This window comes from Sphaerodactylus townsendi, linkage group LG05, assembly GCF_021028975.2.
Source record: "Sphaerodactylus townsendi isolate TG3544 linkage group LG05, MPM_Stown_v2.3, whole genome shotgun sequence".
Lineage (NCBI taxonomy): Eukaryota > Metazoa > Chordata > Lepidosauria > Squamata > Sphaerodactylidae > Sphaerodactylus > Sphaerodactylus townsendi.
The window spans coordinates 13,348,009-13,492,187 of NC_059429.1; the positions used below are offsets into that span (position 1 = coordinate 13,348,009).

The 144,179-nt window shown below is 48.3% G+C and overlaps 2 protein-coding genes across 2 annotated transcripts; both read right to left on the bottom strand.

Moving 5' to 3' along the window:
* Positions 1 to 2,343: 2,343 nt before the first annotated feature.
* TJP3 (tight junction protein 3) lies at positions 2,344 to 41,380 on the bottom strand. Its single transcript, XM_048497784.1, has 16 exons — positions 41,199 to 41,380; positions 26,384 to 26,440; positions 25,596 to 25,720; positions 25,279 to 25,381; positions 23,250 to 23,739; positions 20,111 to 20,214; positions 19,024 to 19,186; positions 14,976 to 15,066; positions 12,392 to 12,459; positions 10,366 to 10,444; positions 9,983 to 10,139; positions 8,220 to 8,328; positions 6,883 to 7,102; positions 3,756 to 3,955; positions 2,631 to 2,726; positions 2,344 to 2,483 (listed from the first exon to the last, which is right to left on the bottom strand). Exons 1-16 carry the CDS (start codon positions 41,214 to 41,216, stop codon positions 2,344 to 2,346), a joined length of 2,220 nt encoding a protein of 739 aa, XP_048353741.1. The 5' UTR covers positions 41,217 to 41,380.
* Positions 41,381 to 56,500: 15,120 nt separating this feature from the next.
* On the bottom strand, positions 56,501 to 110,391 carry APC2 (APC regulator of WNT signaling pathway 2). The gene is given in 16 exon segments (XM_048495792.1): positions 56,501 to 62,113; positions 62,115 to 64,433; positions 66,397 to 66,611; positions 68,332 to 68,448; positions 69,656 to 69,733; positions 72,110 to 72,249; positions 75,211 to 75,306; positions 76,183 to 76,579; positions 83,648 to 83,740; positions 91,905 to 91,982; positions 92,691 to 92,804; positions 93,889 to 93,997; positions 98,075 to 98,264; positions 101,643 to 101,733; positions 104,760 to 104,918; positions 110,139 to 110,391. Coding segments are annotated over 16 exon segments (7,680 nt in total). The 5' UTR covers positions 110,316 to 110,391; the 3' UTR covers positions 56,501 to 58,806.
* Between the last annotated feature and the right edge of the window lie 33,788 nt (positions 110,392 to 144,179).

The window sequence follows — 144,179 nt, forward strand, 5'->3', positions numbered from 1 at the left end:
CCCCCCCCACCCCCCCCCCCCCCCACCCCCCCCCCCCCCCACCCCCCCCCCCCCCCACCCCCCCCCCCCCCCACCCCCCCCCCCCCCCACCCCCCCCCCCCCCCACCCCCCCCCCCCCCCACCCCCCCCCCCCCCCACCCCCCCCCCCCCCCACCCCCCCCCCCCCCCACCCCCCCCCCCCCCCACCCCCCCCCCCCCCCACCCCCCCCCCCCCCCACCCCCCCCCCCCCCCACCCCCCCCCCCCCCCACCCCCCCCCCCCCCCACCCCCCCCCCCCCCCACCCCCCCCCCCCCCCACCCCCCCCCCCCCCCACCCCCCCCCCCCCCCACCCCCCCCCCCCCCCACCCCCCCCCCCCCCCACCCCCCCCCCCCCCCACCCCCCCCCCCCCCCACCCCCCCCCCCCCCCACCCCCCCCCCCCCCCACCCCCCCCCCCCCCCACCCCCCCCCCCCCCCACCCCCCCCCCCCCCCACCCCCCCCCCCCCCCACCCCCCCCCCCCCCCCCCCCCCCCCCCCCCCACCCCCCCCCCCCCCCACCCCCCCCCCCCCCCTCCCCCCCCCCCCCCCACCCGCCCCCCCCCCACCCCCCCCCCCCCCAACCGCCCCCCCCCCACCCCCCCCCCCCCCACCCCCCCCCCCCCCACCCCCCCCCCCCCCCCACCCCCGCCCGTTCCCCCACCCCCCCCCCCGCCCCGCCCCCCCCCCCCCCCACCCCCTCCCCCCCCCCCCGCCCCCCCCTCCACCCCCCCCCCCCCCCCCCCCCCCCCCCCCCCCTCCCCCCCCCCCCCCCCCCCCCCCCCCCCCCCACACCGTTTTCTGTAAACCTCGCTGGGGAAGTGAGGTCGGAAAACGGCGGCTTCGCGCCGCAGCTGCGCCCCCTGTGCGAACAGCTCCCTGGGGACGGCATTTTTGCCGTCCCCAGGGCGCTGTTAATGGCCCGTGTGGAAAGGGCCCAAGTCTCCCAGCTCCTAGTTTGACATTCTAACCACTACACCATGTTGCCTCTCCAGATCCTTCAGAGGTAGCCATCTTGTGGCTCCTTAAAGGCTAACAGATTTCTTGTAGCATAAGCTCAATGTAGCAGCTGAAGGACTCCCGCTGTTACAACTGATCCCTAGGCTACAGAGATTGGTTCCTCTGGAGAAAATGGCCGCTTGGGAAGGTGGACTCTATGGCATTCTACCCCATTTAAGCCCCTCCCCTCCCTAAATCCCGCCCACCTCAGCTCCGCCCTCAAAACCTCGATGTATTTCCTAATCTGGACCTGGTAACCCTACATAACTTTGAGCCTCAATGAGAAAAATAACATAAACAAAATAAATAGAGCTCATTTTACCAGCTGCATAAATTGACTCAGTCAGCCCATATAGTGATGCACAAAGAAAACGCTACGAAATACAAATGGTACCATTCGGGGCACTGATAAGCCAATTCCACACCGCAAGATAAGAACAGAGGCCATTCACAACGGTATGGATCAGTGTAAGCTCCAGCTCATACGATTAAACCTACTATTAATTTCTCATTCCCCAATTATGTATTCAGCATTGATTTATGCTGCAATAAATCACTTATTCTCTCAGGCACCAGAAAACTCTGCTTTGTATAAAGGAGAGAAATCGTAACACTCATTAAATACATTCCGACACTGAGTTGTGATTTTGTAATGTTAAAAATATTGGTGGGGCGGGGGAAGGGGGAAGAATTGTACCCCACGAAAATAAATTCAGTTTGCTGTTGGGGGTTTTCCGGGTTGCGTGACCGTAGTCTGGTGGTTTTTGATCCCAACCTTTTGCCCGCATCTATGGCTGACATCTTCAGAGGTAGGTCACGACATGACCTGCCTCTGAAGATGCCAGCCCTAGATGCGGCCAAAACATTAGGAGCAAAAACTACCAGACCACGGCCACATAGTCCAGAAAATCCACAACAGCTGGTTGTTCATGGACTACAATTCCCATCAGTCCCTGCCACCATGGCCAACTGGCATTAGTTGTAAACTGATGTAAATAGCATTAGTTTACAGTTCATCTTGGAAAACATACAAAAGGCCATACAAAACATACAAAAGAGCCAAAAAGTTGAAGGAAAACTCTGGCCCATTATGCATGGGACACTTTCTTCTAGCACTCTATATGATATCCTAGTGGGATTTATGAATTTCTGTCCCAGGGAACCTGTTACTAAAATTTTTGGATCCCACCACTGCCTGCAGGTCTTTCAGCGCAAGAGATACTCAAAGGTAGTTTGCCTGCATCTGTGTCATGGCCCTGAATTTCCCAGGTGGTCTTCATCCAAGGGCAGAATCTTGGTTAGCTTCCGAGAGCTGGCCAAAGATCGGATTAGCCCGAGCCCCCCAGGACAGACCCCTTTCTTCCACCTCCTGCATGTAAGGAAGCAAAGTCACCTACCCGCTCTGCGATGTGCCGCACCGAATCCAGCTTGATGACTTTCGCGGACCCTCCTTCTTTGGTGACGCTCTCTAACAAGACAGAGAGAAAAAGGAGCCATTCAGCGTGCCCCACCTTGCCATTTGGGAACTCTGCACGATGCCCTTGGATTCCTTGGGGGAAGGGGAGGGGGAAGGGAGGAGGCACGGACGCTTCGCTTGGACCAAGTAAACACCCACCAGCAATCTCAAACTGATCTGGCATCTCAGCGCTCAACTTCTGCATGGCGATATCAGCAATGGGTCCCAAAACCACCACTGGCCGTTTAAACGTTGCTGCAGGGAAGGAGAAAGAGGTCAAGGGGGAGGTGCAGTGAGTCTTCTGGCTCTTTCCAAAACTAGATTGAGCTTCTATACTCTGTTCCGCATAAAGATGATAGCAGATTGTATATTCCTCTACCACAGAACAAAGCATGCTGGACCTTTTTTGTTGTAGAATGTGCCACCTGGGCCTTAGCGCCTACCGAGCCCTGCTCCCCGCATCCATTTGAAAGTAAAAACTAGATTGAGCTTCTATACTCTGTTCCGCATAAAGATGATAGCAGATTGTATATTCCTCTACCACAGAACAAAGCATGCTGGACCCTTTTTTTGTTGTAGAATGTGCCACCTGGGCCTTAGTGCCTACCGAGCCCTGCTCCCCGCATCCATTTGAAAGTAAAAATACATTTTGGCATAAATGCTCTTGCTTCAAAGTACCATATCCAATAACGAACAAACTTACGGTCTTGACAAAGGCAGTGCGTAAAAATGAATGATAATTGTCATGTTCATTCGGGACTATATCCTAAGGTAGAAGCATACGACTTTTTAACCCCTGCACCTCAACTGACCAAGCTATCATCTTTATGTGAAACAATGTTTAGTTCATATGGAGGGAAGGGGCAAAGGGGAAAAGCCTGCCAGCTCCCAGCAGGCACCTTGCCTCTTTTCCCCAATTAAAAGGGGAGTGGCTATAACCTCCTGTTCTCTTGTCTGGAGGTCTGTTTTCTTCTGTGCCAACTTTGACAATGAAATGTTAAGAAACATTCTGCAACAGGTCTGTGTGTTAGTAAAGTGTTGATAAGTTGCAGCTGGCAATCCAGAAGGGTTTTCAAGGCAAGAGGCATTCAGAGGTGGTTTGCCATCATCTGCCTCTGCAGAGCAACCCTGGACTTCTTTGGTGGTCTCCCATCCAAGCACTAACCAGGGCAGACCCTGCTTAGCTTCCGAGATGAGATTGGGCTAGTTTGGGCCATTCCCGTGGGATATTCAACACAACAGCTGGACTTCTCTGTCCTGCCATGACCCCTCTGGAATCCCCACCTTCCTTGAGCACGACCCTCTCATATGGCGGATAGTGGCCTTGCTTGGTGAGAGTCGAGAGGTCCTCCCGGCTCTTGCGTAGGTTCTTCTTGGCCCCTCGCAAGCCCCGCAGCTTCCAGAACTCAGCCCGGGCCCCCGACGAACTGAAGGATCCTGATGAGGCTTTCAGGACATTCTCCAGACTGGCAATCTGTTCTGCTCTGGAATGTAAACCGACAGGAGTGAATTGGGGTTGGAGGAGCTCCCGTTGAGGGCTGCCAGGCATATCAGGCAGAGGACGAAACAGAGTCAGAAGGACCAGACAGAATCCCAAGTCAGAAGAGGGCTGGGAAAGTACAAAGCATTTGAAGCGGCACTAGAACAGGGATCTGCAACCTGCGGCTCTCCAGATGTTCATGGACTCAGGGGCGTAACGAGGCAAACTGGAGCCCTGGGCAAAACCTGAGTTGGATTGCCCTCCATGGGCGGCCAACCCCACCAGGACCCCAAATTTTTTTTTGCACCAGTTCATTGGTGCCTGAAGGGGGCGAATTTTTAAACATATCGGCACCAAAATTTCAGCCTATCATCAGGAGACTGTCCTGATGTTACCCCCCAAGTTTGGTGCAGTTTGGTTCAGGGGGGCCAAAGTTATGGACCCTCAAAAGGATAGCCACCATCTCCTTAGCTCCCATTGGAAAGAATGGGGGATGGGGCACCCCCTTTGAGGGTCCATAACTTTGGCCCCCCTGACCCAAACTGCACCAAACCTGGAGGATATCATCAGGGGAGTCTCCTGATGATACCCTGATGTTTTGGTGCCAATACGTCCAAAAATGCACCCCCTGCATGCCAAAATGTGAAAAAACAACAAAAAATAAAAACGGATTGCTCACATGCCCCTACGTGACTCAAAATTCCGATGTCCTGGGCAATGGCCCAAACTGCCCAATGGTTGTTACGCCCCCTGCATGGTCTACAATTCCCATCAGCCAATTGGCCATGGTGGCAGGGGCTGATGGGAATTTTGGTCCATGAACATCTGGAGAGCCGCAGGTTGCAGACCCCTGCCCTAGAATAACATTCAAGTTCAATCTTTATTACAGTTGTCGACCACCAATACATACTTATGAACAAGAGAAAAATTACTGTTTAACGTCGGAACCGTAGGGCTGATTGAAACGGATTTGCTACTTAAACAGTAATAATTAATTGGGCAAAATAATACGGCTTAAAGTAATTTAAATAATTTCACCTAGTCCCTATCTTCATCATGCCTGTCTCAAGTCGTACCTTTGAGTTTGACACACACCTGGGTGCTTGTAGGAAGGCACTGAGAAACTTTCTCTCAGAGAAACACAAAGATGACTGCCCTAAAGACAGCCAGCGAGGCGTAGTGGTTAAGAGCAGGTGGACTCTAATCTGGAGAACCAAGTTTGATTCCCCACTCCTCCACATGAGCGGCAGACTCTTATCTGGTGTACCGGATTTGTTTCCCCGCTCCTCCACACGAAGCCTGCTGGGTGACCTTGGGCTAGTCACAGTTCTCCCTGAACTTTCTCAGCCCCACCTACCTCAGAAGGTGTCTATTGTGGGGAGAGAAAGGGAAAAGGAGTTTATAAGATGCCTTGAGTCTCCTTACAGGAGAGAAAGGCGGGGAATAATTCCAAACTCTTCTTCTTCTTCTAAACATGTATCATTCAATAATTGCCAAGTGTCTTGACCTGAAACAATTTAAGGGGTGCTGGAACATAATAACCTCCTTTGGTTCAAAATAATTTGATTATATTGTTGGCTGATCTTTCGCCAAGCTCACAGTGCTTGGGGCTAAAATATCAAGGCGTTCTTGATGCCCAAGCACAGGAAGAGACAGAAACAGAGCGCTCGAGGGAATACAGTTTCCATTAAAAGAAAATTTAGCAAACAAGGAAGCACCCCTCGCGATCCTATCTGCCAAGTCAACCCCACAATATCTCTGTTTTCATGTAAGAGCTGTTTTGTGTTCTCCAAAATCTGGACATAGCACAGTAGAAAACATGCAACTCATCCAAGGTCAAAAATGTTATATATAATTTTGTAACCAGAACAAAAACAAAGCTGGCAAGCTTGAAATCCAGGGAAGGTTGCCAACTTCCTGGTTGTAATTTTGTAACCAGAACAAAAACAAAGCTAGCAGGCTTGAAATCCAGGTGAGGTTGCCAACTTCCTGGTTATAATTTTGCAACTGGAACAAAAACAAAAGTTGTAAACAGAACAAAAACAAAGCCGGCAGGCTTGAAATCCAGGCAAGGTTGCCAACTTTCTGGTTGTTTTGGAGATCTCCTGCGATTACAACTGATCCCTGGACTACAGGGATGGGTTCTCCTGAAGAAAATGGCAGTTTTGTAAGATGAACTCCATAGCACAGTGGTGGCGAACCTATGGCACGGGTGCCAGAGGTGGCACTCAGAGCCCTCTCTGTAGACACGAGCAGAGTAACACCCCCCCCCCCCCAATACATCTAGGCTGACCTGGGCCGCTGGGCTCGATTATTAGCATTAAACCTAAGACCTAGTTTTGGGGAAGCAGTGTAGGTAACCCTGTTAAGCGCTGTTAAACCCCACTGATTTTCATGCGAAGAACTAAAGCACGATCCTTTACCTAGGAGTAAGCTCAGTTGCTGGCAATGGGGCTTGCTTCTGAGTAAACCCTCCTAGGGTCGTGATTCACCCGTTGGAAGAGTTGCACGGTTGCTTCAAAGCAAAGCCACCGACTACCACCAAGCTTACTCCCGAGTAACGCACGCCTCGGAGCCAACCGTTTTTTCTAAACTAAAACCTCAGCATTCAGGTTAAATTGCCGGGTTGGCACTTTGCGATAAATAAGGGGGTTTTGGGTTGCAATTTGGGCACTCGGTCTCGAAAAGGTTCGCCATCACTGCCATAGCATTACACCCTCCCCACCCACCACAATGAGATCCCTCCCCAAACCCTGCACTCCCCAGGTTCATAAGCCCAAATCTCCAGAGCAGGCAACCCTAAATCCCCTTGCAGAACACAAGCATCCTGGGGCAGGCGAGTCCCTGTGGAAAGTTTCAAGATGACCAGCGCTGGGCTTCCTTCTCTTGACCTAGAGTTACGGCAAGGATGCTGAGAGCCTTTCCCCGTACCTGTTCTTGTTCGGGATTATGCCCTTATCAAGCTCCTGGAGCTCCCTTCCCATCCGCACAGCCAGCCAGCTCCCCATTTTGCCCCTGTACAGGGTGTCCAGCACGTGGAAGACCTCGCCACGAGTGAAGCTCAGTCCGGAAGGGGTGTCCTTCTCAAAGTCGAAGTGGGTGCGGATGTAAAAAGAATCCCCCGTGTTGGACTTGACCGTCTTTCTGTAGACTAGGGAAGGAGACAGCATTCTAAGGCCCGAAGTACACAAAACACTGCAAATACCCCTTTATATTTTCCCTCTTGCACAGGGAGGTGAAACTGTGCCAAGGAGGCAACTTTTTCTTCCCAGCAGGGCCTTTTCAGCACTGGCCACAGACTACCCCCTTACACACACTAACAAACTCACCCCGCCAACCAGAGGTGGGATCCAGCAGGTTCTCACCATTTCCCGAGAGTGGGTTACTAATTATTTGTGTGTGCCGAGAGGGGGTTACTAATTGGGTCCGCTTTTCTGTTAGAAATTCCACTAGGTCCAAAAACCATAAAGTCCTGTTGTTGTTTCCTAATGTCGGCTGGATTGCTTGGCGAAGGTAGAAAGCGGAGATAATTCTCCCTGTTGGGCTGTTTTAAAAACATGTTTTAGAAATATGGTAAAGTTCCTTGTTTAAGGAAAGTATCCTTCTTTGATTTCTAGAAACAAAATGGAAGTATTTGAGAAAGTATTAAGTAGTATTTGACAGAGCCTTGAGTCCATTAGAGTGAGAAGTCGTTGATTTCTGTTGGCAGCTTCATGACGATAGGACTTACTTGTTACTCAATGAGTTTAAATTATGGACAGAAAGATACCAGCTGGAAATTAGGAACTTTTTTTAAAAAGTAAGAGTTTTTTACAGTAACAGAGAAATTATTAATGCCCCGCCTCCAGAATGCCCGGCCATGCCCCCGTCGTGCCCTGCCCAGCCCCACTGGCGCTACGCCACTGTTTGAATCCCACCACCCTGGGAACCTGTTACTAAAATTTTTGGATCCCACCACTGCCGCCAAACCATTCCTCTAGAGTAGGGGTGGCCAACCTATGGTGCTCCAGGTGTTCATGGACTACAATTCCCATCAGTCCCTGCCACCATGGCCAACTGGCATTAGTTGTAAACTGATGTAAACAGCATTAGTTTACAGTTCATCTTGGAAAACATACAAAAGGCCACACAAAACATACAAAAGAGCCAAAAAGTTGAAGGAAAACTCTGGCCCATTATGCACGGGACGCTTTCTTCTAGCACTCTATATGATATCCTAGCGGGATTTATGAATTTCTGTCCCAGGATCTAACATCTGAGTCACTCACTGTCTTGCTTATTCTGAACATGTAGAACCACTTCTTCGCCTGGCATCAACTCCAAGAGGTACTGCACTGCCTCTTCCCGCGTCAGGTTGTGGAAAACTTTGTCATTCACCTGTCAAGAAAGAAAAGGAGAACAACCAAGAGGAAGCGGAGAATCTTCCAAAGAAGTCTCACCAATCCAAGTTCCCATAATCACTAACGACTGTAATAAATGTTTCAATCGTTGTTCTTACGTCTTTGTGTGTGTTTGTTTTGTTCTGTTTTTTAGTGTTGTACTGAGGTGTTTTTGTTTTTTGGTTGGTTTAGTGCTCACATCTCCCATTACCCAGGTTACCACAGGGACGGCTTCCTGCACTTCTGGGGGATCACAAACTAGCCAGCCACCTCCCTCCTCTTAGCACCCATTTTTAATAGAATGGTGGAGGTCTAAATCTGGTACAGAAAAGAACTACCACCTTTTAAAGTGGTAAATAAATTATTAAAAATCCAACATCTACATACAAACTCTGAACAGCAACCAGTTGAGCAAGACAAAACAAAACAAAGGCATAAATGCACAGTTCCCCCATCCCTCTCAATGTACATGCCCTAGCTGTTCTTATTCTAAGGGAGACCCTCTAATGTAGAAATTACACTGTTCTAAAAGTTTACCTTGGCGTCTTTGTCTTGGTGAACAGCCCTTTGTCTACGCCACATGGCAATGGTGACCATCAAGCAAAGCACAGATAATAGGGCGCCTTTCTCCAAATGGAAGCAGCCAAAACAGACCCCTCTCCCACCATGCCCAGGGATTTTATTTCCTCTCTCAGACCCAGCATGGTGTAGTGGTTGAGAGCAGTGGACTCTAATTTGCAGAACCTAGGTTGATTCCCCATTCCTCCACAAGAATGGTGAATTCTTATCTGGTAAACTAGATTTGTTTCCCTGCTCCTACCCTGCTGGGTGACCTTGGGCTGCTCACAGTTCTCTCAGAACTCTGTCAGCACAATCTACCTCACAAGGTGTCTGTTGTGGAGAGAAGAAGGGAAGCAGTTTGTAAGCCACTTTGAGACTCCTTACAGGAGAGAAAGTGGGTATATAAATCCAAACTCTTCTTCTTCCTGATGGAACAAAACTTCTCTTGATGGGGTTGCCAGGAGGATATTATCTAGCCCCCTGCCTTCCTAGTTTCTGTCATCTTCCAGGTGTCAGATTCCAACAAAAGCATTTTTGAGCCAGGAGGGCAAAGTATACATCATCACAGCCTGCAGCCTTGAGCCCCAGAAACTAATTGATAGTTTTGTTTTAAAAGACATGCACCCATTCATTTCCAGTGGAAATTATAAGTTTGTTAAATTGCCAAAGGTTGGTACTGAAAACAAAACCAGGCATGAAATGAGTCTTGATTTCTCTTTGATTCGTACTAAAAGTCTAAAGATGATGACAGTGTTGGCTGACAGAAAAATTACGGCTGAGGGGGTTTACCGCCTCAAGGTATGAATTATGAACATTAGCTGGAACATCCTCTGCCCAATCATGAATAGAGCTTCCGTGTCCAAAGGTAATATACCTCAAATACCAGACAAAAAGCATGATAGGCTGTTCCTTTTTTGTGGGCTTCCCTGAAGTGAGTGACTGGCCCCTGTTGGAAGCAGGAAGCCGGGCTAGACGGTGTTTTGGCTCAACCCAGCTGAGGGAGTTCTTTCTTTCTAAGAGTGCTGCCAGCCACATTTCCTAACAGGGGTATCTTTTCATGCCACAAACTTGGTTGTCAGGCACAGACATACCTGGAGAATCTGGTCCCCTTCTAAGATGCCTTGGGACTCGGCTGGACTTCCCTCCTGTACGCCTGTCACAAAGATGCCCTTGTCGTTGCCCCCAGCAAGACGCAGCCCAATGCTCTTGGCCTTCACGAAACGCACCACCTTGGAATCTGGGCTGTACCTGCGAGTACAACAGAGGGTACCTCAGAACCAAGCAGGGCAGGCCCCAGGGGCGGAGCGAGGGAGAACTGTGCCAGGGGCACGTGTGCGACCTGCGCCCCGTCACGCCACGCTACAGGCAAGACACCTCCCCTCTCCCCCTGGGCGCTACGCCACTGGCAGGCCCTGTCTTCGGAGGCCACCGACTAACGTGCAGAACAGCAGCTAGAGACCAAGGAGGTTCTTACCCTTCAATTCTGCCTTGAGAAGGGCCGGTATTGGTACTGGAGAAGGCATTGTTGCTGTTCCCAGGGCTTCCCTGGGCATCTGAAGATGGAGAGACAAAATGAAACACCTACCTCTAAGTGACTTGCTCCCAGCAATATGTTGGAATGATAGAGGCACATACAGAGGTGGGATCCAGCAGGTTCTCACAGGTTCCCGAGAGTAGGTTACTAATTATTTGTGTGTGCTGAGAGGGGGTCACTAATGGGTGATTTTGCCACGTGATTTTTGCCTTAGTTACACCCCTCCTCCACTCCTCAGCAGTAGCGCGCAGAACTTGAAGCAGTCTAGCAGGAGGTGCACCGGCGTGCGTGGCAGCCTGCGCCTGCATGCGTTTGTTTCCTGCCCAAGGACTGACACAGCGGCTGCGTCCTTGCCACAGCCCCGCCCAGCAATGCCCCGCCCCGGAATGCACGGCCACGCCCCCGTCATGCCTCGCCCAGCCCCATTGGCGCTACGCCACTGTTTGAATCCCACCACCATGGGAACCTGTTACTAACATTTTTGGATCCCACCACTGGGCACATATCATTGCCTCAATGTAGACCAGGCTGCAAAAGATCCCACAGACCAGCCCATAGCCATCTCTTGGGGCACTGCTCGCCACGGAGCAGGCCCTGCAGCCTTGTCGGCGTGCCTGGGGTGCCGCACGTTCGTGTCCACTGTTTTTAAGTGCACTCCAATTCCGAGCAGGCAAGTCTGCCATTTTTTTCCAGGTTAAAAATATCTCTAGTTAGTGCAAATGGTGACACTTTGCACGTGCTCAGGGCTACCCCACCATTTCCCGTTACTAGGCCTGCAAAGAAAAACCAAAGCCCCCTCCACTACCTTCCCAGACTCAGCCACAAGTCTATTTATTCCACCGCAGGACATTTACACTAGCAAAGTGTTCTGTTCTGCCCTGTGTTATGTTGGAGGGAAAATTCAACAATACCTCAACGGTGGAGAGATCATGTCCATGCAAGTCAGTGGAAATAGAAACGTTAAAATTGCAAAAAGATTGCTTTTCGGTTGCAAAAACGTGCAATTCTGTGCAATAAGACCCTGGGATTTTCTGGAAGTGATTAAATTAATAAATTCCTCTCTGATAAATACAATGGCACATAAAGTTGTCATACCTTAAGTAGTGCTGTTAATTAATCAGACTGAAGGGAAATTGTATTGTCGAAGGTTTGAAGGGAAATTGTTTCAGGCAAACACGATATTTTAAATGTTCCCTGCTCATTTTATTTTATAGTATTGTATTATTAACTGTATTGTTATTTTGTTTGTTCGTTGCTTCTTGTAAACTATTCCCCCTTTAAAGGGGTTTTATGAATGTGTATTATTTTACCCTGTATGCTTATTTATATTGACTCAAAGCCGCCATACAATGAATCGAATTGAATTTATTCCCCACTCTTTTCTCTTGAGGGACCCAATTCTGCGTACAAGAATAGGAAAAAAGAACCCAAGTAGCTAGCAATTTTTTAATCTAGTAGGTCGCTCATCCAAGGCCAAAGGTCACAAAAGCTCCAGAAGGCAAGAATTTGCCAAAGGCCTCCAGCTGGAGGGAAGGGGAATTTTCATTCATTGGGCAGCCCCTGAGCTTTGTGGGCCTTCCGCATGAGCCCCCACCCCACCTCCAGCGTGGTGTAGTGGTTAAGAGCAGATGCGCTCTAATCTGGGGAACCAGGTTTGATTCCCCGCTCTGCCACTTGAGCTGTGGAGGCTTATCTGGTGAATCAGATTAGCTTGTGCACTCCAGCACATGCCAGCTGGGTGACCTTGGGCTAGTCACAGCTCTTCAGAGCTCTCTCAGTCCCACCCACCTCACTGTTGTGAGGGGGGAAGGGAAAGGAGACTGTAAGCCCCTTTGAGTCTCCTACAGGAGAGAAAGGGGGGATATAAATCCAAGCTCTTCTTTTTCTCCAGAGATCAGACTAGTGGGCCATGGAATTTCTTTGAACTTGGCAATGGGGCAAAGCAACTTTAGAATGCCAGACTCACCAGCAACTGGGGAGATGGGCAACTCCTTCTCTGGCACCACTTCTTCCCAGCTTGGATGTTTTCTTGGCCTGGAAGGGTGGAAAAAACCAAATACAGTGGAACCTCGGTTTTCATTGCCTTCGGTGTGCTGTCCTAAATATTTGGTGACACATCAGCAAAGGTCCGGCAGATGGGGAGCTGGTGTCCCCGTAGTCCACAAAGATTCCAGCCCCCTAGCACAGGCTGACCAGATGTCCCGCTTTTGGCGGGACAGTCCCGCCTTCAAACAATTTGTTCCGCGTCCCGCGGGTTATTTAAATTGTCCAGATTTTTGGAAGGCTGTCTCACTGCCTTCTGGGGCGCAAGGCAGTGCGGCAGCCTCCCGTGCGCGCGGCCGCAGGAGCACGGCCTTCTGGGGCTTGCCGTTTCCCGCCCTCTCACAGGTTCACAAAGGTGACCATCTGGTCACCTTACCCTAGCATGGTGTCCCATCCAGGACACTGCTGGTGTTGAGAGACAGAATTGGGCTCTGTTGATGTGCTGCCCTCCCTACTGCTTAACACTCAATCTGCCTGAGCTGACCTGGGTTCAGTTTGGGGTGTGGGGAAGAGCAAGCGGAGGTAAGAGTCAGCTTCTGTCGGACCAGCGGGGGGAAGGTAGGTGGGGGAATGGTGCCACAATGACGACCCCCCACCAATGGTGCACAGGAGAGAATCCTGCGCGCCCATTGGTTGACGGCTCGTCATCAAGACACTTAGCATATTACCGAATTATATTGGGTAAGAGATATAGATATAGCTCTTGTTTGAATTGTCATAATAATTTCAAAAACGTGATTTTATTGTTCATGTTTTAATTGGTTAGCTGCCTCGGTTGCTCTTATGAGGACTGTAAAAAGAGACATACGTTTTGCAATGTAAATGAATATTTTAAAGGTGGCATCAGATACCTTGAAACAAGAACTAGAATGCTGCCATGTCTAGCTCAGATGGAACGGTATCTCTTTAGTCTAGCACTTGACAGCGGTCAGAGATGTCTGTGAGAAGCCCATGGACATTAGGACGACAGCCCTTTGTCTATCTGGAACATTCTTATCTTTCCCTTCTTCCAAAGCTAGGGAACACACATGGGTCTCCTTTCCTTATTTTCTCCTCACAACAACACTGCAAGGTAGGCAAACCTGACAGAGAGAGTATCAGGCCCAAGATCCCCTATCAAGCTTTTATAGCAAAGTGTGGATTTGAATTCAGATCTCCCAATCTCTTGCAACACTCAAATTGGCTCTCCCACAATTTATTCTGTGTGCTAGCTAACCATAAGAACATAAGAACTAGCCTGCTGGATCAGACCAGAGTCCATCTAGTCCAGCACTCTGCTACTTGCAGTGGCCCACCAGGTACCTTTGGGAGCTCACATGCAGGATGTGAAAGCAATGGCCTTCTGCTGCTGCTGCTCCTGAGCACCTGGTCTGCTAAGGCATTTGCAATCTGAGATCAAGGAGGATCAAGATTGGGAGCCATAGATCGACTTCTCCTCCATAAATCTGTCCAAGTCCTTTTTAAAGCTATCCAGGTTAGTGGCCATCACCACCTCCTGTGGCAGCATATTCCAAACACCAACCAAAGAAAGGTACCATTCCTCTTCCACCTTTCTAATTTTAGAAGCACACCAAGGCTGTTTTTTGCACTGTCAAAATATCCCGGGGTGAGCACGGAAAATATCCCTGTGCAGCCGGGAATTCTGCACGGCTCCCGAAGCTGCACAGAGTCTGCCCCGGTGTCGCCCCGCAATATTGACCTTAGCCTGGGATTTTCAAAAATCGTCAGTTTGGAGGTTCTTTTTAAAAAATCCTGGTGTGACCCTGCTTGTTGCCTGTGCCATGCAAAAACCAATCAGGACCAGGACCGGTTTATTTTCCTGCCCAGCCACCTGATTGTCCATTCAAGCTGCCACTCAAAAACAGCAGCCAATCTGAGCGTAGGATACCAGGCAAGCTCCTAGGTGCTTTCAACTGCCACTCAAAAGCAACAGCCAATCAGAACTATCACTTGGTCTATTTCCCTCAGTACAAGCTTTATTTTAAAATCAATTAGCAGACCTTTTCACTGGTTTCCTCCCTCTGACAGCAAGATCTTATTTTAAACCATTAAAAACACAGATCAATTTCTTCCAATCTCACAGCACATACACAAAAACACCAACTGGGAGCAGACCAAGTTTATTTTCCCCGCCCAGCAGCCTGATCTCCCCGCCTGACGTCCATTCAAGCTGCCACTCAAAAACAACAGCAAATCAGAACGCGGGACACTGGGCCTGCCCAGACGTGATTCCAAAGTGAATATAGAAGTCCGGTTTGTGCGAAACAAACTGGAGCGTTTCTAACTCTGCTCATGGGCAGAAGCAGAGAGCCGTGCGAAGGCAGACCTGGGATAAAATAGCCCAGGTATACATGATCCTGGCTCAACCTCAGTGTAATTGTGCCATGCAAATATGCCCCAAGTGTGTTTTTGCTGAAGCCCAGAAAGATAAGTGGCCTTATCTACAGTAGCTGCCTTCAGTCTTTCAAGATGTAGAAGCAGCAGGAGAAGTAGAAACAGTCACTTACAGGAGAGAATTCCTCTGCAGAGAACCAGGAGGCTGTTCCGGACTCCACTCTGGGGGAGGCATGGAGGTATCCGAGCCCAAATCGGAGATGTCTGAAATGACCGACAGTAGGGGCTGGTGAGTCATTCCTCGCCTCCAGTACTCACTGCCTGCAGTTATAGTTGCTCGGGGAGCCCCCCCTTCTACTTCACCAGAAATTCAGTCTCAGCTTTTCAAAGAATTCCACCTCTGTTGTGAGATTCTGGGCTCGCAACGCCAGCAACGACTTTCAACATGCGAGAAATACTGCTAGGTATATTTTCAAGTCCAGCCAAATCAGAGGAACCCATTAAAAACCGATTTGAAAATAGCACACGCCCATGAATTTAGAACCAGCTACCCAAAGCCAGAAGTCAGAACCCTGGCATTGCAAATGCGTAGAACCTGGCAGGAGGCCGAAAACCCTGTACAAAATATGCTCCCCCCTTGAAAGCAAGTTTCTAGACTTCACTGTCCACATGTTAAGAAGAGTACGTAGGCAGATAAAATAACACTACAGAAGAACATAGATGCAAATATATGTATGCCGATCAACAATTCATACGTTGAATCACAGAATCATAGAGTTGGAAGAGACCCGAAGGGCCATCAAGTCCAGCCCCCTGCAATGCAGGAACACACAATCAAATACACATTTCTCAACTCAGAATTTCCACTGTATTTTAAAATAGATGTATGTATCAAGGATACTTGTTGGCCTTTGAATGCTTCTCTGTATGCCCAGCTGGCTAATTTGGAGCACAGACAGTGAAAAGGAAGGCAGAATCTCACTCACATCTTCTGGTCTCCCCTAGATTCTGGAGATGTAAACATGCCATGGCAATCCCAAAGTACAAACTATAAAGCCTCACAGGAGATCTCCTCCCGGGTTTCTGCATGTGTTGCTGATCTGAACTTGTCTTCTAATTTCAAGCTGGCAGGCCCAACGCAGCAACTCATTCAGAGATGCAACAGGAAGTCTCATCATTCTATGACACCCAGTGCAGATGGCAGAGCAGAATCAGCTGCTCCCCGTGTTGCCTGGTTTTGTGCAGCAGCATTTGAAGTACATTGCAGGATGACTTGTGATGAAATGGATAATAAGGCTGTCTTACTAGAGCAGTAAGGCCAATCTATGGCACGGGTGCCAGAGGTGGCACTCAGAGCCCTCTCTGTGGGCACACACAAACAGAGTTCATCATGTGGGGGGGGGGAAATCACACCCCCCACACACACACCTAGGCTAGCCTGGGCCGCTGGGCTCGATTATTAGCATTAAACCTAAGACCCAGTTTTGGGGAAGCCGTGTAGGTAACCCTGTTAAGTGCTGTTATATCCCACTGATTTTCATGCAAAGAACTAAAGCGCGATCCTTTACCTGGGAGTAAGCTCAGTTGCTGGCAATGTGGCTTGCTTCTGAGTAAACCCTCCTAGGGTCGTGATTCACCCGTTGGAAGAGTTGCATGGTTGCTTCAAAGCAAAGCCAACAACTACCACCAAGCTTACTTTCGAGTAACGAACGCCTCAGAGCCAACCATTTTTTCTAAACTAAAACCTCAGTATTCAGGTTAAATTGCCGCGGTTGGCACTCCTCTATGCTTATGCAAATAAGTAGGTTTTGGGTTGCAGTTTGAGCACTCGGTCTCAAAAAGGTTCGCCATCACTGTACCAGAGTGTACTATGACCTAACAGCTATAGTCTTTTATTTGCCAACTATATTATCCTCTTATGCTTTGCTTCCTTTTAATGTTACCCTTATGCTCCCATTCCTTTTTGTGTTCCAAATTGTCTTCTGCCAGCAGATTCCTTTAGATATATATTTACAGTTTTAACATATTTTATCCCTTTCAATTGTACGCATCTTATTTACCTTATGGTGGTCTATGATTGTAAGAATTGATTGATTGAAGGAAGAAAAGTCAGAGCAGGAAATCAGGCAGACATGCAGTGAGTCACCTCTCAAGAGCTCACAATTTGGGGGGAAGAAGAAGAAGAAGAAGAAGAAGAAGAAGAAGAAGAAGAAGAAGAAGAAGAAGAAGAAGAAGAAGAAGAAGAAGAAGAAGAGTTTGGATTTATATCCCCCCTTTCTCTCCTGCAGGAGACTCAAAGGGGCTTACAATCTCCTTGCCCTTCCTCTCCCTGCTACAACAAACACACCCTGTGAGGGAGGTGGAGCTGAGAGAACTCCAAAGAACTGTGACTAGCCCAAGGTCACCCAGCTGGCGTTTGTGGGAGTGCACAGGCTAATCTGAATTCCCCAGAGAAGCTTCCACAGCTCAGGCAGCAGAGCTGGGAATCAAACCTGGTTCCTCCAGATTAGATACACGAGCTCTTAACCTCCTACGCTACTGGCACATTCTGACTTCAGCTCCATTCAGTCACAGCATGTGTTGTTACGGTTTGGGTTCCAGGACAAATGGATATTGGTTTAACTTTCCGAAATGGGGGAAATCATGAAAAACAGGAACTTGGTTCCGCTGGAAACCCACCCTTTGGTATACCTGCCAAACACGGGCCGATCAATGAGCACTGTGAAACCCAAAGCTATGTGCCACGTGAGAAAGCCCGCTGGCAGAGAGCAGTGCCCACAAAAGGCAGGATTCCTAACTCTAGATTGGGGAGGGAACTTTCACCTTAGCAGCAGGCGTAGTGGTTAAGAGCAGGTGCACTCGAATATGGAGAACCAGGTTTGATTCCCAGCTCTGCCACCTGAGCTGTGGAGGCTTATCTGGGGAACTAGATAAGCCTGTGCACTCCAACACACACCAGCTGGGTGACCTTGGGCTAGTCACAGTTCTTTGGAGCTCTCTCAGCCCCACCCACCTCACAGGGTGTTTATTGTGGAGGGGGAAGGGGAAGAAGATTGTAAGCCCCTTTGAGTCTTGTGATGGAAAATAGTTAGCTGAACTATGTATTAGCTAGAAACATGTGATATTACGCAACCAGTATTATTAGGAAGCTGAAGTATGTGAACATGGAGTTTACAGACTTCATCTCCAAAAGGGGGCGTGTCATGGAATGATGCTATCGCTACAGTAAAGGGAAGTCACATATGACTGTGAAAAGCATCTTTGCCTTTTGATCTCCTGGAGGGAGGACAGGAAACTATGCAGAGGTGCTAGGATGAAACTTCAAAGGCCTAAGTTACCTCATGACCTGAACAGAGTTTTCCTGAGAGGGGGAAAACAAAGGTTTTTTAATTCCATCTTGAGACGCGGACAGAGAAGCATCTCTGGGCCATGGGTTCCCGGAATGGGGACAAAGGCAATCTCTTACTGCATTTATGTTTTATTTCTTGGTTTTCTGTTTTTCAATAAAAATCGTTGAGACCTCAGCTGGTTGGAGTTATTGGAGAAAAGAACCCAGGTTTTACTGAAACAAGCATTGACTCTCCCAGGCTTGCTTTCATGATAAGACTCCTTACGGGAGAGAAGGGGGGTATAAATCCAAACTCCTCCTCCTCCTTCTTCGTACGTAGAAATATTAAAAGGTGAACCCTTCCTTTGTTCTAGGTTCAGACACATGGAAACCCATCCCCAAGATTCAGGAATTTGGGGGGGGGGGATTTGCTCAATCTTAAGGTAAACTAGCATAAATAGATATATTTTCCTTTTATTTTCCTTAGATGTGTCTCTCTTATGATGATGACTATTTTCCAGAACTGTGCTCTCATTTAATTTTTAGTAACAAAGCTACATTCCTGTTTAAGAAAGCAGGCCGTGCCTGAAATCTCACCCACATGCTAAAACTGCTCATACACTCCAAAGGACCACGCACCCAAGGGGGGAAATAAAATAACTGGAAGTTCTGTCCTTTGTACTTGCTCAGAAACAGCCTTTGCCAGGGTCCCCCAAAGTACTGGTTCACTGAGTGGCTGGGTTTTATATCTTGGGATGGTGGCATGAAGAGAACACGGGCTTTTTACATGCACACGTAAGAAAACACAGATCCAGGGGCAGGAACGTGACATGTATAACCTCAGAGACCCCACTAGCACAATTCTCCTTCCAATGTTCTCTTCTCCGTCTCACCATCAAGCTGGGAGCTCTCGCTGCCACTGTCTCCAAGTTGGGGGATGTTGACCAGAAACTGACGGTTATCCCGCAAGACATGCAAGGTCAGCTTCCCTTCTGACTTCTCGATCAGCTGCCGCGTCTCTTCCAGAGACATGTTCTCGCTCGGCACGCCATTGATCTGGAAGCGAGAAACATCACGCCCTAAATAAAACCTATCTTGTAGCTATCTCTTAAAGATCAAGAGTGAAGGGATCAGATGCACCTTCCTGGTGGGAGATTGTTCCATAATTCTGGGGCTACCACCGAAAAGGCCTCTCTCGTTTTCCCTTCTGAAGAGTTTCTTTGGAAGACAGAACAATCAAAAGGGCCACTCTCTGGGATCTTAACACCTGGGCAAGACCATACAGAAGAAGATCAGAGGTGGGATCCAGCAGGTTCTCACAGGTTCCCAAGAGTAGGTTACCAATTATTTGTGTGTGCTGAGAGGGGGTTACTAATGGGTGATTTTGCCACATGATTTTTGCCTTAGTTATGCCCCTCCTCTCAGCAGTAGCGCACAGAACTTGAAGCAGTCTAGCAGGAGGTGCACCGGCGTGCGTGCATTCGTTTCCCGCCCAAGGAGCAGCACAGCGGCTGCGTTCTTGCCACAGCCCCACCCTGGAATGCCCCGCCCCTGTCGTGCCCCGCCCAGCCCCATTGGTGCTACGCCACCGTTTGAATCCCACCACCATGGGAACCTGTTACTAAAATTTTTGGATCCCACCACTGAAGATGATCCTTCAGATGCCTAGTCCAAAGGCATGTGGAGCTTACTTGCATGTACATCCCCACAGTGGGGAAAATATTGCCCATTGGGATTCTTTAACGTCAGGAAAATGGCATTGTGGGGGAGGGCAGAAGCTCCTCTGCCCTCTGGGTCAAGGTCCCGATCTTTATTGACTCTTCAGTTATTCTAAATGGAGTGGCCCACAGAGAACTTGCAGCTGGCGTCCTCCTGCAAGTCCCCACCCCTGTGGTAACCACGTGGCATGTGTAATATGTAGCTCGGCCCTTCACAAGATCTGCACACCCACTGTTGACAGCCACCCTCTCCCCTACGCACCTTAAGGATGAGGTCCCCTTCTTGCAGTGAGCCATTCTTTGCCGCCAACCCTGTATCCGTGATGTGTCTGATGAAAATCTGGCTCCCTAGCTTCAAACCATATTCTGCATTTCGGGGCAGAAGAAAGGAGACAAACGTTCAGGGAAATGAATTTGGTATCTGCATCGGTCAGGTTCGTAAAGCATTTACGCTGCAAAGCATGCCAGCTTCCAAGTTCTGCAGAACCCATAGATGGAAGGATGAATTCTGTGTCGCCTGAAAGCCTACAACACAACTCTTTCCACCACCCTGCTCCCGAACACACACAAATATATACCGTGATATACTTGTATAAGCTCCATCTCAGCATATTATGTCGAGGCACCTAATTTTACCACAAAAAACTGGGAAAACTTATTGACTCGCGTATAAGTCGAGGGTGGGAAATGCAGCATCAATTGAGGCATCAGTAGGTTAAATGTTTTTGAATATTTATTTCAAAGAAAAACACTAAACTGGCTCTGTAAGTGGAAAAGAGGGTCAACAAGATGGTATCAACAATAACTTTAAAAGTACAAAAACCGTAGCTCAATCAGCAACCAAGCTAAAACACAAGAGTTAAAATCCTTCAAAACTGGATTCCTCATCATCATCTGTATGTCCAAATGTAACCCAACTTAGATTTTAAGAGGGATATTATCAGAAATCAAAAATCTACTATTAGCTTCCATTGTAAACAATGCGGGATGGGGCATCCCCTTTGGGGGTCAATAACTTTGGATCCCCTGACCCAAACTTCTACCTTCAAACCTTGGTTGGAGACATAAAGAGACTCTCTCCTGATGAGATTAGCCAGGTTTGGTGTGAAGCTTATTCAGAGGGTCCAAAGTTATGGACCCCCAAAAGGGGTGCCCCCATCTACTAATAGCTCCCATTGGAAAACAATGGGGAATGGGGCATTCCCTCCCTTTGGGGGTCCATAATTTTGGACCCCCTGAACCAAACTTTACCAAACTTGGCTGGAATCATTGGGAGAGTCTTCTGAGGGTACCCTGACATTTTGGTGCCTCTAGCATAAAAACTGCACCCCCTGCTGGCCGGCAAAGTAAAAACAAGCAAAAAAAATTTAATGACCCGCATATAAGTCGAGGGGAGCTTTTTCAGCATTAAAAATGTGCTGAAAAATTCGACTTATACATGAGTATATACGGTAAATCAGTTTTACTACTGTGTGGCTTGGTAAAGATATACTGTAAAACCATGGCGTATTTTGGGCTTGCAGAAAATCAATCCTAGTTTGCCATGGTCAACACTGGCTTCATCACCCAGGAACCAAGTCAGAGTCAGATCAGGTTGCCTATATAAATATATCAGGCAGAACTGTGGCTCTCCAACCAACTCTAGCAAATACCTGATCTTAGGGACCCTAACTAAGGCTCCTTCCGCACATGCAGAATAATGCACTTTCAAACTGCTTTCAGTGCTCTTTGAAGCTGTGCGGAATGGCAAAATCCACTTGCAAACAGGTGTGAAAGTGGTTTGAAAACGCATTATTTTGCGTGTGCGGAAGGGGCCTCATCCAAGGTTTTAGTGGGGCAATTTGTGTTCAGACCATCACGCAAACCACAGTGTGTGTCTCTCTGTCAAAAAAGGAGATAAGATTTGTCTCAAAAACAAGTCACGCCAGACTAATGTTATCTCCTCTTTTGATAGAGTGACAGTCTTGGTAGATGAAGGAATCATCATCATCATCATCATCATCATCATCATCATCATCATCATCATCATCATCATCATCATCATCATCATCATCATCATCATGTCATCAGTTTAGATTTTAGCCCTGACCTGGACAGCCTAAGCTAGCTCAGTTTCATCAGATCTCAGAAGCTAAGCTAACCCTGGGATGGGAAACCACTAAAGAAGTCGAGGGTTGCTATGCAGAGGCAGGCAATAGCAATCCTCTAGCCCCATGGTGGCGAACCTTTGGCACTCCAGATGCTATGGACTACAATTCCCATCAGCCCCTGCAGCATGGTCAATTGGCCATGCTGGCGGGGGCTGATGGGAATTGTAGTGCATAACATCTGGAGTGCCAGAGGTTCGCCACCACTGCTCTAGCCCTATGGCGGTGGTGGCGAACCTATGGCACGGGTGCCAGAGGTGGCACTCAAAGCCCTCTCTGTGGGCACGCGCAAACAGAGTCGCCCCCACCCTCCACACACACATCTAGGCTGGCCTGGGCCGCTGGGCTCAATTATTAGCATTAAACCTAAGACCAAGTTTTGGGGAAGCAGTGTAGGTAACCCTGTTAAGCACTGTTAAACCCCACTGATTTTCATGCAAAGAACTAAAGTGCGATCTTTTACCTGGGAGTAAGCTCGCTTGCTGGCAATGGAGCTTGCTTTTGAGTAAACCCTCCTAGGGTCGTGATTCACCCATTGGAAGAGTTGCATGGTTGCTTCAAAGCAAAGCCACCGACTACCACCAAGCTTACTCCCGAGTAATGCGCGCCTCGGAGCCAACTGTTTTTCCTAAACTAAAACCTCAGTTTTCAGGTTAAATTGTCGTGTTGGCACTTTGCGATAAATAATAAAGGGTTTTGGGTTGCAATTTGGGCACTCGGTCTCGAAAAGGTTCGCTATCACAGCCCAATGGGGTTACCCTAAGTCAGCTGTGACTCGACAGCAGATTTATATACATCGACTCTGGTTAGATTCTAGTCCGGTGTCACCTTAGAAACGAACAAGATTTTTGGGGTATGAGCTTTTGAAAGTCACAGCTGATGAAGAGATCTTTGACTCTGAAAATCTCAACCCCCAAAAGCTTTATTGGTCTTTGAGGTAGTAATGGCCTTGAATCTAGTTGTTTTACTGTAGATCAACATTAATCTGGCTTCCTTAGAATTGCGGTGGCGGTTTATGGTACTCCAGATAGCCTCTGGACTACAATTCCCATCAGCCCCTGCCAGCATGGTCAATCGGTCATGCTGGCAAGGGCTGATGGGAATTGTAGTCCAGAAATATCTGGAGTGCCATAGGTTCGCCACCACTGCTCTAGAACTATAGATTCTGGTCTATCTGCTGGGTTAAAAGTCTAATGTTCAAGGAACGGAGCCTCCATGTGAAGTCAGAACCTGGGGAGAAGGTCTGCTTTGTACCTTCGCTCTCTTTGCTCTTCACTAGGGTCGAACGGACGGGTTTCATGGGGAAATCTTGCTTTGGCAATCTCTTGAATCCAGACACCAAAGCTAGTCCACTAGCACTCCCTCTGTGGCTATAGCCATTGGTGAAAGGCTGCCTATCAGAATCGCTGTCTTGACTCCGCCTCCTCTGGCTACTATCTTGACTCCGCCTCCTGCTCCGGATTGGCTGCCTGCGGGGAGCATCATCTTCGTCACGGTAGTGGCCAGAGCTCCGTTCACTGGAGGAGTCCCCTTCATAACCTCGGTTGTGATCCGCCTCGGCCTGGCGCTGGTTGTAGTTGGGATGTCTACTGACATCGGGCAAGGACTTGTCAGCCTGATTCGTGTATTCCTCATCTGAGTCATAATGGCCAGCATTGGCCGATCGTGAAGCAGAGCCAGAAGGTGGTAGGTTCTTGGGTGGGCTGACAACTGGGAGATGGATTTTCCTGGGTCTTTTCACTGTCTGCCAGTAGGAAAAAGAGGGAAAATTCTTACTTGAGACTGTTGCTACCCAGTGAAGGAGTGCCCCCCCTCCCCGAAATGAAAGCAAGTTGGATTCCAATGAGGGATAGAATCATGCAACACTACATACACACATGTGGTAACTTCCTTAAGCTATAAAATTTGCATTTCTTTCATTGATCAAAAAAAATGGCCAGAATTGCAGTTCACCCTTCAGAAGTTAGAATGTTCACAGACATTCCTCAACATCACATCTCAGCCAATGGTAACTAGACAATAATGATATGTCCCACAACGTACCTTTTCGCTCTGAATTTCCACCGACCCTCAGATCTGGCAAACAATCAATGTCCCCATTCCCCAAAGAATGCACACCTCTTTAATACAGTAAATGCCTTAAAAATCACCACACATAAGCACAGAATTTAGAAACAAAAGAAAGACAAGCTGGCTGCCAACAAGGAATCACAGGACGGATGCTTTGGAAATCCTCTCCAGCCTCCAAAAAACTGCCCTTCATGAATTTTTTCTGCGATGGTCTAGCCTCCGTCTCAAAGTTATTTGATTTATTCTCCTTTCCTGCACCTGCCTCATGTCGCACATCATCAGCATTTATTTCAAATGGGCTGCCCAGCACATTGAGAGTGCCTTTTAGCCAATCAAAAGGAGTTCTAATCTGGCAGTCTGGCTGACTAACCACCTATCGCTGCCCTGCTTCAAAGATCTGGTCTGAGACCCAAGTTATGAACCTTTGAGACCAGAGGTGTGAGTGGTCAATGCCAAACTTTCCTGAAGAATAACAAAAGCAGGGAACACCCCCCCCCCAAAAAAAAATCTATTTGTCAAGTACAATTATATCCTCCACCCTTCCTCCAGGGAGTTCAGGATGGCAAACAGGGTTTTCTCTTCCTTACTGAATCCTTACAACAACCTTGCAAAGTAGGTTAAACCGGTAGGAAGTGACTGACCCAATGTGCTCTGTGTCAGATTTGAACATGGGACTCCCAGATCCAAAACCAATACTATAAACCAGTGGCCACCAACCTTTGTGAGTTCTGGGCACCTTTACAATTCTGATACAGGATGGCAAGCCCAGCCACAAAATGTAAGGGAGTGAAATTAAATCTAAATCTGATAGTCATTGTCAATATTGATTGATTTGATTGATTCAAATTGCATCCCACCCTCCCGCAAAGGGCTCAGAGCGGCATACAACAATGGCATAAACAGCAGCATCAATAACAACAACATCAAGTACAATTGCTGTAAATAGTTAACATCAATGAACATGGGCAATAAAGTCAGCATGGGCAATAAAGTTCGGACAGATACACAAGATGCCTTTTAATCTGCACAGCCAATCAGAGGCCTTGCTGGGCAAAGAGTCAGATGACCCCACGCACTTTGCAAAAGCAATTGGTGGGTACCAAGAACAGTGCTGTCCGGTGCTAGGGCTCCCACAGACACCACCTTGGGGACCCCAGCTGTAAACATGACACAAAACGAGCTCTCAAAAGCCTTTCCCGTTACCTGCACTTACAATATTGGCCACTTTGCCGCAGCTTTTCAAAGTCTGTATGGCAAAAGATGACGACACGTTCTCCATGGAAAGACCATTCACCATGGCAATCTTGTCGCGATTCCTGCAGTTCGGGACATTGGCCAAGGAGGAAAAGGAAGAACATTGGTGACAGGAGCATCTTTCTCCCACATCCCAACAAAATAAATACTTTTCTTGTGATCCCTCCCCCCACACCATCGGCTAAATTGCCCTGTCCCCGTCACTCCCCCACAAGCTTGAAAATGCCACCAAGAACACCCGTGTCTCTAGTTGGGTGCCCCGGCTCAGCCACTTACAGGAGTCGACCATCAGCCGGTCCCCCTGGCACGACGTCAGAGATGATAATTGAGGTGTCTCCATCGAGGCCACTGGGACGGTCCCGGCCGCCTGAGATGGCGATACCAAAGCCCTTTCGAGCATCCTGAAGAAGAACTCAGCTTCAATCCCTTGCAAAGACAGCAAAATACAAGACCAGCTCCCCCTACCACCACCACCTTACCAGCGTGGTGTAGTGGTTAAGAGCAGGTGGGTTCTAATCTGGAGAACCGGGTTTGATTCCCTACTCCTCCACCTGAGTGGCAGAGGCTTATCTGGTGAACCAGATGTGTTTCCACACTCCTACATTCCTGCTGAATGACTTTGGGCTAGTCACAGTTCTCTCAGAACTCTCTCAGCCCCACCTACCTCACAAGGTGTCTGTTGTGGGGAGAGGAAGGGAAAGGAGCTTGTAAGCCCCTTTGAGACTCATTACGGAAGAGAACGGTGAACTATAAATCCAAACTCTTCTTCCCAAAAACAATCTCAAAAGGTTTTTTGTAGGAGTCATTGTCAGAGTAAAAAGCTCTGCAGAAAGTCATTCCAGTAAGAGATGAGATCTGATTGGTCCACATCTCTCAGCAATCAGAGATTGCATGTGATGATTACCAATTATCAATATATTTAATAACCAAATATGGGCTTAACAGGGTTGGTGCTGATCGGACAGCAACCCCTGATTCCACCTTCATGGCTACCAACCAATATGTGATATTTGTAACTGTCAGTCGAAATGCCCAACACAAAATCCAAGGAGTAGGAAACTTACTTTGCTGAGTGTCACTGTATACTGTTCCCAGATGATCATTTCCTCCATATCTGCGACCTAAGACCACCAAAGAGCAAGGAAATGTGTAAAAAAAATGGATCGAAAGTAATTCAGTTGAATCTCCTGCAGTAAGGTTATGAAAGAATTGGTTGGTCAACTCAAACCAGTCTCTGACAATTTCTTATTGGTCTGATTTGAGTAGCGCTTATTGGTCTGATTTGAGCAGCACTTTAAAGACGAACAATGCTTCTGGGATATAAGCTATAGAGGGTCAAAACTTATACCATTATTCTCTAAAAATCCTGTTGGTCTCTAGAGTGCTCCTGGACTCTAACCTTGCTCATCCACTGCAGAATACCATGGCTATCCACTGGAAACTATATTATTAGTGTTGTTGTTATTTTCTTTCTTTAGCTCCTTATACCCTTCTTACTTTCTCAGTTCTGCATGTTTTTCTTCAGGAAACTGTAGACTCTTAGTTCAGCTGCTCTGTTTCCAGGTTCCCCAGTCTAGGTTCCCCAGATTTCCAGGTTCCCCAGATTTCACAACCTTTCAGAATCTTGTCACAAAGTCAAACCAGTCTGCCGGCACATGGACCCTTCAACACCAGCCAAACTAACCATCTCCTCTTCCCTCACAGAAACGGACAACTTTGCTTCCACCTTGAGCACTTGGAACATTGGTGGATTCTGCCAACCATGCAATATCACCATACAGGCCCAGTGTACATGGACAACTGCATAACCATGCAACATATTGAACTATGAAGCCTAACTCTTACCAACACTTGAGAGACGGTGTGGTTAAAATATCAGAGTAGGGTTCAAATCCCACTCTGCTAAAACTTGCTGGGTGACCCTGGATCAGTCACACTGTCAGTCTGACAGCCTTTTCAAGCCTGTAGGCCAGAGGTGCCCAACTCTGGTGCTTCAGATGTTCATGGACTACAATTCCCATCAGTCCCTGCCAATTGGCCATGCCAGCAGGGGCTGATGGGAATTGTAGTCTATGAACATCTGAAGAGCCAGAGTTGGGCACCCCTGCTGTAGGCACTTTTGGAATTCTGACACAACATGGTGGGCCAGTCACAAAATGGCTGCCACGGCTTAACTTCAGTCACATAGTGAAGGAAAGAACATAAGAAAACCCATATTGATAAGACCAAGGCCCATCAAATCCACATAGCAGTCTGTTCACATAGCGCCCAACCAGGCGCCTCTGGGAAGCCCATATAATAAACAGGCTCTTCTGATACTGGATAGAATAGGTCTTCATCATGACTAGTAGCCATCTTAACTAGCAGCCATGAGTAGCCCATTCCTCCACGAACATGTTCTGTGGTAGCAGCTGCTACCAAGGCAATTAAAAAACATCTGCACCGCCAATCAAATCTGCAGTGGCCAACCACAAGCTTTGTTAGACCCACCTGGCCCCTCCCACTTTCTAAAACAGACGCCCAAGGAAACTTGTTGGCAGGTGGCATGGTGCCCGTGGTGAGGACCCCACTCATTTCATAAGGTTGATGAGAGATAAAACTAGGGGGGGGGGGGGACCATGCACCTTGCCCTGAGATCCTTGGAGAAAAGCTGGAGTAAAAATGCATTAGATAGAAGACTACGCAAAAGTTTACAGACCCTATAATTTGCACATCTACCTCTCCAGGGATGGGTTTACTAGCTGCAGAGTCTGCAAAATGCCTTTGTTTATTGGGGCTGAGCTCCTTCCTTGGCTACCCTGCCCAAATTCACTCCCTCACCCAAATAGTGGCAAAATTTCACGAACGGTGCATTTTATGCTTAACAGCGATCACTCCCATGCATCCTGCCCATGATTTGCAGGCAGGGACGCCTTGCTCACTCCACGTGCCTGAAGATAACATAAGAACATAAGAACTAGCCTGCTGGATCAGACCAGAGTCCATCTAGTCCAGCACTCTGCTACTCGCAGTGGCCCACCAGGTGCTTTTGGGAGCTCACATGCAGGATGTGAAAGCAATGGCCTGCTGCTGCTGCTGCTGCTCCCGAGGACCTGGTCTGCTAAGGCATTTGCAATCTCAGATCAAGGAGGATCAAGATTGGTAGCTACAGATCGACTTCATAAATCTGTCCAAGCCCATTTTAAAGCTATCCAGGTTAGTGGCCATCACCACCTCCTGTGGCAGCATATTCCAAACACCAATCACACGTTGCGTGAAGAAGTGTTTCCTTTTATTAGTCCTAATTCTTCCCCTCAGCATTTTCAATGAATGCCCCCTGGTTCTAGTATTGTGAGAAAAATTTCTCTCTGTCCACATTTTCTACCCCATGCATAATTTTATAGACTTCAATCATATCCCCCCTCAGACGTCTCCTCTCCAAACTAAAGAGTCCCAAATGCTGCAGCCTCTCCTCATAAGGAAGGTGCTCCAATCCTTCATAACCATCAACACTGACCTCACAAGAATCTGCACCTTCATCCCAGTTTGATTTTCATCTATGCAACTGACCTAACACCCCTGCGCTTCTGATTTTTCAGGAGGCACAAAGTTTGTGCACGTATAAAGATTTGCAGGTGGGTCACATATCCCTGCAACTTAAAGATTTGTTCTTGAATATATCCCAGAGTAAAACCGCACCAAAATAAAAGGAGAAAACCCACTGCCTTTTGCTCAGAAAAACCAAGCCTTGAGCTCTGGCAATACTATTGCAGATAACTAGCAATGACCACTGAGGGCATTAGCTTAAAGCTACAGGTGATGATTCTAATATTGGAGGAGGGAGCAAGGTTTAACTCCTTGCTGTTATTTTGACAGGAGCAGCAGTGGCGTAGTTGGTTAAGGGCAGGTGCATTCTAATCTGGAGGAATCGGGTTTGATTCCCCGCTCTGCCGCCTGAGCTGTGGAGGCTTATCTGGGGAATTCAGATTAGCCTGTACACTCCCAACACACGCTAGCTGGGTGACCTTGGGCTTTTCAGAGCTCTCTCAGCCCCACCCAGCTCACAGGGTGTTTGTTGTGAGGGGGGAAGGGCAAGGAGATTGTAAGCCCCTTTGAGTCTCCTGCAGGAGAGAAAGGGGGGAATATAAATCCAAACTACTACTACTACTCCTCGTCCTCCTCCTTGTCCTCCTCCTCGTCCTCCTCCTTCTTCCGGATTTTTCTATAAGCCTGGGACTTTCTTTCAGGCTTGTAGAGAGATGCCCCTTGCCCCTTCATGGCTCTAATCCCTGGATTTAAATATCCACAGATCTGGCCACATTGTGCATTAGATATTTTGATAACTGGTAGCTTTGGCTTGCGGGCTTCCTGGAGGAATCTCATCAGCTACTGTGGGAAATAGGAGGCTGGAGGGGGTGAGCGTTTTGTCTTCTGATGGCTTGGGCACCAATGAAAGAATGCATTGATGAGCAGTTCAAGCAAATGGCTCCCATGCAATACCAGCAAATTGTGATCTTTTATTGGTTGTGGTGGGTTTTCCGGGCTGTGTGGCCGTGGTCTGGTGGATCTTGTTCCTAACGTTTCGCCTGCATCTGTGGCTGGCATCTTCAGAGGTGTATCACAGAGAGAAGTCTGTTACACACTGTAAGACTTCCCTCTGTGATACACCTCTGAAGATGCCAGCCACAGATCCACACAGCCACAGATCCACACAACCCACAACAACTAGTTGAATCCAGCCGTGAAAACCTTCGACAATACATTGTGATCTTTTATGTTTTTGTATATGTATTTTTAATTATGTTGTCAGCTGCCTTGACTTCTGCAAGGGAGAAAGGTGTCGAAGGAATGCTTTAAATTAATTAATTAAATGGAAGGCACTATCAACAACTTGGGCAAAGCACCGCCCCCCTCAGTCAGCAAGGGGCAAACAATTCGCTGTCCACAAATAGCCCTGTCCTGGGTACACGCCAAGAGGGAAAGAAATCACCACCTTGAAGCAATTGAGGGCCATCTGTGCACAGGGTTTCTCCTCGCGGCAAGCCCAGCTTTTCAATTACGCAACAGATTTGCAGCATTATCCCAGTTTGATTTCCATTTGTGCAACTGGACCAAAGCTCCTGCATTCCTGAGGAATGAAAGGACGGATTTTCCCGACATGGGCAAATTCAGGGGCATAACAAAGCAAACTGTAGCCCTGGGCAAAACCTGAGTTAGATGCCCCCCATGGGCAAAGATTCTTGGGCAAATTTCTGGGATATTCCTGCAGGGGGTGCATTTTTGGATGTATCGGCACCAAAATTTCAGGGTATCATCTGGAAACTGTCCTGATGGGACCCCCCAAGTTTGGTGCAGTTTGGTTTAGGGTCAAAGGGGGTCCCCATCCCCCATTCTTTGCTAAGGAGATGGGGGCTACCCTTTTGAGGGTCCATAACTTTGGACCCCCTGAACCAAACTGCACCAAACTTGGGGGGTCCCATCAGGACAGTCTCCAGGTGATGCCCTGAAATATTGGTGCTGATACATCCAAAAATGCGCCCCCTGCAGGAACATCCCAGAAATTTGCCCAAGAATCTTTGTTCTGCATTGAGTTTTCTGCATTGCTGTCAATGGGGACACATTTCTGAAGGCACAGTCTCAAAACTTTCAGGGTCTCATCAGGAGACTACCCTAATGATACCCCCCAGGTTTGGTGCAGTTTGGTTCAGGGGGGCCAAAGTTATGGACCCTAAAAACTGTAGCCCCATCTCCTATTAGCTCCCATTGGAAACAATGGGGGATAAGGCACCCCCTTTGAGAATCCATAACTTTGGACTCCCTAAACCAACCCTCACCAAACTTGGGGGGTAGCATAAGGGCAGTCCCGATGATACGCTGAAATTTTGGTGCCACTAGCCTAAAAACTGCGCCCCCTGCAGGCCAAAAATGGAAACCACGAAAAATACCCCAAAACGAACCCTGTATTTTGATGCCCCCCACAAGGTGGTGCCCTGGGCAGTTGCCCACCTTGCCCAATGGGCATTTCGCCCCTGAAATTCCAACCTTTCCCCCTCTAATGTGGCCAGAACTTGAACGACTGCACTACGTCTGCCTTGGGTTCCTTTCCCCCACTCACAGAGTGGACCATTCCTCCCTTTCCTCCGCCAACGGCTAGATCCCTGGTTTTCCCTCCCAGAATTCTCCATTTGATTGCCGCTACAGATTGACTGGGGTTATGACTCAAGAAGCATATTTGAATACTTCTCAAATTGAAGGTGGCCACGTTTTCCCCCCTCAACAAGTCACACTCGACTTGACGCCACAGGATTTTCAAGGCACGAGATGTTCAGCAGTGGTTTGCCGTTGCCTCCTTCCTTGTCACGCCCCTGGTAGTCCTTGGAGGCCTCCCATCCAAATACTAGTCAGGGTCAAGGCTGAGAGTGTGTGACTAGCCCAAGGCCACCCAGCAACCTTCCACAGTGCAAATAAAGAGCTGAACCAGGGTTTTTCAGGTCTTAGGCCTGTACCTTAACCACTACACTATGCTGACTCGGTGGCAAACTATCAGCTATTCATCACTATGCTTTTAATGTTATGCCTTCTGCCTTGTTACATAGCAGATTTAATAAGCAAGAAAAGGCTAAAAGATTGTGCCCATGTAACGATGGCTCAGTTGAATCTCTGGCCCACCAATTACTACACTGTCTCAGGTTCAAGGAAATCAGATCCAAGTATGCGAATCTTACTCCTTTCCATTTACCCCGTCTCCCCGATTTAATTAGATTACACTACTTGCTGGACAATCCTGATCCTTCTCTCTGTATGATAGTGGCAGACTTTCTCCTGGAAATTACTGAACGCCAGTAGATTTCCTTCGACCTAGCATTTATTTCCTGTATTGTATATGCTTTTTAATCCGTTTTTTATTATTGTTGTACTGTTGTCTATGCCAATAAAGGCTTGCAAAAAAAAAAGGAATATTCATTACTAGCCCCAATTGTCTGCGTATATCAATATTACATATATAAAATTGCCTTTAGCCAGATACTCATTGCCACCAGTGGCACACAAATATGTTAAATCAGAGGATCAGCCAGCCTGACACCTTGCTTGAGCTGAAAAGAGCTTTTCTTCTACTCTGTTTCTTTTTTAAAAAAAAAGACTTTTGTTGGCAGGGGATTGCAGCATTACAAGAAGCCCAGAGGAGAAATCCCGCATTGTAAACTAGGTCACTGTTAAAGAGAGGAAACAGCAAGGGGAGAGAAAGGGAAAGAACCAATCCGTGTGTCCAAGCAAAACAGTTTCCTCAGAGCTACCATCTCTTGCCTTCTTAATCAGAAGAGAATCAGGCAGCCCAGGGGAACGGAGACTAGAAGTCACTTCTTGGCACATTTCAGAGATTTTCACGGTTAATCTGGTGTAGCTAGAGATTTATAGGCCAAAGCAGTTAATGTGGTGTGTCCAAATGCAGAGCCATCCAAATGGTGAAGTCAAGATCAAGAGAAGCACCTTGGAGATTGGATGGTGGTGCCGACAGAAGGGAAGAATGTGAGGAGGGATTCCACCTAGAATAGGGGTCTGCCACCTGTGGCTCTCCAGATGTTCATGGACTACAATTCCCATCAGTCCCTACTGATGGCTCTCCAGATGTTCATGGACTACAATTCCCATCAGATGTTCATGGACCACAATTCCCACCAGTCCCTGCCAGCATGGCCAATTGGCCATGCTGGCAGGGGCTGATGGGAATTGTAGTCCATGAACATCTGGAGAGCCACAGGTGGCAGACCCCTGACCTAGAATCTATGATAAACTACTGATGAAAAAATTGAAATGGTTAAAAATGTCCTATTCTTTGACTTGGTCATCAACCAAAAGGGAGACTGCAAATCAGGGAATTAGAAGGAGATTGAGACTGGGAAGAGCTGCCATAAAGAAGAAGAAGAAGAGTTTGGCTTTATACCCCTCCTTTCGCTCCTGTAAGGAGGCTCAAAGGGGCTTACAGACTCCTTTCCCTTCCTCTCCCCACAACAGACATCTTGTGAGGTTGGTGGGGCTGAGAGAGTTCAGAAAGAACTGTGACGAGCCCAAAATCACTCAGCAGGAATATGTAGGAGTGGGGAAACAAATCCAGTTCACCAGATAAGAGTCCGCCACTTACGCGGAGGAGTGGGGAATCAAACCCAGTTCTCCAGATTAGAATCCACCACTCTTAACCACTATACCAAGTTGGCTCCAGGACCTAGAAAAAAGATCCCTAAGTATAAAGATATTTTGCTGATTACCAAGATCACAATAATGCATACCATAGTGTTCCCCATTACTACGTATGGGTGTGAAAGTTGGACAATGAAGGAAGTTGATTCATTGGAAATGTGGTGTTGGAGGAGATTTTACTGTGGACAACCAAAAAAACCAAATAAATGGATTCCAGTTCAAATTAAGCCTGAGTTTTCCCTATAAGCGAACCTGACTAAACTGAGTCTATCATACTCTGGTTACATCATGAGAAAAGACAGTATTAATGACAATAATCCTAGGGAAAGTTGAAGGCAGAAGGAAAAGCAGAAGATCCAACATGAGATGGATTGACTCAATCAAGGAAGCCACTGCAAGACCCAAGCAGGGCCGTTAATAATGGAATGCTTTGCAGGTTATTAATTCATAGGGTTACCTTAAGACAAAAGCAACTTGATGCCACTAAATTCACTCACTCAGTCTGCCCTCTGTGGCCGCCATCTTCTACCGAGCAGCTGGTCTCTGTAGCCTGAAGATCAGGTGTATCTCTGAGAGAACTTCAGACCCTCTTAGAGGTTAGCGATCTCGAGTCCCTATCAGGTAACAGACCTGAGATATGTCCCAAACCTTGGAAAACTACCACCACTCAGAGAAGATCAAACAGAACTAGGTGTGTGTTGCTGTGCCCATCATGTAAGGCCTTTCAGTCTTTGATCTGCAACATTCAGGGCCCAAAAAGATGAAGGGGTATCGGCTTCTGGGAGTGGCGGAGGCCCGTGACAGCACGTTTGCCTACCCCGCTGCCATATGAAAGACCTACACCAGCAGAGCCAGCAACAACGCCGGCATGTGGGCATCACGCAGCTCCACAGTGCCCAAACCAGGAAGTGCCCGCCACCCGGGAGCTATGCTGGCACAGAAGGGAACAGGCCAATGCAGAGGTGGGATCCAGCAGGTTCTCACCAGTTCCCGAGAGTGGGTTCCTAATTATTTGTGTGTGCCGAGAGGGGGTTACTAATTGGGTCCGCTTTTCCACCTCCACGCCCTCGCCTCCCCGAGAGGCATCCTGCCTTTGAACATGAAGGTTCCATATAGCAATTGTGACTAATAATGTAACTCCCTGAACTGGGTTAATCCCTTCCAGGTACTGCAATTCATTGATTCTCAGCCTTTCGTACCTTTTATCTCACCAGTCTCTATCAAAGAACCTGTGTGTTTCACCATTGCTGTGTTCAGATTTGTGAGTTGGGGCATTTTCTATAATGTGACCTATTCCACAGTACAGTGGTGGAAAGTGCCGTCCAATCAAAGCCGATTTATTGTGACCTGTGAGGTTTCCAAGGTAAGAGGTGAACAGAAGTGGTCTGTCTGATACTGTATATCAACCCTAGACTTCCTTGGTGGTCTCCCATCCAAGTACTAACCAGGTCTGTTCAAGCTTCCAAGATCAGGTTCATCTGGGTCATCATATGGTATTCTGACCTCTGAAGCGGCCACTGCTATTGTTTGTGTTCTAATATCCACAGCTAAGCATCCCGTCCCTCGTTTGCAGTAAATCTTTACATCTCTACCAAGTCAAATACAATCAAAGCAGATTTTCCACCCCTCCAGCATCTCCAGGAGCAGCAGTGGCGTAGGAGGTTAAGAGCTCGTGTATCTAATCTGGAGGAACCGGGTTTGATTCCCAGCTCTGCCGCCTGAGCTGTGGAGGCTTATCTGGGGAATTCAGATTAGCCTGTACACTCCCACACACGCCAGCTGGGTGACCTTGGGCTAGTCACAGCTTCTCGGAGCTCTCTCAGCCCCACCTACCTCACAGGGTGTTTGTTGTGAGGGGGGAAGGGCAAGCCCCTTTGAGTCTCCTGCAGGAGAGAAAGGGGGGATATAAATCCAAACTCTTCTTCTTCTTTTTATAACTGCTCTCTGGGATCAGAGTTTTAGCTTGGCAATTGAAAATCATTGTTTTGGCCTGCCTTTGGGATCTTTGGCTCAGCTCAGCAATCAAGCTGGAATTCCCTTAAACAAATTTAAAAAGAATTTTAATTTAGACTTAAAAGGTAGGCAACCCAATCCAAAGTGGGGATAGCAAATGGGTATACGGAGCCAGAGTAAGCTTGCACTAGTGGTGGGCAGGGGCCACGGACTGCAGCAGCACCCAAGTTGGAAGACAGGCGGGCCCTCAGAGTTGCACTGGTGTCCCGGTGAACACTGGTACGGCTGAAGGGCAACGAGAATGATTGAAGGATTGAAGCACCTTCCTTATGAGGAGAGGCTGCAGCGTTTGGGGCTCTTTAGTTTGGAGAGGAGACGTCTGAGGGGGGATATGATTGAAGTCTATAAAATTATGCATGGGGTAGAAAATGTGGACAGAGAGAAATTTTTCTCACAATACTAGAACCAGGGGGCATTCATTGAAAATGCTGGGGGGAAGAATTAGGACTAATACAAGGAAACATTTCTTCATGCGACGCGTGATTGGTGTTTGGAATATGCTGCCACAGGAGGTGGTGATGGCCACTAACCTGGATAGCTTTAAAAAGGGCTTGGACAGATTTCTGGAGGAGAAGTCGATCGATGGCTACCAATCTTGATCCTCCTTGACCTGAGATTGCAAATGCCTTAGCAGACCAGGTGCTCAGGAGCAGCAGCAGCAGAAGGCCATTGCTTTCACATCCTGCAGGTGAGCTCCCAAAGGCACCCGGTGGGCCACTGCGAGTAGCAGAGTGCTGGACTAGATGGACTCTGGTCTGATCCAGCAGGCTTGTTCTTATGTTCTTATGTTCTAAGGGCATTCCTGGGGTGGAGTTGACCTGACCTTAGAAGCCCTGGCCTTAAAAGTACATCCTCCCAAAAGGTTGGTGTGACTCCACTTTCAGTCATGGGGGCTTTGAGGCAGCCAGGGTTTTCCAACGCCTCATGACCATGCCACACCACCTGGAAGAGTTGAGAAGGCTGCTGTATCGTCCCCAGCCACCCGGGTCCTTTGGATGGGGCTGTTACACAAAAAGTTAAAGGTGAAGTTTCCCCTTCAGTCGTGTCCGACCCTGGGGTACCACTGCGAGCAGTGATTTTACAGGCAAGCCTCTTTTGTGGGGTAGTTTGCCACTGCTTTCCCCGGCTATTCTTTACCCACTAGCTATGAGCTAGGTCAGTGGTGGCGAACCTATGGCACGGGTGCCAGAGGTGGCACTCACAGCCCTCTCTGTTGGCACGCGCAAATAGAGTACCCCCCCCCCCATCAAGGTTGGGCTGGGTCGCGGGGCTTGATTATTAGCATCAAACCTAAGACCTAGTTTTGGGGAAGCAGTGTAGGTAACCCTGTTAAGCGCTGTTAAACCTCACTGATGTTCATGCGAAGAACTAAAGTGTGATCCTTTACCTGGGAGTAAGCTCGGTTGCTGGCAATGGGGCTTGCTTCTGATCGTGATTTGTGATAGGGTCGTGATTCACCCGTTGAAAGAGTTGCACGGTTGCTTCAAAGCAAAGCCACTGACTACCATCAAGCTTACTCCCGAGTAATGCACACCTTGGAGCCAACTGTTTTTTCTAAACTTAAACCTCAGTATTCAGGTTAAATTGCCGTGTTGGCCCTTTGTGATAAAGAAGTGGGTTTTGGGTTGCAATTTGGGCACTCGGTCTCGAAAAGGTTCGCCATCACTTAGCTAGGTACTCATTTACTGACCAAGGAATGGATGGATGGCTAAATTGACCATGAGCCAGCTGCCAGGATATCTGATCCACAGTGGGCTCGAACTCCTGACTGTGTGAGTGGCAGTACAAGCACTTAACCACTATGCCAGGCAGCTGTTACATACACAAGGAAAAAAAAGAACACAGAAAATAATTTAACAAAAGCCTCCTGATTTCACCTGCATCAAGTACTGACACATGAAGATATTACTTCTGGCTCCTTACTAAGATATGTAAAATTAGTTCTTAACTGTTATTACTGAAAATCTTCATACTTTTCTGTATTAAATCTATTTTTTATGATCCAAAAACCATCATCTTTTTTCTGTTTTACCCCAGAAGTCTATTAAGGGTTTCCAGCAATCCAAAAAATGTAGATGTACATTTTCTTTAAGACACGGAGTGAGTTTGGCCATCTGTGGCCATCTCAGCCCACGCTAACAAAGCTGGAATTCCTATGCAGATTGAACACGGCTGATACGGCCTCAATAAAGACTGGGCGCCGTGGGCTCGGACAGAAAGTAATTGTTCCGCTGCAGGTACAGGTTTCACCTCACATGGCCAGTCACCGCCGGGGAATGCTCCACACGCATGCGCCAATTAGATCTCCACCGAGCCTTGTTTCCATTTGCACTCCGCAGCGCAAGAGAACGCACCTGTTTCCTGGATTACCTGGCCTTCCGGCCTCACTTGGGGATAACAAGCCCCTGTCTTCTGCCTGGCTCCTGTTGGAACCGACACTTTTCTGCCAAGTGAAGGTGACGCTTCGGGCGTCTGGTGAAAAGGGCCCAACAGCTTCTGCAAAAAGACACTTGTCTTGCGAACTTCTGGGCAGGGCCTGGAGATTTCCCGGAATTACATCTGGAGAAAATGGCTGCTTTGGAGAGTGGGTTCTATGGCATTATATCCTGCCAAATTCTCTCCCCTCCTCAGTCCTTCTGTTCACTCCCAAAATCTCCAGGAATCCCCCAACCTAGAATGGGAAATCTCACTATTACAGGATCCTGTTGTTTTGGGAGAGCCGGCGTGGTGTAGTGGTTAAGAACAGGTGGATTCTAATCTGGAGAACCAAGAGCGTTTCCCCACTTACCTGCTGCTACGCGCTACTCTCCCCAAGTAGCGCGGGGTCCCCCGGCACTCCCCATTACAGGGGCGGCGACAACGCAGCCGCCCCGACGCTGCCGCTGTCGCGCCCCCTCAGCGCACGACATTCCTGGCGCCTTTTGAAACGGCACCTTTTGATGTCTGCGCGGGGTCGTGGGGAAGCCCGGGCACGTGTCAGAAATGACGCGCACTGGGAGTAGCGCGCAGCAACCACTCACCCAGGTAAGTGGGGAAACGACCCAAGTTTGATTCCCCACTCCTCCACCTGAGTGGCAGAGGCTTATCTGGTGAACCAGATGTGTTTCCGCAGTTCCACATTCCTGCTGGGTGACCTTGCGCTAGTCACAGTTCTTCGGAACTCTCTCAGCCCCACCTGCCTCCCAAGGTGTCTGTTGTGGGGAGAGGGAGGGAAAGGAGTTTGTCAGCCATCTTGAGTCTCCTTACAGGAGAGAAAGCTGGGGTATACATCAAAATTCTTCTTCTTGGTGTGACCAGTTAACACCCATTTTTTAATTGCATTCCACAGATCTCCCCAATATAGGGGCAGAAATTCAGTAGTGTAGAAGCACAGGAAGGGGTAAAGGGGAACCATGGGGGAGGAAGAGGAAGAAGAAGAAGAGTTTGGATTTATATCCCCTCTTTCTCTCCTGCAGGAGACTCAAAGGGGCTTACAATCTCCTTGCCCTTCCCCCCTCACAACAAACACCCTGTGAGGTAGCTGGGGCTGAGAGAGCTCTGAGAAGCTGTGACTAGCCCGAGGTCACCCAGCTGGCGTATGTGGGAGTGCACAGGCTAATCTGAATTCCCCAGATAAGCCTCCACAGCTCAAGCGGCTGAGCTGGGAATCAAACCCGGTTCCTCCAGATTAGATACATGAGCTCTTAACCTCCTACGCCACTGCTGCTCTCAGGAGGAGGAGGAGGAGGGGAGTTGGATTTATATCCCCCTTTCTCTCCTGTAAGGAGATTCAAAGGGGCTTACAAACTCCTTTTCCTCCGCCCTCCCACAACAAACACCCTGTGAGGTGGGTGGGGCTGAGAGATCTCCAAAGAACCGTGACTAGCCCAAGGTCACCCAGCTGGCATGTGTTGGAGTCCACAAGCTAATCTAGTTCACCAGATAATCCTCCAAAGCTCAAGTGGCAGAGCGGGGAATCAAACCCGGTTCTCCAGATCAGAGTGCACCTGCTCTTAACCATTACACCACGCTAGCCCCGAAGGACATGCCAGGGCTATAGTCTCCTTAACCACAGAGTCAAGGTGTATCGGTCACACAAAGGTGCAATTTAAAAAACAGCTTCGTGCCCCAAAGATGGGTGGCGGCAGATTGTCCCGTAAAGTAGTAGCCGACTTATGGCAACCCCCTCACGGGATTTCAAGGCAAGAGGCTTACAGACTCAATCAGCCACCACCTGCCTCTGTGCAGTGACCCTGGAGTTCCCTGTTAGTCGCCCATCCAAGTACTAACCAGGGCTGAACCCAGAGGTGGGATCCAGCAGGTTCCCACAGGTTCCCGAGAGTAGGTTACTAATTATTTGTGCGTGCCAAGAGGGGGTTACTAATTGGTGATTTTGCCACGTGATTTTTGCCTTAGTTACGCCCCTCCTCTCAGCAGTAGCGCGCAGAACTGGAAGCAGTCTAGCAGGAGGTGCACCGGCGTGCGTGGCAGCCTGCGCCTGCGTGCGTTCGCTTCCCGCCCAAGGACCGGCGCAGCGGCCGCGTTCTTGCCACAGCCCCGCCCAGGAACGCCCCGCCCCCGGAATGCCCGGCCACGCCCCTGTCGTGCCCCGCCCAGCCCCATTGGCGCTACGCCACAGCTTGAATCCCATCCCCATGGGAACCTGTTACTAAAATTTTTGGATCCCACCACTGGCTGAACCTGATGTGAAGAGATCCAGCTAGCTGGGACCTCCAGGTCAAGGCGCCCCAAAGATTAGATTACATTATTCCAGGCCTGTCCTGAGGCCAGGGAGTTGGAGACAACCACCAATAGAATCGGGATGTTTTGGGCCTCCGGGAAGGCTGGGTGGCATATCAGCTGGAATGGTAAACAGCAACTCCCAGCCGGGACAACCACAACCAAGAGTGGCTGAGTCACCAGAGTGACCAGCCAACTCACATTCCTGGGACGTTTGCTAGAGGAGGAAACCGAAGCAATCTGGAAGGATTCTTTCCCCTGCTCTCCCAAAACCCAAACTGTTTCACAACAGGATGCTGAGGTCCGAGCCGAGTTGCTAGAGCGGCCTTCGACCAGCCTCCTCAGCTTTTCAAACATAACACAACACGGTAGACACTAGACAGGAAACCACTTGATACAGATGAGGCACAGGCACCCCATCTCAGCCTCCACATACCAGGAAGTGGCTGTACCTGTTGGATTGCTTCCTGCCGTGCGGCTGTTGAAATGCCAGCACGCTGTCAGGGAGTCAAATAGGAAGGAAACCCTCCAAAAGTGCCCAGGGCTCAAAGCTCGTATGTTTAAACTCGGGACAGCTGTTCAATTCTCAATTCACCCTTCTGTCCAGCATGTCGTCCGTGCACAGGAAATAAACACTCCGCATGAGGTCAGAGGCACCTTCGCAGCTTCACACATTCCAGGGTAAGCCATAGCTCTCAAATCGGGACGGAGCCCCACTGAGCGGAACATTCAAGTTTGGGAAGGTATGAGGTTCTCAGAACAGAGTGCTCCAGAGTATGTGCAGAGTGCTCACAAGGGCTGCTGTGAAACAGCTTGAGACTCCTTAACTGCACCTCTGCTTGAATTACAAGGGGGGGGGGAGGGGAGAAGAATGCTTCTAAGCCAAGCCCCTATCACGTGCTTGGAGATAAGTGCATTCCTGCGCAGGAAAAAAGAACCACAAGCTAAACAAACACACACACACACACTTGCCTGAAATCTCACAGTCATGTTGCTCCACAGTAGTCCAGCATGTGCCGCATGCTTGGCTCCAGGAACGGGTGTCGAGGCTCCCTGTAGAACCGAGAGGCACACCTTTTCTCCCGCTCGGCCTTGGCACCGGGAGAAAGAGGCTGGCTTTCTACCTGCAGGGCGCCTGCCTCTCCTCCAACACTTCAGCCTCTTCCCACAACGGCGCCCTTCCTCCTCTCCCTTCAACCCGGGGCTCCACCCCTTGTCACCATCGCAGTCAGGTGAAACTCAGAGGAACACACCTATTCCAGGTGTGGCCAGAGAGTCCTCCGCACAAAACTGCCAGGGAGGCCCACAGCCAGCCAGGAAACCGGGCAGGGCGACGTGCCAGGCTGGGAGTCCTCCCAGAATCGCAGCTGACCTCCGGACCACAGAGACCAGCTCTCCTAGAGCAAATGGCAACTTCAAGGGGCGGATTCTCTGGTTATACCACAGATTCCCAAAGCCCCTATCCACAGGCCGTACGTCCCATCCTTCACGCCACGCACACAAATCTCTCTTTGCCTGCCCAGGGAACCATGCTGGTAAAAGGTTCCTAGCAAGGAACCAGGCAGGGGAAATTGGGCCTAGCTTGGGATAGAAAAAGAGGGCCACAGGTTGCAGAGGGCCACAGGAGCAGCAGTGGCATAGGAGGTTAAGAGCTCGTGTATCTAATCTGGAGGAACCGGGTTTGATTCCCCGCTCTGCCACCTGAGCTGTGGAGGCTTATCTGGGGAATTCAGATTAGCCTGTGCACTCCCACACATGCCAGCTGGGTGACCTTGGGCTAGTCACAGCTTCTCGGAGCTCTCTCAGCCCCAGCTACCTCACAGGGTGTTTGTTGTGAGGGGGGAAGGGCAAGGAGATTGTAAGCCCCTTTGAGTCTCCTACAGGAGAGAAAGGGGGGATATAAATCCAAACTCTTCTTCTTCTTGGGATAGAAAAAGAGGGCTTCTGGACCAGAGTTTTAGGACTCTGTTCCAAACCTTTCCAGCAACCAAAGCCCCACCAAAACACGCTCCTTGGTTGGGTCCAGTTTAAAGGCAATATTGGCAAACCACACAGCTGCTACGGTCTAGAGCAGGGGTGTCAAACTCATTTGGCATGAGGGCCAGATATGACAGAAACGTGACTTGGAAGGCTAGACCTGAGGGAGCAGATTTATATCCAACTTTTGTAGGGAGACTGAAAGGGACTTACAAAATCCTTGCCCTTCCCCCCTCACAACAAACACCCTGTGGGGTAGGTGCAGTGGTGGGATCCAAACGTTTTAGTAACAGGTTCCCATGGTGGGATACAAACTGCGGCATAGCGCCAATGGGGCTGGGTGGGGCACGATGGGGGCGTGACCAGGCATTCCAGGGGCGGGGCATTCCTGGGCGGGGCTGTGGCAAGGACGCAGCCGCTGCACTGGTCCTTGTGCGGGAAACGAATGCACGCAGGCGCAGGCTGCCACGCACGCCGGGGCACCTCCCGCTAGACTGCTTCAAGTTCTGCGCGCTACTACTGAGAGGAGGGGCGTAACTAAGGCAAAAATCACATGGCAAAATAACCTATTAGTAACCCCCTCTCGACACACACAAATAATTAGTAACCTACTCTCGGGAACCTGTGAGAACCTGCTGGATCCCACCTCTGGGTAGGTGGGGCTGAAAATGCTCAGAAGAACTGTAAATAGCCCACGGTCACCCAGCTGGCGTGTGTGGGAGTGCACAGGCTAACCTGAATTCCCCAGATAAGCCTCCACAGCTCAGGCGGCAGAGCGGGGAATCAAACCCGGTTCCTCCAGATTAGAGTACACCTGCTCTTAACCACTACGCCACTGCTGCTCCAGCTGTGGCAGCCTCAGCTGCCTCAGAATGGAACTGGGGGCGGGGCTTGGACTGGCAAGCTTGCAGCAGGGTGGGGGGACTACCTTGAGAGGGCTTATCAGGCTCGCGGGCCAGCTGAGGCAACCCCCCCCACCCCCCGGTGCCAATCTGGCCAGATCAAGAGCGAGGGCGGGTTGTTTCATCTGGCTTGCAGGCCTGATAAGCCGTCCCAAGGGGCCAGATCTAGCCACGGGCTGCATGTTTGATACCCCTGCTCTAGAGGTCAGAGTAGTGATCCTCGAGCTCTTGGCTTTTCTGAGCACTGTTTTCTGTTGCACAAAGTGGCACCTGGGCCACATTTTGGAAAAGGGAACAAGACCTTTGCCCGGCGGGGCTTGGGGTCCCCACCTTGAAACAGCTGCCACCAGAGGAACCAATTTTTATTTATAGTCCACCTTGCGTAAGTCAAGTACCCAGGGGCGTAATGCCCATTGGGCAAGGTGGGCAGCTGCCCAGGGGACCACCTTGTGGGGGGCATCAAAATGCAGGCTTCGTTTGGGGGTATTTTTAGTAGTTTTCCATTTTTGGCCTGCAGGGGGCACGGTTTTTAGGCTAGCAGCACCAAAATTTCAGCGTATCATCAGAAGACTGTCCTTATGCTACCCCCCAAGTTTGGTGAGGTTTGGTTCAGGGAGTCCAAAGTTATGGACTCCCAAAAGGGGTGCCCCATCCCCCATTGTTTCCAATGGGAGCTAATAGACTACACCCATGGGACTACATAGACTACACCCATGGGACTACATAGACTACACCATGTTTCCAATGGGAGCTAATAGACTACACCCATGGGACTACATAGACTACACCCATGGGACTACATAGACTACACCATGTTTCCAATGGGAGCTAATAGACTACACCCCCCTGTTTCAGGGTGGGGGAGAATCCACCCCCAAACAGCATCACTTTCAATGTGATGGGGGCTACCCTTTTGAGGGTCCATAACTTTGGCCCCCCTGAACTAAACTGCACCAAACCTGGGGGGTATCATTAGGGCAGTCTCCTGATGAGACCATGAAAGTTTTAAGACTGTGCCTTCAGAAATGTGCCCCCCCCCCCCCGCAGCTGCAACCCCCATTGACAGCAATGCAAAAAACTCAATGCAGAACAAAGATTCTTGGGCAAATTTCTGGGATGTTCCTGCAGGGGGCACATTTTTGGACGTATCAGCACCAAAATTTCAGGGTATCATCTGGAGACTGTCCTGATGGCACCCCCCAAGTTTGATGCAGTTTGATTCAAGGGGTCCACAGTTATGGACCCTCAAAAGGGTAGCCCCCGTTACATTGAAATTGATGCTGTTTTGGGATGGATTCTCCCCCACACTGAAACAGTATCACTTTCAATGCCAAAGAGGGGGGATTTAAAAGGAGAATCTGGGGAAATTGAGGGGGGGGGGTGCCTGCTGTCAGGGGTGCAATTGTTAAGCTAGCAGCATCAACATTTCCGGGTATCTTTAGGAGACTCTCCTGATGATAACACCCAGGCTTGGTGAAGTTTGGTTAAAGGGGTCCAAAGTTATGGACCCTCAAAGGTGTAGCCCCCATCTTTTATTATTTCCCATCGGAAACAATGGGGGCACCCCCTTTGGGAGTCCATAACTTTGGACCCCCTGAACCAAACCTCAACAAGCCTGGGTGGTATCATCAGGAGAGTCTCCCAAAACATCCCTGAAATTTTGGTGCTGCTACTAGCCTAAAAGCTCTGCCCCCTGCAGGCCAAAACCGAAAAAAACACTAAAAAATACAAAAACCCCACAAATGGGGGGGGGAGCTTTGGACACGTAATGGGGGGGGGGTTGAACCGGAGAACCCCCCCTTACCTATGCCACTGCTACCGCCAATTGCTGAAGATTGAAGATTGCTGCAGCTTCAAACTGCAACGGCGACCTGTTTTTTACTCTGCAAATGCACTCGCAGCAAATATTGACACAAGGATCCAAAGGGGAAAATGTATTATTTGGTGTTACCCAATGCACAGTGCCAAGGTCAGGAGCTTGCCAGATGGGAAAACCCTGTCTGCAGCTCCGAAGTCCACGTTCAGAGCACAGCCAAAGCAAGATTTCAAAGGGGAATTACGTTTTGACTGTTCACCGGAAGCTCTCTTCCTTGGCAAAACTACGGGCAGTGGTGGGATCCAAAAATTTTAGTAACAGGTTCCCATGGTGGTGGGATTCAAACTGTGGCGTAGCGCCAATGGGGCTGGGCGGGGCACGATGGGGGCGTGGCCGGGCATTCTGGGGGCGGGGCATTCCTGGGCAGGGTTGTGGCAAGGACGCAGCCGCTGCGCCGGTCCTTGGGCGGGAAACGAATGCACGCAGGCGCAGGCTGCCACGCACGCCGGTGCACCTCCTGCTAGACTGCTTCAAGTTATGCGCACTACTGCTGAGAGGAGGGGCGTATCTAAGGCCAAAATCACGTGGCAAAATCACCCATTAGTAACCCGCTCTCGGCACACACAAATAATTAGTAACCTACTCTCGGGAACCTTTGAGAAGCTGCTGGATCCCACCTCTGACTACGGGTGTGAGGTAACACGGTTGGCTGTTACACCTTGCCTCCCATCCAACCCTCATCTAAATTTAGAGTTCAACACGTTGTGGGGCGGGGCTGTGCTTTAGTAGGTTCAGAATTACCCTCCTCACACAATCAAAGTTGAGGAACTTGCAAACACAAGTTGCAGCAACCGCTGCCAGAACAAATATCTTACATGAAGAACAATCAAGCAGTTTTACAGGACCTCACCTACCTTTGCCAGTGACTCATACAAAGATACATGGGCAGCTTACTCACATGACTGACATTCCAGGGGGGTCATAAAATGATCCAAGCATGTCCAATGTACATATGGGACAGAACAGTGCCAGGATTGAGGGACGATGTGAAGAAAGACTTGGCAAGATAAAATCAGAGGCGTACCTACGGGAAATGTAGCCCGGTGCAAAATCTGAGGGGGGCTCCCTTCCCCGGTATGGGCAGCCGCACTCCGCCAACATGACCAAACAATGTTTTTTTGCATCAGGTCTTGAAGTCAGTGTATGGACCGGGGGGGAGGAGGAGGGGTGCGGGGTGATTTTCCACCCCCCACATCACTAAATGGCCATAGCTCGCGGACATTTGACCCCTGGATAAAATAGACTGAATTGATCTTTGATGGGTAGAGTCTTGGTGATAAAAATGAACGTATTACATCTGGAGTGCCAAAGGTTCGCCACCACGGCTCTATGCTGTCAGATGGCCCTCCAAGAGAACTGGTTAACTGTTGAGCAAAACAGGATGTTGTTCTATTTCAGTAGTGGCAAACCTTTGACACTCCAGATGTTATGGACTACAATTCCCATCAGCCCCTGCCAGCATGGCCAATTAGCCATGCTGGCAGGGGCTGATGGGAATTGTAGTCCATAACATCTGGAGTGCCAAAGGTTCACCACCATGGTTCTATATGGACTACTGGCCTTATCCCACAAGTTACCTCTAATATTCCTAAGAGTGGCTTCAATGAAATACCAGGATGCAGCAGCCTGGCACAGGATGGGCAGGCAGCGTTCAGAATTGGCAGATAACCACACTCACCTGCAAAAACTCTGGGTTTGAAACTATCTGGTGATTTCAGGATGCAGCCTGGGAGAATGGGCTTTAGGGAGCGGAGGTACCTTTTAATGTTATCATGTCATGCAGTCCACCTTCCAAAGCGGTCATTTGCTCTAGAAGCGGAGTGAACCTTTTAAATAAGTAATATATACTGGGTGTTGCAGGTTTTCCCAGCTGTGTGAAGAGGTCTGGTAGGTTTTGCTCCTAAGCAGCTATATTTATGGCTGGCACCTTCAGTGCCCACACAGAGAAACACATCTCACTGTGCCATGCCTCCAAAGATGCCAGCCACAGAGGCTGGCAAAACATTAAGAGCAAAAACTACCAGACCAGGGCTGCATGGCCCAGAAAACCAGTGGTGGGATCCAAAAATTTTAGTAACAGGTTCCCATGGGGGTGGGATTCAAACTGTGGCGTAGCGCCAATGGGGATGGGCGGGGCACGACGGGGGCGGGGCGGCCGGGCATTCTGGGGGTGGGGCATTCCTGGGCGGGGCTGTGGCAAGGACGCAGCCGCTGCGCCGGTCCTTGGGCGGGAAACAAATGCACGCAGACGCAGGCTGCCACGCATGCCAGTGCACCTCCTGCTAGACTGCTTCAAGTTCTGTGCGCTACTGCTGAGAAGAGGGGCATAACTAAGGCAAAAATCACGTGGCAAAATCACCAATTAGTAACCCCCTCTCGGCACACACAAATAATTAGTAACCTGCTCTCGGGAACCTGTGAGAACCTGCTGGATCCTACCTCTGCAGGAAACCCCCCCCCCCCCACAACCAGCTTATTCTAGCTGCGAAAGCCTTCAAAATAATATACGAATAAACAACGAACAGTCTGAAGGTCAGTTGTAATTTTCGGGAGGGGTGTGTGTGTCTCCATCCCCCACCTGGAGGTTGGCAACATTATCCAAAGCTGAGTTCCCAACCTGGAGACCGCATCCAAATATTGACAAAGGGCACGCATTCCGGAGGACGCAACTGAATTGGTATAAACACAGGTGGGGAGGAACCAAGCGCCTGGATCTGCAGCCAAGGGAGGAAAAGGTTGCTTCCCCCCCCCCCCCCCCCCCCCCCCCCCAAGCTGGTTTTACTGGAAAATGAATTGCCCCAAGACGCACTTCTGCGCAGCTTTCGCAAGCTGAAGGACGGTCCTTCTTGGCTGCTCCCTGTCCAACTCAACAAAGGAAAAGAAACTAAGACGACGTCAGACTCTCAGGGTGTGCACAAGGAAGATCATACATTCAAGGGCTCAGCTGCAGTAAGGGCTGCCAAACCTCCAGGGGAGGCCTGGAGATCTCCCAGAATTACAAATGGCCGGGAGAAAATGTCTGCTTTGGAGGGAGGACTCTGTGACATCGTCCCCCGCTGAGGTCCCCCCCCCACAAATCCCGCATTCCCCAGGCTTCACCTTCCAGATCTCCTAGAAGAGAGGAAGAAGAGAAGAATCTGGGGAATTCAGATTAGCCTGTGCACTCCCACACACGCCAGCTGGGGGACCTTGGGCTAGTCACAGTTCTTCGGAGCTCTCTCAGCCCCACCTGCCTCACAGGGTGTTTGTTGTGAGGGGGGAAGGGCAAGGAGATTGTCAGCCCCTTCGAGTCTCCTGCAGGAGAGAAAGGGGGGGATATAAAACCAAACTATACTCCTCTTCTTCCTCTTCTTTCTTTCTTTCTTTCTTCTTCCTCTTCTTCTTCTAATTCCAGGGAATCTCCAGGTTCCACCTGGAGGTTGGCATCTCTGTCCCCCCCAATGAACTTATTCCTTTCCCCCCATGCCACAGGTTCATCTGCTCAGTCACGGCCAAGTGACAGAATTTTGGCAACTGACTCCCTTCAGGACATTTATTTTTAAAAGCCATTCTGCTACACTCCCCCGAAGCTACTCCCTTGACTGAAACAGGGGTCCTGAAACTCACCGAGCTAATGGGCACCTTTGGGAATCTGACACAGGTTGGGGGGCACAACCACAAAACGGCTGGCGCATGAGGCAGAGCCAGTCACAAACGGTTAGGGAATGAGGTTATGCATAAACTCAGTATTCCTTCGGCATTTCAGGGAGAAGCTCTGTTGAACAGGATGCTTTTTAAATGAACATATTGTTTCAAAATACTTTCTTGTATACACATGAGTAGACATATAGAGGTAGCTAAGAAACAATCGTCTAGAACAGGGGTAGGGAACCTGCAGCTCTCCAGATGTTCAGGAACTACAATTCCCATCAGCCTCTGTCAGCATGGCCAATTGGCCATGCTGGTAGGGGCTGATGGGAATTGTAGTTCCTGAACATCTGGAGAGCCGTAGGTTCCCTACCCCTGGTCTAGAAGTATCTGTCAGATCACCAATGGCTAGCCCCAGAGGTGGGATCCAGCCGGATCTCACCAGTTCCCGAGAGTGGGTTACTAATTATTTGTGTGTGCCGAGAGGGGGTTACTCATTCGGTCTGCTTTTCCGTTACAAATTCCATTAGGTCCAAAAATCATAAAGTCCTGTTGTTTCCTATGTGGCTGGTTAGCGAAGGTAGAAAACGGGATAATTCTCCCAGTTGGGCTGTTTTAAAAACATGTTGTAGAAATATGGTAAAGTTCCTTGTTTAAGGAAAGTATCCTTCTTTTGATTTCTAGAAACAAAATTAAGTATTTGAAAGTATTAAATATTTGACAGGCAGTCAATTAGAGGAGAAGTAGTTGTTTCTGTTGGCAGTAGACAATAGGACTTGCTATAATAAGTTTAAATTATGGACAGAAAGATATCAGCTGGAAATTAGGAACTTTATTTTACAGTAAGAGTTTTTTACAGTAACAGAGAAATTATTAATGCCCCACCCAGCCCCATTGGCGCTACACCACTGTTTGAATCCCACCACCATGGGAACCTGTTACTAAAATTTTTGGATACCACCACTGGCTAGCCCATCCACTTTCAGAGAACACTTGGAAGGCAGACACCAATGAGCCCCAGGAGCACTACTTTGGAAACGCTTGGTCCAGAGCCAACCTCTAGAATTAGACATGAAATCTGTATTTTAAAGCAAACACGATTTCAAGACAATAAAACTGATTACTAATTGAAAACAGCCAGAAAATTAATGACCAATGTCTTGAAATATCAGTCACAAAGAGCCGGTTAGCAATTAAATCGGTACAGAGATGGATGGTACCTAAAAGAAAGCAGCAGGCAAATCTCTGGGGGAGTTCCAAAAAAGAAAGCACCACCACCAAGAAGACCCTGCCCCTAGAAAGCATCCACCTCATCTGCAGGTAGAGGACCGCAGAGAACAGCAGTGACTAAAGGGTATAACTGATGGAAAGGTATACTACAGCTCCATTCCATACCCTGTCTTAGTTTTGTTTACCACATGAGAGGTAATAACTACCATCCTGAATTTTGCCCCATCGTAAGTCCTGTTTGTAGTTTATTATTATTTTGACCCAGTGTGGAATAGAACTCTTAACCTAACCTACCTCGCAAGATTGGCGTAAGGATCAGACAGAAGAAGGAAGAGCTCCTTGGAGAAATGTTAGTATAAGAGCACAGTAACAGAAAAATAAGTTTTCAGGGTGCCCTGGACCAAATTTCATATGCATATGATTGTTATCTAGGGCAGTGATGGCGAACCTTTTCAAGATCGAGTGCCCAAATTGCTACCCAAACCCCACTTGTTTATTGCAAAGTGCCAACATGGCAATTTAACCTGATTACTGAGGTTTTAGTTTAGAAAAAACGGTTGGCTCCGAGGCATGTGTTACTCAGGAGTAAGCTTTGTGGTAGTTGGCGGCTCTGCTTTGAAGCAACCGTGCAACTCTTCCAACGGGTGAATCACGACCCCAGGAGGGTTCACTCAGAAGCAAGCCCCATTGCCAGCAACCAAGCTTGCTCCCAGGTAAAGGATCACACTTTGGTCCCAGGTAAAGGATCGCACATGAAAATCAGTGGGGTTTAACAGCACTTATCAGGGTTACCTACACTGCTTCCCCAAAACTAGGTCTTAGGTTTAATGCTAATAATTGTGCCCAGCGGCCCAGGCCAGCCTAGATGTGGGGGGGGGGGGGGGGGGACACTCTGTTTTCACGTGCCCACAGAGAGGGCTCTGAGTGCCACCTCTGGCACCCGTGCCATAGGTTCGCCACCACTGATCTAAGGTGTTAGTTTAAGGTCCTTTGCGATCCAGGCTTCATTCCTAAGCGGCAAGCATTTATTTATGAGCATTTTGAGCGCCTTATGATTAATTGCTCCAAAAGTGCTCCGAAAGGGAAGGAGATCATACACCTGAACAAAAAACGCTCTACACTGGAGAATAAAACTCTACACTCTACCCAAAAGTTCTCCGAAAGGGAAGGAGATCATACACCTGAACAAAACTCTGCACTAGACTTCTTCAATCGACTCAAGGCTTTAAAAAACTTCACACTTCCTCCCACCCCCCAGCCAAGCAAACTTCAGCCCCACCCCTCAACTAATCCTGGAAAAAAACCCAACAGCAGAACACCCTCTGCTCAAACTTGTTCTGAAGCCCCGCCCCCAAAACTTTTTTGCAGCATTAAGAACTCCGGAGAGCCCAGCAAACCCGTTCGCACGCGCCCAACACGCGTGCAAACGAGTACCCGGAAGCAGCAGGCGTCCGACACGTGCGCAACCGAGCAGGAAGTAGCGACGGCCGTGCCCAAAGGCGCATTTATTAAAATTACGAATGCATTAAAATAATGAGGGCTGCCGCGGGAAGGCGACGGGCAGAGACCCGACAGGCCGCGGCACGTTGCTTTGCTTGGGGAAACCTGCCCGCTTCGCCCCAACTAGGCAAGGATCGAGGCACCCCGGAAGGGAAGGGGCTTAGGGCAGGGCCGGGCCCGGGTGGGAACCCGGAATCGAGCCTTTCTAGGGGAGCAGGGAATTAGGCAGCCTCCTCTCCCACCCTCCCAGCTCCTGCAAGAAAGGTCTCCTCGGGAGTCGGGGCGCCCCAGTACTTACAGTGGGCTGCTCAGGGCAGACTGCGAGGCGCAGGATCCCGCCCAAAGGGGCGCCCTAGTTGGAGCTAACTTCCTCTACTGGGCCAGGTAGCGCGCAGGTGTGATGAGCCTTTTGCCCAGGTAGGCGGGAGCTGCACCTGCCTCTCCCGGCGGCCGCCTCCTGCCTTAACCCCTTCTCTCCTGGGACGACCCAAGAGAGCCAGGGGAACTCCCGAAGACTTGGCAACGGGCGCCATGAAGCCGCCTCCCCGTCCCATCCTTTCGGAATCGTTATAAACGGTGTGGATGCAGGAACTTTTCTTTCTCACTTCTCCCCCAAACGCTGCCACTTCCGGAATCACCCCAAAATGGCTTGACTGGAGAGGATGGAGTAAAGAAAGTCCCTCTTCAAGTGACTGCTTAATTTACTTGAGGAACTCACTGCCACAAGAACTAGTGCGTTGGAGTAGGTACAGTCCCAGGTTGGGATCCGGGAGATCCGAGTTCAGTTCATGCACTTCACAAGGTGGCCTGGGGTCGGTCTCTCTCAGCTTAACCTACCTCCAGGATTGTTGTGAGGAGTAAGTGGAGGCAGGACAAAAGACCCTCCTAACCTCCCTGGGCCTTTTTCAGGAAGAGTGGTGAGAGATAAAGGTAAGAGAGAGAAAGTCACCATAGTTTTTGTGGTAGTGAAATGGAGCCTCCATGCTCAGAAGCAATCTATCTCAGACCCTGGAAACAAACAAAGGGATGGGGACTTACAAACGAAGGGGTACTGGACCAGGCAGACACTTTGTGATTGCTGCTAGGCATCTACATGACAGGCAGGGATTGCGAAGGTGCAGTTTTGATACATTTTCAAGCAGGAAAAGTTTCTCCTGTTGAATGTTTGCTTATTACACACTGGCTGCAGGCTTCCCTTTCTGCTGGCCCCCTTTTTTTCACAGGCAGCCATCACCCGTGAAGGTTTTCCCGGCAGAGAAACCCACCTCTCACACGTACTCGCACCCACCAAAACCTACTTTTTATTTCATTCATTTGTATCCTAATGGGGTCCCAAAGTAGCTTAGGCAGTAGGTTAGGCAGAGTATGACTACCTAAGGTCACCCAGTAAACTTCCATGGCTTAAGTTAGATTTCGAACCCAGATCTCCTGGATTCCAGTCTCTTAACCACTCCCCACACTGGCTCTTACCTACAAATCTACTGCAAATCTACAATTTATAACGACCCTTTTCCTTGGAAGGGAACGATTAAATTAAACAAATGTGGTTTTCGTTCATTTAAAATATGCTCAGTGTGTTGCTATTTAGCGCGGGAAAACTGAAACATGCATATTTTAGTTTTTGAAGAGAACCAGTGTAATATAGTATTTAGAGAGGGTCATGCTAGGACCCAGTAGAACTGAGTTCAATCCAGCACTTTGCCCTGTGTCTTTAACCAATCACCTCCAGCCTGGCCTACCTCTCAAGGCTGTTGTGAGTAGACATCACAAATGATGTATTAAACTAAGAAGGGTGGCCTTGGACCATATAATAATAAATTACGTTGAATTAATTGCGGGGCACGGGGGACACATACGCTATGCTGAGTTTCTCAGTTGAAAGGCAGTGCAAAAGTCAAGAATAGGTTTTCCAAGCAAAAGGAAGTCCTGGCATTGATTTTAGAATCACACTTCACTGCCTCACTATGGAGATGCCTTCCGTTGAGGTAGGTCCCTTAATTTCAAAGTTTATTTGAATCGCACATGAATTGATCAGCCCTTCTGCATTCAAACCAGACAGGGGCTCTTTCACCAGCTCCCAGAACCATCAAACACAACTTCCCGGGAATTATTTTTCAAAGTAGATCTATAGATTCACACTGTAGTTTTAAATAGGCTGGTTGAGGATTTATAATGAGGATTAGGGTTAGGCTTGGCAGCTGAGTGGGGCGGAGTGAAGGCAGTGGCGAAACACCAAGGGGACCGGAGGGGTGCGTGACATACCAGGTGCGCGCTGGTGCGGGGGCATGGTGGCAGTGTGACAGGGGTGCACCCCGGGCACAGCTCCCCCTTGCTCCGGCCCTGGGAGAAGGTGCTTGCCAACTCTGGTTTGGAAAATACCTGGATATTTTTTGGTGGGAGGAGCCTGGGGAAGAGTTCCATAAGACAATGCCAGAGCTTGCTCTTCAAAGCATCTCTTTTCTCCAGGGAAACTGATCTCTGTCATCAGGAGATCATAATTCCAGGAGATCTCTGAGCCTCATCTGGAGATTGACAGCCCTAAACCAGTGGTGGGATCCAAAAATTTTAGTAACAGGTTCCCATGGGGGTGGGATTCAAACAGTGGCGTAGCGCCAATGGGGGCTGGGCGGGGCTCGACGGGGGCGTGGCCGGGCATTCCGGGGTGGGGCATTAATAATTTCTCTGTTACTGTAAAAAACTTTTACTGTTAAAAAAAGTTCCTAATTTCCAGCTGGTATCTTTCTGTCCATAATTTAAACTCATTATAGCAAGTCCTATTGTCTACTGCCAACAGAAACAACTACTTCTCCTCTAATTGACTGCCTGTCAAATACGTAATACTTTCAAATTCTCAATTTTGTTTCTAGAAATCAAAAGAAGGATACTTTCCTTAAACAAGGAAGCACTGATTTGTGGCTATATTGCCGTTTTGTAAAAAAAAAAAAACGGGCGCCCGTTCCCGTTCCCATGGTAACACGACAGCCAATCGGGAACAAAGAGCAGAAGAGGCGCTGAGGTGATCCCGCCCTCTGAGCTCAGCTCCAGTGGGACAAACTCTTCTGCTGTGGGGAGTAACAATGGAGTCGACCTAGGTCAGTTCCTTTTCAGGGAACCGGGTCGAATCCAGTCGACTCTGCAGTGGGGAATCAACCTATGAGAACGCAGATATGTGTTTTAAGTGCTGGTGCGCTCTCTAAGTGTTCCTCATGGAGGAAGGATTGTGTCCCGTGCTCTTATTTATTTATTTATTTATTTATACTTTAAATTTCTATCCCGCCCCGTCCCCGAAGGGCTCTGGTGTGCAGACTGTTTCTGGTGTGTGCGTGTGCATTTGATGGGATCTTGTTGTGAAAGCATCTGGCCCCCAGCATAAACCCTTCCAATAAGTCCATCTCCACCCACCCACCCCTGTTTCCTCACCTCTGTGTAGAGATTGGCACAAAAGGCTCCCCAGGCAGAACATCAACACAGGTTCCAGTGGCCCTTTCCCAATTGGGCCCTGCAGCACCAGCTCACTTCCCAACAAAGCAGCACCCAAATTGTACTCCTAAATGACTCAACCGAGTGTAAACCAAAATCCCTTCTAAATGACTCCACCGAGTGTAAGCCAAAAAGAGGCACTGATTTTGTCAGGTGCACCTCAACAACATGGACTATTGGGACAGTCCTGTTCGCCACAAGATGCCACAAGACACTTCTTGCTACAGATGCCCCCATTGGATTAAAGAGACCAAGGACCCTGGATAATGCAGACTCAAACACCCACTCACCTATTCAATACAAGAAGCCAAGCCTTGCTTGCAGCTGTCCTAAATCTCCTTTCTTCCCATCAATTTAACCCCAGTTATGCAGAGGTTATGCTCCAATTTAGCCAGGGTTACCAATCTCCAGGATAGGCCTGGAGATTACTACAGAGATTAGTCCCTTCCCTCCCCGTGGAAATTGGCTGCTTTGGAGATTGAACCAGAGGTGGGATCCAGCAGGTTCTCACAGGTTCCTGAGAGTAGGTGACTAATTATTTGTGTGTGCCGAGAGGGGGATACTAATTGGTGATTTTGCCACATGATTTTTGCCTTAGTTACGCCCCTCCTCTCAGCAGTAGCGCGCAGAACTTGAAGCAGTCTAGCAGGAGGCTCACCGGCCTGCGTGGCAGCCTGCGCATTCAAGCATTCCTCCTGCCTCAAGGATCATGCAGCCGGGCCAAGGCCCCTGCCACAGCCCCGCCCAGGAATGCCCCACCCCCGGAATGCCCGGCCACGCCCCCTTAGTGCCCCGCCCAGCCCCATTGGGGCTACGCCACAGTTTGAATCCCACCACCATGGGAACCTGTTACTAAAATTTTTGGATCCCACCACTGGACTGAACCCTATGACTTTATACTCCTTGGGTGTCCCTCCCCAACCAATATCCTCCCCAAGCTCCGCCCTCAGGAATCTCCATGAATTTTCCAACCCAAAGTTGGCAACTGTATGCTCAGCCCACTGAGACACCCGCACACAGAGAGACACTATGGCCTTTCATGCACGCACTACTTATCCCTTGGGTGAGAAGCGGTCAATCCTCTAGCTTTACATTTCCTGTTCATACCATCCTTTGTTTCCCCACGTTTTTTTGTTTACACGGGTCACCCTACCGCCAAGTGTCCCTAGCTGAGCCAATCCGCCATTTTGCCCGCCCGCCGATTCCTTGCTGTTGCCAAGCAACCCCCATTTGCAGAGACTTCCTTCTGCTTTGTTTGTTTGTCGTTGCAGTCTTCGGTCTAGCGTCACTGCCTTGTCAATTTCACCTTCAGTTTCTCCTGTCAGTTTCATCTTGTCAGTTTCACCTTCCCCATTAAAATATTTTTTAAAAAGAAAAAAAAGTCCTTCAAATCGTCCTGAAATGGTGGCTCGAAGAGTGGGAGGAACTGCTCGGGTATAAGCAGAAGAAGCGAGAAAACCTGAGGAAAGCTAAACACACAGTAATCTTCACTTTCCTTGCAAAGGGAGAAAAAAGTCATTGTTCAGAAACCATAAGGATTCTCTGATTTAACGACGAATGCTGAAGAGGGGAAAATGTGTGTGTAACCAAGAATCAAAACCAAAGGGAATGTACACTCAACGTGAATGCATAAATGACCTGTGTTTTTCCATTCATCTTGTAAAGAATAACATTGCCAGTAGTTTAGTTTTCTTGGATTTACTTTAATAACAAGATCAAAGAAGAGGGGAAGGGTACAAACTTCAGAGCAGGGTGAGGGAGAGGAGAACCCTAATTCCCCCTTAATGGGGGGTGGGGCGGGGTCTTTTGTCACGGGGACCGTCTCCCTACGTGAAATACAGAGAGAAAAAGTCGTGCAGAGAGAGCCGGTCAAATTGAAAGAAGTGTCAGATTTCACCACCTGGAAGCTACAGTTCAGCTATTCTTTCCCCCATCACCGCCACCGCCAGTAACAATAATACTGTCCTACCTTACATGGCTGTTTGTAAGGATTAGCTGTGAAAAGTGCTACTGGAACACGAAGTAGTGCAATTACGGGCGATCGTGATGCCGCCGCCAACTTAGTTTTGCGTTGGTTTCCCTCCTGTAACCTCCTCCCTCCAAAAAACCCCCATAACACCTCCATATTCTTCATGCACAGCCCCACAATCTCTGCGTAGCAACTGCTTCCCCGCCACCACCTGCTTTTTGGCAGATTACAGTGATGATCTGGTGCCATTTACGTCTCCCGCTCCTTGCAACCGCCCAGATCCAACAGAAGTGCGGCTGGTTAGTCATTAGCAGATTAAAGAGCTGCTGAAATTAATGATCTGGGACTCCATTGCCAACAAAGCTGGCCCCATGCCATCCTGCAAGGCGTCTTCCCACCCACTCATTGCTATTTTGTGTGTGTGTGTGTGTGTGTGTGTGTGTGTGTGTGTGTGTGTGTGTGTGTGTGTGAGTGTGAGTGTGTGTATGAGTGTGCCCCCCTTCCTGTTTCCTGCTTCCCTTCTTCCTGGAAGGTCTTTTCTCTCCCCCGCCAAATAAAAATAGATGTGGTTTTATTGGTCATTCTTGAACATGAATACCCAGACGTGAAAGCAAGAATGCAGCCCAGAGCTGAGAGCCGTCTTCTTCCGCCTTTCTCTTTTTAACCATCTTTTTGGCGGGAAGCGTTCTTTTTTTGTGTGGTCGTCAACGGCACTGCGATGCAGTCCCTTCCCCAAAAGTTTCTGCGGCTTCTCTGGGCAGCAAAAATGTCTGCGGGGTGGTTACCAGCCCCCGGTTATCCTGAGGCAATTCCAGCACTTGGCTTTCACCGACGCGTCTCTTCCGTCACTCACGGACCTTTGTCTTGGTGCCTCCATGATTATCGATCGGCACGGCCAGTTCTGGGGATTGGCGAAGTGGGGCCCTGAGGAGAATCTGTGGAGGCCAACAGGAACCTTTGGACAAATTTGTGGGTTTTACTACCAGAGGAGCGGGAATCGGCGAAGCTGCCCTTTTGTGACACAGCCGGGGCTGAGAAAATGATAGTTTCCCAAAACAACATGATTTGTAGCTGGGCATCTGGCAAAAGAGGCTGTGGGACATCCTTGCTGCACATGTCCCAATACCATCTCTCGCTCCGGGCCATTCACCACCCCAAAGGCAGCCCTGTTAACAGGTTCTCCGCGGCGAGCCAGACGAGTCTGTGGAAAAAGTGGCGGAAGCTCAGGGTTGTGTGAATTCTCGTGGGCCTTTAAGACTGGGACATCTCGTTGGCAAACAGCATTGGGTGAATGAAGAGACAAGAAGCGGGAGGCAGCCATTTTCAAAATGGTGTCCAAGGCTGGAAAAAGTCCCCACCCACCCAAATAAAACAGCCAGAAATGGTCACATTGAGGTGTCAGCTGGTAAAAACAGTCTTTGGCCTTCAGGGAGCGAGTTGTCGTGGCGAACAATGCTGAGACGATTTGGAGTGGGAGTCAGGAACCCAACGAGCTTTCCTGAGGCAGCCGGAAAAACACTAGCCCCTTTCCCCACAGTGGCAGCAGCCGCTGAGGAAAAAACCACTCCCTGTGACTCTAGAATGCTGCCGGGAAACAGCATAGAGTGAATAGCACCATCGGCGTCAGCTAAATGCTGCTCTGGACACCTGAAGATGATGGTGTGGGGGGTGTTTTCTCAGCCCCCACTGGATAAAGCATTCCAAGAATCCCATTAGTCAAGAAATACAGGAAAGAAATCTGAATATCAGGGGCGGGGCGGGGCGGGGGGGGGGGTCCGTCAAAGGCATCAGTACTGCTCACCAATTGGGTCTCTTTCACCAGAAAGCCTTCGGCCAGTCCTGTGTTAAAAAGAAACACCCCACATTCTTCCTTGTTTTGTTAAGCACGAAAAAAAAGAGAGAGAGAAATAGTTTTTTTTTAAAAAAATCAAAACAACGCAAGCTTTGTTTTATACACGGGTGCAATTGCTAAGACATCTGGTAGTTTTCTACCCTGTGACCAAGGGTTTTGTGTTGTTTTTAAGCCTGCATCTTCTCCAGCTCTTTGTCGCTGACGGTTGGCACCACCATGGGGCTGGGGACGTAGTTGAAAGGGGTCACCCGAGCAGCTCGGCTCGGGGAACCGTGCCTGCTGGGCGGGAAGTTCCCGAGAGAGCTGGATGGCCCTTCGTGAGCGAAGGAGATGGGCGCCGGGGTAGCCTTGCTAAGGTTGAATCCGTCCACCTCGCTGTTGTCCTGTGAGATCTTCGGCATCTCCTGCCGCTCGAGTGTGGGGGAGGTACTGGAGTTGGTCTTGGCAGTGGAGAAGTCTTCCGTTTGCACCACGGCATCGCTGGTCTTCCTCTGGAGGGCGGTCGGGGCCTGTTGGGTTTCTTCCTCCTCCAAAGTGCTGACCAATGGCAGGGCTGTGGAGGGAAGAGTGCTCTTCAGGATATGGGGGATGTCTTCATCCCGGATCCTCTTCCAAGTCCCTTTCATCGTGGACGGCTGCTGCTCTTCCGGCCGTTTCTCCGGCGTTGCCAGAGGAGGGATAACGGGGGGTTTTGAGGGCTCCTCGTTCTTCTTCCTCCCACCCAACGACTCAGGGCAAGAGGAGCAGGGGGTGGAGGCCGGGCTCCCGGCTCGCTTGATAATGTTGATCTGAGGGGAGGAGGAATAACGTTTGAACGGCTCAGGCGGGAGGTTGTTGGTTTTCACGGGAAGCCGGGAAGGACTCTCCGAACTGGTTCGTCTTGGAGGCCTGGCCCCTGGGGAGGCCCTGGGACTCTGAAGAGGCGCCCCGGAGATGACCGGCCTTTGGCTCGGTCCTGCCGGCTTGCTCACCTTGAGCTCATCACATCTGGAAGAGCACAGGAACACTGTCGGCAGGCCGAGTCTGCTTCTCCTGGGAGAGGCGCCCTGAGAGAGCGATGGGGTGGGCTTCGGGGAAGAAAGCTCGGCACGGTGCCTCATGAGAAGGCTGGATGACTCCTTGATGAACGTCAGCTGCCTCAGGAAACCCGCACGGTCCGACTCGCTGCTGACGGATCTCGTTGAGGACATGCGTACCAAGTTGAGAACTCCCTTCCCGTTGACCTTTGGCTTTGGCTCACGGCTGCCTTCTCTTCCCATCTGCTCCTCGAGCATAGACATGGTGCTCCTGGCAGGTAGAATCTTCTTGTTGGGCTTCTGCATGAAGGGGATGCGGACAGGTGATTTCTGGGTCTTGTTCTGCTTGGATACAGGCGACCTCTGGACCAGTTTGGAGTTAGGGCCAGGGGTGGAGACGCCGCCTGCCTTCGCGACCTCCCGAGAGGGCATCTGTTTGTTGAGCTGCGAAGGAGAGGTGAGCTTCTTCTGGGTGGGCTGGGAAGGCGTCGACGTTCTGGACGACCCAGAGGAAGGGGCTTTGGTGATCCGAGCTGGCGGAGTAGCACTTCTCTTGGGCAACGTAAGGTCTGCTATTTCTGATATCTTCCCAGGACGGTGGAGACTTCGTGACCTCTGCTGATTCAGGCTGAGGTTCTTTGCATGGCCTTCCTGCTTAGTGGGAGATCCTGTTTTCCTTGGGGTAGACCTGGAGCTCTGTGAATCTTTTGCTGTGTTGGGCATGTAGATCACTGTCCTGCCTCGGAAGACCACTGGTAAGTTGGTCATGGGCTTCTGCTGCCCTTGGTTCTTCTCCACTCTTCTGTCCCTGCTGCCGGTTGCTCTGGGGTCCATCATTTTCTTGCCCTCCTGGAAGGCCTTTGGATGGTCTTTCTTCTCCATATGACCCCCAGGGACCTTTCGGCTTCTCTTCTCCTTCCTGTCCAGAGACATTTGCAAAGTGGAGCCAACGGAGAGACCAGACATAAACGAGAGGATGGAGTCCGATTCCGAGGAAGGCTCCCTGTGGAAGGAAGAGGCCGCCTGGTGCAGCCAAGTCACGATAGAGTTGGCTCCTTCCTGGATGGCTTTCCAATCCACACTGTCCAGATCCGATCCTCTTTCAGACGTCACTTCATCTGGCGTGTCTTTGGGCTTCCGCTCCTTGAGGCCAGACACCTTCCGATCCTTCTCAGAATTCCTTCTCCTCGCCGGCTGGCGCCTCCTCTTTGGAACGGCGGAGCCAATGCACTTCAACAGCAAGTCGTCATCCGATTTGTAGCTGAGGGAACTGGCAGAGCTATCCCTCCGTTTGGACAAGGCTGAGGTCACGTCATGCCTACAGCTCAGGGCCAGCTGGCGGCTGGACCTGCTGTAGAGTTGAGTCCTTTCTTCCTGGTCGTAGAGCTCTAAGTCGCTCAGGGAACTCAAGGAAGAGCTGAGGGAATAACAAGGCGGCGTTTCATCTGCAATGAGGTTACTGTGGAGCTTGGTGGCCATTTTGGTCTTGCCGTGTTTGGCAGGGAGGTCAGGCTCCTTCTGGACCCAGCATTCTTTCCTTTGGACCTTGCCGGTTGTGCCGGCCTTCCTCTTGGGCGAACTTTTCACACCGAGCTCTGTCAGGTCATCAGAATCGTTTTCATAGAAACAGTAGACGGCCTCCTCCGTCGGGGTGGTGTGGTGACCCAGGGACTGGAAGGCCTTGTGGTTGCTGCGGCCGCCATTCTCCCGAGGAGCCTTCTTTCGGGGACCGCTGCCCTCAGAGCAGGACCCCACGCTGCCTTGCCTCATCAGGGTCAGCTCTAGGTTTTTGAGAGGGAGCTGGGGTCTCTTGGATTCAGCAGATTGGGCTCTGCCCGGACGAAGCGGGCTCGTGTGGTTAGACCCGGTTCTGTACTTGCTGGAGGAAACCATCTTGGTTGGAGTGGAGTGGCTGGATGTGATCCTTCCTGCACGCAAGGCTCCCTGCTCCCGCTGCCGCCCTTCCATCTTGTGTCCCTGTGGCCGTGCCAACTCCCTCTTTTCCCCCGGACAACGCTTTGCATTGACCTCCTCCTTCATTGGGTACTGGAGAGTCTCATCGCTCAAAGAAGCGGCGCTGGAAAAGTTGACGGGGGTTCCTTCTGCTGAGTCGGTGAAGGAATCCTCATCGCCAACGTATTCCTTACTGGTTCTGGCGGCCACAGCCCGTCGTTTCTTAGAGATGCCCAAATGGGAATTGGCTGGGACCAACATGTAGACGGGCACATGCACTGGTTTCTTAGACTGAGGGTTCAAAACCTGACCTGGGAAGCCAGAGACGAGGGACGTTCGGACCTTCCGGAAACGGGATGGCATGGCTGAACTGATGCACTCCTTCAGGATCTCGATATCTTCGTCGGAAGTCAGCTCCAACCTCTCTGGCTTCCCTTTCCCCTTGGCCTCCTCACTCGGCCCTCTTCTTCCTGCATGTGTGACCAAGAGCTCGCTTCATTTCCCTCTCCTCAGGGAACGGAGGGATAAGTTTCAGCTCGACATCTTTCTGGACATAGTGTTCGTGGAGGGGCAGTGCGCTCAAGCTGGAGGCGCACGAGAAGTTCTCGTTGGGTTTCTCCACAGTGAAGTAGACCATGGAGTCGAGGTCTTGGGGCATTTGGAAACGCTCCTTGAAGTCGGTGATCTCCATGAATTTCTTGACGTTGTTCTCCCACTGGATGTTGAATTGGCTGGTCTCTTTCTCAGGTTGGCCACTCAGTTCAAAGAGGGGGGTCTTGCTACGACTGGGAGGCATCGTTTGACCGGGACTGTCTGGCAGCTCGCTCGGACTGATGGTGCCGCTGATCATCTCGCTGCAGGGTTCGCTCTGGATGGAGCTAGCGATGGAGGGGCTCTCAAAACTGCCCAGCGAACTGACGGAGCTGCACCGGCTCATCACCAACGGGGTCTCCTGGATATAGTTCTCGGAGGAGCTGGACGGCGTGAGGTCATCGTGCCGAGCTGGCGAGACTCCCCTAAGGAATATTTTCTCCTTCTTGGGGAAGGGGATGGCAATGGGCTGTGACATGTGCGGGCTGAGGTCTTCTCCTGTTTTGGCCTTCCCTCGCTCTTCCTGGTGGGCTTCCTCCGCTTCGGCCACCTCTTCCACTTCAATGATCTCCAGCGAGGAGTCGCTGTCCATCTCGTTCTCGCTGTGGCTCTGCCCATCCAGCATGTTGTCAGCCAATGAAAGGGAAGAGAGGGAACTGCACCGGGAGAAGCAGATCGGCGTATCTTCTACTGAATACTTCTGCAGTTGTTTGTGCTCTGCCGGCGCCATTGCTGACAACTTCTCTGGAATCTTGTTCAGGTTTGCTGGGGTTTGCAAAAGCCCAGAAGGCAATTGATCTCGCTTCTGTGCTGACACTGTTGGGTAGCCAGAACGGGCTCTCAGCAAGTCCATATTCCCAGATGCTGGGTCAGTACAGTCCACGTTCTCCACGAAGGGAACATGCTGATAGGATGGGGAGAGCTTAATGGTGTGGACTCCTGGGTCAGCAGCCATCTTGTTGCTTGGATCCTTTTTATATTCCAGTTCCTTCTCCGCCACATCCGGCCTCAGGACAGCTGCCCCTTTCTTGGCCTTCTCAAGAGGCTCGAGTTTCTCTGCCGCTTCACTGGGCTCTTGGTGTTTCGTATCCAGCAGTTCCATCTTCTCAGGCCTGTTGACCAAAATGTTCTTCAGGTCGAGGCGGCTGGGACGCTTCTGATACCGGTGCAGCTCATCTCTGAAATCCAAGAACGTCGTCCTAGTGCACGGTCTCATGTGTTCCTTGGTGCAGTAGCCGTCGCTGGTGCTGCTGCTGTTGAGGCTGTCGTTGGACAAGTTGGTGATGGCCGTCTTCAGCTGCAGGAGGGCGTGAGCCCGGCTCAGGCCTTCCCGCTTTACACACCCGCTGGCATCCGACAGGCGGCACGGGGAACACGACTGGGCTCGGGCCTCGCGGGCTTCCTCGGGGCCATACTGCCAGTCGAGGCCATGGTCCTCTGAGCTGAGACTGAAGCTGTCATCAGAAGAAGTGTGGAGGGTAGAGATGTCTTCCACCAGCTTGTCTATCTTGGCTACGGTCGTAGAGATCTTGTTCGCCAGCTTGGCCGCCACCATGGAGACTTCGTTGTCGGGAGGGAGAAGCAGCGGCGCTTTCTTCGCTTCTGAGGGCTTGCCGCTCTCATCTTTCTCGGGTTCTGGACATCTGCGTTGGGCGATGGCTCTCGGCAGAGCCTGGCCTTGCAGGAAAGTGGAGTTGAGGAACATGGAGAGCACTGAGGCGTTGCCTGTCTCTGTACTGCTGGACACGTTGGGCACTTCGTCGTCGTCGAAGCACCCCGAATCGGAAGCGTAGTCCTTCACCAAGCTGTCCATGTGCCTCATGGGCGGTTTCTTGACACTCTGGCCTTTCGAGGTCTGCTTCTCCATGGTGTCGAAGGTCTCGGCCAGGTGCTTGGCGTCCAATTCAGCCTCCAGGGCTTTCTGCTTCCGCATGTACAAGGAGGGCATGCAAGACCCAGGCGAGATGACCATGGCGTCTTTGTACTTCGGGGGACGATTGGCCAGGAGGTTCCGGAGGGCGGCTGCGCTCCCCATGGCAATCATCTTGTGCTTGGAGTGGACCAGGTTCCGGAGCATGCTGACTGCGCCCAGGTCCCAAAGCAGCTCTTGGTCTTTGGAGCTGCGGGCGGAGAGATTCCAGAGGGTGCCGCAGGCGTTGCTGACGATGGTCAGGCTGTGGGACCGGAGGTGCTGGAGCAGAGTCTGAAGGCAGCTGTGATCCCGCAAGACTTGCCTGAAAGAGAACAGAGGGGCAACTTCTGCATAAAATAAACTCCACAGTTGATGAAATCTGATGGGGTGGGGGTGGGGGTGGAGATCAGGGAAACAGTTGCTGGCCTGGGGAAGGGGTCAAAGTTAGAAAGGACACCCTAGAGATCAGGGGGGGAAGGGGAAGATAGGAGGTTTTGCGTTGAAATAACCAAAGGCTATTAAGCAGCTATCCAATGGATCAAAGACAAATTTGAAATCAAAGGATAGACACATCCTTTCTTCTTGCAGACCTTGAATCTCGAAGCTTGGATAGAGCTGCAAAATTGTGCACAACTGCCAGAGTCTACCAAGAACATAAGAACAAGCCAGCTGGATCAGACCAGAGTCCATCTAGTCCAGCTCTCTGCTACTTGCAGTGGCCCACCAGGTGCCTTTGGGAGCTCACCTGCAGGATGTGAAAGCAATGGCCTTCTGCGGCTGTTGCTCCCGAGTACCAAAGTACAGTGCTGATTTAGGGCCACTTATTTGCTTATATATATGGTGTGGGGTGTGTGTGTCTATGTGTGTGTACAAACACACACACACACACACACACGGATGAATTTTTTATAACCACTCTGCTAATGTATGCGTATTCGGCTGGTCCGTGACCATAATAATTATTGATTAATTGATTGATTTGCTTGGTTCTTATTTTAACGAAATCCAATCTAATCTAATCGGTAACTTAATCTGAACGAATCGAACGGTAATCCTAATCGAACGTAATCTGAACGGTAGGTGGTATCCAATTCTAACGGTAATCGGTAATCTTAACCTTAATCCAGAACTAACTAACGAATCTAACCAACTAACTAACTAATCTAACGGTAATCCAACTAACTAACTAACTAACTAACTAACTAACTAACTAACTAACTAACTAACTAACTAACTAACTAACTAACTAACTAACTAACTAACTAACTAACTAACTAACTAACTAACTAACTAACTAACTGATTTGTACCCTGCCTTTTCCTGGCAGGGCCTGGCTCAGTGCAGCTATAGGCATAGAGGTACAACAGAGATACATTTTCATTATGACACGCAATTAAGACTATAAAACCTAATTTAAGACTAATATAAATCCAACCTAGTATGTCGATGGCATCCTAAATGTTTTTTCTTTTAATATTGATAAAGAAACTGACCAAGAGGTTTACATGGTAAAGGTTTAATGGTGCAGTTTAGAAATAATAGTAAAATCGTTGTACTGATATTCCTCTCAGTTAACACGTATCGCCACTAACAGTTAACTTTTTAAATGATAGATTTAATTAAATGTCTAAGGGTTTTGTGGAAAATTATCTGGGATACTTTGAAGGCTCTCTTAAGTGTAGAATATTCCTATAAAGTCGAGATCCATTTGCATGTATATATACATAAGCCTTCATTGGCATAGTCAGAAAGAGTTACATAAATCGGGAACAATTGCATGGACACATGATAGATAAAAGGCCCCACGGGGAGCACAACAAATACGTTCTACTGGGAACTCTCAACTATCTCCGCAATGAAATTGGTGATCTCTTCACAAAGACCGGGGTCCGAGTTGTTTAACAATAGAGATAACCTAGTCAGATCAGGCAGCCCAGATTGGAAGAAAAAATGTAAGTTGGTATATTTAGATCGGATGTTATCAAATCTGGTGCAGTACAAGAGTTGGTGAGTCGGGGCTTCAACCACGTTAAGTTTGCAACTGCATAACCTTGTGGATTTATCTAAATTGGTTTTGATACTTATGAAAAATAATCAAATTAAAGAAGGAAAGGGTGGCTGCTGGGGCTCAGGAGGCAATTGTTTCTATTTTGAAGGCAAGGCAGCTGACCTTTGGCTATCAGTGGTACAAAACCTCCTTTTCAGAGCAGCTCGGACTTCCCTGTCTCATGGACTTGGCCAAAAAGAAAGAGGAGAGAGGCGGCCCTCCGCCCCCAAAGACTCACCTGTAATCCTCCCTGGTGGCGATGAGACTGGAAACGTTCCTCAGGATCCCCCCTCCACTCTCAATGATGGCTAGTGAGTTGCTCTGGCACTTGTAGGTGAGTGTGCTCACGAGGAAGCCGAGGGCACCCTCCACCACGCTGATGGCTGCTTTGTTCTCGGTGCTGTGAGCCGACAGGTTCCACAGGGCGCTCAGCACGCTCTTCAGAGTGGATTCCTGGCGGGAACAACAAAGAACAAAAGTGGATTTATTATTGAATTTTGTTGAATATTGTTGAATTTCTGGGTGCGAATGCAAGATAATTTTTAAAATATGTTCCCCCATGGGAAGGAGTGAGAGTCCTTCCCCCCCCCCTTGGAAACACATGCAGGGGGGAGGGTCCGGCAGTTACAACAGGAGTTCCACCTTTGGAAACACCTTCAGGGGGTGGGGGTCCTCTGTTTATTGATGCTATGTTTATTGATTTTTTGCTTGATGTTATGATTACTGATGTTTGGTATTATACTGTTGTTCACCACCCTGAGCCCTTCGGGGGAGGGCGGTATACAAATCGAATAATACAATACAATACAATACAAAAGGCATCTTGTTATATAGAATGTGTCTGAAATGTTAAAGAGTTGCTTAGAGCTATAGATGACCTCATTGCCTGACATGCAGCTGGCTCCATCATCTTGTGACAGCGTCCACCACCTTGTATCAGCAGGAGCAGCAGTGGCGTAGGAGGTTAAGAGCTCATGTATCTAATCTGGAGGAACCGGGTTTGATTCCCCGCTCTGCCGCCTGAGCTGTGGAGGCTTATCTGGGGAATTCAGATTAGCCTGTGCACTCCCACACACGCCAGCTGGGTGGCCTTGGGCTAGTCACAGCTTCTCGGAGCTCTCTCAGCCCAACCCACCTCACAGGGTGTTTGTTGTGAGGGGGGAAGGGCAAGGAGATTGTAAGCCCCTTTGAGTCTCCTACAGGAGAGAAAGGGGAGATATAAATCCAAACTCCTCCTCCTCCTCCTCCTCTTCTTCTTCTTCTTCTTCTTCTTCTTCTATATACATATCCAAATCCACCTCAGTCCAGAGAGTCCCATTGCATAGTCCAGAGTATTCCCATTGCATAGTCCAGACATTGCATAGTCCAGAGTATTTATCCAGGGTGTCTGGATAAAATCCTGTTTCGCAGATAGTCGATAATTCCACTCCTGCAGCAATATATGCTGTCATGCGCACTTGCTTACGTAGGATTGCTATCATCCGAAGATATTCTTCTATTCAAGTAGCTTCAGTAAAGAGACAAATTCCTCAGTCATTGGGCTAAGATGTGTTCTCCACTGTGCCATGGAGAGAAACACATCTCACTGTGACATTCCTCTGAAGATAATAGAACTACCACTACTGTTGCACTCTGGCTATAACTAATATTTCGAATGTGTATATCTATATACATGAATTTATATCATTGTTCATATTTTTTATATTTCATTAGTTATAAATACAATCATTTCTTGTCGACTACATCCAACAGGTAAGTTCAACTTATTTTTAACAATTATAACAAATAGATTCAGGGTCATCCGTATTAATTCAGGTAAGTATTTAGTTCATAAAATACTTACCTGAATTAATGATATAAATTCACGTATATAGATACACGTATTTGAAATATTAGTTATAGCCAGAGTGCAACAGTAGTGGTAGTTCTATTATTATTAATATTTACTATTGCACCCCCTTTTCTTATGTGATTCCCCTGAAGATGCCAGCCACAGAAACGTTAGGATCAAAAAAAACTACCCCATGGGCTGGAAAACCCACAACAGCCAAGAGGAAAGACTGTTGACCGGCAAAGGAAAAAGAAGAGACAGGATAAGCTAACAGCAGGGAAGGAAGGAAGAAGATGGCAAGGGAGCTAATCATGGCAGCAACCATGTCCCTGCTGCCCTCACCTTAGTGGCCCGCAAGGCGCACTGCACAAGAGCCGTCACACTGCCCACCTCCCTCAATACTTTTTTGCTGTTCATGTCGGCTCGCCAGGAGAGATTACGCAGGATGCTGGAAACCACCTGGAGGAGAGAAGGGAAAAGAGTATAAAGATAGGCAGTGGTGGGATCCAAAAATTTTAGTAACAGGTTCCCATGGTGGTGGGATTCAAACTGTGGCATAGCGCCAATGGGGCTGGGCGGGGCACGACGGGGGCGTGGCCGGGCATTCCGGGGGCAGGGCATTCCTGGGCGGGGCTGTGGCAAGGACGCAGCCGCTGCGCCGGTCCTTGGGCGGGAAACGAATGCACGCAGGCGCAGGCTGCCACGCATGCCGGTGTACCTCCTGCTACACTGCTTCAAGTTCTGTGCGCTACTGCTGAGAGGAGGGGCGTAACTAAGGCAAAAATCACGTGGCAAAATCACCAATGAGTAACCCCCTCTCGGCACACACAAATAATTAGTAACCTACTCTCGGGAACCTGTGAGAACCTGCTGGATCCCACCTCTGAAGATAGGCAAGCCATCTGTTTTTACACCATCTGTTTGGTAATTGTTTTTTTTTATACTATGTTATTTATGACTTTTTAAAATGTTTTATATGTTTATTGTATTTATTGTGTATGCTTGTTGTGAGCTGCCTTGAGTCTTCGGAGATATGGCGGGATACAAATGTAAACAATAAGGGTATACAATAAACAATAAGAGTAGCCATCTGAGTCCAAAGAAAATCATAGGACCAAGAGCCCCAAAGTCGTCTTTATTCAGACCACTCACAAGAGCCCCAGAGGTCACGCAAGCTTTCCAGTCCTCCAATCGGGATACGAGGAAGGGAACAATTCTTGGACTCTTGCCTTCTGGACTGGGATCTAATCTGAGCCCAAGTATACCCTTTTCCACAGAAAGATATAAGTGTGGTCAGTAGTGGTGCCGTGGAATTGTGTGCTTCCGCCATAGAAAATAGTCCTGAAGGACTATGAGCAGGCGGGCAAGTGAGCTGGGAGGTGGGTGGGCTGGCCCACCTTGGTGTTTGGGCCAAGGGGAGCACTAGGCACTAGGACCCAACGGGAGCATTCTACAAGAAAGGAGGTCCAGGAAGTGGTGGTGGCTGAATTTACAATTCCACTGAGATCTTTCAGTGGAAAAAGAGTACAGAGTTCATTGGATCTCCTGACCCCCAGCCCTGGATGCAGAGAATCCCTGAGTCTTATGGGTGCGTCCCCCGAGTCAGGAGAACAGTGACACTAAAACAGTGACTCAACCTGTGGGTAAGGACACACTTCGTTCTTACCTGGTGTAACTCTTCACTATCGGCTGCCAGTTGTGCCACAATTGCTTGCATGCATCTCCTACGGGAGCATAAGGTCGCCTGGAAGAAGGTAAGGAGAAAGGTGTAGGCGAGAAGGTAAGGAGAGGCCTCAGGTATCCACATGCAGGTACGCACCTGGAACCGCTTGTGGAGGAGTGTGTCGCAGTTCTCCATCTTTTACAGGAAAACCCCACCCCTAATCTGGATCCTTCAGTAAAGGAATTAATCAGAATTTGGGAGGACAGGATAGGTCTATCAACTGCAACCAGACATGATTGGTACACTGAACACCCACGTGAAGAAGCAGTATATTTCTGGGTTTCCTGGAAACATATAAAAACATAAGAACTAGCCTGCTGGATCAGACCAGAGTCCATCTAGTCCAGCACTCGGCTACTCTCAGTGGCCCACCAGGTGCCTTTGGGAGCTCACGTGCAGGATGTGAAAGCAGTGGCCTTCTACTGCTGCTGCTCCTGAGCACCTGGTCTGCTAAGGCATTTGCAATCTCAGATCAAGGAGGATCAAGATTGGTAGCCATAGATCGACTTCTCCTCCATAAATCTGTCCAAGCCCTTTTTAAAGCTATCCAGGTTAGTGGCCATCACCACCTCCTGTGGCAGCCTATTCCAAACACCAATCACACGTTGTGTGAAGAAGTGTTTCCTTTTATTAGTCCTAATTCTTCCCCCCAGCATTTTCAATGAATGCCCCCTGGTTCTAGTATTGTGAGAAAGAGAGAAAAATTTCTCTCTGTCAACATTTCCTACCCCATGCATAATTTTATAGACTTCAATCATATCCCCCCTCAGGCATCTCCTCTCCAAACTAAAGAGTCCCAAATGTTGCAGCCTCTCCTCATAAGGAAGGTGCTCCAATCCCTCAATCATCCTCGTTGCCCTTCTCTGCACTTTTTCTATCTCTTCGATATCCTTTTTGAGATGTGGCGACCAGAACTGAACACAGTACTCCAAGTGTGGTCGCACCACGGCTTTAGATCCGGCATCTATTTCTCCAGGACAGCAGGAACTTAGATCTGGCATCTATGAACAGGAGGTTAGATTGAACTTTGGCCTGACTCAGTACAGCTTTTTGTGTTCCGACTGGGTCAAATGGTCAATCCTGTATGCCTTGTTTCCTGGATTCTCATTCCTGGTTTGCTGGAGAGCTGATCGTTTGGGGAGTGTAAGGAGAAAGCAGGGGGATCTCAAGGTGCCAATCTGGTATAGTGGTTACAGAGTTGCTCTAGGACGGAGGTGTCAAACTTGTGGCCCTCCAGATGTTCACGAACTACAATTCCCATCAGTCCCTCCCAACATGCGCATTGGCTATACTGGCAAGGGCTGATGGGAATTGTAGTTCATGAGCATCTGGAGGGCCGCGAGTTTAACACCTGTGCTCTAGGATCTGGGAGCACCCCGTTCGAATCCCCGCTCAGCCATGGAAGCTTACTAGGTGATTTTGGGCCAAACAAAGAGATCTTGTGAAGCCCCACCCACATAGCCAATTTCCCCTTTTTGATTTGGGATGGCAACCGTAAGGTAAGGTGAGGAAATATTCCCTGTGGTCCAGATTTAGCTCAAGGACAGCTAGCTGCCTGTTACACCCCTCAACCATCTGACAAACGGAAAACTACAGAAAAATGAGGCCTCGTAAAAAGTAAACCTGAGGGAGGAAATTTGATTCAGTAGCTTCTATCCTGGAAATACTCAGAACAATGAATTCTCACTTCTCCCACTATGGGGAGCACATATTTGGTGGCAACCTGAGCGTTAATATGTGCTAAACGAGCTTTCATAGCTCACTCTCTTTCGCACTAACAACTGGCTAATCTGTCTAAGTACAGTGGAACCTCGGTTTTCGTTGGTAATCCGGCCGAAAAGAATCGATGAAAACTGAAACCGATGAAAACCGAGGCAAACTTTTCCATAGGAATCAATGTGAATCCAATTAATCCATTCTAGGCACTCCAAAAAACATGCCAAAAGCACATTTTTGGGTGAATAAACATAGTGTTTAATGCTGAAAACAGTAACAAACAATCACACTAGGACCAGCTTCAGAGCCAGTGGACCAATGTCGCACCAGAAAGATGTCCAAAGAGGTCTGTTTCCGACGCCTCTTTAAGATTTGTCTGAAATGAGGCAAGACGTTGTCATTAAACAAGTTGCAGACACGGCCTGCAACAGCTTTGTCCGGGTGATTTTTCTCCACAACCCCCTGCACCTTACTGCCAATCGATGAAAACCGAGGCAAATTTTTCACTGAAAAAATCAATGAAAACTGAAACCGATGAAAACCAAAGGCAGTGAAAACCGAGGTTCCACTGTATTCCCCCCACTTCCAACTAGTTCCAGTCCAAATATTCCCAGCAGTGTTCTGTTCCCCCAGTTTCTCCCCATTCCACTGTCTTGTCAAGCCCGGTCCCAACTTCTGTACCTTGTTAACCACATCTCCGAAAGTGAGGTTGGTCAGCACCATGCCAGTGTAGCGCCTGAGGGCCAGATTCAGTGGGTCACTGGTCAGTTTGTGCATCTCGTAGTCCACCTGTAGCAGCTCTGCGATAGCCTGTAGCCCACCTAGGGAGAAAAACAGAGTAGACCCAGGGTGTTTTCCTCATGAAGATGGGCTTGTACAGTTGTTGAGATTAAAAACAGTGGCAACAGGGCTTCAGTGGGGCAGGTTTCCCTACATTTCCCCTGTTCCAATCTCCAATGGTAGCCATTCCTCACTGCCACCACCCCAGAAGGTCATTTTTTAAATTCAGTTATAATACGATAACACCGCAATGATTACAATCTGTCTACCAGGTTCTCTGAATTTTAAAATGTCTCTAGACCCTTTTAGCTGCAGAGATATAAGGGGAAAGGCATCTCTTTGCAACAAAGTGAGATAGAGACTTTTATCAAAGAAGAAGAAGAGTTTTGGATTTATATCCCCCCTTTCTCTCCTGCAGGAGACTCAAAGGGGCTTACAATCTCCTTGCCCTTCCCCCCTCACAACAAACACCCTGTGAGGTAGGTGGGGCTGAGAGAGCTCCGAGAAGCTGTGGGTAGCCCAAGGTCACCCAGCTGGCGTGTGTGGGAGTGCACAGGCTAATCTGAATTCCCCAGAGAAGCCTCCACAGCTCAGGCGGCAGAGCGGGGAATCAAACCCGGTTCCTCCAGATTAGATACACGAGCTCTTAACCTCCTATGCCAGTGCTGCTCCCAAAAATGAAAGCTGGAAGTCTGGAGAAACTGATAAGACAAGATTATTAATAATGTTCACAGTACTATAGCCGTACACCAATTGCTGATTAAAAAAACAGCTCTTCCAGGTGTCAGGGAGGATGTCTGTCATAGAGGACTACGACAGGTTACATGGAACTGATAAGGATATGATTTCTCATCCTTGTGGGGGATACCTCAACTTTTGTCTGCTCGTTCTTAAAAATCTCAGCACACCACATTTGGGAAAGATTGCTGGAAAGACAGGAAAATCACAGGAAGGTGGGTCCAAACCAGAGGCAGCATGCCCCCCCCCTCGGGCCCCCCTCGGTGCCCCCCCACTTACTTTAGTTCAGCTGGCTGAAAAAGAGCAGCTGGTTGCTCTTTGCAGCCGGCTGAAAAGCTTCTGCCAGCCAAAGGGGGAGAGGGAGTCCCATCCCCTCACCCCCTGCCCACTTACCTTAGTTCAGCCGGGCCTGGTGGGGTGAGGGGGGAAGGGGGAGGGGCGTGGGGGTGATTTTCCGCCCCCTCATGTGACTTACTGGTGTTTGTCCCCGGATGTCCCCATTATAACTATCTATGAAATTAATGCGCTATGTCCAAAACAATATAAGATTCACAACACGCGTGGCACACAGGCGCTGGCTCAAGCAATTTATATTACCTGTTAGTTACTTGTAAAGTATGCCAAATTGTTGGCTATTAGACTTATCAAACTATTATATCTCCATAACCCATATATATCTCCACTTTAAATCCAATTCATGCAACAATTTATTACAAGACAACCTTCTGTGACTGTAATACAAGTTCATAAGCGTTTGGGAAGCGTTTGGGAAGTACAACGGAGTGGATTGAAATATATACAACTGAAAATGATGAGAAATTTGACTGCCCTTGAATTGGGACGGTATTTATAAGTAATTCAAGCCACCAATTCAGGATTTTCATTAATTGTTATGAACTTGTATCACAGTCACAACGGGTGACATTGACGCAATGATATTTACAAGACTATGGACATTGTTGGTTTAACAAATACATGATTATGGACTTGAGAGAAGGTTGTCTTGTAATAAATTGTTGCATGAATTGGATTTAAAATCGAGATATATATGGGTTATGGAGATATAATAGTTTGATAAGTCTAATAGCCAACAATTTGGCATACTTTACAAGTAACTAACAGGTAATATAAATTGCTTGAGCCAGCGCCTATGTGCCACGCGTGTTGTGAACCCATTATAACTATGCCATTGGTCAAAACCCCTTTCCAATAGCATCCAAGCTAAGGGGGAAAACCCGAGTATAAATGATCCAAGTTAGATAAGAGATGGACTAGGACAGAGGACAGACAAAGCGTATTCTGGGGCAATCGCATTTTGAACTAAATGAATTAAAAACAGCCTGATACAAAAATTGTTTTAAAAATGGTTTCAGGCAAGTTGAAAAACAAAACTTTCAGAGACCTAGAACTAACAGCCATTCGTGTCGGCAAAAATCTGTCTCCTAGCAAACTCGAAAAAGAGTCAAACCGTTCTCAGAAAATCTAGGCCAATTCCTAACTAGCATGCCTGAGTAGAACTCACAACAGGAAAATATTGTCACATTGAAAGACAGATCCTGTTTGTTTCGGATAGGACAGTAAATGCTTTCTCTAAGTGGAGACCTCTGGTCCTCTCAGCTGCATATTGTCTACTCCAGTGATGGCAAACCTTTTTGAGACCGAGTGCCCGAATTGCAACCCAAACCCCATTTATTTATCGCAAAGGGCCAACCTGGCAATTTCACCTGAATGCTGAGGTTTTCGTTTAGGAAAAAACTATTAGCTCCCTCTTCCTCTGCCCCACCCGTTCGAGCAGGGGCCAGCCTGCTCTAGCCTCCAGCAAGTCCCACACACACCACTCTGTGCCTCTCTAGCATCTCTGCCTCCTCTGCCCCGCCCCCCCCCCCCCGGGCAGCAGCCACCCGAGAGCACAAGCAACAGGCCTGCCAGCCGAGTCCTCCCTGCTCACGGTGGTGCGCGCATGTCATTCTCAGTGGCCCAAGCCAGCCTAGATGTGTGTGGGGGGGGGGATGATTTTCTCCCCCCCCCACATGATGAACTCTGTGTGCGTGTGCCCACAGAGAGGCCTCCGAGTGCCACTTCTGGCACCCGTGCCACAGGTTCGCCATCACCGGTTTACTCTGACTGGCAGCGGCTTAGCCAGATAAAAGCCTTTTCTGGCACCCCCTAGTCGAGATCCTTTCTGACAGTGATGCAGAGCCATCAGCATTCAAGGCACAAGCATGATTCCCCCAAGCCCCAGCCCATCCCCGAAAACGGCGTACCCAGTTCGTTCATGGCACGGCGATACTCCTCGTCAAATGAGAGTTTCATAATGGCGCAGGTCGCTTGGCAGATCTGTGGTTCAATGGGGACGGGATCTGTAAAGAGAACACGTGAGGTGAGCACGGGTCTGGGGAAATGACATAAGAACATAAGAACTAGCCTGCTGGATCAGACCAGAGTCCATCTAGTCCAGCACTCTCCTACTCGCAGTGGCCCACCAGGTGCCTTTGGGAGCTCACCTGCAGGATGTGAAAGCAATGGCCTTCTGCTGCTGCTGCTGCTCCTGAGCACCTGGACTGTTAAGGCATTTGCAATCTGAGATCAAGGAGGATCAAGATTGGGAGCCACAGATCGACTTCTCCCCCATAAATCTGTCCAAGCCCTTTTTAAAGCTATCCAGGTTAGTGGCCATCACCACCTCCTGTGGCAGCATATTCCAAACACCAATCACACGTTGCGTGAAGAAGTGTTTCCTTGTATTAGTCCTAATTCTTCCCCCCAGCATTTTCAATGAACGCCCCCTGGTTCTAGTATTGTGAGAAAGAGAGAAAAATTTCTCTCTGTCCACATTTTCTACCCCATGCATAATTTTATAGATGACCCAGACATTATGCCCCGCCCCGCCTGCTTTTCATTGGCTCTGACATCTTGGAGGCCGGAACAAATTCTGCAAGGAATTAAGTAAAGGACAACTCCGCCTGCACTTGAGAAGCAAGAGGCCGTGGGATCCTATTGGCTGCACGTGTCACCTGCTTCCTGCTGGGCGGACGGCTGCAGTACCACCGTTTGGTCACCAGGAATGGTGGCGCAGGTGAGACCAAGCCCGCAAAACCCTCCTATGAGGGGATTTCCTGGACACAAAGAGAAAGGTACCTTAATCCAAGACTCCAGGTGAGACGCCCTGGTACCATAATTCTCCAACACAAGAGGGAAAATTGGCAATCTACAAGGTCAATGCAGGGATACTCTACCTGCGCCGCCCTCCGGGATCTTTGCCCCTTCCTCGTTGTGCATTTTCAGCCAGTCCCAACAGGTCTCCGTGTAAGACCGGATTTGTTCCAAGACGTGCAGCACCCGCATCTCCTTCTTGGCCTGCCCTTCGTCCGGCTGGGAGAAGACGATGTTGTGGAGGGCGGCGTTGGCCCGCATGCGGCAGTCCTTCCCCGCTCCCTCGGGGCCGCTCGGGCTCTCGGTCGCCCCCAGTTCCCAGTCTGCGTCGTGGAGGATCTGGACGAGCAGCGGGAGGCAGCCCGACTTCCGCATGGCCAGGCAGCTCTCCTGGGAGCTCGACATGGCCAGGAGGGTGCGGGACATTTCCTCTTTGTCCCGGGTGGCCAGCATGGACAGCAGCCAGAAAACCACCTCCACCTGGGGACGGGAAAGCAGCCGTTTTTTTGATAGGACCACCAGGTGGCGGCCAAGAGTCAAACGCGGCTATAGCTGGAACTTCACATATAGATTAAATGTGACGGCAAGGTTCAGACATCATATGATTTAGGATGGTTGTTTATTAGAATTACCAACAAAAGAAACGCGTTGCAACCACCGCCTTTCAGTGCTCAGTCTAGTGCCGTGGTGGCGAACCTTTGGCACTCCAGATGTTATGGACTACAATTCCCATCAGCCCCTTCCAGCATGGCCAATTGGCCATGCTGGTAGGGGCTGATGGGAATTGTAGTCCATAACATCTGGAGTGCCAAAGGTTCGCCACCACTGGTCTAGTGTATTAAACAATAAAGTGCATGTGTATATTTGACATGCAATGCAATTACAACAATTACAACATTATTTTCTCTATACTCTAATATTGAGAACCGTAGCTTTCTGCTACAACTGTCGCAATAAAGTATCCCTTTAAATACGTTGTGTCCAGTTCTTTGTTGATTCAGTTTCACTTTCCTATGCCGATACTTGTCTCCTGTTTCAGTCTCTGGAGATTCCAAAATTCAAGTAAGCTCCGTATATAACGATACTTCCTATGCCGATACAGTTATCTCATGGTCTGGTCTCTGAAGATTCCAAGATTAAAGTAAACGCCGTGTATAATAAACGGACTGCGCTATTTTTTAAACCGTTTTTGAAATATCTTCGTCAGATTATTTATACATCATAGTAGCCATAGTAGCCATAGTAGCCTGAAAGGCGGTGGTTGCAACGCGTTTCTTTTGTTGGTATTTCATAACGTTGCACCAGTTGTTCTTGTAATACTTTGTTTATTAGAATTGCCAGCTGTGGCCTGGGAAAAACTTTGTGGGGTGGAGCCTGAAGAGGGCAGAATTCAGGGAGGGGAGAGATTTCAATGAGAATATAATGCCACACAGTCCACCTTCCCAAAGTGGTCGTTTTCTCTTTCCAGTGGTGGAATCCCAAAATTTTAGTAACAGGTTCCCTCGCCAGCCCCCCCTCAGCAAAGGGGGCAGAGGCGTACCTAGGCAAACCTGAGCCCTGGGCAAAACCTGAGTTGGATGCCCCCCCATGGGCAGCCACCCCACCACGACCCCCCCAATTTTTTTATTTGCACCAGGTCATTTCTAAATCATCATCACATTACAGAAAATGCCCCAACTCACAAATCTGAACACAGCAATGGTGAAACACACAGGTTCTTTGATAGAGACTGGTGAGATAAAAGGTACGAAAGGCTGAGAATCAATGAATTGCAGTACCTGAAAGGGATTAACCCAGTTCAGGGAGTTACATTATTAGTTGCAATTGCTATATGGAACCTTCACGTTCAAAGGCAGGATGCCTCTCGGGGAGGCGAGGGCGTGGAGATGGAAAAGCGGACCCCATTAGTAACCCCCTCTTGGCACACACAAATAATTAGTAACCCACTCTCGGGAACTGGGTGAGAACCTGCTGGATCCCACCTCTGTCTCTTTCACTTGGGGCTCAGTTGTAATCCCAGAAGACCTCCAGTCAACCTGGAGGTTGGGAACCCTACTGTTTATACTGTTGTGAAACCAGCATTCAGTTTGGAGCCAATATCCAGGCTTTACAAATGCTAGGTTTCTTGTTTTCGCTCTGTAAATGGAAAGGAACCACAGGGAAAGAACCACAACGAAACCAGGACGGGCCACTGGTCTGATCGATCAGGGCTTTTCTTATTTGTTTACTTTATGTACCTCCTGCCTTTCTACCCAACGGGAAACCAAAGCGGGTCACGTTGTCCTCCTTCTCTTTCACGTTCACAATAACCCTGTGAGGTTGGTTGGAGCGTGTGACTGGCCCACGGTCACCCAGCAACCTTCAACGGCAGAGTGGGGATTCAAACCTGTGTCTCCCAGATCCTACACTTTAGTTGTTGCTGTAGTCCAACACTTTAACCACTGCACCATGTTGGCCCTCTTATGTTCTTTGCATTCATGTGTCTTGTGAAAATACAGTATGGTTTACAGACCGACAGGATGGTTTACAGACACTACCCTAGCTAACTACAATTATTGGAGTAGTCAGCATTCCCTAGACCTGTGGTGGTGAACCTTTGGCACTCCAGATGTTGTGGACTAAAATTCCCATCAGCCCCTGCCAGCATAGCCGATTGGCCATGCTGGCAGGGGCTGATGGGAAGTGTAGTCCATAACATCTGGAGTGCCAAAGGTTTGCCACCACGGCCCTAGACTCACTCCATGGCTTGCAGAGAGCCACGTTTGTAATTACGATCAACCAAAGGGAAATTTACTCACATCTCTGGCAGGAAGTCCGCACTGCAGGGAGGCTCACAGCTTATCTGTTCCACTAATGGTGGCTGCTTTAAGGCAGAAACCTCTTGCCAACCGCAAGCCTTCTGGCCAAGGGCCTTGCCCACTTTGATGAAACATGGGGAGAGTGCCACATTGGGAAACAGAGTCGCACGTGATTCCCGAGACACCGTATATCGCTAGCTATAACTTAATTCAGCCCTGGTTTTCATGTGATATCGGTCCTGGGGTCAGATTGTGTGAGGCATACGCTTGTGTTTTCAGATGTAACAACTGAACAAAAATGAGGCACGAACTGGGATGAGAAGCACACCACTCCTGACTAAATAAGATGTTAGATGTCCACCCACCCACCCTGCCTCCAGTAATCCTGTGCAGTTTGGCAGAGGAGTGGTACAAACCCACGAATCATTGGAGACCATAGCACCAAAGCTATTGAACAGAAAAGTCTTAGGATTTTGTGGCCTCCGTGGGACTCCCCCAACAAGTTTGGAAGGCTTGTTTCCAGTGTATACCTTTGTTTCACACATCAACACCTGGGAAAGACAGAAATCCATGAGGATCTGATGACAGAATTAGAGAGCCAGCATGGCGTAGCGGTTAAGAGCGGTGGACTCTAATCTTCCCCATAATGGGCTGACCTCAGGGAAGCCACTCTGATCCTAGATGGCAGTGGCCTACCTTAGAGGGTTGCTGTCATGCCCCCACAGAAGCCTTTATTATTTTCATTAAGTATAAGTTTCCCATAGCTAGCATGGGTTTAGTCCTCTGTGTAATCTCCAAAGGGAGGGAATTTTAGTTAGCCCCTGTCCCTTTAAGAAGTTTCCCAAGAGGCAGTCTTTTTTTTTAATTACCCAGTAATCCCCCTGTTCAGTCAGTTTAGTTCAGTATATGGTGCCTAGGGAGTCAGGAGGCAGCAGTATTTTGTCACGTCGAAGGTGTACATAAAGCAGAGGTGGGATCCAGCAGGTTCTCACCAGTTCCCGAGAGTGGGTTACTAATTATTTGTGTGTGCCGAGAGGGGTTATTAATTGGGTCTGCTTTTCCGTTAGAAATTCCATTAGGTCCAAAAATCATAAAGTCCTGTTGTTTCCTATGTGGCTGGTTAGCGAAGGTAGAAAACGGGATAATTCTCCCTGTTGGGCTGTTTTAAAAACATGTTTTAGAAATATGGTAAAGGACCTTGTTTAAGGAAAGTATCCTTCTTTTGATTTCTAGAAACAAAATTAAGTATTTGAAAGTATTAAGTATTTGACAGGCAGTCAATTAGAGGAGAAGTAGTTGTTTCTGTGGGCAGTAGACGATAAGACTTGCTATAATGAGTTTAAATTATGGGCAGAAAGATACCAGCTGGAAATTAGGAACTTTTTTTTACAGTAAGAGTTTTTTACAGTAACAGAGAAATTATTAATGCCCCGCCCCCGGAAAGCCCGGCCACGCCCACGCCGTGCCCCGCCCAGCTTCATTGGCTTTACGCCACTGTTTGAATCCCACCACCAAGGGAACCTGTTACTAAAATTTTTGGATCCCACCACTGACATAAAATTGAGGTTTACAGAGAATAGTAGCCAGATAAAGACTCAAGGAACTTAAAGAAGTGGACTTTCCTGGAAGCAGTCAAAGAAAGAACAAAAGTCTACAGGTTCTACTGTCCAGTCAAGCAAGTACTTTATTTTAGGCAGACCCTGGGAGGAATTAGGATCTCCATTCTTCTAAACATTAAACCTTTTGCTAGAACTGCTGAACCTTGCTTGTGACTCTCCCACTCTGTTCTGGCCGGGCACAGGGGCACCAGAAACAGTCTTGCTTGGGGAACAGAATAGCTGCTATAACAACAACTAACAGGAAACAGTTGCGATGGATAATGCAGATGCAAAACATGCTTGTTAGACTCCGCAGTGAATTAATTTGCAGGATCCCGCTGTGGGATTTCTGTCTCCTTTTTCTTGGAACTCCATCATCCCTCCCGGGGGCTTCCACTTCATCATCAAGTGTTTACATCTTTCAGTAACCTGGTGGTTCCCAAAAGGGTATTTTTTCTCTCACCTGAGGTGAGTAGCTATAACTTTTAATTATAGAGGGAATCTTGTAAACAGGAGTACCAAAGATGGAACACTGGGCCAGATATCTTTATGCGTATTTTTTTATAAAATGCAGAGACCGACACCACAATTTGAATCTGATGCTGGTACATAGGGTACCTAGGGTTAGAGGTGGGATCCAGCAGGTTCTCACCAGTTCCCGAGAGTGGGTTACTAATTATTTGTGTGTGCCGAGAGGGGGGTTACTAATTGGGTCTGCTTTTCTGTTAGAAATTCCATTCGGTCCAAAAATCATAAAGTCCTGTTGTTTCCTATGTGGCTGGTTAGCGAAGGTAGAAAACGGGATAATTCTCCCTGTTGGGCTGTTTTCAAAACATGTTTTAGAAATATGGTAAAGTTCCTTGTTTAAGGAAAGTCTCCTTCTTTTGATTTCTAGAAACAAAATTAAGTATTAAGTATTTGACAGGCAGTCAATTAGAGGCGAAGTAGTTGTTTCTGTTGGCAGTAGACGATAGGACTTGCTATAATGAGTTTAAATTATGGACAGAAAGATACCAGCTGGAAATTGGGAACTTTTTTTTTACAGTAAGAGTTTTTTACAGTAACAGAGAAATTATTAATGCCCGGCCCCCGGAATGCCTGGCCACGCCCCCGTCATGCCCCGCCCATCCCCATTGGCGCTACGCCACTGTTTGGATCCCACCACCATGGGAACCTGTTACTAAAATTTTTGGATCCCACCACTGCCTAGGGTGGATTCCACATGGCACAAATATAACAAATATATAGTGTTTAGGTTCTGCCGCCGTCTGCCATTTCAGGACTGTTTTAACAATCAATTTTTATTCGTCAAAGTAACTGATGCCATGAAATTTACCACAGTAAGTAACATGTCTTTAGAGTTCTGTCAGAGTAGACATACATCTAAACATGAGTCAAAATATACCTGTTGGGACTCACCCAGCATATTTAGACTAACATTTAGATGTATGTCTAATCTGACAGAACTGTTAAAAAATGTATTACTTACTGTGGTAAATTTCATTTTATAAATTGTTTTGACGAATAAAAATTGATTATCAAAACATGTGCCAGACAATACAGCCTATACGCATTTGGTTTCACTCCTATTTTTTCCTTAAATCTTCAGGTAGGGCCTGGAGATTTCTCAAAATTACCAGATTGCAGATTCCTCGGAGAAAATGGCTACTCTGGAGGATGAAATTCCTACTTTACTCCCCTGACCCTGTGGCAGTTTAATATATTTCATTTGGTCAGCCGCCTTCTGAAGCCATCCTTTAAAAGTGACATAAGAACGTCACAAAGAGTCCAACAGCTGCGGCTCCTGAGCCGCCTTGAATCTTTGGAGACATGGCGGGATACAAATGTAAGAAATAAATAAATAAACGATGAGGTCCCAAGAAGGAAAAAGGGCACTAAAGGGGACCGGCACGGCCACAGTACCAACCTGCAGCTGATGGCTAACTATTCAGCACCGTATCAATCACTAGTCTAATGCAACGTAAATATTCCTCACTCAACAAACACGCGTTGCATCAGCCGCTTTTATATTGTGCAAAACAAACATTCATAAAGTGCATAAACAGTGAGATTTAGTGCAGAACAACTGTGAAACATTCGGCATATAACGATACAGCTTACAAGTAACCCAGATAGCAGCATTCACTGGTTGTGTCTCCAATTTGTCTCAATCAAGTCCTCTTATGTTGGTGACCATGGACCTCCGTCTCCGTAAATTCCAAAGGGACGCAAATTATTGTTCTCTAAGATGGCACATAAGCTTCAGTGTGCTGCATTTCAAATATATCAAGGCAGGGGTGTAACGAGGCAAGCTGGAGCCCTGGGCAAAACCTGAGTTGGATGCCCCCCCCCCCCCATGGGCAGCCACCCCACCACGACCAAAAAATTTTTTTTGCACCAGGTCATTGGTGCCTGCAGGGGGTGCATTTTTAGACATATCGCCAATAAAACTTCAGTGTATCATCAGAAGACTGTTCTTATGCTATCCCCCAAGTTTGGTGCAGTTTGGTTCAGTGGGGACAAAGTTATGGACCCTCAAAAGGGTAGCCCCCATCTCCTTAGCTCCCATTGGAAACAATGGGGGATGGGGACACCCCCTTTGTGAGTCCATAACTTTGGACTCCCTGAACCAAACTGCACCAAACTTGGGGGGTAGCATAAGGACAGTCTCCTGATAATACGCTGGCAATATGTCTACAAATGCAGGCCAAAAACGGGAAACCACGAAAATACCTCAAAACAAACCCTGCATTTTTGGTGCCCCCCACAAGGTGATGCCCTGGGCAGCTGCCCACCTTGCCCAATGGGCATTACGCCCCTGTATCAAGGTAGAAAAGGGAAAATGAATGGATGTGAGAATATCACCTTGAAGAATGATCCCCTAATATGATTGATGAAGTAAGGGTGTAATCTGAAGAAGAACTTTTCGAAAACGGTCATAATAGCGCAATCCGTTCATTCTCGATATCCGGATCAAGTGCAGACCGGTTCCATTACCAATCCAAACGGAAACTGATTTACAATATATGAACTTGATATATTTGAAATGCCCAATATAAAAGCGGCTGATGCAACGCGTGTTTGTTGAGTGAGGAGAACGATTCAGCACCCTCTGTCAAAACATTTCATTCCAAAGGGGAAAAAAAGATTACCTTGTCATTGTGTGGGTGAGCCCCACCTTCGTCAGGATGGGTGGGAACGTCGAGGCTTCTGTCGCCTTCCATGTCAGACGGCTTCCCACAGAGCTACGGGGTTGGGGGTAGAGAAAAAAAAAACAACCCGTTGAAAAGTCTTTATAAAGAGATAAAGGTGAACTCTTCATTTGGACAGAACTTCTTGCCGGTTCACCCATCCCAGGACTGGCAAAAACCAGATCAATATTGCTGCACTGCCCTGCAGAGAGAACGTTTCCTTCAGGGCAGAGATTTCCTTGCTGGTGCACTCAATCAATCGATCGATCGATCGATCAATCGATCGATCAATCTTTTATTTCGGTCAAAGACCCGAAAATATCAGATATAAAATATAAAATCCAGATAGTACATTTCCGGACCAGATACAAAATAAAATTGAGGTAACCAGTTTCCAAAGACTGTTTGTCCAAACCATAATATAAGTTCAAGTTAAAAACTGGAATAAAATTTGAATAAAAGATAAAATCACTGATCCAAAGTTCCTATTTTTATTGCCCTACTTGTCCGCGCCTTTCAACCACATAAGCACTGAATTTTGCCACCTCTCTGGTTATATTCGGATTGGCATCTTCTAAACTCTGGGTTATGGCACCATAGATCCCGAAAGCCCTGGTTGGGATTTTGCAAGCGTCTGTCACAACTCAGTTATAAAAGGGTCAACTGTTTGCAGTGGCGTATCTGCCTAGGGACAAGGGGTACCCCTTGTCCCCGGGCGCCACTCTTCTGGTCACGTGAGGGGGGCGCAAAATCAGCCCCCCATGTGACCAGGAAGTCCTGCTGCCTCGTCGTTTTCACGTGCCTCGACCAGTCTTCCTGCTGCCTCCAAGCGCCCTCAATCCCCCCCTGTACTGCCCCCTCCCTTCCTCCCCCCCCGCCAGCTGGGCTCCCAGCCGGCAGCCTGCAGTCTCTTCTGATCTCCCCTCCGGGCAGGCCAGAAGAGACTGCAGTCCCGGCCTCGGAGACCTCCTTTTATAAGCACTGAGGCCGGGGGGGGGGGGCTTGGGGAGCAGGAAGTCCCACCCCTTCCAGGAAGTCCCACCCCCGGCCTCAGTGCTTATAAAAGAAGGTCTCCAAGGCCGGGACTGCAGTCTCTTCTGGCCTGCCCGGAGGCGAGGTCAGAATAGACTGCAGGCTGCTGGGTGGGAGCCCAGCCAGCAAGGGGAGGTGGGCACCCTAGACCTTGTCCATGTCCATGTCCATGTCCATGGTGACATGGGCGGGGTCGAGGGCAGTGGGGGTGGAGCCTGGGGGCATCAAGGGCAGAGCAGGGGTGGGGGGGCAGAGGCGGGGGGGGGCATCCTGGAGACAATTTGTCTCCGGGCACCATTTACCCCTGGAACGCCTCTGACTGTTTGTATGTAAACAAGTTTTATGTATTTATTATTTAGTTTTCTATACTGCCCACCCCCCGAAGGGCTCTGAGTGGAGTACGTAAAAATAAGTAAAAGCCATAAATAATAGTGAAAACAATTAATTTAAAATACAACAACAAACCAACCAGAAGCCTAACATTTAGATGGCAACCTGGTAAAAACTCTATGCCCCTGAGAGGGGACCAGGCCTAACAGTCAGCCTGAATAAGATGGTATATACCGGTATAAGAGGGGGTGGCGTGGGAGGCTATCAGCGACCGGCCCTCCCAAAGGCCCTGTGGAACAGCTCTGTTGTGCAGGCCCTACAGAACTGTCCGAGGTCCTGAAGGGCCCTAACAGCTGGAGGAAGACCGTTCCACCAGGCAGGGGCCAGGGCTGTAAAGGCCCTGGCCCAAGTAGAGGCCAGCCGCATCATTGAGGGGCCGAGGACCACCAGCAAATTTGTCTCTGCAGATCGCAGAGGCCAACCAGGGACATGTGGGGAGAGACGGTCCTTAAGGTTAAGTTGCTGAAGTCACTGTTTATGAGTTGGTCTATTGATATTGGTCAGTCAGATAGCCATTGCTTACATGTTTGTGAGCACGTACATCTGAAGTTATAAAGCTAACTCTGTTTCTTTGAGCAGACACAATACCACCACCACCACCATGAGCACGAGACAGCAGACAGGTACCAAAATATAACCAAACGGACAACAATGCAGATACGTAACAGGAAAGAAAGGATTTCTTATTTTATCTCCATGTAACCATCCCTTTATAGTTTAGTAAACTCATATATAAAAAGCAATTGAGAATCTGCAAAGCTTGCCCAAAATCTGCAAAGCTTGCCCAAAATCTGCAATGCTTGCCCAAAATCTAGTCAAAACTGAGCACCTAGAGCCAGGCAGTTTCATTCCAAAGGTTGGCGCCAGCTGAATAAAGTCAGGGAAAGTTCCAGTGAGCCTAAAGCACTTCATACACAGAAGAGACTGCCTGTTATTTCTCTGCATGATTTTTAATCATCCCAGCATAGCCTGGCCTCCTTCCAGTCATTCTCCACCCGTTCACCCACATCTCTGCATCGGCAGCTTTGAAGCAGTCCCAGGATAGAATTTGCTGCGCTGAAAAGAGGCTGCACTGTTCATCTCTGCATGAGTGGCTGTCCCTTCCAATTCAGGAGAACCACTCATCCACAGGCTTTCAAAGTTGTGGAATCTTCTTCCTTTCGGGGGCAAACATTTGCCTATAATTTTTATTTGGAAAGGAAAAAACCGCACAAAAGGGTTGTAAAATCTGAGGACTGTTGTGTTAGAAGCGAAGGACTTTGTGCTGTCTCTTAACCTCACATTTAGAGGAGGACTTGAACAGAGCATCAGACACAATTCCTTTCATGCATAGATTTCTATTGTTGAGGAATCTTCCTTCCTTCCACCTTTTCCACCTTCTCTCCATGAAACCATGAAGGCAGGACACAGGCCCTGTTTCTCTCTCCATCCTAGGCTCATTCCGCACATGCAGAATAATGCACTTTCAAACTGCTTTCAGTGCTCTTCGAAGCTGTGCGGAATAGCAAAATTATGATTTGAACGCTGTATTTTAATGTGGACCAGTACTAAATGTACGGTGGTTGTTTATTTATTTGCTTGTATTCTATTTGTTTGTTGTGAACCGCCCTGAGCCCTCCGGGGGAGGGTGGTACATAAGTTTAATAATAAATAAATAAAAATAAATAAATAAAAATCCACTTGCAAACAGTTGTGAAAGTGGTTTGAAAACGCATTATTTTGCGTGTGCGGAAGGGGCCTTAGTTAGGTTAGATTAGGAAAGAATGTTTACTCTGTCCTAGCCAGAAATGCACTTCTTACAATAAACAAAGCATATTAATTTGAACAGATTAAAAACACTCTGAGTAATTTTATTCCTGGCACACGCAGAGATTAGAGCGGCTTTGCTGAGCACAGTAGCCTTTGTGCACTCTGCTAAAAATTACTGGATCCAGAATCCAACACGCCGAAGGGTCCCTATTCTGAATATTCCAACATGCTGCCCCAGAGAATGGCCTCTTGCTTTGGCTTACGCGGCCAACACAAAACGTGGACACCTGAGCCACCGTCGGCTCATGGAAATGATCAGACATCGCCAACTTTGCAGCCGTCTCGGTCTCTCCGTCACACACACACTAGCAGCGCCTCCCTCGAATCGAACTGCCAAGGCCTCTCCGTTCCTTGGTCGACCTACTTCCCATCTCCATGGCAACTGCCCCTTTTCTACTGGGGACACCCACAATAGCCCAACTCTCTCCCTGGGCTTGGCGTCGCCCAGGCGAGGAGAGAGGAGTGGAAAATCCGGCTTGTTTCTGGGATGGATCTCCTCGCAGCCAGCTTTTCCAGAGGTCTTGCTGAAGAATTTGCTGCTTCCGTTATTGTCATTCCATGCAGAACTGGGTCAGAGAGCAGGGAACTGCCTTTTTAGGGTTGCCCGTCAAGGGACAAGAGTTGCCGCGAACTAAATTTCCCGGGTGGGAGAGACCCAACCACTCCAATCCTTTGTGTGTGGAACCCCTTCTTTGCACAAGGGTACGTGTGTGAGAAGGATCCATGCTTAGCTGAGAGGGGGAATCAGATCCAACTGAGTTTGGATATTTACGTATCTATTTACACATGTTTATCCTGCTCTTCTTTCGAGGAACGCAGCGTGACGGACGTGGTTCTCTGAAAAACACTTTCTCCTCACAACCGCCCTGTGAGGTAGGCCAAGCTGAGGGAGGTCAGCCAGGGAGCTTCATAGTGAGGGGACATTTGAATCAGGGTTTCCTAAATCCTCAATCAATGGCATATTTGGGGGGGACAGACGCCACAGACGCTTCTTTAAAGTGTTACATGGTTGGCGCCCCCCCCCCCCTCCGCTATCCCTACCAGGAGCAAGCAAGTGTATTGGGCTGCAGAAGCCCGAGTGGGGAGCATGCAGGCGGCCTCAGAGGTGTGCCCCCAGACTCGCCACGGAAGTCAGCAGCAGGCTCTGCCTCCTCCAGCACCCACAGACCAGCCTCCACTCATTGCCCAGCCCACTCACCTGCCCGCCCCACTTGCTCGCTGCTCACCTTCCGGCCTGCCTCAATTTGGGAGGGAACATTTTGGATGGGTACAATTTCAGTACTTGCCCCCAGTGTGCCCTTCAGGTGCACCATTGCACCCAGTACAGTAATTACTATACCACACTGGCTGTCTTAACCTCAAAGTGCTAAATTTTGGTTCACTCCACTTGCAACTGCCAGCCACAAGCATTTAACTTTTTCTGCACTTCTGATGAATACCTTCTGATGAAAATATTGCTTTCACATCCTGCAGGTGAGCTCCCAAAGGCACCTGGTGGGCCACTGCGAGTAGCAGAGTGCTGGACTAGATGGACTCTGGTCTGATCCAGCAGGCTCGTTCTTATGTTCTTATGTTCTTAAGGTATTCCATTGTGCATTTTTCAAAGGATAGTTTCCTACTTTGCCCTTCGATTGCACGCCACGGAAATTCAGGGCAGCCTATCTACCGAGGAATCAATGCCACTGAATAAAATGGGACTTGCTCTTGAATATATGATGGTACTGCAAGTTTTTAAAAAATCTTTAACTGACTGATAGAAGAAGAAGAAGAGTTTGGATTTATATCCCCCCTTTCTCTCCTGCAGGAGACTCAAAGGGGCTGACAATCTCCTTGACCTTCCCCCCTCACAACAAACACCCTGTGAGGTGGGTGGGGCTGAGAGAGCTCCGAGAAGCTGTGACTAGCCCAAGGTCACCCAGCTGGCGTGTGTGGGAGTGCACAGGCTAATCTGAATTCCCCAGAGAAGCCTCCACAGCTCAGGCGGCAGAGCGGGGAATCAAACCCGGTTCCTCCAGATTCGATACACGAGCTCTTAACCTCCTACGCCACTGCTGCTCCTAGAAGTTGCACTGGGATCGAACGGAGCAGATGCGCAACTGTCTGTCTTTTCCCGCACCCTGCAGGAAATCCACAAGCAGATTCTCGAGGGGTTGACGTCTCGCTCGCAGACGGATTCTGCCATACAGGCAACATACGGGAGCACCGCTATTCCTCGTGGAACATGCTGAGGTTGGCAAGGGCATTACTTCCAGTGCAGCACACAACTCACTTCGGGTGCCGGGAATCATTAGCATCAGCCTGGCCTCCCTCTCTCCCCGTTCCCCCAGGAAACCAGCAGCAACCTCGCCAAACAACCTCTTTTCCGATTTAAGCCCGTTCTTTTGTTGGGGGAGGGAGGTTTGTGGCTGATCATCAATTGCGGGGAGCAGGCTAAACGGCACATCTGGCCATCCAGCACCAACCCAGCCCATGATCCGCTGCACATTGTGCACGGCAACGGACAACAGTGAAGTGCACATCATGAGCCGGGGCAGCTACTGCGTTACTTGCCGGTATTCCTGTGAGCGATGAGGGCTGACAGCAGTTCTCGGTTTGCAAGACCCGGTTCTTTGTTGTCTCCCAGCCATAAATATGGATGAAATTGCAATTTAACCCCCCCCCCTTTCTACAGCAGCCACAGGAAGAGGCTGTAGCTCAGTGACAGAGAATCTGCTTGGCATGCAGAAGGTTTCGAGTTCAATCCCCAGCATCCACAGTTAAAAAGACCCAATGGAAGAGGAAGACCCAATGGAAGAGGAAGACCCAATGGAAGACCCAATTGGAGAGGTCTTTGCCTGAGACGCTGGAGAGCCATTACCAGGGGCGGAGCGAGGGAGAACTGCGCCCGGGGCAGATGGCGCCCTGTCCCCCGCCTGCCTTCGCCTCTGCTTGCCCCTCCATGCCCTTGCAACGCCCCCACAGGGTCCCGCCCAGAGGTGGGATCCAGTAGGTTCTCACCAGTTCCCGAGAGTGGGTTACTAATTATTTGTGTGTGCCGAGAGGGGGTGACTAATTGGGTCCGCTTTTCCGTCTCCACGCCCTCGCCTCCCCAAGAGGCCTACTGCCTTTGAACGTGAAGGTTCCATTTAGCAATTGCGACTAATAATGTAACTCCCTGAACTGGGTTAATCCCTTTCAGGTTCTGCAATTCATTGATTCTCAGCCTTTCGTGCCTTTTATCTCACCAGTCTCTATCCAAGAACCTGTGTGTTTTATTTATTTATTTATTATTTAAATTTATAGACTGCCCAATCCCCAAGGGGCTCTGGGCGGTGCACAACACTATATATGCAATATACAACAAGGGTCACAATGGTGACCAAATACACTAAAATCCATTAAAAACCATTAAAACCATTTAAGCAGCGGTCAAAAACAGTAACAATAATAATGATGAAGGCCCTCAGAATCTAATTCCTTTTAAACCACTAAAAGAGGGAGCGTCGGACTCTTTCCTTAAAAATAACAATAAATATACAAAAATAAATTATAAAATAGAGAGCAAAAGGCCAAGGAGCAAAGCAAAGAAGGGGGGGAGGGTTTCACCATTGCTGTTTCACCATTGCTGTGTTCAGATTTGTGAGTTGGGGCATTTTCTATAATGTGATGATGGTTTAGAAATGACCTGGTGCAAAAAAATTGGGGGGGGGGTCGTGGTGGGGTGGCTGCCCATGGGGGGGCATCCAACTCAGGTTTGCCCAGGTACGCCTCTTCCCCTTTTGCTGAGGGGGGGCTGGCGAGGGAACCTGTTACTAAAAATTTTGGATCCCACCACTGGTCCCGCCCCCGGTGTGTCGTGCCCCCCTGTCCCCTTGGTGCTACGCCACTGGCCATTACCAGTCTGAGCAGAATCTGCTTCTGAGGATCTGATTCAGGATCCTATGTTCATGTGATGTACAAGCCGGGGTGGCCCAAAGCTGATTTTGGTGCTCTCAGCTCTTTAAATATCATCCAAATTTCCAGCTACACAGGCAAACAAGGAACCAGAAACTGCAAACAGGGAACTGGGAACCAAGTTCAGTCTACCGTGACTGACGTGCCCTGGACTCTCTGCGCAAAGGATCAAATTCCTGGTTCACGCTATGCTTTTCAACAACAACAACAACAAAAATCTATACTGTACCAGATAACTGGGATGCCTCGGAGGGATGGGAGATGCATGAGCAATCCATACTGTGGCGTGCCACAAATGGTGTGTATTATTATTATTATTATTATTATATTATTATTATTATTATTATTATTATTATTATTATTATTATTATTATTATTATTATTATTATTATTAGTATTAGTATTAGTATTAGTATTAGTATTAGTATTGGTATTGGTATTGGTATTGGTATTAGTATTATTAGTATTATTAGTATTATTAATGATAATGATAATGATAATGATAATAATACACACAATAATAATAATAATACACACAACAACAACAACAACAACAACAACAACAACAACAACAACAAAGAAGAAGAAGAAGAAGAAGAAGAAGAAGAAGAAGAAGAAGAAGAAGAAGAAGAAGAAGAAGAAGAAGAAGAAGAAGAAGAAGAAGAAGAAGAAGAAGAAGAAGAAGAAGAATAATAATAAGGCTTGATAGACTGCCCAACCCCCCGAAGGGCTCTGGGTGGTGTACAATGAGACATAAAACAAAAACAATATAAGATCTCATAAATACAATAGTGATAAAACATTAAAATTCATTAAAATACATTATAGCAGCAATTCCAAAAATTACAGATAAAAATACATGCACAAATGCATGCACAGATGGAGTGACCACAGTGCTTGAAAATTCAGATGACTACCAGACAGCTCAAGGGAGCAGGATCTGAACTTTTCTCCCTTGCTTCCAAGACGAGATGCTCAACACTTCTTTCTGCCTGTTCCCCCCCACCACACACATGGCCACACTCATTTTCTAGTATTTGGGCAGAGTTCTTACCTGGGGCTCTGCCTGCTGGACCTTATCTTGGGCTTCCATCAATTCCTTGTCTATCTGTTCCAGCCGAGATGCGCGAATCTGCAAACAGAGCGTCGTCTCAGTGTCTCAGTGCGGGCAGGTCCCTTTCGGGGATAAGTAAAAGGAGGCCGCCCATTTGGTCCCCAATATCAAAATCGTGTCCCATCCTGTCCCCTTATTTTGTGCTTTTGGCACTCTGGCAATGGAGGCCTTTCTCTCCCCACTTTAATGTAATTTGTACCCGAAAGTATCTGCCAACTGAAAAGACACTGCTCAGTTAGCACACCTTGTACCGTAACGCTATAAATAAAACTTTTGAGAGTCAAATAAATAATCTTAAAACAGACAGGAAAAAGGGGCGAGGAGTGTACCAGCTTGATAGGGATAGAAACTAGCTTTTTTTTAATTTTAAGAAACATGAGTGATGTGAATTTGGGCCAGCACCAAGCGGCATGGCCAGAATCGAGGTACAACCCAACACCCGGGCTCTTTGACTAACTTATATGCAAGTATATACGGTAGCTCCCATTGGAAACAATGGGGGATGGGGCACCCCTTTTGGGAGTCCATAACTTTGGGCCCCGAGGTGAAGACTTTGCTAACCACAGAGAAGACTTTGCTAACCACAGAGAAAGAGAAACAGCAGAATTCTGATAGACTAATAAACAAACACACAGTCATAGCAAGTTTCTTTTCTCGACAGCCGCCATGAGCCCCAGTGGGATGGGAAGACAGAGTAACTGGCCACGCCTTCCCTCTCCTCCTCACCTGCGCCCTTTGCACCATCTCGTCTGTTGTCCCAAAACGCTCCTCCATGAGAGTGCGGATGTGCTGGGCTTCGAATTCCAGCTGCTGGCGGATCAGGTCCATCTGCATGGAGAACTGAACAGGGAGGGACAGCGGGAGGCAGGATTAGAGAAGGTAAAACAGATCTGCAGGCCGGTCCCTCCTGTGTGTGGAAGATGCCCCATCCAAAATTCAGACATATTATCCTTAGTGTTAAGACATGCCGAGTTGCTTTATATCTAGGGTTGTCTGCCTCCAGGGAAGGAGGAGGCGGAGAAGAAGAAGAAGCAGCAGCAGCAGCAGCAGGAGGGAAGAAGAAGAAGAAGAAGAAGAAGAAGAAGAAGAAGAAGAAGAAGAAGAAGAAGAAGAAGAAGAAGAAGAAGAAGAAGAAGAAGAAGAAGAAGAAGAAGAAGAAGAAGAAGAAGAAGAAGAAGAAGAAGAAGAAGAAGAAGAAGAAGAAGAAGAAGAAGAAGAAGAAGAAGAAGAAGAAGAAGAAGAAGCAGCAGCAGCAGCAGCAGCAGCAGGAGGAAAGGAGGAGGAGGAGGAGAAAGAAAAGGTAAAGACGGAGGAGGAGGAGGAGGAGGAGGAGAAGGAGGAGAAGAAGAAGAAGCAGAAGAAGAAGCAGGAGGAGGAAAGAAGAAGAAGAAGAAGAAGAAGAAGAAGAAGAAGAAGAAGAAGAAGAAGAAGAAGAAGAAGAAGAAGAAGAAGAAGAAGAAGAAGAAGAAGAAGAAGAAGAAGAAGAAGAAGAAGAAGAAGAAGAAGAAGAAGAAGAAGAAGAAGAAGAAGAAGAAGCAGGAGGAGGAAAGGAGCAGGAGAAGAAGGAAAAGGCATGCAAATTCTCAAATTCACCTAAACTTTGCTCTACTTTTGCATTTTATCCATAGGGACCAATGTGAGTTGTTTAGGGCTTTTGGAAAAGGATCAAAACCAAAAGCTATAAAGCCAAGAATGTCTGGATGTTCCTTATAATTAGCAACCCAAGTAAGGTTTAAGTTCTTGGATTCTTCTTTTCTTGAGAAAGTGGCTCTGAGAAGTCAAAGCTGTAACACAAACTTGGTTTGTGCCCAGATTTTATATGGTGGCAATCTCTTTGCTTCTGCACCCCACGCCGGCCTCGGGATCAGAACTTCAGAATCCGTCTTCGGGCCTGAGCCACCCGTCATGCAAGCGAGCGACTCACCGTCTCTACTTGAGGGAGTTCATCCAGACGTTTGGAGAGGCTCTGGAGTTGCGTGTAATACCACAGTTTCTCTTTCTCCTCCTTTTCAATCTCACTCAGCAGAAAACACCTGGGGGCAGGAGTAATCACAATCAGAGGAGGCACATAAGAATGTAAGAACAAGCCTGCTGGATCAGACCAGAGTCCATCTAGTCCAGCACTCTGCTACTCGCAGTGGCCCACCAGGCAGAGGCACACTATGGGTAAATGGTGCCCGGAGACAAATTGTCTCCAGGATGCCCCCCCAGGCTCTGCCCCACCGCCACCCCGGCTCTGCCCCCTGATGCCCCCTGATGCCCCCAGGCTCCACCCCCCACTGACCTTGACCCCACCCATGTCACCATGGACATGAGCAAGGTCTAGGGTGCCCACCTCCTTTCCCCCTGCCAGCTGGGCTCCCAGCCGGCAGCCTGCAGTCTCTTCTGACTGGGGAGGGGAGGAAGGAAGGGAAGGGGAGTCCAGGGGGCTTGAGGGTGCTTGGAGGCAGCAGGACTTCCTGCTGCCTCATCATTTTTACGTGCCTTGACTGACACGGATATGTTGAGGCACGCAAAGATGACGAGGCAGCAGTACTTCCTGGTCACATGGGGGGCCAATTTTGCGCCCCCCATGTGGCCAGAAGAGTGGCGCCCGGGGACAAGGGGTAACCCTTGTCCCCAGGTAGATACGCCACTGCCACCAGGTGCCTTTGGGAGCTCACGTGCAGGATGTGAAAGCAATGGCCTTCTGCTGCTGCTGCTGCTCCCGAGCACCTGGTCTGCTAAGGCATTTGCAATCTCAGATCAAGGAGGATCAAGATTTTATTTTTATTTATTTATTTATTTATGGGTTTTGTATACCGCCCTACCCCCGGAGGGCTCTGGGCGGGGCACAACATAATTTCCTCATACAACATATACAGCTAAAGCAACAAACCCCATTAAAATTAGACTAAGTTAGATTAAAACACAGCAGTAATTAACAAAGATGGTGTCAGCGATAAACCCCAATTAAAACCCTCCCAGAGAGGGGGGGGGAAACAAAACAGGAAAGTTGGTCCCCTAGGAATTGGCAAAGCTTGAACTCCAAAGTCGGAGGAATAAAAGCGCGGGAGGGGGGGGCACTTTCCAGCTGCTGGACACTCCAAAAGCCCGGTGGAACAACTGTCTTACAGGCCTTGCGGAACTCACCAAGATCCTGCAGGGCCCGGACAGCTGGAGGGAGAGTGTTCCACCAGGCGGGAGCTGGCCAGCAAGAGACCAGAAGGGCGGCAGAGCAGTGGCGGAAGCACAGCAAGCAACACTCTGTTGGGGGAGCCGTGAGGGTGTGGCAGGAAATGGGCTGCAGTCCTCTCTTTAGGCCAGAAGGGCAGAGGAGAGGTCTCATAAGGTGGGGTGGAGCGGAGCAGGGAAACAGCAGATTGGTAGCCAGAGATCGACGTCTCCTCCATAAATCTGTCCAAGCCCTTTTTAAAGCTATCCAGGTGAGTGGCAGCACATTCCAAACAAGGAAGGAATGGGGGGGTTGGAAACAGGCAGAAAAACAAAAGGGATTGATGGGATCTTCCTGTGCTTGCTAGCAGTTCCAGCTTCAATTTCCAGCATCTACCGCTCAGGGCCAAACTAGCCATGATGGAGTTTCAGGGGTCTGCCTCAGGATGACGGCTGCCTTTTCCACATCACAACTTTCCTCATCACAGTTTTGATATTTCAAGGGTCAGCAAAAAAAATTAAATGGGAATTTGGGGGGGGGGGGCGTTTGGCAGAAGTCACAAACAACACTCGAAGGCCAGCAAATGACAAAAAAAGTTTAAAAATTCAGAAGTGCATAAAATGTATGTATAGTGCAGGGGTCTGCAACCTGCGGCTCTCCAGATGTTCATGAACTACAATTCCCATCAGCTCCTATGCTGGCAGGGGCTGATGGGAATTGTAGTTCATGAACATCTGGAGAGCTGCAGGTTGCAGACCCCTGGTATAGTGTCATACTGGTATAGTATAGTATACCCCTGGTATAGTTTTTTGGGGGACCCAGGTCATGGGTCCCCAATATCATCGGGACCCATTATTGAGACCTACAGGTCCTAATACCATCAGGACCCACTACCTCTCCCTCCTCCTTCTAGGAGGATTAGGTTTAGGTGGGATGCCATCTTAGGATACCACTGCTGTTTTTATTATATTTATGGAAATCTGATTATGATGGTTTTAGACACGGTTTTTATGTTGTGCACCGCCCAGAGCCCTTTGGGGATGGGGCGGTATATTAAATTAAATAAATAAATAAATAATAAAATAAATACAATGTCAACATATTTTATCTTTTTGCATCATAAATATATGCAATTTTTAACAGTTAAAATAAGAGAAAAAAATCAGACTTTTCTGTGGTATAAAGGGAGGGCCATTATTATGAATATGTGTTTTTTTAAAATGCATGGTCAAAATCTACAGTTATGCTTTTCTTAGCCAAAGAAATCACTGCTATAACAGGGGGTGGGGGAAGCAGAACGTTGCAGATTCGATTCCTGGTGTCTCCGCTTATGTTGGGAAGGATATTTCTGTGCCCGAGACCCTGGAGAGGCAGACAGCACTGCTCAAAATGGAATAACTCAGTATACAGCAGCTTCACATGAGACCAGCCTGGAGCAGTGGCGTATCTTGGGGGGTGAGGACGGGTGTCATGACCCAGGCACCACTTGCCTCAATTGTGTGGAGGGCACATTTGGCCACCCTCTCCACCCCACCCCTCAGACCAAAAGCATGTTTTGAAAGGGCTCCTTCCTTCAGAGAGAGCAAGACCGCACCAGGAGGACTGCAGGAGCAGAGCCAGGCGGGTCGGGGGCTGGCCAGCAAGAGACCAGAAGGGCGGCAGAGCAGTGGCGGAAGCGCAGCAAGCAACACTCTATTGGGGGAGCCGTGAGGGTGTGGCAGGAAATGGGCTGCAGTCCTCTCTTTAGATCAGAAGGGCAGAGGAGAGGTCTCATAAGGTGGGGTGGGGCGGAGCAGGGGAAACAGCAGCCCATTGGGCCCAGAAACGCATAAAATATATGTATAGTGTCATACAATGTCAACATATTTTATCTTTTCGTATCATAAATATACGCTGTTGCTCCTGCAGCTCCTAAGTGCTGAGAAGGCCAGGCCAGGTGGGGCGGGGCATGCCGAGGAGGCTTGGGGGGGGGCAAGCAAGCAAAGAGCAGGGAGAGGCAGAGATTCATGCCAGACAGTAGATGTTCAGTCAGGTGGAGGGGAAGGTGCTGCCCGCCTCACCGTCTCTCTAGGCCCAGTGGTAGGCTCACTCCCCCTCCCACTAATGATACATAAGAGGGGCAAACAGCTTTCAGAGGGATCCGTGGATGATGGGAGAGAGCCAGCGTGGTTTAGCCTTTGGACTTGGACTAGGGAGATCCAAGTCCAAATCCCTGACCCCCTGGTTTGGAACAGACTGGTTGCCAGCTAATCACTGTAGTCAGTGGTGGGATCCAAAAATTTTAGTAACAGGTTTCCCATGGTGGTGGGATTCAAACTGTGGCGTAGCGCCAATGGGGCTGGGCGGGGCACGACGGGGGCGTGGCCGGGCATTCCGGGGGCGGGGCATTCCTGGGCGGGGCTGTGGCAAGGACGCAGCCGCTGCACCGGTCCTTGGGCGGGAAACGAATGCACACAGGCGCAGGCTGCCACGCACGCCGGGGCACCTCCTGCTAGACTGCTTCAAGTTCTGCGCACTACTGCCGAGAGGAGGGGCGAAACTAAGGCCAAAATCACGTGGCAAAATCACCCATTAGTAACCCCCTCTCAGCACGCACAAATAATGAGTAACCTACTCTCGGGAACCTGTGAGAACCTGCTGGATCCCACCTCTGACTGTAGTCACACGCTCCCTGACCAGCAGTCTAGCTGCAGCCACCAAACAATTTTAAGGGTAACCCCACATGTTAACAGTAGTCTAGTCTGGATGTAACCAAGGCACGGATTGCTGTGGCCGGATCTGACTGAGCCCGGAATAGTGCAACAACCAAAGCTGGGCAAAGACGCTCTGAGCCACAGCGACCACCTGGTTTTCTAAAGCGGCTGCTGTTTCAAGTGGCTTTTCTAGTGGGTACAGTCTTGAGTGGATAACAGTGAGAAAGGCCCGTCAGCTCCTACAACCCCATCCATTACTTTACCTCTCTTGGTCCAACTCCTCTAGGAGCTGGAGGGTGGCCTGGCTGAGGTCTCCCAGGCTCTCTTTCCTTTGGAGCGTGGACGAATGGGCGGGGCTGTCCTCTGCGCTGTGCCCCGGGCACACGGGATCTGGGACGAGGGCCGGCGGCTGGAATTTCATGCTGTACAAACTGGTAATGTCCATCTGCAGAGCTGGAGGAGGAAGAGGAGAGAGGGAGGAAAGGAAGCACAGCGTAGAAGAGGCAGTGTTGTAATTTCAGCACACAACATAAATGTCTGCGTATCCGTTGAGCATTTCATCGTTCTGTCCACCAATAAGCTGGCTGACCCTGTGCGGGTGATCGAAGCTGCAAAACCAGCCACCTAGAAACAAAGGGCCCTTTACCTACTTAGAGGGGGGCTGCCCGCGTATATCGAAAAGATGACTGTGTTCATTAATCCAACAAGGAACAGAAAGTCAAGGGTAGCTGTCAGTTGAAGGGGAAAAGGAGGGGGAAGGAGAGCTTTAAAAGGCCAGAAACGAGGGGGAGACTTTGAGGGGTGGCATGGGATCTCCCTACAACAATTCCTTGAGGGCACCCCGCCGGTCATGTATCTAACAGTAAGGCAGCTGTTCCCTTCCCAATTATGATAATGCTAAGAGCAAAACTGGGCCATCCACAGACAAGATAAAAGTCTATGCCTATTTCTGCAGATTCTTCAGATCTGCAGAAAATATGACTTTGTAAACCCACCCAAAGAAAAAGATGCATACACAAACCCCACAAAAAGACAAAACCCTGGCCTAATGCAAAACGAAACCCAGGACTGATGCATACTTATTTCCTCCCTACAACAATCCTTTGTGTCACCTTGGTTTCCATCAGTGATTGAACATCCATGTAGCAACCCCCGCCCCTCACCCCCGGAGGGCTTTTGTGGGATGGTCTGAAAAAAAAACTTAGCAATTGATCTAGCATAAAAATGTGTGTATCAGGTCCTCTGAATTCCCAGATTTCATTTTTTTTTAAAGTATCTGTCCCCTTTCATTGTGGAGATATAAGAGAAAAGGTATTTCGTTTTTAAAAATAAAAGCTGGGAATTCAGGAGAGCTAGTGGATAGATCATTATTATGTCACAGTGACATGGCTATTGGTGATATTTTTTAAAATATGAAAAAACCCTCCACTGATTGGGGGGGCGGGCAGAGGTGGGATCCAGCAGGTTCTCACCAGTTCCTGAGAGTGGGTTACTAATTATTTGTGTGTGCCGAGAGGGGGTTACTAATTGGGTCCGCTTTTCCATCTCCATGTCCTCCTTTCTTACTCCCCGAGAGGTTATATATCCTCGCTACTTTGAACATGAAGGTTCCTTATACAGCAATTGCGACTGATAATGTAACTCCCTGAAGTGGGTTAATCCCTTTAAGTTAATGCAATTCACTGATTCTCAGCCTTTCAGACTTTTATCTCACTAGTCTCTATCAAAGCAACGCTGTGTGTTTCCTACTCTATTGCTGTGTTCAGATTTGTGAGTTGGGGCATTTTCTATAATGTGATGATGATTTAGAAATGACCGGGTGCAAAAAATTGGGGGGGGATTGTGGTGGGGTGGCTACCCATGGGGGGGGCATCCAACTCAGGTTTTGCCCAGGGCTCAGGTTTGCCTAGGTAAGCTTCTGCCCCCTTTGCTGAGTGGGGGGGCTGGCGAGGGAACCTATTATTAAAATTTTTGGATCCCACCACTGGGAGGGGGGGGGGGTAAGTGAAGCAAGGAAAATGGTTCTGGTGTGGGTAGGAATGGCCAAAAAAAAAAACAACCCTTTCCCATCTTCACAGCATACAATACATGTTGACTGTGATCTTTCCCAAAATATCACAGCAATGAGGCAAAATGTGGAATGTGAATAGCGAGGGTATGACGTTGGGTGGATGCAGCCCAAACCCGCTCTGCTTTCTGTACGAAACAGGAATTAAAAATTCCCCATGGAAGCATCCAATCTTAAGAATCACTGATTATCAATTAGAGGAGAAAGCTGGACAGGATTTTAAACAAATCAGCTCCAAGAAATAATTCTGACTATAAGATGGGAGGGATCCAAATGGGTTGTTCCATGTTCCTGCCGCCTTCATCCGGTTTGCCATACACTCTTCCTCACCCGCAGAATTTTTCTTCTGCATACAGCCATATCTCTTTTTTTTAAAAAATGTATTGTATAGCCGAAATAATTCCATACATACATATACAATACTTTATGTTATATCCAAACCATACATCTCCCTCCTTTTTATCCCCTCCCCCCAGAAGTTGATTTCTTCTTCTTTTCTTAACTAAGAACCAGCAGGTTCATTATTTCCAGTCTCTTCACCCATCTTCCTTCAATGACTCATAAGAACTAGCCTGCTGGATCAGACCAGAGTCCATTTGGTCCAGCACTCTGCTACTCGCAGTGGCCCACCAGGTGCCTTTGGGAGCTCACAGGCAGGATGTGAAAGCAATGGCCTTCTGCGGCTGCTGCTGCTCCAGAGCACCTGATCTGCTAAGACTCTGACTTCTCTCATCCAGTCCTCATAGCCAGTCCATATCTTCATCATATCAGTCTGTCTATCTTTCCATAATTGATTTCTAGACATTATTTCAAAAATCTCTAACTGTACTTGTTCCCAAACATATTCTAGCCATTTCTGTATTGTCCACATTTTCTTGTCTTTCCAGCCCAACACTGTAACTGCATATACAGCTCTTATCGTTATTTTATACATTATTCGTTGTCTTATTTCTACTCTACTATCCTCCAGAATACCCATGAACAATAAATCTTTAATTAATGCTATTTTAACTTTCACTAATTTCTGTATATACCTCGATACCTGTTCCCAAAATATACCTCCTTACATTCCAACCACATATGCATGTAAATTGCATCTTTTCCCCCACAATGCCACAAACAGCCGTAGCTCAAGCTTTCAAGCATGTCGCTACAATCTAGTTTAAGGACTGGAAACTTGGTTCCTCCTCCCTCAAGTGTAAGTTGGATGCTGACCAGAGGAGCACCATGGGTAAATGGCGCCCGGAGACAAATTGTCTCCAGGATGCCCCCCCAGGCTCTGCCCCACCGCCACCCCGGCTCCGCCCCTTGATGCCCCCAGGCTCCACCCCCCACTGACCTTGATCCCGCCCATGTCATCATGGACATGGGCAAGGTCTAGGGTGCCCACCTCCTCTCCCCCTGCCGGCTGGGCTCCCAGCTGGCAGCCGGCAGTCTCTTCTGACTGGGGAGGAGAGGAAGGGAGGGAGGGGGAGTCCAGGGGGGGATTGAGGGTGATTGGAGGCAGCAGGAAGTCATTTTTGCGTGCCTCGGCTGACACGGATAGGTTGAGGCACGCGAAAACAACGAGGCAGCAGGGCTTCCTGGTCACGTGGGGGGGCAATTTTGCGCCCCCCACGTGACCAGAGGAGTGGCGCCCGGGGACAAGGGGTACCCCTTGTCCCTAGGTAGATATGCCACTGATGCTGACCAGTTCCCAGTACCAAAAATCTGGGGCGTGGGGTTTGCCTAGATTTCTGCAAGACTGAGGCAAATTCACTCACCTTTCAGCTGTTCCAAAACTTCCATCTGCCCCGAGGACACCATCACCTTGGCCTCTTGCTCCAGTTTGCCTTGCAAATGCTTCAGGACTTCCTGATGCAGAGAAGAACACAGATGTGAGAGCACGTTCCCGAGGAGGAAACACTGCAGAATTTGCGGGGGGAAGACGACTGAGTGATGAAGCTTTAGAAAATTACAATGGGTGGAGTGATAACTTTTTCTCCTAGAACACCAGATCTCAATGAAGTTGAGCTTCCAATCTTCTTCTTCACTTCTTCACACAACACATAATTAGCTTGTGGAACTCCCTGCCACAGGATGCAGCAGAGCCCACAAGCGTAGTGACTTTTCAAAGGACAGGTTCCCTCAGTGGCTATTGTCATTACAGATGGAATGTCAATATGTGCAGAATAAGAAGAAGAAGAGTTTGGATTTATATCCCCCCTTTCTCTCCTGCAGGAGACTCAAAGGGGCTTACAATCTCCTTGCCCTTCCCCCCTCACAACAAACACCCTGTGAGGTAGGTGGGGCTGAGAGAGCTCCGAGAAGCTGTGACTAGCCCAAGGTCACCCACCTGGCGTGTGTGGGAGTGTACAGGCTAATCTGAATTCCCCAGATAAGCCTCCACAGCTCAGGCGGCAGAGCTGGGAATCAAACCCGGTTCCTCCAGATTAGATACACGAGCTCTTAACCTCCTACGCCACTGCTGCTCCAAGAAGACTTTATTTACAGTCAATGACCAAATATATTACAAATCTCCAATTTAGTAAAAAATATCAACAACAAAACAAGAATGCAGATCTCTCTCCCATATTCCAGCACTATCCACCTATATATCATTATACGTTGTAAACACGCCAAACAGCATAAAAATACTAGACAAAACAAAAGTATCTAAGGGGGATGCCATATTCAGATCATTTTGTCTTTTTCACAATGAATAGACAGAACTTTGCTACCCATTTAGTAATATTCTCCTTCTTATCTTGTAATAGTTTTTGACAACAAACTTTATCAGAACAATACGTCATCTTGTGTAGTAGATGTGACAGGCATTTTTTCCTTGCCTCCTCATAAAGGGGACACTTTAATAACATATGCTCTATAGTTTCTACAGAATTCAGAGAGCAAGAACATAACCTTGCAGAATAAGGTATCTTTTGATATTTCCCTTCTAAGACAGCAGAAGGTAAATGTGCACTTCTTGCAAGAGTCAAAGCTCTCCTTAGATCTTTGTTATCCAGATAAGTTAAATAAGGAGCAGGGGCAGTGATATATTTCTGTGTAGAGTATAGAGGAAAATCTGAATATCTTGCCAGATCAGACTGTCATGATACATCAATATGCGGAAGCGGCATACCTCCAAACACTAGAGGAAGTTCTGCTTTCCTGTCTCTGCTCGTGTCTGGTGAACCAATCTGAGAAACACAATGTTGTGCTACCTGGAGCTGAAGTTGCGTCCAGCAGGACTTTAAAAAAAGTTCTTACTTGAATGGGACTGATTACCTTTACACACAGTCATGATCTGCATTCAGACTGCAGAAAGAAGGGCTCAGGGCAGTGATGGAATCCAAAAATTTTAGTAACAGGTTCCCATGGTGGTGGGATTCAAACTGTGGCGTAGCCCCAATGGGGCTGGGCGGGGCATTCCGGGGGCGTGGCCAGGCATTCCTGGGGCGGGGCATTCCTGGGCGGGTCTGTGGCAAGGACGCAGCCGCTGCACCGGTCCTTGGGCAGGAAACGAATGCACTCAGGCACAGGCTGCCACGCACGCCGGTGCACCTCCTGCTAGACTGCTTCAAGTTCTGCGCGCTACTGCTGAGAGGAGGGGCGTAACTAAGGCAAAAATCATGTGGCAAAATCACTAATTAGTAACCCCCTCTCGGCACACACAAATAATTAGTAACCTACTCTCGGGAACCTGTGAGAACCTGCTGGATCCCACCTCTGGCTCAGGGGTTCAAGCACATCTGAAAGTCAAACCCTAAAACCTTTGTTCCCTAATCCCATGTCCATGAGAACTGGTTGTTTTACTTAGCTGTGCTGGAATTAGCACTCTGTGCATGCTTAAAAGCCTGCCTTGCATGATTTCTCAAGTGGCTAAGGGGCCTCTGGTAAACGGTCTGCTTAAACTGCCTCCTCTTTGTGAAACTCCCTGTCTTCCTGACTGCTATTTTAAAACAATAACCAAATTCTGCACAGAAAAATCCTCAAATTCTGCAACCAGCGTACATTTGCCCAGATTGTTTTCTTTCTGCAAGCTGTGGAGAAAAGCTATGTAGAGCCCCAAAATCTGTTCCTGCCCGCTGCGGTCATCAAGTGGGCTAGAAACCTGATTTGTCTAAAAAGCCAAGTTCTGCGAACGCCGCTCTTAGTGTCAGATTCCCTGCTTGTGAGATGCAGTGATAGCTATTCAGAACAACCTCGCTTGAGCTTTGACAGGGTGCTGGATGAGGGGGATTCTGCTGTCTGTTTAAATATACAGAATAAGTATTGTCTTGTGGGACAGGGTGGAAGCAGAGGTGGGACCCAGCCGGTTCTCACCAGTTCCCGAGAGGGGGTTACTAATTATTTGTGTGTGCTGAGAGGGGGTTACTAATTGGGTCTGCTTTTCCGTTAGAAATTCCATTCGGTCCAAAAATCATTAAGTCCTGTTGTTTCCTATGTGGCTGGTTAGCGAAGGTAGAAAACGGGATAATTCTCCCTGTTGGGCTGTTTTAAAAACACGTTTTAGAAATATGGTAAAGTTCCTTGTTCAAGGAAAACATCCTTCTTTTGATTTCTAGAAACAAAATTAAGTATTTGAAAGTATTAAGTATTTGACAGGCAGTCAATTAGAGGAGAAGTTGTTGTTTCTGTTGGCAGTGGACGATAGGACTTGCTATAATGAGTTTCAATTATGGACAGAAAGATACCAGCTTTTTTTTTACAGTAAGAGTTTTTTACAGTAACAGAGAAATTATTAATGCCCCGCCCCCGGAATGCCTGGCCACGCCCCGTTCATGCCCCGCCCCATTGGCGCTACGCCACTGTTTGAATCCTACGACCATGGGAACCTGTGGCCATTTGTAGACCCCTGGCACAAAGGTCTGAGCTCTGCTGTGTGCAGGTAGCCTCACCTTCATGTCTGAAGTCTCATTTTCCAGTTTGGAGAGGTGATTCGAGTTGTCCTCCAGTTCCCTCCGGAGGTGCGTATTCTCCTTCTTCAGGGCCTCCACCTGCCTCACCAGCTGGTCATAGGATGCTACTGACCCAGACATCTTCAGCTCCTCCATCGACTGGGGACAGACAGAAGGGAGAGGAGAAAGGAAGCATCAGAGACACCGGTGCCAAATCCCACCACTGGGCTTGCAAGCAGCCGCTCGCCTGCTCGCCTGGGGAGAACAAAACGCCCAGCCAGGCAACTGTGAACTCTCATAGACTCTCATAGGGTACACCAGGGCCACAGAACATACACAATCATACTGAGACTAACTGATTTGTTGTGACGGATCCAGAGCCCACTCCCACCAGATGTACGAAGTGTCATCAATCCTTAGTTGCAAAGAGAAAGAAAAATGTAAGGGATTGGGGATACAAAGGCAGTAGCATGTCAGACAGTGGTGGAATCCAGCAGGTTCTCACCAGTTCCTGAGAGTGGGTTACTAATTATTTGTGTGTGTCGAGAGGGGGTTACTAATTGGGTCTGCTTTTCTGTTAGAAATTCCATTAGGTCCAAAAACCATAAAGTCCTGTTGTTTCCTATGTGGCTGGTTAGCGAAGGTAGAAAACGGGAGATAATTCTCCCTGTTGGGCTTTTAAAAACATGTTTTAGAAATATGGTAAAGTTCCTTGTTTAAGGAAAGTATCCTTCTTTTGATTTCTAGAAACAAAATTAAGTATTTGAAAGTATTAAGTATTTAACAGGCAGTCAATTAGAGGAGAAGTAGTTGTTTCTGTTGGCAGTAGACGATAGGACTTGCTATAATGAGTTTAAATTATGGACAGAAAGATTCCAGCTGGAAATTAGGAACTTTTTTTTTACAGTAAGAGTTTTTTATAGTAACAGAGAAATTATTAATGCCCCGCCCCCGGAATGCCCGGTCACGCCCCCGTCATGCCCCGCCCAGACCCATTGGCGCTATGCCACTGTTTGAATCCCACCACCATGGGGACCTGTTACTAAAATTTTTGGATCCCACCACTGGTGTCAGAGGTTCAGTTTGGGGCATTCCTAGGCAAAATTCAAACATTTACTAAGATGATCCGGGGAGGGCTCTCTCTCCATCTGACAGTGACCCAAAATACCCTTTTTGGTGGTGGCACCCAGAGTTTGGAATCCTGTTCCTACAGAAGCCTGGCGTGCCCCTTCCTTGCTTTCCTCCCATCATCAGGCGAAGACGTTTTTATTTCAAACAGCTTTTAACATCTACATTTTAATAAGCGGCAATTTGAGTTTTATAAATGTATTTTATTGTAGGCTTGGTTTTTTATGGTATGATGTGATTTTATTGTATTGTACTGGGTCTGATTGTTATTGGCTTCATTGCATACGTCATTGTATTTTATTGTATTTTGTAACCTGCCTTGAATATGTTGGTCCGGTTACAGAACCAGGCAGATTCACACTAGCCTGACAAGGACCTTTGATCTCTGGATAGGAAGCCTAAATGCTCTGAATAAATTACACAGAGGAAGCTAGTGGCCAAACGGTGGTAGATCAGAAGTTGATTTACAGAGGAGGCCAGGAAACAGAGTTTATCTGAGAACCAAAGAGAGAGAACAAAGGGAATTCTGATCCAGGTCGGGCAGGGGAAAGCAACTCCTGATCCCAGATCTGAAACAAAACCTGTGTGGAGCAATACCTTAGCTGAGAAATCTATATATTAGTGAAAGGGTCTGCTACTCTAGTCATCAACAAGGAATGGCACAGACCTGACAATGAGAACATTTCTTATTTTGTTTTTTTTTTCAATAAAATCTTTGGAAAACTCAGCGGTTTTGAGTAGCTGGAAAAAAGAACCCAGGATTCATAAGACAGGCGTGGACCCCCACATTTGGAATATGCTGCCACAGGAGGGGGTGATGGCCACTAACCTGGATAGCTTTAAAAGGGGCTTGGACAGATTTATGGAGGAGAAGTCGATTTATGGCTACCAATCTTGATCCTCCTTGATCTGAGATTGCAAATGCCTTAACAGACCAGGTGATCGGGAGCAACAGCCGCAGAAGGCCATTGCGTTCACATCCTACATGTGAGCTCCCAAAGGCACCTGGTGGGCCACTGCGAGTAGCAGAGAGCTGGACTAGATGGACTTTGGTCTGATCCAGCTGGCTTGTTCTTATGTTCTTATCCCTGGTCTTGTGACAGTGGGGCATAAATACTTTTAATAAATAAATATCCAATTTGCAGAAATTAGAGGGTAAAACCTAGGCTCAGGAACTCGAGGAATGTGTGGAGTTGGACCCTCCTAGTCTCATACTAGGTCCTAGGACTGAATTTGATGTTGGTATTTTGATAGATATAGGGGGGAAAGATGGTGGAAACACCAAGGCAATGAATCTCCATGAGAGCGTAGTAGCCCCCCCTAAACGGCTGCATATACCATGATGTAAATGGGTCCCTTGACCAATTGAATGTGGTTGGTTGACGCCAGGAAAATAGGGGCACTTACCCCGCCCAGTTTAAACTATTATCTTGGAATATAGCTGGGTGGCAGAACGAAGTTGGAATAAATATCCAATAAGATACACATAGCTGTCATTACCACATACTTCCTAGAGAGGGCGTTGTTTTAGCCTGTTGTTGCCTTAACAAATAGATGGTGGTAGCGGCTTTTGCAAGCCCCAATTGGCAGATTATATCTCTCTCTCTGCCAGGCACAGCGGGCTCATGAATTTAGTGACGTATTACAGGGTGGACCTGTAAAGAATTGCATAAAGAATTGCACTCCGGTCCAGAATTTCCTGTGGGTCTGGTCCCCCCCCCCCTCCCCAATCCCTGGCAACATGCTTGCATTAGTCAGATAAATGCTAAGCATCCACAGAGCCCAAGGTGATAATATTAGAATTAGCAATAGTAGGATTTCTAAAAAGGGACCTGGGGGGCAGGGAACATGGGGTGATTTTGGAAGGTCCAAATTGCACAAAGGAAGGAATGGATGGTGGCTAGTCAGCGGCACTCTGCAGATGCTCAGATACATACACATTATCTTTCTCATTCCTGAGCTTCCCCAAGCTAAACCTGCATCCCATACTCTCTTAGACTGTGTCCGGGTAATTTCCAGGACACTGAAACCCTGTCGTACATTCGTTTATTTTGCAAGTTTTACCTGAGCGCCAACAAAGGATTCTCCCCCTCCTTGACAAATCTGAGAGGAAGTTCGGCACAGTCTTGCCAAGAAGAAAAAGAAGAGGAGGAGGAGGAGTTTGGATTTATATCCCTCCCTTTCTCTCCTGTAAGGAGACACAAAGGGGCTGACAATCTCCTTTCCCTTCCCCCCTCCCACAACAAACACCCTGGGAGGTGGGTGGGGCTGAGAGAGCTCCGAAGAGCTGTGACTAGCCCAAGGTCACCCAGCTGGCATGTGTTGGAGTGCACAAGCTAATCTGGTTCCCCAGATAAACCTCCACAGCTCCAGTGGCGGAGCGGGGAATCAAACCTGGTTCTCCAGATTAGAGTGCACCTGCTCTTAACCACTGCCCACTGCTAGTGACTTCCTGAGATCTCTCCCGGGTGGCTTCCTTGTCAACTGGGCCTGCTCCTTAGCCCTTAACAGAAACAGAGCAGGTGATGATGAAAATAAATAAATATAAATAAATGAGAGCTGAACAGAGCCTCCTTGGACAGAGGCAGTTCCCCTCCAAGTGTCAGATGCGGGAGCAAAGAACCGTGTGTGTGTGTGTGTGTGTGTGTGTGTGTTTGCAGCCTTTGAGCCTGACGTGTACACTTGCGGGGAGGGGGAGCATGCCAGACTCTGGATCAGGTGGCACATGGCCATTTGAGCATGTTTTGAATCCATTTCAGCCAGTACAGACATCATTACCAGGGTTAATATTTGGTGGGGATACCAATAATATTTGGTGGGGAGACCTGGTGGGCCACTGCGAGTAGCAGAGAGCTGGACTAGATGGACTCTGGTCTGATCCAGCTGGCTTGTTCTTATGTTCTTATGTTCTTAAGGAAGTCCAGGGCTGCTGTGCAGAGTCAGGCCATGGCAAACCACCTCTGAACATCTCTTGACCTGAGCTGAATGGCCCAGACTAGCCCAATCTCGTCAGATCTGGGAAACGAAGCAGGGTCGGCCCTGGTGAATATTTGAAGAGGAGACCACCACGAAAGTCCAGGGCTGATGCACAGAATCGGGCTGTGACAAAACACTGCTGCTTGTCTCTTGCCTTGAAAACTCTACAGAGTCTTCTGGCTTGAGGGCCCGTTCGACCACCATGGAAACCACCTCACCTTCCCCTCATCTTGGAAACATCCATTGTCCATCTCCCTCCTTTGTGCTAAAAAAAACGCTGACTGCATCAGAACAAAGGTCCAGGCAGCTGGGCACTCAGCCTTGGACAGAGGGTCCCTCTTTGCCTCTAGGAGGAACACTGTGTGAAAAGGGATGGCTCTTTCCTTTGTCTGGTCCCCACCTCTGAACCTCCGAGATATCGTGCTTCTGAACATGGAGGCTCTCTTCGCCCTCTGAAGGCAAACGGCTACGGAGAAACTGTCGAATCCTTCCTCTCTCTCCCCTTAATACAAAGCTAGCCGGCAAATTCTCTCTGGTATCCCCCACCCCTCTGCCTTTTTGACTAACCCCCAACTGAATCCAGACTGCCCTGTTTTCTAAACCTGGGTTCATTTCCCCCCCCCCATAAAAACCCTTACAAAACAATAGAGCGCCTCTGAGCGTGCACAGAGTGCTGGCCCATTCTCCATAAGCACCAGCAGCCAGGGCGGCTTTAGAATCCGGCTTTAGCGTCTCCGAAAGAAAGCAGGCAAGGGTGGGGGGGGGGTCTAATCCGTCGGGGGTCCTGCGAAGCCTTTCTTCTCTCTGGCACAAAAGATTCCCCCCCCCCAGCCCCCTGCCGAGCAATCCTACTAACCCCCTCCCCACATCGGGCATCCTCAGGACCCCCCCCCCCGTATCGCCCTCCCAGCCTCTCCCGCTCCTTCCCTTTGTCTCGCTTGCACCCCCTTTCTTTGTCTCCCCCCTCCTCCCTCCAGCCGCCTCCCCCCGCCTCCTCCCTCCGCCCCCCCTCAAATGTATCACTATTATTATTATAAGAGGTCCTTCTCCGACTCCACCACTTTCCACCATCGCCGCCCCCCCCCCCCCCCGCCCCGCCCGCCCACCTCCGCAGATGGCACCTGTCCGCCGCCTCCTCCGCCCCACACCTGGGCACCTGCTTTCCGCCTCCGTCCCGGGCTGCAGAGCCAAGCCGGGTCTTCCAACCCACCCCCCTCCCCACCCCCCCAAAAGAGACCCCCCCCCAAATGCCCCAAGGCGCCGGGAGAGACTCACGGTCTTCAGGGGGCCCCAGCCGGACACCCCCCCGGGCTTCTCATTCCGCCTGGCCGGGATGCCCGCACGGCCGCCCCCTCGCCCCCATCCCGCAAGGGCGCCGCCGCGGCCGGATTCCTGCGCGCCCCCTCCTCGGTGCCGGCTGGCCGGGCTGCTGGATCGCGGGCGGCGCGTCATGGGATCGAACTCTTGGGCAGCAGCCCCGCTCCGGCCGGCCAGACTCTCCCCGCAGCCCCGCAAGCGCCAAGCGAGGCGAGGCGAGGCGGGTGATGGGTGATGGATGATGGGTGGGTGGGTGCGTTTCAGGCGCGCGAATGGGAGAGGGCGGGGAGGCTGATCTCAGAGAGATCCGCCAGGATCCAGGAGGCAAAGGACGCCAGGCCAGCATTACGCTATTGTCGTGGCGGCAATAGTAAAAATAATGTAATAATAAATGTGTTGCCATTATTATTGTTGTTGATGGTCGTTTGTTGTATTGTAATATAATTATTACTGTTGCTGTTGTAATTAACAACAACAACAACAACAACAACAACAATAATAATAATATTGTAATGAAGGCCAACAACCAGCTAAAGATCTGGCAGCTGTGAAATCTACAACAACAACGATAATGATAATAATAACAATAATAACAATAATAGCAATACATTTATTATTATTATTGTAGTAGCAGTAGCAGTAGTTGTATGTATGTATGTATGTATGTATGTATGTATTTTTCATTATGTTTCATTCTTATATACCGCCCCTCCCCCAAAGGGCACTGGGCGGTGAACAACAAGATGAATAAAACAAACCAGTGTTGGAGCAAATAAATAAATACAGGTTACAATAAGATAGGCTCCACTTCATCCTAACATTAAAACCCCATTAAAACCCCATTAAACAGCGCCTCATACTACTAATAGTCAAATATTGTATAATAATTATGTGTTGCCATTATTATTGTTGATGATGGTGATTTGTTGTAGTACAATGATTACTGTTGTTATAATTAATAACAACAATGGTGATAATAATAACAATAATAAAAATAATATATAATAATAAATATGTTGCCATTATTATTGTTGTTGATGGTGATTTGTTGTGTTGTAGTATAATTATTAGTGTTGTAGTTAAAATAACAATAATGGCAACACATTTATTATTATTACAGCATATTATTGTAGTAGTAGTTGTAATAAAAATAATATATAATAATAAATGTGTTGTCATTATTATTGTTGTTATTGTTGTATTGTAGTATATTTATGAGTATTGTTGTTGTAAATAGTAATAATAGTAATGGCAACACATTTATTATTATAGCATATTATTATAGCAGTAGTCGTAAAAATCATATAATAATAAATGTGTCGCCATTATTGTTATTGTTGTTTAATATCACAGGAGATTGTAATGTTTCAACGTAGGATTTGTGCGGATCTCAGCAGAGCTGCCTTCTGAATCTGACACATGTTGATTTTTTCGATTCGAAGATGTTTCAAATGCTGCCGTAGTGTTTTTGGAATGGCACTCAGGGTGGTGTTGTTGTTGTGGGGGAGGGAAGTGTGGATAATTGTCATAGCAATACGTGGCAACAGCCAGGTTGAAGAAAAAGAACAGGAAAAGATGATGAAACCTCAAGATCTGGGAACGGAAGTCAAGAGATGATGGCACACACCAGCAGTCGTGGTCCAGTGATTATTGGCACACTGGGCTCCATACCAAAAACCCTGGAAATCACTGAGCCGTCTGTGTATTGATAAAACCTCCATCTGTCAATTACAAAAGGCCACATTGCTTGGATCAGCACATATACTTCACTGATCCATTACAACATCCTAGGTCAGGGGTGGCCAACCTATGGCACTCCAGATGTTCATGGACTACAAATCAGAGGTGGGATCCAGCAGGTTCTCACAGGTTCCCGAGAGTAGGTTACTAATTATTTGTGTGTGCCGAGAGGGGGTTACTAATTGGTGATTTTGCCACATGATTTTTGCCTTAGTTACGCCCCTCCTTCACTCCTCAGCAGTAGCACGCAGAACTTGAAGCAGTCTAGCAGGAGGTGCACCGGCATGCGTGGCTGCCTGTGCCTGCGTGCATTCGTTTCCCACCCAAGGACTGGCGCAGCGGCTGCGTCCTTGCCACAGCCCTGCCCAGCAATGCCCCACCCCCAGAATGCCCGGCCACGCCCACATTGTGTCCCACCCAGCCCCATTGGTGCTGCGCCACTGTTTGAATCCCACCACCATGGGAACCTGTTACTAATTTTTTTGGATCCCAGCACTGACTACAATTCCCAATTGGTTATGCTGGCAAGGGCTGATGGGAATTGTAGTCCATGAACATCTGGAGTGCCATAGGTTGTCCCTGTCCTAGGTTCTTGGGAAGAATCCGATGCGTATGAAGGGCAACACCGGCCGAAGAGCGGGTGGCTGTGATTTCATCAAACGACGACGATAATGGCAAAGCCCTGACTGAAAAGGCCTTCCTCAGAATTCCCAAACAGCGTTTATCACTCTGCACATGTTTAATGACACTCCAATGCCTATAGTCACGTCTTAGGGTTTAAAATCCATGCCAGGTAGCTTCTAGATCGCAGCTGGGCAGGGAGGGCAGGGGGTTTTGTTTTGCAAAAGCCAAATTAGGGAGCGTGTCGCCGCCTCTGACGGCATGCGCAAAAAATAATAAAGCCGCACCAAGAACAATAACTGTACAAGTTCCACAAAGGCGGGGGAAGGGGGTGGTCAAAAGAAGCCACAGTCCGCATGTTAAGATTCTTAGTTTTAACATTACGAAGCTCCCTAATGCAGAGTCAGATTTTTGCCACACCCACCTCCCTATAGTCAGATTGGCAAAAGGTCTGCAGGATCTCCGACAAGCCGAGGCCTTTCTCCAGGCTTGCTACTTGAGATCGTTCAACTAGAGGTGTGGGGGATCGAACTGGGACCTTTCCCATCCAAAGTGGTGCTCTGCTCCTGGGCCCCTCCCTTTTCAAGTCACTCCACATTATATCCACCTGCAGTCAAAATTCAATCTGGAAACCATAATACTTCCCATGATCCTGCTCCACAGAAAAAAAAAATTGGGGGAGAAAATTAGTATTTTTAATTCCTGCAGGCTATAATTAATACTCTACTCTTTGCTCCGAGAGAAGGACAAAGCAGTTTTCAAGTCCGGACCAGTCCGGAAGCCGCTAATAAGAACATAAGAACATAAGACCAAGCCAGCTGGATCAGACCAGAGTCCATCTAGTCCAGCATTCTGCTACTCGCAGTGGCCCACCAGGTGCCTTTGGGAGCTCACATGCAGGATGTGAAAGCAATGGCCTTCTGCTGCTGCTGCTGCTCCCGAGCACCTGGTCTGCTAAGGCCTTTGCAATCTCAGATCAAGGAGGATCAAGATGGGTAGCCATAGATCGACTTCTCCTCCATAAATCTGTCCAAACCATAAATGAATACTCACAGTAAAAAGTATATTTCCCTATTCCCTCCCTTGACCTGAATTGTCATTAAGAAACCCTAATTTTATCCTGATGGTTGAAACTAGACATTCCTTTGCTTATCTGCTGACTTCATTTTAGTGCATTTATAAGAGAAGCAACATCCATTTAGTGCATTTATAAGAGAAGCAACTATCCACCATCCGCTGCCAAGATGTTTCTGGTGGGCAATACAAGGTAAAGTTTCCCCTTCTGTCCTGTCCGACCCTGGGGTACCACTGCAAGCAGTGATTTCATAGGCAAGCCGTTTTTGTGGGGTAGTTTGCCATTGCTTTCCCCAGCTATTCTTTACCCCCTAGCTATGTGCTACGTACTCATTTACCGACCAAGGAATGGATGGATGGCTGAGTTGACCATGAGCCAGCTGCCAGGATATCTGACCCACAGGGGGCTCAAACTCTTGACCATGAGAGTGGCAGTGCAAGAACTTAACCACTATACCACGCGACTCCTGGGCAAACAGCCCGGCTATTGCGAATGGAGGCTTGTGGACAGAGGACTGGATTATGCGTAGCTGCTTGTGAAAAGCTGCTTTCCACATTCCTTCCCAGCCCTGGTTAGTTAATCTAGCGTTGGGAAGTTGAATGAGAGAAGGGATGCCAACTTCCAGGTGGGGCCTGGGAATCCCCCAGAATTCATCTCCAGACTACAGAGATCAATTCCTCTGGAGAAAATGGATGCTTTGGAAGGTGGCCTTGTGCCCCACTGAGATCCCTGCCCTCCCTAGATTCCCTCCCCAAATCTCCAGCATGATAGGTCAGGACCAGGTTCTTCCGGGGATCCACATACCTAAGAACATAAGAACATAAGAACAAGCCAGCTGGATCAGACCAGAGTCCATCTAGTCCAGCTCTCTGCTACTCGCAGTGGCCCACCAGGTGCCTTTGGGAGCTCACGTGCAGGATGTGAAAGCAATGGCCTTCTGCTGCGGCTGCTGCTCCCAAGCATCTGGTCTGCTAAGGCATTTGCAATCTCAGATCAAAGAGGATCAAGATTGGTAGTCATAAATCGACTTCTCCTCCATAAATCTGTCCAAGCCCTTTTTAAAGCTATCCAGGTGAGTGGCCATCACCACCTCCGGTGGCAGCATATTCCAAACACCAATCACACGTTGCGTGAAGAAGTGTTTCCTTTTATTAGTCCTAATTCTTCCCCCCAGCATTTTCCATGAATGCCCCCTGGTTCTGGTATTGTGAGAAAGAGAGAAAAATGTATCTCTGTCCACATTTTCTACCCCATGCATAATTTTATAGACTTCAATCATATCCCCCCTCAGACGTCTTCTCTCCAAACTAAAGAGTCCCAAACGCTGCAGCCTCTCCTCATAAGGAAGGTGCTCCATATATCTGCGGCAATAAGATCCTCATGGACAGTCTGACCCAGTGGGACGAGTCTAGTGGGATAGCCATGCTTGCTTTCCACCTGCTTGACCCTTATCTTTGCATTGACACAATTCCCCCCACCCCCCAGTACTGTAAACTCCAGTCCTATATATTGTGGGTTGGGGTGGGTTTTCCGGGCTGTGTGGCCGTGGTCTGGTGGATCTTGTTCCTAACGTTTCGCCTGCATCTGTGGCTGGCATCTTCAGAGGGATAGGTGGGATCCAGCCGGTTCTCACCAGTTCCCGAGAGTGGGTTACTAATTATTTGTGTGTGCCGAGAGGGGGTTACTAATTGGGTCTGCTTTTCTGTTAGAAATTCCATTAGGTCCAGAAATCATAAAGTCCGGTTGTTTCCTATGTGGCTGGTTAGTGAAGGTAGAAAACGGGACAATTCTCCCTGTTTGGCTGTTTTAAAAACATGTTTTTTTTAGAAATATGAAAGGTAAAGTTCCTTGTTTAAGGAAAGTGTCCTTCTTTTAATTTCTAGAAACAAAATTAAGTATTTGAAAGTATGAAGTATTTGACAGGCAGTCAATTAGAGGAGAAGTAGTTGTTTCCGTTGGCAGTAGACGATAGGACTTGCTATAATGAGTTTAAATTATGGACAGAAAGATACCAGCTGGAAATTAGGAACTTTTTTTACAGTAAGAGTTTTTTACAGTAACAGAGAAATTATTAATGCCCCGCCCCCGGAATGCCCGGCCACGCCCCTGTCGTGCCCCGCCCAGCCCCAATGGCGCTACGCCACTGTTTGAATCCCACCACCATGGGAACCTGTTACTAAACTTTTTGGATCCCATATCACAGAGAGAAGTCTGGACACATTGTGTAACAGACTTCTCTCTGTGATACACCTCTGAAGATGTCGGCCACAGATGCAGGCAAAACGTTAGGAACAAGATCTACCAGACCACGGCCACACAGCCCGGAAAGCCCACAACAATCCAGTCCTATAGTTTGTTTTCCTTGGAGGCTGATTGGGAAGGGGCTAGTTTTCATGAGAAGGGCCATGATCCAGGAACGGTCCATGCTTTGCGCTTATGTCCAGTCCCCAAAATCTCCAGTGCACAGATTAGGCTGGAGGGGCTGGGAAAAATCCTTCTCTTCCCGAGTTGCTGGAGAGCAGCTAGCAGTCTGAGTAAACACTGGGCTGGAGGGATAAATGTTTTGACTTGGTGCGAGACAGCTTTATACATTCAGGAGAATAACATCTGATTATGATGACACTTGGCAGGGTGAAAAATACCCTGATTTGCGTTGCTGTTTAACATGGAGGAAAAACCCTACATTGTGTGGTTTTCCAAAAGCTTTTTTAAAAAACCTCTTTGAGAAACGACGACACGAGTCTATAAAAAGCGCCGAACACCTGACATCACAAACCGTCTATTTATTACTTAACTCGTCCTGACATTTACAAAAGCCTTTTTAGCAAATCCCCCAAACGGCATGATTCCCACCTACCCGAATGAGTCTGAAGGTTTTAAATGATACGCTGGATGGAAATGGGATCCGATTGATTAGCTCCTCATTGCCAGTTTTAACACCATCTTACAGAGCTTGCAAGATTGATAGTGTCGGAACAGAAGGGACAAGAGAATGTTCCTATTGGCTGCTGCACTAGCTCCCAAGCAATGACTCCAGGCTTGAAAACTGGTTAAGATTCTCTTGCTAGGAATGATCTCGGAAATCTCTTTTAAGGTTCCCTGCAGATGGCGGGGGGTGGGTGTTTGGGTTTTAAATTCCCTACGTTCCACAAACCAAATATTCTATTTTTAAAAATTAATCTTTATTCATTTCATATATAAATACAAACACAAACAAACCAACATATGATCCTCACTCTCAACCTATAAAGGTAAAGTTTCCCCTTCAGTCGTATCCGACCCTGGGGTACCACTGCAAGCAGTGATTTCATAGGCAAGCTGTTTTTGTGGGGTAGTTTTCCATTGCTTTCCCCGGCTATTCTTTACCCTTTAGCTATGAGCTAGGTCAGTGGTGGCGAACCTATGGCACGGGTGCCAGAGGTGGCACTCAGAGCCCTCTCTGTGGGCACGTGCAGAGTGTCCCGCCCACACATCTAGGCTGGCCTGGGCCCACTGATTTTCATGCGAAGAACTAAAGTGCAATCCTTTACCTGGGAGTAAGCTCAGTTGCTGACAATGGGGCTTACTTCTGAGTAAACCCTCCTGATTCACCCATTGGAAGAGTTGTATGATTGCTTCAAAGCAAAGCCACCGACTACCACCAAGCTTACTCCTGAGTAACGCACACCTCGGAGCCAACTGTTTTTTCTAAACTAAAACCTCAGTATTCAGGTTAAATTGCCGGGTTGGCACTTTGCGATAAATAAGTGGGTTTTGGGTTGCAATTTGGGCACTTGGTCTTGAAAAGGTTCGCCATCACTGAGCTAGGTACTCATTTACCAACCAAGAAGTGGATGGATGGCTGAGTTGACCATGAGCCAGCTGCCAGGATATCTGACCCACAGGGGGCTCGAACTCCTGACCATGTGATTGGCAGTGCAAGCACTTAATCACTATGCCACGCGGCTCCTTCTCAACCTGTACATAGTCCTAAACATATAACAGCCCATGAATCAACTCCTTCCCCCTAACCTTCTTTCCCTTATCGTTCTATACTAACCCCTCCCTATTTCTAACATTTATGAACTCTCTTGACTCCCCATTTCCCTATATTCTAACCCCTGCACCCTACCTAATCTAATGTTAAAATATTCTCCCACCCTAACCCTAGCTCCCCCTCTTCACCACTCCACCCCCTAACCTCCTCTCTCAACTACCTTATCACAACTTTCCCGGCAATTTAGCCCATTCACAGCATTATAGACCTAATTAACATTTAATATGTTTTCTATTCTATACTATTACAACATACAATCTATGGACTTCCCGCCTAAACACTCCACTTAAGCTTAATATCCACATTTAAAGAAAAACTGGAACGAAGGTGTGAATTATTTTCGCATCAATAATCCTTCCCATTTAATTACAGTTTTAAACATTTTGTCAATTCATTCGTGAAATAATATCTTCTAATAGTTTCTTCTTGCTTCCCTCTACAAACCAAATGTTCCAGTAAATCCCTTGTTTTAGAATGAGGGGTATAGGGTACTAACTTTATGGAGAAAGTAAGTTGGAGAATTCCGAGAAGGAGGCGGAAGGAAAGAAGTCCCTAAGAGTATCAGTCTAATATCAAAGGGATAGAACCAGCATGATAGAGCAAAGGTGACAATTCCTAGGTCATCACCATCACCATCCAGCATGGAGGGTATAGGGGACATCCAAGTACTAACCCTCCCTCACTATCCCAGAAACCCAGGTGCCCAAGGGATGGAACTATGGCCCCTTCCGCACGTGCAGAATAATGCACATTCAATCCACTTTCACAATTGTTTGAAAGTGGATTTTGCTAATCCACGCTATAAAATCCATCTTCAAAGTACATTGAAAATGGATTGAAAATGCAGTATTCTGCATGTGCGGAAGGGGCCATATGTTTCCCAACATACTCATAGGCCTCTTCCACACATGCAAAATAATGCTTTTTCAAACCACTTTCACAACTGTTTGCAAGTGGATTTTGCCATTCTGCCCAGCTTCAAAGAGCACTGAAAGCAGTTTGAAAGTGCATTATTCTGCATGTGCGGAATGGGCCATAGGGAAGTTTTCCCATTGAAGGGCAAACATTTACAATTAATTTTGGTACTTTTTTCACCTCCCCCAAAGTATTTTTTCCGTGCCGGAGGCGTCACTCCGCAAGCTTTTCCCTGAACCTCTGGAGGTTGCCAGCCCGAGATCTCCCAAGCTTACTGATCTCCAGACTACAGACATAATTTCCCCAAGAGGAAATGGCAGTTTTGGAGGGTGGACTCTTTGGCATTTCACTCCACCGGGATCCTTCTTTTCCCCAAGCCCCACCCACCTGCTGAGAGTATACCCCCCCCCAAAAAAATCCAGGAATTTCCCAACCCAAAGTTGGCAATCTAACGGGATAACGGGAGTTGAAAAGCAAAAACGTTATTACGTTCGTAACTTACAGGCACATTCAGCTACGGAGGAAGAGGCAGGGAGGATGCTGATAGAAAAATGATACCCCAGGCTCTCCAGTAATGGGAAAAGACAAAATTCATTAGTAACTGGCTGGGAGCAAGCAATAGATGACCCTGTTTCCGTCGGAGATAGGACTGGGAGCAGCAAAGGAGTTTTGTAGCAGCCCCCGAATGTGTTTGCAACTCAAATGGAGTTCAGCGTCCAGCAACTGCAATGAAGGAACCGGGCAGCAAAACAACATGAACGCAAAAGTAAAGTCACAGTCGACTTATGGCCACCGTTCACGGGGTTTCAAGGGAAGCAATGTTCAGAGGTGCTCTGCATAGAGGCCTTGGACTCCCTTGGTGGTCTCTCATCCAAGTACTAACAACAGTTGAGCAGCAGTGGCGTAGTGGTTAAGAGCAGGTGCATTCTAATCTGGAGGAACCGGGTTTGATTCCCCGCTCTGCCGCCTGAGCTGTGGAGGCTTATCTGGGGAATTCAGATTAGCCTGTGCACTCCCACACACGCCAGCTGGGTGACCTTGGGCTAGTCACAGTTCTTGGAGACTCTCAGCCCCACCCCACCACTTTCGGCTACAGGGTGTTTGTTGTGAGAGGGAAGGCAAGGGATTGTCAGCCCCTTTGAGTCTTCTTTACAGCAGAAAGAGGGGATATAAATCTCTCAGCCCCACCTCCCTCACAGGGTGTTTGTTGTGAGGAGGGAAGGGCAAGGAGATTGTCAGCCCCTTTGAGTCTCTTTACAGCAGAGAAAGAGGGGATATAAATCCAAACTCCTCCTCCTCCTCCTCCTCCTCCTCCTCTTCTTCTTCTTCTTCTTCTTCTTCTTCTTCTTCTTCTTCTTCTTCTTCTTCTTCTTCTTCTTCTTCTTCTTCTTCTTCTTCTTCTTCAAATGGAAAATCAAGTGGGCACATTTTCCCAAATCAAATCAGTTTTGCCGGGCTGATAAAGATCTGGCATTTTCCTCCAGAGTCCGGAAGTGGATCCATGCTGTCCCTTTGCATCAGAGTGGGAGGCGAGAAAGTTGGTGTGGAGATTTGGCAAATTTCTTCCCTAAGGCTGACTTGAGAAAATGTCACTGGCTGTTTCCTCTGTGCATTCCGAGTCACAATCTACAAGACACACTTCATGGAGGAGCAGTTGATACGCTCACGCAGCTCCTGCAAACCAGTGTCGTCGGGAGAGCTTGGGGCTGGTTATCCTTGCCCACCTATGCGCCTGGCTCCAGAACTGAGCATCAGCACACGTGCATTTTTCAGGCACCAGGCAGCGCATGGGAGAGTTAGATCATGCGCACGGGTGCCTGGTACTGGGCCCTGAAACCGTGCTGTCATGTTGCACGTTTCAGAATGTGGGCTTTTCAGTACCTCTCTGTGCTAAAAAGCCGAGTCTTCTATTGAGCTGTGCTCTGCTCCAAATAGAATTACAACTCTCTGCCACAGCGACTCAAAATTCCACAACAAGAGAGGCTTCATTTGGTACCAATTCGGCATGATTGCTCTTGTTCTGTATCACCTTTTCTGTTTCTGCGAGCGGCTTATACGGGGCACCTGAACCCTGAATCTTAACCTTAAAATCCGAGCCGGTGTTACCCGCAGACTTTCAACTACATCTAAGCAACCTTTCGGTTACTTACCCGATAACCTGTTAATATAACAGGTTTTATTCTATTTCCCTGCAGTCCAAAGCTATTCCCTCGGTGGTATTAAACAATGAAACACGTCCTCAAATCCAGAGAACTGTTTGTTTGTTTGTTTGTTTGTTTGTTTGTTTGTTTGATTTATAAACCGCCCCATCCCCAAATTCATAGTGGCAAGAGGTTAGCAGGCCAATCTTTATTATGGCCCCCAAGCCACACAGAAGCAGAATAAATGACATGACTTAATTAGCCTAGCCCTAGAATCACATCTCATCCTATATGTCAATCTTAATACATCGTAAAATGAAAATAAATTAGGGATTGTTGACTACGGACAAGATGATATCCCAATTAGGGTTGCCAACCTCCAGCTGCTCAACAGCCAAAGACAACTGCACCAGTATGATGACCATCTGTACCAGGGGTGTTCAACTCTAGCCATGCTGGCAGAGGCTGATGGAAATCGTAATCCATGAACCTCTGGGGCACCAGAGTTGGACACCCTGGTCTATACCATTTATGTGTGCATACGATCAGGACTATGCAACCATTTTAACTTATTTATTTATTTTGATTTAGATATATTTCCCGCCCTTTACAGCTGCAGGGAGAGTCATAATAGAAACCACAAGAAGAAGAAGAAGAAGAAGAAGAAGAAGAAGAAGAAGAAGAAGAAGAAGAAGAAGAAGAAGAAGAAGAAGAAGAAGAAGAAGAAGAAGAAGAAGAAGAAGAGGAGGAGGAGGAGGAGGAGGAGGAGGAGGTGGAGGAGGAGGAGGTGGTGGTGGTGGTGGTGGTGGTGTTTGGATTTATATCCCCCCTTTCTCTCCTGTAGGAGACTCAAAGGGGCTTACAATCTCCTTGCCCTTCCCCCCTCACAACAAACACCCTGTGAGGTGGGTGGGGCTGAGAGAGCTCCGAGAAGCTGTGACTAGCCCAAGGTCACCCAGCTGGCATGTGTGGGAGTGCACAGGCTAATCTGAATTCCCCAGATAAGCCTCCACAGCTCAGGCGGTAGAGCGGAGAATCAAACCTGGTTCCTCCAGATTAGATACGCGAGCTCTTAACCTCCTACGCCACTGCTGCTCCTTCAACAACAATAATCAAATCCCTACAAAATTCAATCCTAAAACTATAAAACATTATAAAAACTTCCTTCCCAACCCCATCTAAAAATAGGTGGAGTAAACAGGACACCTCAAGGGGTTCCCCATCCCAGCAGGTAAGAGGAATCAGTCAAATGTGCTGGTGAAGAGGGCAGTCTTTGTCAGGGGCTGAAATTCCAGGAGGGTAGCTGCCGGCTGGACCTCTGGTGGGAGGGCATTCTATAGTGCAGGGGCCACTGTTGAGAAGGCTCTCCGGGCTGCACCCACCCCCCTCGCCTCTGAAGGGGGCAGGACAGCCAGGCAGGGCTCCCTGTTCAATCTCAGTGCCTGGGCAGGAATATATGGGCGGACGCGGCCTCTCAAGGACCCGGGACCCCAAGCTGTTTATGTATACTATATTGAATAAAAATAAAGATGAAAAAAAATCTACTATCTTGTCTTGTATTATTACAACAGCCGATGAATCAAAAAAAGTCACCCAGATTACACAAATATGAACAACGCAAAATGCAACAATGCAAGTATGGTCAAGGAGCAGCAGTGGCGTAGTAGGTTAAGAGCAGGTGCATTCTAATCTGGAGGAACCGGGTTTGATTCCCCGCTCTGCCGCCTGAGCTGTGGAGGCTTATCTGGGGAATTTAGATTAGCCTGTGCACTCCCACACACGCCAGCTGGGTGACCTTGGGCTAGTCACAGCTTCTCGGAGCTCTCCCAGCCCCACCTACCTCACAGGGTGTTTGTTGTGAGTGGGGAAGGGCAAGGAAGGGCAAGGAGATTGTAAGCCCCTTTGAGTCTCCTACAGGAGGATATAAATCCAAACTCCTCCTCCTCCTCCTCCTCCTCCTCCAGGAGGTGGTTGGAGATCCGCTGGAATTACAACTAATCTCCAGGCAACAGAGATCTCCAGGTGAAAAATGGCCATGTTAAAAGGTGGACTTTATGGTAATACACCCTGCAGAGATCCCTCCCCAAGCCACACCCTCTTCTGGCTCCACCCCCAAATATCCAGGTGTTTCTCAACCCAGAAACACTCTAGATCCAATCGATATGTTCAGAGCAGATTTTAAAAACTTAGCTGCCTGTACAAAAGAACAGACAAAGCAAACTGGTCAAATCTCACAAATCACGTTCTTTGTGTAACTGTAAATTATCCATACATTCAATAAATATCGGGGGGAGTAGACCTACTACTAGGTTAGAGCCCTCAAAAATAGTGCTTGAGAAATCCAGGTTGTGGGGTGGCAACTCTCAAGCGGCATGAAGTTGAAAGGGAAGTGGAACTTACCACCTGTCACCACATGTTGGGATAATAAAATTTAAGAAATGATACAGACAAGATCTTGACACAACTGAGACATCCCTAGTTACCTTAGGAAAATGGCACCTGTTGTTTCATACGCAAATGATGATGATATAAGACAATCTAAATTTAAATGTTTACTGAAAGCAAAGCAAAATGACAATGTCACGGTATGTTTATTAAAATATCAAATGGTATGACAGCACAATATACTGTTGATGAGAACTTAATCATAAGATCTGACTTTCAAAATGCAAGAACATCCCTGTCTTTGTTAAACAGGCCTGAATGTTGAAGCAGCGGATTTACTCGGAGTAGACCACCTTGCAGGACGCAATGTAGACAAGAACTGACAGACACACAGTCACCAGGGCAGTTCTATTTATTGCTATCTACTGACAAAGCGCTTCGCCAGACCACAGGTGTTTTCAGGCACACGTCACACTGCTGTCTGTGCTAACTATATACAAAAGTGGTACCAATCAGGTGCCCTCACCTTATCAGGTTGGCACACGGTACAAGCTGTGCACTCGGTCCTAATCTGCACACGGCACCTGCTAGAAGGAGGGTCCAGCTGTCATTTAGATTTTGCTCATCTAAACATTCGCACATGTTCTGACACTGAATTCATTACTTCAGGACACTCTCTTGTTGGAAATGTGTTACTATTTCAAATTTCAAAATAAAAAGTTTAACAAGATCCTATATCTAAGCGTTCCCAGAAGCTTATGGGATTGTTAGGAAGAAGATGAAGAAGAGGAGCTTGAATTTATACCCAGTTTTTTCAACTGTAAGGAGTATCAAAACAGCTTACAAACTCTCCCCACCATAGACACCTTGTGAGGTTGGTGGGGCTGAGAGAGTTCTGAGAGAACTGTGAATGGCCCAAGGTCACTCAGCAGGCTTTCATGTGGAGGAGTGGGGGAATCAAACATGGTTCTCCAGATTAGAGACCACCATACTTAACCACTAAAGCATATGGCAAAACTTTCCCATGTTCTGTGCTTATTTCAAGAAAGGAGCATTTTGTGTCCACACATAGCCAGCCAGGTGCTCCCGGGAAAAGTGAGGCATTTTACATGTTATTTCACTCAGCAGCTGCTATTCAGAGGCAGACGGCCTTCGAACATGCTCATAATGACTGAAAGAGAACTGTGTTAATTTGTTGCAGCGAAAACAAACAGAAGTCTTGTGGCACCTTGAAGATTTAAAAACTTTTATTAATTTAATTTATTTATTATTGAGTTTTATATACCGCTCTGCCCCCAAAGGGCTCTTTTGATTGTAGCATAAACCTTTGCGCCCATTTCATCTGATGAATGTTATGCATATATATATAATTTTAATTCAGTTTCATCCCACCTTTCTACCCAACGGGAATACAAAGTGATTTTCATTGTTCTCCTGTCCTCCATCGTATCCTCACAACTATCTTGAACATAAGAACATAAGAACATAAGAACAAGCCAGCTGGATCAGACCAGAGTCCATCTAGTCCAGCTCTCTGCTACTCGCAGTGGCCCACCAGGTGCCATTGGGAGCTCACATGCAGGATGTGAAAGCAATGGCCTTCTGCGGCTGTTGCTCCCGAGCACCTGGACTGTTAAGGCCTTTGCAATCTCAGATCAAGGAGGATCAAGATTGGTAGCCATAAATCGACTTCTCCTCCATCAATCTGTCCAAGCCCCTTTTAAAGCTATCCCCTTTTAAAGCTATCCTTTTAAAGCTATCCAGGTTAAATTATGCCCACTCTCTCTCTCTCTCTCTCTCTCTCTCTCTCTCTCTCTCTCACACACACACACACACACACACACACACACACACACACACACACACACACACACACACAGAGGGAGAGCTTTGTTTTCATTGTAATTTTAACTATATATAAAATGTAATCATATTTATAATTATATCACACATTATTATACACCGTATGCATAATATATTATATATAATTATATCAATATAAAGCTATAAAAACAAAGCTATACACTGCAAGTCCGTGAAATGTGAGAAGCTGAAGATGAGATTCAGGGAGGTAATACTCAAATTCAAATCTAGCGGAGAGAAGTCCAGAGACCTTTCCTAGTAGTTGTAATTGGGAATAACAGGAAATTTCCCTCGTTTTCTCTTCTGCGTAAAGATCTCTAACAAGGAAGCAATCCCAGAGCCCTTGGAAAATGGCGTCGAACTTCCTAATGAATGCAAACTCAGCCTTTTCCAATTCCTTTGTGCTGGGCAAAAGGGGCCTTTTAAATCCTCGGCTGGTTTCTGAACACTGCTCTATTTAATGTCAGATTTCCCACTGGGAATTGCCTCTTTACCCTGTGCGGAAAGCACAGGGGCATTCTAGTCACTGCAGGGTAAGGGGTTTCAGGTGAGCAAGCATGTCCTGTTTTAGCTGTCCTAGCCGACTCCCCAGTATTCTACTTGGTAATAACTCGCCCTAAGTGAATCTGGCTAATTTCCCCAACCCACCCCACCCGGGGAACACGTACCAGCCTGGACCCAGCGATGCAGAAGAGAAAGCTCAATTTATCCAGATCCCATCTTAACTCGGCCAGCTGGCCTGCATGAACAGCTTCCTCGCTGGGCTGCCCCACCACTGAGCAACCTTTCTCAAGCCCCCCTGGAGTCAGGCAGGGGAAGAAATGGGGGTTTGTGTCTGTTTTGCCTTTCCCAAAAGTCAGAGTGAGGAATATTTCTGGATCAATAAACACAAGCCTCCCTTTCTTGCCCTTCATCCCCTGGACTCCCGCTGGCCAACCCTGGCAGGGGACAAAAAAACTCCTTCTGTCTCTGATCCTTCATCCATCTTGCATGGAAAAGGGGTTTTATTTTGGGGGGGGGGAGGGATGCTGCTGCCAGTTGGTTGCTACCAATCAAAAGGCTGGAAGAAGGTCTTGGGTTGCCATAGTGAGGGCCAATCACACGCAAGCAGTTGGGATATAAAAAGCATAAACAAAAGGGAGGGGATCTTTGCCTCGCTCCTCGCCTCGGCTGCATGTTTTGCGCTGGACTTTCCCGCCCCACAATATTTTCGTCCTCGCTCGCTCCTTCATGAAAAATAAATACCATCAGGCTGAGAAATGCAGCCGCTGTGGTGTGGCGGTTAAGAGCAGTGGGCTGCAATCTGGAGCGCTTTGATTCCCCCACTCCTCTACATAAGCAGCGGAGTCCCGGGGAACTGGAACTCTCTCTTTCTCACAATACTAGAACCAGGGGGCATTCGTTGAAAATGCTGGGGGGAAGAATTAGGACAAATAAAAGGAAACACTTCTTCACGCAACGTGTGATTGGTGTTTGGAATATGCTGCCGCAGGAGGTGGTGATGGCCACTAACCTGGATAGCTTTAAAAGGGGCTTGGACAGATTTATGGAGGAGAAGTCGATCTATGGCTACCAATCTTGATCCTCTTTGATCTGAGATTGCAAATGCCTTAACAGACCAGGTGCTCGGGAGCAACAGCCGCAGAAGGCCATTGCTTTCACATCCTGCATGCGAGCTCCCAAAGGCACCTGGTAGGCCACTGCGAGTAGCAGAGAGCTGGACTAGATGGACTCTGGTCTGATCCAGCTGGCTTGTTCTTATGTTCTTATGATTTGTTTCCCCGGCTCCTACATGAAGCCTGTGACCTTGGGCCGGTCACAGTTCTCTCAGAACTCTCTCACCCCCACCTACCTCTCAAGGTGTCTGTTGTGGGGAGGGGAAGGAGTTTGTAAGCTGCTTTGAGACTCCTTAAAGGAGAGAAAAGCGGGATTTAGATCCAAACTCTTCATCTTTTCTTCTTGCTACTGTGGGCCCAGAAGAAAAGTGAATTTCAAGTGGAAAGAAAGCAGCAAGAGCAGCATTGTTGGGAAAGAAACAACAGAATTTGCTGTTCTGTCTAGTATCTTTTCATTTCCTGCCTCACTTATAAGAAATTCAGGGTCACATATGTGGGGTTTCCCTTCTCTGTGAGGAAGGTTAGTTTGACGGGGTACAACTGCTCCAAGATGACACATAGCGTGGGAATCTGGATCTTCAGGCGGCTACAACATAGAAACATCCCCATACATAAAATCATCTCTTAGAAACACCCCCTTCGGGGGTGGGCGGTTTAGAAATTTGATATATAAATAAAAAATAAATAGGGTCCAGGCACCACTTAGCCGAGTATTCCAGCAGACCAAGGCCACAACTGAGAAAGCCCTGGCTGAGCACAGTCGGACAACTGTCCACAACACCCACCATGGAAAGATTCCCCCACGCCACGCCACCAAGGCCAAACTCAAACATGACAGAAAAACAAATTGCACAATGCCATTAATGCAGTCAGGCTAACAAAGAATTCTCCATCTAGGAAACATCCCTCCAGCTTTCCACGCGTCACATCAACATCCTGTCCTCCAAGGCAGCCGACAGTAAAGATGTCTCCCTACCTCCAGTATAATTCTCCCGGCAGCCTTGTGAGGTAAAGACGGTGAATTGGCAAGTCTTTGGCAGCCCTTGTTATGGCCACCCCAGAGGTGGGATCCAGCAGGTTCTCACCAGTTCCCGAGAGTGGGTTACTAATTATTTGTGTGTGCCGAGAGGGGGTCACTAATTGGGTCCGCTTTTCCGTTAGAAATTCCATTAGGTCCAAAAATCATAAAGACCTGTTGTTTCCTATGTGGCTGGTTAGCAAAGGTAGAAAACAGGATAATTCTCCCTGTTGGGCTGTTTTTAAAACATGTTTTAGAAATACGGTAAAGTTCCTTGTTTAAGGAAAGTATCCTTCTTTTGATTTCTAGAAACAAAATTAAGTATTTGAAAGTATTAAGTATTTGACAGGCAGTCAATTAGAGGAGAAGTAGTTGTTTCTGTTGGCAGTAGACGATAGGACTTGCTCTAATGAGTTTAAATTATGGACAGAAAGATACCAGCTGGAAATTAGGAACTTTTTTTTTACAGTAAGAGTTTTTTACAGTAACAGAGAAATTATTAATGCCCCGCCCCCAGAATGCCCGGCCACGCCCCCGTCGTGCCCCGCCCAGCCCCATTGGCGCTACGCCACTGCTTGAATCCCACCACCATGGGAACTTGTTACTAAAATTTTTGGATCCCACCACTGGGCCACCCCTTTTGATATCTAGGGAAATACAAGTCATGTCCCTTAAGGCTAGCCCAGTGAGGCTGAGCTTGACACTTAGGAAGGGATGGGACCAACCAGGACACAGGGAGTAGATCGAAAGCCTGAAGGAACAGTAGCCGTTGGGCTTATCTGATCTAATATGATCAGGGAGGGTAAGGAGGAGAATGAGAGACATCTCTTCCTGAGGTGAGGATGTGGGTTGGGGCTAATTCCATAGCGCTGATTAACGATCCCTCCTATGTCATTATTAAATCATTTCAGTTTGAGCACCGTATTTGGCCAGGATCCATCTGCTTTTGCATTGAGGGGGGGAACAGTCCTAGCTCCCTGGTGAAATCACAACAGTGGAGGAAAATGTCATCAAGATGCAGCCAACTTGTGGCAACATTTTTTAAAGGCAAGAAATGTACAGAGTTGGTTTTGTGTAGCAATCCCGAACTTCCTTGGTGGTTTCCCATCCCAGGACTAGCCAAGGTTGGTCCTGCTTAGTTTGGGAGAGCCAATGAGATCTGGCTAGCTTGGGCCTTCCAGGTCTGGGTGGAAGAAGAAGAAGAAGAGTTTGGATTTATATCCCCCCTTTCTCTCCTGCAGGAGACTCAAAGGGGCTGACAATCTCCTTGCCCTTCCCCCCTCACAACAAACACCCTGTGAGGTATGTGGGGCTGAGAGAGCTCCGAGAAGCTGTGACTAGCCCAAGGTCACCCAGCTGGCGTGTGTGGGAGTGTACAGACTAATCTGAATTCCCCAGATAAGCCTCCACAGCTCAGGCGGCAGAGCGGAGAATCAAACCCTGTTTCTCCAGATTAGATACACGAGCTCTTAACCTCCTATACCACTGCTGCTCACAATGCAACAGTTTGTGGGTAAAGCACTGTTAAGGCACAGCTGGTTTACGGCAACCCACTGGGGTTTTCAAAGCAAGAGATGTTCAGAGGTGGTTTTCCATTGCCAGGCTGCACAGGCTGAGAGAGTTCTGAGAGAACTGTGACGGGCCTAAAGTCACCCAGCAGGCTTCGCAGGGAGGCGCGGGGAATCAAAATCCCTTCTTTAGACTAGAGTCTGCCACTCTTAATCGCTACACCCTGCTGGCTTTCCGCAACAGGCTTCAATAGGTTGCTAAAATTCCCATTTCAGGGTGGCTCAAAGATGCCCGGGAAGATAATAAGAACTACAGTTCCCAGGGTGCCCTAGGAAGAGATAATGCTGCAAAGTTGCCCACAGTCCTCCAAGACCGTCTAAAAGGCACCTTTCCGTTGGAGTCACTGTAATTTTTTTGCCGCACTCCGCAAAGAGGGTTTTCAGCACCCTGGACAGAGATGGAGAAACATTTGACAAACTGTCGTTGCCTTCTGTATTCATGATGGTCGAATACCTCTCCTCTCCCTTGGCATCCCAAACGGCCTTCTAGACGTGGCTGGATATTTGTTCGCTCTTTCTGATCTGGAGCACCGACGGGCCATCACTTTGGCCAGACGCCATGTGCTTCCTTCCGCTTTGAGGGATGGAAGAGGCTCCAAAAACACCCCATAGCGAGCGTTTCGCCTGCATCTGTGGCTGGTTTTCCCTGCTTGCTGGATCTGATGCCAGCCACAGATGCAGGTGAAACGTCAGGAGAGAATGCTGCTAGAACACGGCCATACAGCCCAGAAACCACACAGCACCCCAATATAATACATACATTGATTATACACATTGGCGTAATGCCCATTGGGCAAGATGGGCAGCTGCCCAGGGCATCACCTTGTGGGGGGCATCAAAATGCTGGGTTCGTTTGTGGGTATTTTTAGTGGTTTTCCATTTTTGGCCTGCAGGGGGCGCAGTTTTTAGGCTAGTGGCATGCTGAAAACTTCAGAAACTGTACACCGTGTTCTGTATTATTGCCCCATTCATAACCGGGCTAGAACAAAGTTCCTCTCAACCTTCTTGATGGGCTTAGAGTGCTGCTCAGACCAGCAGAAGACTGTTTATCTGTTAAACAATTAATCCAGGGATGCTCCACTCGCGGCCTTCCAGATGTTATGGACTACAGTCCCCATCATCCCCTGCCAGCATGATGCTGGCAGGGGATGATGGGAACTGTAGTCCATAACATCTGGAGGGCCGTGGGTTTGACACCTGTGCTCTAGAGCAAACGATCAGATTTTTTATGCACCGTCATACACAAACAATCTTAATTTTGCTTTGTATTTTGTCTTTTAATTTTTTTTGTCTTTTATGTTAAATCTTCGCACTTTGCCATTAAAGGTTATCTGTTATCCGGTTGAATGCTGCTGCCTCCATTTGCAACCCCCCCCCTTTCTTTCAGAGATTTATTGCTACTTGAAAACCCATTTGAGACTCAGCACCACCAATCCGGTTTAGCACGTCCTGATTTCCATTTCAAGACTACAACTGCAGACTTGACCACCGTGCCTCAAAACAACCATGACTCAAAACAACCGGTTATCTTAGAATCGTGGTGGCGAACCTTTGGTACTCCAGATGTTATGGACTACAATTCCCATCAGCCCCTTCCAGCATGGCCAATTGGCCATGCTGGCAGGGGCTGATGGGAATTGTAGTCCATAACATCTGGAGTGCCAAAGGTTCGCCACCACTGTCTTAGAAATAGGTAGATCCTAATAGAGACCTTAAGGGGTCCTTAAGGCTGGAAACAATGGCAGAAACATCAATGTCGTATCTTATAAATTAGAATAGATTTAAGACTGATGTATATGCCAACGAAATGTATGTAATGGACATAAGATATCGATGTTAGATATCTATGATATGTTGTTAGTCTTATTTCTGTTTTGCTTTGTTTTTCACAAACTTAATAAAATTTCTAAGTAAAAAAATAAATAAATAAAAAATATCAAAACAACCGGTTTTTTCCCCCTTGTCTTTTGGTTCTGAGCACCTAGCCCGAAGAAGAGTTCCAGACAACTCGAAACCTTCCACGCTATTTAGTAATGCATGCCACTGTGCAATATTTCACACAAATGAACATAAGGACACAAGAAAGAGCCTGCTGTATCAGACCAGAGTCCTTCTAGTTCAACACTCTGCTGCTCGCAGTGGCCCACCAGGTGCCTTTGGGAGCTCACCTGCAGAAGGTGAAAGCAATGGCCTTCTGCTGCTGCTGCTGCTCCCGAGCATCTGGTCTGCTAAGACATTTGCAATCTCAGATCAAGGAGGATCAAGATTAGTAGCCATCGATTGACTTCTCCTCCCAAAAAGGGGGTTGTGCAACCAAAGGAGCAACGATCCACAATTTGCATCAAAAATGGCTTGCAGTCCAAAGACTGAGTAATCTAACAATTTATTAGTTCAATTCAATTCAATTCAACCTTTAATGGCATTTAGAATTTGTTAGTTAATAATGTGAACCAGGTCTACCGTGGGGCTATGGTACAAATAATGACCCTACACCATATACGTGAATAGATCCATCATACGTTATCAACAAGCGAGCTAATCTGAAAATCCACTAATGAGTGGCCAGAATCTGGTATGAGTCTGGCTTCAATAAGTCTCCAGTGGTTTGTGTATTTGTGGTATTTTCACTGTTCCTCAGTACTGTTCCAAATGATTTCATTCACACGGTTCAAGTTGAACTATGTTTAACTCTGCGCTGTTTGTCTCTGGCCGTGAAATTTCCTGAGTGATATTTCAGCTGGTCCCAATAAGTTATGTGATGTCTTCCCTCTCCATTAAAACCTGACCTCACACAACAAAAACCACAGCACACTTATTATTCAGGTTAATCTTATTACAAAGAAGTATGCAGGAGCCAGCGTGGTATAGTGATTAAGAGCAGTGGAGTCCTATCTGAAGAACCAGGTTTGATTCCCCACTTCTCCACATGAGCAGCAGTGGCGTAGGAGGTTAAGAGCTCGTGTATCTAATCTGGAGGAACCGGGTTTGATTCCCAGCTCTGCCACCTGAGCTGTGGAGGCTTCTCTGGGGAATTCAGATTAGCCTGTGCACTCCCACACATGCCAGCTGGGTGACCTTGGGCTAGTCACAGCTTCTCGGAGCTCTCTCAGCCCCACCCACCTCACAGGGTGTTTGTTGTGAGGGGGGAAGGGCAAGGAGATTGTAAGCCCCTTTGAGTCTCCTGCAGGAGAGAAAGGGGGGTATAAATCCAAACTCCTCCTCCTCCTCCTCCTCCTCTTCTTCTTCTTCTTCTCCTCCTCCTCCTCTGAACTGGATTTGTTTTTCCACTCCTCGACATGAAGCCTGCTGGGTGACCTTGGGCCCATCACAGTTCTCACAGAACTCTGTCAGCCCCATGTACCACACAAAGTGTCTGTTGTCGGGGGAGAGGAAAAGAAGTTTGTAAGCCACCTTGCATCTCCTTACAGGAGAGAAAGGAGAGAATATAAATCCAATCTCTTCCTCTCCTCCTCTTCCTCCTCCTCCTCTTTTTCTTCTTCTTGGGTACCTGGAACCCTGATCTCTGTTCAAGAGTCTTCTATCTTAAGCCGAAGAGAAACAATATGGATGTTCTCCCTTTAACAAACAGGGTCCAATTCTGATAACATACACTCGCAACTGTTTTGCCCCAATGTTTTCTCCTTGCCACACAGAAAGCCACACAGAAAGCCAGATGCCAGGGTGCTCTCATGTCACCTTCAACTCACTGGGTACATCACACAAAAAAACACAGTTGTTTGGTTTTAAGCCTTGTACACTCCTCACCCAGCTGTCTGCCTTTGTCTGTCCAACATTTTCATATCACTCATTCTCTTTGAGAGTATCTGGTTCTCCTATCTCCCTTTTATCACCCCAACAGCCCTACGAAGAAGAAGAAGAAGAAGAAGAAGAAGAAGAAGAAGAAGAGGAGGAGGAGGAGGAGGAGGAGGAGGAGAAGGAGGAGTTTGGATTTATATCCCCCCTTTCTCTCCTGTAGGAGACTCAAAGGGGCTTACAAACTCCTTGCCCTTCCCCCCCTCACAACAAACACCCTGTGAGGTAGGTGGGGCTGAGAGAGCTCCGAGAAGCTGTGACTAGCCCAAGGTCACCCAGCTGGCGTGTGTGGGAGTGTACAGGCTAATCTGAATTCCCCAGAGAAGCCTCCACAGCTCAGGTGGCAGAGCTGGGAATCAAACCCGGTTCCTCCAGATTAGATACACGAGCTCTTAACCTCCTACGCCACTGCTGCTCCCCTCCCAAGGTCCCCTCCCAAGGTCCCCCAGTGAGTTTCACAGCACAGGGAGAATTTCAACCTGAGACTCAGTCAGACATGCCCACCACACCACTGCACTGGCTCTCAATAGCCTCCAAGTACCTGCTCCTTCTTGTGTTCCCAAGAGTTCTGCCCATTTATACCGGCTTAGGAGGATGTGACTCATGCCAGAGCAGGCCGCAGGTACTCCTCACAAGAGGCTGCCATTAATAAAGGTGTAGCTCTTTTGGGGGAGGGGCCATGACTCAGTGGTAGAGTCTCTTGCATGCACAAGGTCCCAGGTTCAATCCCCGGCATTTCCAGTTGAAAGGATCCGGCCGTAGGTGATGGGAAAGATCTCAGCTTGAGACCCTGTAGAGCGGTTGCGATTTGAGTGGACAAGATCGGCCTTGATGGACTCATGGTCTGATTAGCACAGGGGTCTGCAACCCGCGGCTCTCCAGAGGTTCATGGACTACAAATCCCATCAGTCCCTGCCAGCATGGCCAATTGGCCATGCTGGTAGGGGCTGATGGGAATTGTAGTCCATGAACCTCCAGACAGCCGCAGGTTGCAGACCCCTGGATTAGCATAAGGTGGTCTTCATGCAATGTGAAAATCTGAGTAGTGAGATGCTTGCATGAACTGGTCTACTGTTAAGTTAGGTTATTCCAACCTAACAGGAGAGAAAGGAGAGGATATAAATCATATATAGACCAGTTCATACATAACAGTAGACCAGTTCATACGACACTGTATAGGAATAACCTATAAATAAACACTGTATAGGAATAACCTATAAATAAACAGTAGACCAGTTCATACAACACTGTATAGGAATAACAGTAGACCAGTTCATACAACACTGCAACCAGGGGCGTAACGAGGCAAACTGGAGCCATGGGCAAAACCTGAGTTGGATGCCCCCCCCCCCCCATGGGCGGCCACCCCACCACGACCTTTTTGCACCAGGTCATTGGTGCCTGCAGGGGGTGCATTTTTAGACACATTGCCACCAAAATTTCAGCGTATCATCAGGAGACTGTCCTTATGCTATCCCCCAAGTTTGGTGCAGTTTGGTTCAGTGGGGACAAAGTTATGGACCCTCAAAAGGGTAGCCCCCATCTCCTTAGCTCCCATTGGAAACAATGGGGGATGGGGCACCCCCTTTGGGAGTCCATAACTTTGGACTCCCTGAACCAAACTGCACCAAACTTGGGGGGTAGCATAAGGACAGTCTCCTGATAGTACGCTGAAATTTTGGTGGCAATATGTCTACAAATGCACCCCTGCAGGCCAAAAACGGAAAACCACTAAAAATACCTCAAAACAAACCCTACATTTTTGGTGCCCCGCACAAGGTGATACCCTGGGCAGCTGCCCACCTTGCCCAATGGGCATTACGCCCCTGACTGCAACTCATGAGGATGGCTTTAAAAATAAAATTCGAATAGGAAATATGAAGGGGAAAAACACATTCTGAGATTCACATGAATCCCCAGCCAGGTCGCAAAGTCCCTTCTGCATACACTCGCCCACCCGAGTATCTCTGCCAAATTTAGAAATCAGAATTAAAACTCATGGATGAACACCAGATCAACTGATCATATTAGATCCAAGCTGGCAGATCTTAGCTATCAACCCAGATGTTCTGGAGAGATTACCGGGGTGGGAAGACAGCCATCTGTCAGACAATACCCACTGTTTTCATCCAGGAGAGGGACCGGGAGGAATATGACCAATGACAAAATTAGGGAATTTAAGTGAATACCTCCTTGTGGGAGTTCTGCCACGATCGGGTCAGGCTGAAATGTATCATTTTCTGATTTTTATCATGCTTGATTGTTTGTGTGCATTGTTTCACTTGGGGCAGCAGAGGCAGAAACTGTCCTGGTTTGACAAAGGAGAGGATATCAGTATCAGAAAGAGAGAGCCACAAAAAGGAAGGGAATCTGATGCAGAGAGAGAGAGAGAGAGAGAGAGAGAGAGAGAGAGAGAGAGAGAATAATTGTGGTGAAGAGAATGAAGGAAGTGATGTTGCAGAAAGAAAGAAAGAAAGAAAGAAAGAAAGAAAGAAAGAAAGAAAGAAAGAAAGAAAGAAAGAAAGAAAGAAAGAAAGAAAGAAAGAAAGAAAGAAAGAAAGAAAGAAAGAAAGAAAGAAAGAGGGACTGAGGTAAAGGGAATGGAGTAATTTTGCAGAAAGAAAGAAAGAAAGAAAGAAAGAAAGAAAGAAAGAAAGAAAGAAAGAAAGAAAGAAAGAAAGAAAGAAAGAAAGAAAGAAAGAAAGAAAGAAAGAGGGACTGAGGTAAAGGGAATGGAGTAATTTTGCAGAAAGAAAGAAAGTAAAAGAAAGAAAGAAAGAGTATGCAAAGCTGCCCTCAAATCCTTCCCCAATCAATAGAGTCACCGAGTGGTGACCAGCTTCTCTCTTCCCACTACCCGCGCCCCCCCCCCCCAGCCCCCAGGGGTGTTAAACAAACAGCTTGTTGTCATCAGCTCCTGCTAATTGAAATTTCAGTCAAGAATCAGGGCATGGAGGAGATAAAAGAGGAAAGGGAAAAAGGAAACCCAATCCTGGCACACAAAGCGGCCCCTAGGGAGTGGGGGGGGAGGGGGGGGAGAGATTCCAAGCAGACTGTCCTGCCGCCACCAGCAGCAATTGTCCCCCTCCTCCTTCCCCCCTCCGTCCTTCTGACATGTCCCAGTTTGACAGTTTCAAAGCAAGGTCAATGCAATTGCTGAGATTGGAGGAAATCAACACTACAGGCCTGCGCACGCACGCACACACACACACACAGGGGCAGAAAAGGAAAGAGAGCGTGTGTCCCCCATCACACAACGTAAAGGGGACTCGTGTTGCCATGGCAGCCAGGTTTCTCTGGTCCCCAACTCTGGATTTCTGTGCTGGAGGGGAAGGCAGCAAAACCTGGACAGGTTGGGGAGTGGGAGGGAGAGGGAAAGGAAGGTGGGAAATAGTGGTGGGAAATAGTGAAGGAATGCAGACATCTATCAAGGACACAGTCTTGGGGGTGGGGGAGGTAGGGGTCTTCACAAGCTGTATATAGGCAGGTTCATTGTTACGGAACAATTTGAAATGTTTCCTAACAGGACACAGTGTGTAACAGACTTCCCTCTGTGATGCACCTCTGAAGATGCCAGCCACAGAGGCAGGCGAAACGTTCGGAACAAGATCCACCAGACCACAGCCACGCAGCCCGGAAAACCCACCACAACCAGTCGAATCCGGCCGTGAAAGCCTTCGACGATACATTACATTTGAAATGTGTGCACATGTATCTAACAACAAGAACCTGGGCTCTCGAAAGCTCATACCCTGAAATTTTTGTTGCTCTCTTAAGATACTACCAAACATTGGCACGCCTGATATACTATTTAATCAGTACTGTCCCCTCCCGGCCTTGGGATCGGGTGCCATATATTATTGCTGCTGCTATGTTTTATGGTTATAAATTTGTAAATTGTTTTAAATTACCTTTGTTTTTATGTGTACAATGTTGTTTTTAGCCTGCTGTGTTTAATGTTATTATGTATTGTTGTTGCAGGCCTGCTGTACACCGCCCAGAGCCCTTCGGGGATGGGCGGTTTAAAATCTAATATATAAATAAAATTAAATAAATTAAATAAACTCAATTCTAGCTTTTCTATGGTAGACCAACTTAGTCACCCTCCAAAACACGCATGTGGTTCACTATTTCTTCCCAAGCCAGAACCAATCAGTACGACTCAAGCCAATAAAGCTTCTACCCGCAGAGGAGGCTGCCCGTTGCCACTCTGCGTGATGTACTGCTCTGGCTGGCCCTCTGCCAAGAATGCGTGCGCAGTTGCTTCTTTGCCAATGGGTGTAACGGGATGTTTTGATTCTTCCCAGTGTGGAAGAGTCGCTACTCTCATTCCACAGGATGTACAAAACAGTTATTTTCAGAGAGGCATTTTAATAAAGGGTTCAGAACTGCAGTGGAATACAACAGCTCGGGAGGTGGGGGTCACATTTATACTGCAATAGGATTGTAGTCTGCCCGTTATTTATTGGATGTCGTATGTTGCCTGTCAGGAATGCTTTTGTTACGGTTCTCACTGGGCTATTAAGACTCTCCATCTTTTATTCAGAGCCAGCAAATTGACAACAAGGTAGTGCACCTTTGGAACGGTTAGGACAGTGATGGCGAACCTTTTCAAGACCGAGTGCCCAAATTGCAACCCAAAACCCACTTATTGATCACAAAGTGCTAACATGGCAATTTAACCTGAACGCTGAGGTTTTCGTTTAGAAAAAAACAGGTGGCTCCAAGGCATGTGTTACTCAGGAGTAAGCTTGGTAGTAGTCAGTGGCTTGGCTTTGAAGCAACCGTGCAACTCTTCCGACGGGTGAATCACGACCCTAGGAGGGTTTACTCAGAAGCAAGCCCCATTGCCAGCATCCAAGCTTACTCCCAGGTAAAGGATTGTGCTTTCGTTCCTCGCATGAAAACCAGTGGGGTTTAACAGCGCTTAACAGGGTTACCTACACTGCTTCCACAAAACTAGGTCTTAGGTTTAATGCTAATAATCAAGCCCAGCGGCCCAGGTTAGCCTAGATGTGTGGGAGGGGCACTCTGCGCGTGCCCACAGAGAGGGCTCTGAGTGCCACCTCTGGCACCCGTGCCATAGGTTCGCCACCACTGGGTTAGGAGAAAGAAAACCGGAATGTGCCCAGATCCAAAAGAAGAATTGATTTTTATACCCTGCATTTCTGTCCTGTAAGGAGTCTCCAGGTAGATTACAATCACCTTCCCTCCCCTCTTTCCCCCCCAATGGACACCTTGTGAGGTAGGTGAGGCTGAGAGAGCTCAGAGAGAACTGTGACTAGCCCAAGGTCACCCAGCAGGCTTCATGCAGAGGAGAGGGGAATAAAATCTAGTTCACCAGATTAGAGTCCACTGCTCATGTGGAGGAGTGGAGAGTCGAGTCCAGTTCTCCGGATTAGAGTCCATCGTTCATATGGAGAAGCGGGGAATCAAATCTATTTCTCCAGATTAGAGTCCACTGCTCTTAACCTCTTCTCCATTCTCGCCACTGCTCTGAACTCACACGTTGCCTCGGGTGACACAAACCACTACATCTCAATCTTAGGCCACCATTGGCTCCCTGAAGAAAATAATACTGGTCTACTTTACAGGGATGTTGCAAGGATTACAAGATAACGTCTTGTAGCCAAACACACCATAAAGAAAAATTAAGAACCCTTTTCTTAAGAGGGGGCAGCTGGGATCTCCCTTTTCTGCCGCACTCTACTGAGTCCACCAAAACATTTGTAGACTCCCCAAGAAAAGCCTAGTGAGGATATGTACCCTGTTTCCCCTAATATAAGACATCCCCGAAAAATAAGACATATTTTCAAAGGTTTTGCTGAAGTGCGAAATATAAGGCATCCCCCGAAAGTAAGACATAGCAAAGTTTTTGTTTGGAAGCATGCCCGTCGAACAGAACACAGGAAAATAAGACATCCCCTGAAAATAAGACATAGCACATCTTTGGGAGCAAAAATTAATATAAGACACTGTCTTATATTCGGGGAAACACGGTAGAAAGAGGGGGGAATTGGCGGACATACGCCCAACCTTGTAAATGCAAACCAGCACCTTTTAAAAACCAAGTAAACGGAAAGGCACTCCTGTCTGAGTAAACTATTTACTGCATACTGTAATCCACCTTGAGTCTAAAGCACAGGTGTCAAACTCATGGCCCTCCAGATGTTCAAGAACTGCAAACCGCCCCAGGGGATGGGGTGGTTTATAAATTGAAACAATAAATAAATAAATAAATAAATAATAAATTCCCATCAGCCCTTGCCAGTATAGCCAATGCTCATGTTGGGAGGGACTGATGGGAATTATAGTTCATGAATATCTGGAAGGCCACGAGTTTGACCCCCCTGGTCTAAAGTAAGGAAGGGCAGGCTATAGATGACACTGACAACAAATAAAGAAGCTGCCCATTGCCTCTCTGCATGAGTTCTCAGCCTTGCCTCCTTCCAGTAATACTCAGGACACCACCCTGTGGAAACACCAAGAATGCGCTACTCTACAAACAGATAATTTTGCCTGTTAGACTCTCTATTAGGAAATCTTGTTAGAGTTAAGAGGTAATTGTTGAAATCAGCCATCAGTTCCAGGGGTTGGGGATGGTGGGGGGGGGAGAGGTTCTCTCGATCTGAGAGAGCGATATTGAAACTGTGAGAAATGTGCAAGCAATGGCTAGCAGTCTGTAGGAGTGACCGCTTAACACTTTACTAAATCAACAGGGTGGACAAACAGACACAGTGTGTGTAACAGACTTCTCTCTGCGATACACCTCTGCAGATGCCAGCCACAGATGCAGGCGAAACGTTAGGAACAAGATCCACCAGACCACGGCCACACAGCCCGGAAAACCCACCACAACCAGGGTGAACAAAGTCTGCAAACCGGGCTGTGCATCAGCTAGTGCCCCAATCTCCATAAATATATGTCAAAGCGGGCAGTCATTCATACTTTCAAATCAATGCAAGCGTCTCCAAGCTAATTGGAAAACCCACAACAAGCTGCCAGTATCCAGTAATTATCTGGCTTCAATGAACCTTCAAGTCTCATCATGGGCAGGTGGTATTTTCAATGTGCATAGGATTTATTTGTCCCCTAGAAGGACCTTCTTACAATTCAGTTGGACCACGTTTTTCTCTGTGAAATGTCCATGTAGTTCAGGGGTGGCATGTAAGGGAGAGGGAGGGGCCCCGGCATTTGGATATAGTCCACCCACCCTAGCGGAGGGAGGGGGAGGGGAGGGAGGGGTTGGATGCAAGGGAGGGGAGGGGGCCCGGCATCTGGACATGGCCCACTTACCCTACCGGAGGGAGGGGTAGGGAAGAAAGGGGTGGCATGCAAGGGAAGGGGAGGGAGTAAGGGGTGGCATGCAAGGGAGAGGGAGGTGGCCCGGCATTTGGATATGGCCCACCCACCCTAGCGGAGGGAGGGGTAGGGAAGGGAGGGGTGGCATGCAAGGGAAGGGGAGGGAGAGGAGAGAGTTAGGGGTGGCATGCAAGGGAGAGGGAGGGGCCCCGGCATTTGGATATGGTCCACCAACCCTAGCAGAGGGAGGGGTAGGGAAGGGAGGGGTGGCATGCAAGGGAGAGGGAGGGGCCCCGGCATTTGGATATGGTCCACCCACCCTAGCGGAGGGAGGGGAGGGGAGGGGAGGGAGGGGTGGCATGCAAGGGAGGGGAGGGGAGGGAAGGGAAGGGGACCTAGCATCTGGACATGGCCCATCCACCCTACTGGAAGGAGGGTTATGGAAGGGAGGGGTGGCATGCAAGGGAAGGGGAAGGAGGGGTAGGGTAGGGAGGGGTGGCATGCAAGGGAAGGGGAGGGAGGGGTAGGGTGGCATGCAAGGGGGGAGGGATGGAGAGGGGGCATGCAAGGAAGGGGAAATGTCCATTTAGTTTCAAGAGAACTATATCGGCATAATAACAATATACAGACTGATATCCTGAGACAGACCACCATTTGCCTAAGGCCATTCAAGGGACTGGCAGCCCGGACAGGATTTGAATCGTTTCCACACTCAAAAACCTTTTCTTTGCAAGGATCAGAATGACGGCTTTGGACACGGAGGCCTGCTGAACAGACTGACAAACTGCGTCTCAATTACATTCTTGGCAGTCCAATTCTATAGACTTCTTCTGGGAATTAGTGCTACCTAAGATCAATGTGGCTTACTCTGAAGTAAGCCTATCTAGAGCATCCTGTGCCTTTGTTTAGATGGTCCAGAATACCCTGATCTTGTTAGATCTCAGAAGCTAAGCAGGGTCAGCCCTGGTTAGAACTTGGATGGGAGACCACCAAAGAATATATGGATAGCGGAACCTTGGTTTTCATTGGTAATCCGTCCAAAAAGAATTGATGAAAACCGAGGCAAACTTTTCCATAGGAATCAATGTAAATCCCATTAATCTGTTCTAGGCACTCCAAAAAACATACCAAAAACACATTTTTTTGGTGAATAAACATAGTGTTTAATGCTGAAAACAGTAATAAACAATAACACTAGGACCAGCTTCAGAGCCAGTGGACCAATGTCGCACCAGAAAGCTGTCCAACGAGGTCTGTTTCTGATGCCTCTGATGAAATGGGGCAAGACATTGTCATTAAACAATTTGCAGACAAGGCCTGCAACAGCTTTGTCTGGGTGATTTTTCTCCACAAACCCCTGCACACTGCAAATCGATGAAAACCGAGGCAAATCAATGAAAACAGAGACAAAATTTTCACTGGAACAATCGATGAAAACAGAAACCAATGAAAACCAAAAGCAATGAAAACTGAGGTTCCACTGTAGTGAGCCAGAGGCAGTATCTTGTTTAAAGAAAAGCCAAGAATTTTATCAACATCCTGTTCATCTATATATACATGAAAACTATCAATGGAAGTTGAGTTTTTAAAAGCATCAGACATTGGTGTCCTTCTACACCATTAGTGGACCTCTTACTCCATTACAGAGACTTGATATTATTTTATTTGGGATCCTCTGTGTAGATATTGTTCATTGTTTTATTGTTGTTGTTGTTTACAATATGTTGTTGATTAAGAGTTGTGGTTCCGGTATATAAATGTTTAAATTATTTTCATTAGATTTGCATGATTCGCACTAGAGCCAGACTGGTTCCTTTCCTTCTTTAGAGACCACCAAAGAATCCCAGGGTTGCTACACCAGAGGCAGGCAGAGGCAAAGCCCCTCCGAATGTCTCTCGTCTTGAAAACCCTACAGCAGGGGTAGGGAACCTTTAACACTCAAAGAGCCATTTGGACCCGTTTTCCACAGGAAAAGAAACACTTGGAGCCGCAAATAATTTTTGACATTTAAAATAAAGATAACACTGTATATATTGGGTTTTTTTACCTTTTACTCCACTCATTCTGAGAAGCGCATGGATGCGTCCGCCCTGCTGCCTGCAGGGCGGGCAAGGATGGGGCCAGCAGCTCAGCCTCGCCGGCCGCCAGGAAAGTGCCCCCCCCCCCCCGCTCCAACGGGGCGGGTGAGAGGGGAAGCCCGTGAAGCAGCACAGCCCAGCTGGCCGTGGGCAATTGGTGAAGCTGGCGGCTCGGCCTCGCCGGGATGAAGCTCGCCTCGCAAGGATGAAGCTGGCTGCTCAGCCTCGCCGGCCGCCGGGAAAGTGCCCGCCCTGCTCCAATGGGGCAGGCGAGAGGGGAAGCCCGCGGCACAGCCCAGCCGGCTATGGGCAGTTGGTGCGCCTACCCTGCTGCCTGCAGGGCGGGCAAGGATGGGGCCAGCGGCTCGGCTCGTGGAGCCATAGTGCAAGGGCAGAAGAGCCGCATGCGGCTCTCGAGCCGCAGGTTCCCTACCCCTGCCCTACAGGGATGCAACACGACAGAAGTTTGCTTCCTTACTGGGATTTATCCAGTTTGAATCCTCCCTTCTTCCCGAGAGAGGAAGTAATTAGCTCAACAAGGGGGTTTCAACCCAGGTCTAGTCTGACATTCTGACATTCTGACCTCAACTGGCTCTCTCACATCCTTACAGCATCCACACAATCAGGCTAATGTGCTGGTGTTCTTCCTGAGCCACTTTTCCACCTAGGATGATGGCAGGAAGATGTCTTCTTAAGTGCTCAGCAATCACAGCAAAGCCTATTGGCATCTCACAGGCTTCAAATGTGGCCGCACCATCACCAAGCACAGAAGGACAATCCTGTATCTGACGAGACAAAGGCATGCAAGTATATCCCTTCTAGGAACTGACTGACCTCCTCATCTCATTCGAGGTCAAAGGGGTCCCTAGCAGGCCAAAAATAACAAGCAGTTTGATGAGAGCCAAATGGAACTTCTGAATGTTTGATGAGAGCCAAATGGAACTTCTGAATGTTTGATGAGAGCCAAATGGAACTTCCATGTACAGAGGCAGTGTATCTCTGAATGCCAGGCACTGGGACGGATGACAGGGCAATGCCACCACGGGGTCCGACTCGGGAGATTTCCAGCAGCATCTCCCCGGCTGTTTCGAAACCAGCTTCTATGGACCTCCGCTCTGATTCAGCAAAGCAGACTTGCGATTCTATTGCACGACTGGGTTGGAGTTGCGGGGGCAACGTCTCCTCTCCCCCCCACCCCTTTTCACCCTGCGCGTGCCTCCGATGGTTGTTGGCTAACTGGCCAAGCTTCTTGTGCAATGTGGGGAAAATAAAGATGGCGATGTTTTGGGTTGGACTCCTGTCAAATCCCCCCCCACCCCACGCGCCCGGCCACTGCACACAAACCCTTCAATCAACACACCCCCATCACCAAGCAACAAACAGGCAGAAATGGTAGCTTGCTTTTGGTCTTTGGGGGTTGTTTTTTTTACATCCCTGTTGAAGCTGGGAGAGTGGAGAAGAACAGGAATGACACTGCAGTGTCCCTACAGAGAGTATCGTAGGAACTGCAATCTGGATCTCTCCAAATGGAAAACACTCGGCCTGCACTGCCCATCCACCCACCTGCCTCAAATTTTGTCAGCCTCTCCTGTCCGTCCATCGTCCCCTTCCCCACCCCCCCACCGTTTCATATTATTCTCTGCCCCAAAAGCCTGCTAATAACGCTGCTCGAGATGACAGAGGCCCGGCAGACACATCTGAAAGTAAAATCGCCCACTTTCCGCCCCTGATCGGTTCCCACTGTTTTTTTTTAGCCAGGCTGATGTCTCTTCAACGGGCAACGGCTTTCAAAAACCCAAAGGAGAGCGGGCCTACCTCATTCCCGAAC

Coding starts and splice junctions, on each gene's coding strand:
- TJP3 (XM_048497784.1), bottom strand. Junction 8,329..9,982: donor AAGGGGACCAGATTCTCCAG/GTATGTCTGTGC, acceptor CTTTCTTGACAG/GTGAATGACAAAGTTTTCCA. Junction 7,103..8,219: donor TGTTCAGAATAAGCAAGACA/GTGAGTGACTCA, acceptor CTCCTTCCCTAG/TCTACAGAAAGACGGTCAAG.